Source organism: Trachurus japonicus, chromosome 19 (genome assembly GCF_045865225.1).
Source record: "Trachurus japonicus isolate A0001 chromosome 19, Traja_1.0".
In the NCBI taxonomy this organism is placed as follows: Eukaryota; Metazoa; Chordata; class Actinopteri; order Carangiformes; family Carangidae; genus Trachurus; species Trachurus japonicus.
The window spans coordinates 2,818,142-2,962,320 of record NC_140925.1 but is presented as its reverse complement, the minus strand read 5'-3'; the positions used below and the strand labels follow the sequence as shown (position 1 = coordinate 2,962,320).

Sequence of the window (144,179 nt, the reverse complement as noted above, 5' to 3'; positions counted from 1 at the left end):
TATTATATTATATTATATTATATTATATTATATTATATTATATTATATTATATTATATTATATTATATTATATTATACCTTATTAAACCTTATTATACCTTTCCGCCTTAGTGGAAATTTGTGAACAGCACTGTATTGACTCACTGCCATCGTCAGTAACAACCAGTTATTAGGTTTAGGGGACAATTACTTTTCCACACAGGGCCAGATAGGAGTTATAGTTTGGATATCATCACTTAAAAACTGCATTTTACATTTACCAATGCTACTTTGTCTAAAATTAAGATGGATTTGATGATCTGAAACATTTAAGCTTGACGAATATGCAGTGAATTAAGAAACCTAATACACCTACTCATCTGGATCCTGTCAACGCCTCCACAACAAAAGAACTGGTTCAGGGTTCACCACCAGTCGGTTTTAGTTGCTCTTTACAAAATGTTTCATTGAATCAGTCTTCACCTTCAACAGAGTATCAGCCTGGTTTGGTTCATTGTCCAACACCCATCGCAACCCACCAAACAAAATCATAACAATGAGCAGTAAAATAATCGGACTGGCACAAGAACCACTTTACCTTCTCAGCATTTACAACCGACGGACTAAACATAAAGGTTTTCCAAATAGCTTCAGTCACCACTCACACAGCCAGTTTTGTACCTTCACCAAATATGCACTGATGCTCTTCACAATTGAAGTTCTTAATGGAAAAATTAAGTGGTAACACTTTACAATAAGGGTCCCTTAAAGCAGAAGTAAGCGGAATGTTTGTGTTAATATAAGTCTTAAATAGTTGTATCTTCCGACAGCAATCACTTCTATAGAGTGTTTGGTCTGAAACACGGGTCTGTCAGTCACTCTGCTCTGCTCTGAGCCGAGGAGAAAACTTTCCTTGTATCCTACAACCTTTATCCAATGAGGAGAGAGAACGGCATAAAGGGGCGGTCCTCTCTGTGTGTGCAGCCAAGGGATGCGCGTGACTGTGGTGGCGTAGGGACGAAGACGGGGACTGTTAACTCCATCGGCTGACAGGAAGTTAGCCAAAACCACCGGATCGCTTACTTCTGCTTTAATTTATAGGCTCCTACAGTATTTATGTGCAGATAAATGTTAAAATGTAGCTGTTTATCTCAGTCTATATCCCATTTTGTCAGAAAGGTTTCAGAAGCCTTTTTTTTCTATACTCTTTTATTTTTGCCTCTTTCATGCAGTCCAGGCTTTTGAAAAGAGAGTAAACATATATATTGCTGCTGAATAAATCTTAAAAACTGACTTGTATATGTGATGTGTATTTTTGGGGGGAAATATGGTTCCTGGAATAGTCTGTAGACAATCATAATCATTCAACTGCTTCACAAATGCAGACAAAAAATCGAGAAAATCGGCAATATCGTAGAATCGCAATTTAAATCGAATCGGCATCCAAAAAATCGTAGAAGAATCGAATCAGGAGAAAAGCGTATTGTCCCAGCCCTACTGCACATTACACTGTACGTGTGTTCCTTTGGCCATTTCACCCTTTCATATCTGGTCCTAATGATAAATATATGATTGTTTTAATTGTGGAAGTTGTTGAGGCCAGTATCACATAAGACTGTGATTCATTACTTTAATGTACCTACAGTAGATCCTCATATAGAAACAGCCTCAAAAATAAAAGAGCAGCTCCATCGTAACGGACCTGCTGCTCTCATGGAAGTTGGTTTTCTATTTTATTCTTTTCTATTCTTGTATCTGAGGCTCGGGCCACATTTATAAATCAGACGTCCACTCGGTGTCCAAACCTCTGACGCCGTCTTTCTTACATCAGTCGACCTCGAGCACAGAGCACACACATCTAACCTCCCTCTGCTGACTGTGTCAACTGTTACGTAACACCTCCACTCCCACCGAGGCCTCACGTGCACGTGGACACACACATGCACACACATACACATTGAGGCCAACAGATTGTGTCATGTTGTGTTAAACTCTCCCAGTGTGTAACATGGCACAGAGGGACGACACACACACACGGTGGAGAACAACATGTTTGAGAGATGATGGAGTTCGTTCTCTCTCTTGCTCTCGCTCTCTTGTGTTTTCCCGGTCTCCCGGTGAACAGGGTTTGGCTGCTGGGGTTTTCACTTTTTAATAGTGACAGTGTTTATTTATCTGCGGTGAAATATTTCACAACGCGGGTCATTCATTTGGTTTCATTTATACGTAGATTAAGATTAAGCCCCCACCGGCTCCTTCAGGAAACATCTGTCTCCTCAGCTGCGTTTGTGTGTTTTTACGTCATGTTCATCAGCGATGAGTTATAGTTGCTAACGTTACGACAAAAATGCAAAAAAGTTGTTGTGGAGACAATGTGTTGAATTTGTATTTCCATGGAGAGGCGGGGGCGTTTTCCCACTTAACGGTAAAATTCTTTGCAGCTATAGTGGCCAAAAAAACCTCAATCTCAGTTCCACTTCATCTTCTGTACAGTAACAGAGTTTAGCTGCGGGTCACGCACTCGATCGCCTGTTGTGACAGAAAACAGCAGCTCTTGGTTGGACAGATTCATATTGAAGAAGTTGTCTGAGTTCATAAAGAGAGGCAGAGCTGAGAAAACTCAGAGAGTGAAAGTGTCTTCAAAAGCCCAGGGGATCTAAGATGATGCCCTGAGGAACTCCTGCCTACAACTTGCGGATTTTATTAAGAAACAGTTCAAATTGCAGCTGCTCCCCAAAGAAAATGTCAGTTAACTGTGTTCATAAAAACAAAACTTTAAAGAAATAGTTTTATTCCCTTTTTTTTTTGAAAAATTGTCATCTAGTGGCAAAAAAACCTTGATCCCGGTTCTAATTTATCCCCAGTACAGCCACAGAGTTTAGCTGTGGGTTGTCCACTCAATCGCCTGTTGTGACAGAAACCAGCAGCTCTTAGTGGACAGATTCATTTTAGAGAAGTTTTTCTGACTTCATAAAGATATGCAAAGCTTATAAATCCCATAAAGTTAAAGTATCTTCAAAAGCTCAGGGGATCTAAGAGGACGCCCTGAGGAACTCCTCCCTGCAACTTGTGGATTTTATTAAGAAACAGTGTAAATTGCAGCTGCTCCCAAAAAATGTCTGTTAAGTAAAACAAAACTTTAAAAAAAATAATTGTATTCAATTTTTTTTGAATAATTGTCATCTAGTGGCCAAAAAGCCCTTGATCCTGGTTCTACTTTATCCTCAGTACAGCCACAAAGTTTAGCTGTGGGTCGTCCACTCCATCGCCTGATTCATTTTAGAGAAGTTGTCTGACTTCATAAAGATATGCAAAGAAAAACTTTGAAAGTGAAAGTGTCTTCAAAAGCTCAGGGGATCTAAGATGACGCCTTGAGGAACTCCTCCCTGCAACATGTGAATTTTATTAAGAAACTCCCCAAAAATGTCAACTCTGTTCATAAAAACAAAACTTTTTAAAAATAATTTTATTCCCTTTTTTGAAAAATTGTCATCAAACACACAAAGACAAAAAAACACTATTAAAAAATATTCCATCAAGAACATACAACAACAAAACTACGGTAACCTGCAGTAACTGTGTTAGTAGAATACAAAGAAGGAGGACGATGGAGAGAAGATGGAGACATTAGACGAAAAGATAAAAACGAATGTGAGAAGAAGGAGGAGAAGTCTGAAACTCTCTTCTTCTTTAAACGCAGTAGGTGTGGCCCCGGACACACGTGCCCTGATTGGTTGCTTGGTTTTTCAAAGAGTTCATGATTGGCTGAAAAACACTGAGAGCCAGCTCAAGATTGGTTGGTTTGTTGGTTGGTTTGTTGGTTGGTTTAGTCAGTGGGGTCAAGGGTCGATCTCCTCGGGGACGATGGTGAGCATGACGTCCTCGTTGCCCCGCCTCACCACCGTCCGCAGCGACGCGTCCCGCTTGATGGCGGCGCTGACGTCGCTGGCCGAGGTCACCGGCTCGTTGTTGATGCTGATGATGACGTCGCTCTCCTGCAGGCCGGCTCTGAGGGGCGGAGAGAGACAGACGAGGTGACGGTTAGTGAAAGACTGCACGTTAATTCTTCATTTATCTGTTGATTTTTGCCAAATTCATGTTAGAAAGAGTATTTTTACAACAAAATCAATGTTTTTTCTCTTCCTGTAAAACGATTTCAGACATTCGATGACTCATCCTGCACTCGAGGGCGTTCCTAAATTTTGTGTCCAATTAAATACAGTCTCTTGAATTTTTACATCTCTCCCCTGAAATATAAATCCTGTGTGTTCGAGCTTGTGTTAACGCTAATGAGGCTGCATCTCCACACTGGTAGCATCACTGCTACCCAAGGTCCTCCATGCAAACAGTTTGAGCCTAAAGCTAAAAGGTAGCAGCCTTTGTCTTTAAGAGGGATAGTTTAACATTTTTGGCAAATTGGCCCATTGCCATTTAATCCCTATGGGACTCTCATGGGATTTCTTGGTTTCCCTCATCAAACTCATCAAATACACAATCCAACAACTCCACAACGCTCTGCTGGACAAGTTGTGACCTGCACATTCACCACGCTATGAGATAATAACACAACGTTACCAGACAGAGTTGTTTTAGAGGGAAATTCATGCAAAACCGCTGATGCACGTTGCCTTCAGGGACAGTTTTTCATCAACAGTCTCTGTATTTCCCTCTAAAACAACTCTGTGTGGTAACGTTGTGTTATTATCTCATAGCGTGGTGAATGTGCAGGTCACAACTTGTCCACCAGAGTGTTTTGGAGTTGTTGGATTGTGTATTTGATGAGGGAAACGTAGCGTAGCTCTGAGCAGCTCATGGCTCTGCTCTGCCGTTCTAAAAACAGTTTGCACCGACAATTAAAGGTAACAAACCTACTGCTATGACTATAGGGAATATGGTAATGGGCCACTTTGCCAAAATGTTGAACTGTCCCTTTCTGTTATCTACTGGTCCTCCATCTTTATGGACTTTTTATGTTAATTGTTGTATTGTTTTGGGGACTACGGATGTAATTTAGCATATGTGCTAAATCCGGTGTATTTACTGTGGGTACTCTAGCACTCACTGTCCATTAGGTCATGAATGTTTCCTGTCTGCTCAGGACTTGAACCTCTCATGGTCTCCTGTTTCACTCTCTGAGATGATGCATTCAATGACCAGCAGGACTGTGAGGCAGCGTGCCCTCCCATCTGGGCAGTCTGGGTAGGAAACACTCAGGACTCTGCCTCCGCCGATGCCAACGTTGGAGCAAAAACAGCAGCTTTAATACCTGAGGTGAACTTTCCACATCCTGCAGCCTGAAGTTCAGATCTAATAAACGTCTCTTCAGCGAGATCAGACACTCGACCTGAGTCCGGCCTGTGTTGCTCATAAACCCACCAGACAACAGGAAAACAGACTCGACCTTCTGTTTTCTCAGGTGGAAACGCTGCGGGTCACTTTCAACAGGTTTTTTTTTTTTCATGTGGATGCCTCAAAACTTTCCGAGGAATAAAAAAAAAAAAAAAATTGATATTCTGCCATTGTGAGTTTACACACTGCAAAAACTCAAAATCTTTCCAAGAATATTTGTCTTCTTTCTTGGCAAAATGTCTCAATTTTAGTCAAAACTAATCTCTTCCCACTTAAAATAAGACTCATCACCTAAAAAATGAACTTGTTTTTAGACAGTTTTCACTTGTTTCAAACTAATTTTCAATTGAAATAAGTAGAAAAATCTGCCAGTGAAAGCACGTGCTTGTAATAAGGAATAAAAACTTGCTCCACTGTCAGATTTTTCTACTTATTTCAAGTGAAAATCTGCTTGAAAGAAGTAAAAAGTGTCTAAAAACAAGCTACTTTTTAATGTGATGAGTCTTATTTTAAGTGGAAAGAGATTAGTTTTGACTAGAAATAAGACAAATATTCTTGGTAAGATTTTGAGTTTTTGCAGACAGCAGCCACTTCTCCTCCGACTTCCCCATGTGACAAGCTTCATTACCGAGTGTGAGAAATCTGCCACTTTGCATGAAACTCAACCACATTTCTCGTCATGATTAATGCAAAGCTACGACGAGTCCCTCCAGAGATGAGGTGTTTTTGGAGCTTGTTTGTTTTGACAGTGAGTGCAACAACAACACAACGCAACAACACAAGAGAGACACTCACGCCTCCGCTGGAGTTCGGCTGATGACCTCAATGACGTACGCCCCCGAGGTGACGTCTGGGAAGTCTGACTGCCGCTCCTTCAGCTCCTTCGCCAGCCTGAGGGGAGACAAAGAGCCAAAACATGAAGCTTTAAGTGCAGCAGGACACCAGTCTGTTGCTAACTGGTCCTGATCGGGACTAACTCTCTATTTCATCACGCAAAAAAACATCGTCGTTGTGTGGTCGAATAGAAACCGTCGTCTCCTGAGATCTGAGGGTTGGACGCTGAAAAACATTACAGCGATGATGACCAGAGCCGTCAGTCACCAAGTCATAACCTGGAACATGTGAAGAAATGTCGTCTTTTCTGTTTCTTCTCTTGTGGTTTCACTGTTTTTCATCAGAAACTTTGACATAACAACTCTTTTTGAACCTTTGTAGAAATTAATCTGAATAAATATACAATATTATTCACCAAAAACACTCAGTAACTTGTTCCTCTAACAACTGAGAAATAAAAAACTGACTCTCCAAGACGTAAAAATAAATCCATATTCATCAGGTAAATGATTTCTTTGGTACTTATTACTCTTACTTGAATACATTTCCAAGACAAATATTTTTTACTTTTACTTGAGTTAATTTCTAGGAAGGCTGAAAAGTACTCGTTACTTTCAGGTCTGCTCTTTTTTTTTCCTTTTTCTTTTCTAAAATCCTATTGGACACAAGCTGTGTTTGTCAAAGAAGGAAACCCTAACCCCTAAAAGCAGCACATCAGTGCAGCTGCTTTCAGAGAGTTCATTCTCACAAACAAGAGTTAAAATCTCCTTAAATTAATTTAGAAAAAATTATAGTCATTCATTGATGTGAAAAATAAGAAATGTACTCTTACTCTTACTTTTACTTAAAGTAAATTTAAAAGCATGTACTTTTGGATACTTAAGTACCTTTAAAAGCAAGTACTCTGTCCATCTCTGGTTGTTAAATATAGTGTCTGTACCTATCATCCAGTTTAGAGCAGCAACATCCTGAGAAACAAAATGTACAATCTAAGAAGTTGTGCAACGGTTCAACTTTATGAGCTTTTCATAAATTGTGTTGTTTTGGTGTTTTTTTCGAGGCGTTTCCCGACTGCGACTCACAGAGTGGGTGCGACTCTGACCTGTAGGCGACGGACGCTTCGCATTCCTGTTCAAACTGGTCATTTGGCAGCAGGTGTCTGAGGCTGAGCTCACTGCTGCGATACGATCACCACCCATGTTAAGTATGAGAGCGGTGAGGATTGAGAAAGTCCCGTCTCGGGGACCTGGGGAGGCCAACGCTGCTGCTGCTTTATCATCACATCTATATTATACAGCCTCTGAGCTGCTCCCAGATCAGTTACCAACCCCATCTCCTGCTGTTTCTGTGAATGTGAACATTAAAGCCCCAGTATGTAACTTATTTGGCTTTTTATTAGCAAAAATCAAACATGTCTTTCATAAATCCGTATTTCACTGAAGTGGAATCACAGCTGCATCCAAATGAAAGCTTTCTGGTTCCTTAGAATGAGTTGTTACAAGTCGTTACAAATACATGAGTGGGCGACGCACCGAACCGAGGCGGCCATGTTGCATCGTGACCGTAGGTAACCACGGAAACGGCCTGTTAAAACTGTCACCACTGTGTAGTGTGAGGAAGGACGGAGGCACTGGTGTTGCATTCAGGTGCAGTCAGGCAGACGGCCGTCAGCAAACCGACCGGATGTCATTTTACTCCACCAGAGAAAGACGGTAAAAAACAATACCACATCACCATGACAACATATTGTCAGACCGGACCACTTGTTTACATAGAGGCTTGTTTATCCTGTTACATGCAGCGTCTGTTGTCTGTCTGACGTCTGCCCCATTTCACCTGAATGCAACATCAAGAATGCGTTGAGATATGCAACCGCACCGCTAGATGGGGGGAATTCCTACGTATTATACCTTTAAATGTCTGAAACAGGAACTTACGTGGCAGTGAGACTCATCATCCGGACACCGATGTATTTTTTCTTCTGGGAAGTTTTACCTGCAGGACAAAAATGAAACACAATGATGAAGGATTAGATGAATTTTGAACATTTTCCTCCTGGTTCATGTAGAAACAATCACCTTCCTCTTTTTACCTTAGATTTTTATTTATCAAACAGAGGCTGCTGGTTCGAATTAATGACATTTAACAGTTCAGACTGAATGTGGCGTCTCATAAAGCAGCGGTCTGAGGCGGCTCAGTCTCTGTTCTGCCTCATGCTCTGCTCATGCTCATGTACAGGTACAGTGGAAACCTCCAGACTCTAATGGCTGAGTGATAATCCACACCAATAAAAACACACATGCTTTTAATAGAATTTTTTGGCTCAGTGGGAGAAAGTGGATTTACTGCTCTGCTCTGTAATGGACTGTTATACTAGCTGCTGCAGCACGACACCATTTACTGCCGTCACTCCCCTACTGTAACTGTAACTGTACCGACCACTTCAGGTTAGTTGGTGTTTTCTCCTCTCATGCAAGTTCATGTTAATGTCAGAGTGTATTTCTACTGCATGTACTGCACTAATAACGTTATTATATACAAACAATCACCATTAGTGTTTATATATAGCCTACACTGCAAAAACGCAAAATCTTTCCAAGAATATTTGTCTTCTTTCTTGTCAAAATGTCTCATTTCTAGTCAAAACTAATCTCTTTCCACTTAAAATAAGACTCATCACCTAAAAATGAACTTGTTTTCAGATAATTTTCACTTGTTACAAACTAATTTTCACTTGAAATAAGTAGAAAAATCTGCCAGTCAAAGCAAGTTTTTTGTGCTTGTAATAAGAAAGAAAAACTTGCTCCACTGTCAGATTTTTCTACTTATTTAAAGTGAAAATAGGCTTGAAAGAAGTAAAAACGTGTCTAAAAACAAGCTACTTTTTAATGTGATGAGTCTTATTTTAAGTAGAATTAGTTAATTTGTTTTGACTAGAAATGACATTTTGACTAGAAAAAACACAAATTTTCTTGGTAAGATTTTGAGTTTTTGCAGTAAACTGCCACTGTGCACTGCAGGAGTGTAGATACTATTCTTACAAATATTGTTTTTTATTGCTTTATATTACTGTCACTGCTCTCTGCAGTACATTTCCCCATCACGGGACAAATAAAAGATATAAATATCAATATTAAACATAACTATCCAACGTATATACATATTTAAGAGGTGCATTTGCAGATCTAGTCCAACTGAACAAAGTGTTTCCTGGTTTTCTTGAAAAATTGCAATATTGTAAAAGTGATAGACGCCATCTAAGACCTTCATCGCTCTCTGTCCTCCTCCTCGTCCTCCTCACTCTCTGTCTCTGTCTCTGTCTCTGTAAACCTGATAACTTCTGCAGGAACAGAGGGTGAAGCTGCTGCTGCTGCTGCTGCTGCTGCTGCGAACCTTTGGCCTGTCGGTCGTGTGACTCTGCCAGGAACTCTCTGATCTTATCGGACGGGATGGCGAAGGAGATTCCTGCTGTGACCTTCAGTGTGTTGATGCCAATCACTTCTCCATCCTGTACAACACACACACACAGAGAGAGAGAGACACACGCATGCATCTGTTAATTTGCCATCATTCTTCAGATTCCCCACAGTAAAAGTCAAATTTCCACATGAAGCTTGTTAAACGTGTTTCTGACGCCACATTGTTCTTCGTTTGGCTGAAAACAACATAATCACAGTCAGCTGTGGCCGCGCCGCGCTCGCCAAGCGTTACCTCAGCTCTTTATTTACCTTTCCTAATAAGGACTTTATGAGCTTTGCTGTTTTGTTTATATGCGATTACGTATATCTGTGTTTTGCAACATATGGACGAGGTCCCAGTCCGAAGAGGCCGAAGCTTCTGATAGAGACGTTATGTAACAATTAAATCATCTTGAATCTCGGGGCGATGGCGACTTTATTGTTTCTTACACAACGTTAAACTTCAGCTGCTCAAACAAAAGATGAAAAAAATACAGTAAATTCATAAATAATATGGTTGTCCTCCACTCACCAGGTTGACTAGTGGTCCTCCTGAGTTGCCGTACTGCAAGAAACAAACAAACAAGAAACCACAGAAGATAAGAGCAAAAGAAAAGAACACTGCAAAAACTCAATATCTTACCAAGAATATTTGTCTTATTTCTTGTCAAAATGTCTCAATTTTAGTCAAAACTAATCTCTTTCCACTTAGAATAAGACTCATCACCTAAAAATTAACTTGTTTTTAGATCATTTTCACTTGTTTCAAACTAATTTTCAATTGAAATAAGTAGAAAAATCTCCCAGTGAAAGCAAGTTTTTTGTGCTTGCAACAAGAAAGAAAAACTTGCTCCACTGTCAGATTTTTCTACTTATTTAAAGTGGAAAATTGACTTGAAAAAAGTAAAAAGTGTCTAAAAACAAGCTACTTTTTAATGTGATGAGTCTTATTTTAAGTAGAATGAGATTTATTTTGACTAGAAATGACATTTTGACTAGAAATAAGACAAACATTCTTGGTAAGATTTTAAATTTTTGCAGTGAAATGATGAAGACTGACACTTAGTCTGATCTGAGGAATTCCTGAAGTGAACTTTGACTCACTGACTCGATCGGTTCAGATTTATCCTTCATGTTGCTTCAGGCTTTTTTAGTTTTACTTTAATATCGAGCCAGTGATCATAAAACAGAAGAATCAGTGGATCTGACACTGAACAACCTCGTCATGCATCAAACGTCTACAAGCCAAACACACACACACATGGTCACCACACTGCAAAAACTCAAAATCTTACCAAGAATATTTGTCTTATTTCTAGTCAAAATTTAATTTCTAGTCAAAACAAATCTCATTCTACTTAAAATAAGACTCATCACATTAAAAAGCAGCTTGTTTTTAGACACTTTTTACTTCTTTCAAGCAGATTTTCACTTGAAATAAGTAGAAAAATCTGACAGTGGAGCAAGTTTTTCATTTTTATAACAAGCACAAAAAACTAGCTTTCACTGGCAGATTTTTCTACTTATTTCAAGTGAAAATTTGTTTGAAACAAATGGGAATGATCTAAAACCAAGTTCATTTTTAGGTGGTGAGTCTTATTTTGAGTGAAAAGAGATTAGTTTTGACTAGAAATGAGACATTTTGACAAGAAATAAGACAAATATTCTTAGAAAGATTTTGAGCTTTTGCAGTGCATGAGCACGTCACGTCACGTTCGGTTTGGGTTTTCTCCACTCACGTTGATGATGGCGTCCGTCTGGATGTAGTCCATGTCGGAGTTGCGGAGGCCCAGCTCCTTGCCGCCCCGCTGCGTGGTGCTGACGATGCCGGTGGTGACGGTGTTCTGCAGCGAGAACGGGCTGCCGATGGCGACCACGAACTCCCCGGGCCGAAGGCTGGCCGAGCGGCCCAGCAGCAGCACCGGCAGCTTCATCTGCAGGAGGAGGAGGAGGAGGAGGAGAGACATGGATGAAGAGGAGATGTAGGATCACGAAGTTAAAAATTGAATAGAAAAGGTTTTAAAGGAGACATATTCTGCCCCTTTTCCATAAATTAAAGTTCCTAGGTGTCTTAAAGGGGACATACTGTGAAAATATCACTTTCTGAAGCCTCTTTAACTTATATTTGGCTGTTCGTTTTGCCTTCCGGCCCCAAAATGTGAGAATTGACAAGAAAATCTGTAATTTTCAGGCTCCTGAGGTTGAAATCCACATGGTTTTATGAACTGTTGCACTCACGATCCCTTTGACAAATTTTTATTACAGGACAGGCAAGCACAGACGTTTCGACCAAAGTCTTTTTCAATGTCACTGAAAACGACAAATGATATTGAAAAAGACTTTGGTCGAAACGTCTGTGCATGCCTGTCCTGTAATAAAAATTCATCAAAGGGATCGTGAGTGTGCTGGCTTTCCTCCCCTTTTCTGTAGCCGTGCACCTCCTAAAGTTTTATCCTTTTTTTTGGTGAGTGCTCGCTTCTCCCTCTTTTTTGTGTGGCTCATCTGCATTTAAAGGGACAGGCACTGAAACCAGCTGTTCTGAACAGGGCTGTTTAGAGAGGATGAAAAGAGCTGTGATGTTTGATCCTTGTGGGATTTAGACCAAAGCATGTCACAAACATGTCTTTAAGACACCTGGGAACTATTTTAATTTGTGGAAAAGGGGGCAGAATATGTCTCCTTTAAAGACATATCTGTTCTGCTTCGGTCAAAATCTCTCTCTGTTCAGAACAGCTGGTTCCAGTGTCTGTCCCTTTAAATACTCACAGGTAGGGGCGGTATTATGCAAATTCGAAAAACTAATGACATCATTGTCAGACAACTGAAGGAACAGCTGATAAAACCACATGGATTTCAACCTCAGGAGCCTGAAAATGACAGATTTATTTGTCAATTGACCCTTTGTTGGCCTTCTGATTGGTCTGCTGATCCACCAATCAGAGCGCTTCTCCCCATGTCACATGTTGCACAACATTCTAAGGTTGGACAACCCTGGAATGAAACCCTATGAAACGAGATAGGTAGACAGCAATTTTTTTGGCAAAAACTACTTAATAATTTTTCAATATGGTTAAAATGTGCCTGGGGTTCCTGCAATAGCAACTCACGATATCTGGAATGTATTCCCAGAGTCATTTTTATCCCATTCCCCAAACCTAAGACATCAATAAACATAGGCTACTTGGCCCATGTGTATTGTATAACATATTACTTTAACCTTCTGTTAGTTGAGCTTAATAATAGGGTTTGGGGGTGGTCCACTAGGGGGAGCTGTAGGCATAGGTCAGGGGTTAACTGCAAAGTTTTGTTTGTTGTTGTTGTGTGCAGTCCTCATGAGAAGTGAGCCTGTTTTCCCTGGCTGTACTGTGCTAAGTGCTAAGCTCATTCATTCTCCAGTCCACTCTCTGGTCGTGTTCATAGACAGAGAAGATCTAATACCTTCAAAGTTATCTAGCAAACGTAACATTACCGCTGCTAATGTCTTTTGAACTTTGCGAAGTTTTACGAGGAGAAACGGGAGATCGGCGGAGATTAAGCGTTAGCTTGTAGCTAACGTTAGCTAGCGCCGTTAGCTACTAGCTAGTGAGTGACCAAAACAATGATTTTTCCCCATTTTTCGGAAAAGTCAGGTAATGCCCGTTCAATCGCTATTGAGCCACGTCTGTCCTCTATCATGGACACTATTTTTCTGATGTATAAGTTAATTAAAATTTTCCTTACAAGCAATTTAAATCTGCCTAATTTTCAATGGTTTCCAATGGGAGTTAACCCTTCCGTGACCATTGTTTGTCCAACCTAGCAACAGTAACCGTGGGGGGCGGGGCCTTGACAAAGGGTCAATTCTCACATTTTGGGGCCAGAAGGCAAAACAAACACCCGAATATATGTTAAAGAGCCTTCAAAAATATATATTTGTTCCATAATATGTCCCCTTTAACTGATGGTTACGTGACAGTTGGCAGGACACACACACACACAGACACACACAGGTAAACAGGTGATGAGCAGGTGAACAGTGTGTTCTTCTCCGGACACAGACGTTGGTTTTCCTGTGGAGAGCTGAGTCAGCTCAGTCTGGACCCGAGGCCTCGTTTCCTCTGGGACCCAACAACATGTCACAACGACCACACACACACACACACACACACACACACACACACACACAAACAGACACAACACGACAAACAACCACATAACACAACACGACCTTTCCATGTATGAAATGAAAAACAAAGTGAATCAAGGCGACTCGTTGTTTCACCGTCTTTGAAGAAGAGTCAAGTCTCTGGTTTTGACGTCCTGAAACTCAGACTTTCACCTGACTGAATCCACCTCTCCTTCACCGTTCTCTCCTCCTCATTACATTTTATCATAAAAATGTCATAAAAATCCCCCAAAAATGCCTCAATAAAAGTCGGATGTTGTCTATTTTCTATTCCCACTTGTAGCTTTCTCATCTTTTCCCATCACATCGTTGAACATGTGGTCAGCTGGCAGCTTTCTCAGCCTCTAGCGCTGCCTTGGCCGTCGTTGAAGCGCTTTCTTAATCCCTCTCTGCCAGACTGTCTTTGTGTAAATGTGCAAAAAAGAAAAAAAAAAGGAAAAAGAAAAAAGAGATTAATGAGACCCATGTGCCATTACAGCAGAGTGTGATGTTATTTTCTGGTCTGGACAAATCACTGAGATTGGAAAAGAAGTAAAATAAAAATCCAGAACGAGTCGCACCAGATCGGATTGTGAAAACCCAACACGTTTTTTTTATTTTTCGTTGTTGTTTGTGTGTTTTTGGATCACAGCACTTCTGATTAACTGGATCATAATATTTGATTTTACAAATTTGTTGCCTGAGTGACCACAGCTTCACACACACAGAGGATGTGGTTCTGTTTCTAAGATGTTAAACCTTTGTAAAAACCTAAAACATCGACCATTCAGTTCAATTTTCGAGTTTCTTCTGCATCCTAAAAGATGTTTGCATCCTATCTGAAGGGTTTTATCTGAAAGGTGCAGCCCGGGGCTCCACAGGGCTCATCCCCGGGGCCCCAGCTTTTCATTTACAAACAGGAAGTCTTGCTTCTTTAAACACTGGATGATTGAATCAGCGAGGTTGAATCAGAACGGCGGTGGAATGAGGTTGTGCAGACACCAAAACCTGGATGGATGCATCCAACTGTCCTTCTTACTCCACTTTCTATTGAAGACACTTGTGCATCATCGAATCAATCAAATAAACTTTGTGTGGTTGTGATTCACAAGCTGGAAACACAACTTCTCTGGCTGCAGCCTCGCGTGTGTGCGGTTTAAAAACTCCCTGTCGACAGTTTTACAGACAAACGCTGCCCAGTGACTTGACACATACCGGGAACAAAGCTGCTGCACGACCGAGCGACCGAGCGAGCTGACGTCTGCAGCTCTGTCAGCGACGATCTTGAGACGCATTTTTGGCTTTGGCTGCAGCCCTCAGCCGACCGACAGTGTTTGCCGATTGGCCGACCCTCCGTGAACCGAGCGAGCTGGCCCGCTGCGCCTTGTCCTACTAACCTACTTCAGCCCAGATGTGACGTGGAACAGAAAAACTGAGACATACGTATAGAAGCAGCAGCAGCAGCACACTGCAAAAACTCAAAATCTTTCCAAGAATATTTGTCTTATTTCTTGTCAAAATGTCTCATTTCTAGTTAAAACTAATCTCTTTCCACTTAAAATAAGACTCATCACCTTAAAATTCACTTGTTTTTAGATCATTTTCACTTGTTTCAAACTAATTTTCAATTGAAATAAGTAGAAAAATCTGCCAGTGAAAGCAATTTTTTTGTGCTTGTAATAAGAAAGAAAAACTTGCTCCACTATCAGATTTTTCTACTTATTTAAAGTGGAAAATTTGCTTGAAAAAAGTAAAAACAAAAGTGTCTAAAAACAAGCTACTTTTTAATGTGATGAGTCTTATTTCAAGTATAATTAGATTTATTTTGACTAGAAATAAGACAAATATTCTTGGTAAGATTTTGAATTTTTGCAGTGCAGCAGCAGCCGCCATGTCAGGACACAACTTCCATCAACGCCACACTCCAGCGAGCATGACAAGCGTCTGTTTGTCTGTCACTGTATGTGTGTGTGTGTGCGTGTGTGTGCATCTTGTTTCCCTGCTGATGACAGACACATGTGTTGCCCATTTCCTCTGTTAGGTAAGTCAGCCTGAGGACTCTGACCCACTTTTGGTTCAAGTTTAGGAAGAAAGAGGTGAAGAGGAGGAGGAGGGAGAGGGAGAATAAAGGATGAATGACACATGAGAAATGGATGCCTCGGGGTGGGGCGGGGGTGGGGGGGGGGCAGCTGTGGAGTGATGAAGACATCTCCAGACAAGCAGCGATGAAGATCAAGCTTCATGTGATTGACGTGCACAAAGAGTCGGACTGAAACCACAGGTATGTTCCTCCTCATCCGTACACGACCAACACCCAACACCCAACACCCAACACCCAGGCCTGTGGAGCTGGAGCAATAATACATCAATAATCTGTGTGTGTGTGTGTGTGTGTGTGTGAGAGAGAAAGTGTGTTATTGTGTGTGTCCTGCGGTCTCCATGAGTCATAACTCATGACAAAGCAAAATAAAATGTGGAGTTGGAGATTAAAGTGCACGCCCTCTGCAGATTTAACTCTGCACGGACGTGAATCAAGTTTACAGTTTTGCACAAAAACTCGTCTGTGCAGCATCTGAAACATTATAGTTCACTCTTCATACATACTGTCTATATATATATATATATATATATATCATATGTAAGTCAACTTTTGCAAGGTTCAGATTTCTGCATGTTCAGCTGACGTCTGCAGGAATCAATCAACCCGAGGGGGACGTTGCTGCTGCTGCTGCTGCTGCTGCTGCTGTCGTCTTCGTTTTGAATAATTTAAGTTATGTAACGACTTCCTGGAAACTATTATTTTAAAACTGTCTGAAATTGACCAACATTTACTCCTAAATATTTATGCATGTGTGTTTTAATCCAACATTATTATTTAACACAAACAACAGGATCACAGCAGCGCTGCTGGTGTCCCTCAAACCACCGGTGCTCTTGCAAAGGGTAACAGATCAAAAAGGCACAAAAGTTAAAAACCCTTTTATTTTAGGGGGTACAGTTGAAAAAAGTTTTTTTAAACTGTACCCCCTAAAATAAAGGGTTTTTAACTTTTTCAAACCAACCTGAGTGCCTGCAATTTTTTCTTTTTTCTTATCATTTAACAACTTTTACTTTACTTGTATTGTGATGATAGGCCTGTATTAGTAATGATAATATAATATTAATGTTGTCCAATCAGATACTCAAGTCTTATTATGATGAAAAAATATCAAAATTATGTCATTTATTACTATTTTACACAATATTCAATGTGTAAACTGCACTTAATGTAAAATTAATCTATACTATTGTTTAGAATTGGCCTATACGTATCTCCTGTACAGTGATATATAGGCTAATCAATATGGGAATTAAGAGAACTTATATAATAAACATCAGCTAGAAATTGCATAAGTTATCGATCCACACACACATAGAGACATAAACAACATGCTGCTGCTCATGAATGGACTCATTCATCCGTTTTCCTCCGTCAGTTCAACATGAAGCTTCTCTGTCCTGAACGTCTGAAGCCTCCGACCGACCGACTCACTAAATCACCGTCATTCTCCAGGATCACAACTCTTTGTCTGCGCTGAGATCACAGGGCCGAGGGGCCGAGGGGCTTCGCTGGTAATTTAAGAGTCACGCACAACAACAACAACCAAAACACAAACTCCACAACAACACGAAGAGGGCCGAGTCGTGCTCTGGTGCTTCTCCTTCTCATTATCTCTTTGTTACGTCTTCTTCCTCTCTGTCTTTACTTTAATGAAGCAAAACGTTGTAAATGTTCCTGAGATCAGACCCAAGCTGTGGTGTTTGGTTGGAAAAGACGGTTTTGTTTTAATGAATTCTCCATCACAGTGTCGAGGTCTCTGCTTCTTCTACATGATGCAGATGAACAGTCACATATGGAAAAACTCCAGACGATGAAAACTGTTCTCAGATCTGCAGATGTGCTAATAAAGCAGTGTTTAATATCATATAATGACTTATCAAAGATGAATATTTCGGATTTAATCAATAATTAACAGGAAAAGCACCGGGGCAGATGATGAGATAAATGACTGATAACTTCTATTTTGCAAAGTGTCGACCCGCTGCTTGGTTTTATCTTTATTATCTGTCTACTTCTATTTATTCCTTTAGTTTATTCTAATTATTGATCAATAGGAAGAGTCTATTTTCTAAATGTTATTTAACCTGCTGGAGCCGAGTTACATATTTAATTTCTAACATGTTGAACGACAATAAACTAAAGGCAGGTTTTAATATCTGGTGTAATATCTGTCGATTCTGACTCTTTTATTTCTTTTGCATGTTTTTGTTCAGTAGTTGTGTTTTCCCAGTGGTTTCTTGTTTTCTCTCCGTCTCTCTCTCTCTCTCTGTCTTCTCGTCTTTCCTGCAGACAGACGGACTCAGACCTTTCAGCCCCGTTGCTTAAGCAAACAGGAGATCTGCCAGCCGCTCTGAGTAATTCACCGAGGGGAAGATGTGGACGGAAAAACAATACCGGAGAGGAATTTCATCAGATCTCTGCACAAAGCCGATTAATTTGTGTGAAAATGTGATTTATCACCGTATTATATTTGTTGTCGTCTCCTCTGCAGACATCTCCATCTCCATCTGAGTCTGTGTGGATCTCTAGAAGGTCGTGTGACCCTGGAGGACTCTCTGCTCTGTCTGGCAGCAGCTGCAGTGTTTTCATTCTCACTATAAGTGTGAGTAAGTCAGGATCAGAAGCTGCTGCAGCTCCTGTCTCTCTGTGTAAATCTGTCTGAGCCGGTTCTTTAAGCCGCTCAGCGACACGTGTCATGGAAAATGATCGATGCCGGATCAAGGTGGAATAATAGTGGATGAGTCAAGACTCAGGAGGACGACGGCCACCAGCTCCATGTCGGCACATGAGGAGCTCAACGCTGCTCACTGACACACAAACACACACAAACACGTTCTGTCCAGTTTGATCTGGTGCTGCTCATCCAGTGATGGCAGTGACATCATGTTAAAGCCCCTGCACGCACACAGGTGAAGGGATGATGTGATGTCACCAGCTCTTTGTCATCCTCTACCTGCTGCAGTAACGACACCATGAGAGCAACAACAACAATAAACACCTGAACGTGCACAACACAAACTCACTTCACCGCTGCTCTACACACATCTGAACTGTCTCCACCACAACACACCATTATGGCCCATTCCCATAATATCCCTATAGTCATAGCAGTAGGTTCGTTACCTTTAATTGTCGGTGCAAGCTATTTTTAGAACGGTGGAGCAGAGCCGTGAGCTGCTCAGAGCTACGCTACGGAGGCTCATGGGATTTCTTGGTTTCCCTTCATCAAACTCATCAAATACACAATCCAACAACTCCACAACGCTCTGGTGGACAAGTTGTGACCTGCACATTCACCACGCTATGAGATAATAACACAACGTTACCACACAGAGTTGTTTTAGAGGGAAATACAGAGACTGTTGATGAAAAACTGTCCCTGAAGGCAACGCGCATCAGCTGGTTTTGCATGAATTTCCCTCTAAAACAACTCTGTGTGGTAACGTTGTGTTATTATCTCATAGCGTGGTGAATGTGCAGGTCACAACTTGTCCACCAGAGCGTTGTGGAGTTGTTGGATTGTGTAGGCTATTTGATGAGTTTGATGAGGGAAACCGAGAAATCCCATGAGCCTCCGTAGCGTAGCTCTGAGCAGCTCACCGCTCTGCTCCGCCGTTCTAAAAACAGCTTGCACCGACAATTAAAGGTAACAAACCTACTGCTATGACTATAGGGATTATGGCAATGGGCCAATTTGCCAAAATCTTGAACTATCCCTTTAAATTGTCTTCATTAGAAGCAGGAGTGGTTGTAAACAAACAGAATTCATTTCAGAGTTCAGACCACGAAACTCTGACTGAACCCGAGTTACAACACAAAGACAGAGTGTGTCTATGTATGTGTGTGTGTGTGTGTGTGTGTGTGTGTGTGTGTTGGGCTGGAATGGATGGATGGATGGATGGATGGATGGATGGATGGATGGATGGATGGATGGATGGATGGATGGATGGATGATGGATGTGTAGGAGGGTGGAGGCTGTAATTTTTCATCTTTCTGCAGAACTCCAGCTGCCTCCTGGTTTCCAGTGCATGTAAACTCCCAAACCACAAACTCGGAGCAATTTGCAGATTTCTGCACAATTTCCTCCCCCCGGCTCCGAGGTGGTTTCTGTCTGACCGACCCACATCGGCTCACATCCTGCAGCGTCACGCCATGTGTGTGCGTGTGTGTGTGTGTATGTGTGTGAGAGTCTGAGATCTAAGTTTAGATCTGAGACACACCTGTCTGAGTCTCATTAAGCTTTTTTCTTTTTTCTCTGCATCAACAACAACAACAGAAACAGTCTGGAGAAAACATGAGACTTTGATTGTGTGTGTTTGTCGTGTCTAATCGGAAATAGGAAACTCATGTGAGTGCGAGTGTGTGTGTGTGTGTGTGTGTGTGTGTGCGCTGCTGTCAGGTGTGTTCAGGTGTTTCTTTGTTCTCTCTGAGTCCTCAGGATGTTTCTGTGGCTTCGCTGGTTGTTTTAATGAAGAAGTAAAAACTGTTCAACCTGAAGACTCAACATGGAGATTTTTAGCCTGGACTAAGTGAAACAAAATGTTTCCTCTCTTCTGACCTTAAAAGGGATACGCCAACATTTTTTTTTCGTGTCTTGCCTCACTCCCGAGTCCATGACCAGCAGATAGACACCATCCTTTCCACTGTGCGTGCAGTAACAAGGGAGATAGAGCCGTATCGCCCGTAATTAGCTTAGCTCAAACACTGGAAGTGTATAAGTAGTGTTAGCCTGCCTCCTAAGCTCTAAACTCTGTAAATATATCACTTTATCCACATTTAAAACATTTTTAGGTGAGAAAGTAGCCGTTTAGATCAGCAGTGTGTCGTTAATTTGTCTAAATACCAGCTGTTTACAATTTTGTTCGGACAAATTCGGCGCTACTCAAGCTAGCCGTTGTGACCAACGCACTTCCGGTTACTTTAACAAAATAAAACACCCGTTGCCCTTTACATACAGAAAACCATGACGATAGAATTTGTGCTTTTACTTTGAAACAGGAAGCTAACCTACCCTCGATGTAGCTAGCTTGAACCAAAATAAACCGTCTTTGCTTGAACCCTCCGTTTTGACCGATCTCGTCCCGTTAGCGGCATTTGACCGCTCAAGATGCCTTACCGGAGAGTTCTGTCAGCTCTGAGACGAAGATCGGCCCGCCGGTTTCCGTTTAGAGTTGCTGAAGAGTTTCTCTGATGACTTTAGGTGGAGGCAGGCTAACACTACCCATACACCTCCAGTGTTTGAGCTAAGCTAATTACGGGCGATACGGCTCTATCTCCCTTGTTACTGCACGCACAGTCGAAAGGATGGTGTCTATCTGCTGGTCATGGACTCGGGAGTGAGGCAAGACACGGAAAAAAAATGTTTTTGGTGTATCCCTTTAAATTCAAAGTTCATGGAGAGAAAAAAAGAAGATTTAGATCTCGGCCGTAAACAAGATCACAATCACTGGGTTTTTTTGTGTGTTTTGTGTCTGTGCATGTTGACCTGAACGTCTGCTGCTCCACAGCGTCTGGCTGATGGAGATTCAAGATGTCAGGAAGGATGTTTGTGTTTCTGTGTAAATGGCATCAGCAGGTCTGAACCTGTCGACCTGACACACTGCAGCTCTGTTTGACCCAAATACATTGAGTTTTATATACATGTACAGCTCTGGAAAAAATGAAGAGACCACTTCAAAATGATCAGTTCCTCATGGTTTTACTATTCATAGCTATGTGTTTGAGTTAAATTAAACTTTTGTTTCATTCTACTGACAAAATTTCTACCAAATTTGAAATAAAAATATTGTCATTTAGAGCATTTATTTGCAGAAAATGGCAACAGGTCTAAATAACAAAAGAAATCAGGTGTTTTCAGACCTCATATAATGCAAAGAAAACAAGTTCATATTCATTTTAAAACAACACAACACTACTTTTTAAACTTAGGAAGAGTTTAGAAATCAAAATTGGTGGAATAATCCCAATTTTTAATCGCAGCAGTGTTTTTTTTATTCATTTATAATCTTTCTTCCTCATTAAATGTGTGTTCCAGAGCTGTATTATTGTAGATAATAATATATTTCTGTGGGTCTATGAGGATGGGAGCTGCGCCACATTATATTTTACGACCCAATAGAAATGGAGAAGTAAAACTTACACGTCTCCAAAACTATTTAACATTTATATTTTAAGGTCTTAAAGAGATTAAAATGTTTTTTGTAAATCTTGTGTTTTCAATGTTGTGAAAACAGATTCCAAATCTGCGTTACATAACACATCCTGCTTTTATAAATACAGCTGCACTTGATTCGCTCTGACTCACGGCCTGTTTTCTCTTATTCTACCTATTTGTAGATCTATAACTTTAATCAACGTTAATTTGAAAAGTCACAACAACAGGCTTTTCTTTCTTCCTTTCTTCTTAGAGCTTTGTTTCTTTATTTGCTCGTTAAATTCACGGAAAAAAATGGGGATTAAAGCTTCACTGTGAGATCTCCAACTTCCTGCAGCAGATGTGGAGACACTTTGAAGGGATTAAACACTCTGGCAGCTTCTTCTGTTGAAGTTTACCTATGAAAACCAGTTGAGTTCCTCTTTTAAATGTGCAGGATGTTGCAGCTCTGACTGTGTACAAACCAGACACTCTGACCTTTCTCTGCTAGAAAAAAATAAGAAAAAAACCTTTTTCCATTATCCAGATTTGGTGGAAAAACTAATTTCCTCAGATGAACTCTGTGGTTCGACTGACCAAAACGAAACCCACATGAACCCACATGAAACCTCTCCTCCCTCCGTGTCCCGACCTGAAACCTCCCACTGAACTAAAATTAAAAGCAGGCCTTCTGTTCAGAGACGCTGATGAAAAGCAGATTCTCCGAGACGTGATAAATACCTGAAGTTACCGTCTGTTTTGGAAAATAAAAAGGAGAATAAAGAGAGAGGAAGATGAAAGCAGGTGATGTGTTCGAGGACGGCCCGTTGGTTTTCCTGCTGCAGCTTCACCTTAAAGGGACATTGTGTAACTTCTCCTGTTATCTATTCAGGAAAATCGATTATTTGGTTCAAAAGTCTGTTTTTCATTAATTAATTTCATGAATTACTGATGCTGCATTCACCTGCAGTCGGGCAGACGGCCGTCACTAACAAACCAGATGTCATTTTAGTCACAGAAGTCCAGAGAAAGACGGTAAAACGTGGATCAGGTAAAACAATACGACATCCCCATGACAACATATTGTCACGACGTGTATTGTTTTGGTTATGCCGTTACGTGCAGCGGCTGTCGTCCGTCTGCCGTCTGCCCAATTTCAGGTGAATGCAGCATGAAAAATACGATTGCGTTGCTTGTGATATACAACCGCAACGCTAGATGGTAGGAATTCCTACACAATGTCCCTTTAATGAGCACAGGTGAGTTCAAAGTGTCACAACGCTGCAGAAAAACTGAACTGAACTCCTTCAGACTTTGAAGAAGGAAATGAGAGTGACGGACGGACGGACGGACGGAGGTACTCACCGGAGTGTCGATCTTGATCAGAGCGATGTCGGCCTTCTCGTCCACGTCTTTGATCTTTGCGTCAAACGTGGCTCCGCTCTTCAGCTCCACCTGGAGGAAGAGGAGGAAAAAACATCAGATCAGAGGCGGTATAGATGGATCCAGATGTGTGTGTGTGAGTGTGCACTGCAAAAACTCAAAATCTTTCCAAGAATATTTGTCTTATATCTTGTCAAAATGTCTCATTTCTAGTCAAAACTAATCTCTTTACACTTAGAATAAGACTCATCACCTAAAAATCAACTTGTTTTCTGATCATTTTCACTTGTTTCAAACTGATTTTCAATTGAAATAAGTAGAAAAATCTGCCAGTGAAAGCACATTTTTTGTGCTTGTAATAAGAAAGAAAAACTTGCTCCACTGTCAGATTTTTCTACTTATTTCAAGTGAAAATCTGCTTGAAAGAAGTAAAAAGTGTCTAAAGACAAGCTACTTTTTAATGTGATGAGTCTTATTTTAAGTATAATCAGATTTGTTTTGACTAGGAATGACATTTTGATTAGAAATAAGACAAATATTCTTGGTAAGATTTTGCATTTTTGCAGTGTGTTTCCTCTGTGTGTTCGCTACAGATGTTTGCTTCGCCTCTCGTACCTTCACTCTGTGTTTGTTGGCCACGACGTGAGCGTTGGTGACGATGAGTCCGTCCTCCGATACCACGAAGCCGGAGCCGCTGGCCACCGCCACCTCCCTCTTGGAAAATATCATCCTGACACAGAAACAAGAAGAGAGGCGATGTCAGTTGTTGTGTGTGCGACCACAGTCTTTGCACTGCAAAAACTCAAAATCTTACCAAGAATATTTGTCTTATTTCTAGTCAAAATGTCATTTCTAGTCAAAATAAATCTAATTATAATTAAAAATAAGACTCATCACATTAAAAAGTAGCTTGTTTTTATACACTTTTTACTTTTTACAAGCAAATATTCAACTTTTAATAAGCAGAAAAATCTGACAGTGGAGCAAGTTTTTCTTTCTTATTACAAGCACAAAAAACTTGCTTTGACTGGCAGATTTTTCTACTTATTTCAATTGAAAATTTGTTTGAAACAAGTGAAAATGATCTAAAAACAAGTGAATTTTTAGGTGGTGAGTCTTATTTTAAGTGGAAAGAGATTAGTTTTGACTAAAACTGAGACATTGTGACAAGAAATAAGACAAATATTCTTGGAAAGATTTTGAGTTTTTGCAGTGTGTGTGTGTGTGTGTGTGTGTGTCTGTGTGTCTTTTCTTACTTGCGGTACAGTTCAATATGAACGACAGCAGGTGCGATCTTCTCCACCACGTCAGCGATGAAGTTGTACTTGTAGCGAAGACTGTCGGGGTCCTGCTGGCCTGAGAAGAGAAAACACACAGTCAGTGAACTGTAACACACATTTACACACATTTATGCATACACACACATGAAAACGAGAGCGCCGTGGGTCTGCGTTGTTGCCAGGTTGGATGGGAACCGACGAGCACTGTGAGTGGGAGCCTCATAAATCGTGGTGTATTGTCGGGCGCGATGCCGCGTATGAATTTCTAGAGTTTCATCTGGAGCGTGACGAGCGTGCGCGCTGCTGCGATGTGATGTGATGTGACCCAAACTGTAGCTGCTGAGTCCAAACCAGGTCCAGATGTGCAGATGAGTGCGGTATATGAAGTGTAGATGTGAGAGCAGCTGCAGACGATCCCACCGCTGCTGCCACCACCACCGATGCTTATAAAGCAGAGAGGAAATGACTCTTTTACATGCAGAAACTCCTCCACCGTCACCTTACGTAACCCTGCTCTGCTCTCCAGAGGTGCTGCAGCATCAACATCTGTCACGGCTGCAGATTCTTTCTTCTCTCATTTCATTTCACTGCTCGTTTGGAAGTTTTGGCCGGAGCAGCTCCGACCCACTGGAACCGGTTAGAGACACGTTCCTTCATGTGTGTGTGGAAAAACATGTTGGAGATGTGGAGGCAGCACAAGACTCAGCGCCAAACTGTGTGTGTTTGTTTAAAAACTGATTCAAATGTGGATGGAAGATGTTCGTTGAGCCACACTCCACGGTGTTAAAGGGATAGTTCAATCGCCATAGTCATAGCAGTAGGTTTGTTATCTTTAATTGTCAGTGCAAGCTGTTTTTAGAACGGTGGAGCAGAGCCGTGAGCTGCTCAGAGCTACGCTATGGAGGCTCATTATGGGATTTCTTGGTTTCCCTCATCAAACTCATCAAACACACAATCCAACAACTCCACAACGCTCTGGTGGACAAGTTGTGAGCTGCACATTCACCACGCTATGAGATAATAACACAACGTTACCACACAGAGTTGTTTTAGAGGGAAATTCATGCAAAACCGCTGATGCACGTTGCCTTCAGGGACAGTTTTCTCTGTATTTCCCTCTAAAACAACTCTGTGTGGTAACGTTGTGTTATTATCTCATAGCGTGGTGAATGTGCAGGTCACAACTTGTCCACCAGAGCGTTGTGGAGTTGTTGGATTGTGTATTTGATGAGTTTGATGATGAGGGAAACCAAGAAATCCCATAATGAGCCTCCGTAGTGTAGCTCTGAGCAGCTCGTGGCTCTGCTCCGCCGTTCTAAAAATAGCTTGCACCGACAATTAAAGGTAACAAACCAACTGCTATGACTATAGGGATTATGGCAATGGGACAATTTGCCAAAATGTTGAACTATCCCTTTAACACAGACTGACTGACTGATGAGAACTTGTTGAGGTTGTGCAGCCTTCACTCTGGCTGCAGCTCAGATCACAGATCACAGGCCAGACTTTCTCTAATCTGCATCACATCAAAGTAAAGGGAAAGTTTCTTTAAAGTCTATTTTTAGCAGCTGGAGCTCAGGTTCAGCTGGAGAAGACCAAACAAGAAACACAAAACGTTGATTCATGCTCCTCCTGTCTGTGCGATGTGTGTTGGACCTCTCTGGACGAGGTTCAGCAGCATTACAACATTTATTTATTATAACTTTAATATTTTATGGATTGAACCGCTCGGTCGTCCATCAGTTAAATGAGTCGTCAGTGACAAACCGTCCACGGCTGCTCCATAAATCTGAACCACTCGATGCTCTCTACTGTATATACTTTGGAGAAGAGTCAGCAGCTCTGATTTATGTCTGCAAAACCTCTCCTGAATCAGAACAAATACCTGCTGCTACGCTTCTTTAAATAACCCCCAGCTTTCATTCTTCATGCAGAGTGAGTGAGAGCCAGTGAAGACTTGTCAGAGACTCAGAGACTTGATCTCAGCTGCTTCTATATATTCCTGCCGTCTACAGATCTTATCACAGTCTGGTCCTTAACCTCATTTCTCACGATGAAAAACTCACAACGCAACAGTGCACTGCAAAAATGCAAAATCTTACCAAGAATATTTGTCTTATTTCTAGTCAAAATGTCATTTCTAGTCAAAACAATCTCATTCTACTTAAAATAAGACTCATCACATTAAAAAGCAGCTTGTTTTTAGACACTTTTACGTCTTTCAAGCATATTTTCACTTGAAATAAGAACAAAAATCTGACAGTGGATCAAGTTTTTTTTTCTCATTACAAGCACAAAAATCTTGCTTTCACTGGCAGATTTTTCTTATTTCAATTGAAAATGAGTTTGAAACAACTGAAATTGATCTAAAAACAAAGTTAATTTTAGGTGATTGAGTCTTATTTTGAGTGGAAAGAGATTAGTTTTGACTAGAAATGAGACATTTTGACAAGAAATAACACAAATATTCTTGGTAAGATTTTGAGTTTTTGCAGTGTGGAGTTGATAAAACTTTTCTGTCTCACAAAGAAACCAGTAGCAGCTTGTTCTTTAATCAGAATTAACGTCTTTATGTTTTTCTAGATTTAGAAGAGTTAGATTTTTTTGTTTTCTTGTTCCTTAGGGTCAGTGGTTTATCTCTGTTTTGTCAAATAAAGTCTGACTCAAGTTGAACTCAGATGAAAGGAATCTACACAAAGCTACAAACTGATGCTGCCGAGTTTTTCTCAGAACATTTTCCTCCTCCTCCTCCTCCTGACTGAGCAGCTGTTTGTTGTGAATGCTCAGCTGCACCTGACCATCTGGAGGAAGACACTGATGTGTGTGTGGGGGGGGGGGGTCTGGTGCTCTGCCAGCTGTTTGAACTGAGCTGAAAGGAGCCAGTCAGGTGGAGAGAAAACGTCCCGACCTCAAGCGCAGCGCAGGTGTCGACTCGGTACCAGCTCAGGATACAGTGAGGTCAACGACAGGTCGCAGCTACCTACAGCCCATAATAATCATCACTCAGGTCAGGTGGCGTCGGCCTCCTTGAATGCAGCGACTGTGCATTTTCACATCAGCACAACATTTGTCCTGCAGCCAAACCGACAATGAACACACACCCTGCAAAAACCCAAAATCTTACCAAGAATATTTGTCTTATTTCTAGTCAAAACTAATCTAATTCTACTTAAAATAAGACTCATCACATTAAAAGTAACTTGTTTTTAGACACTTTTTACTTCTTTCAAGCAGATTTTCACTTGAAATAAGTAGAAAAATCTGATAGTGGAGCAAGTTTTTCTTTCTTACAGTATTATCATTGCTTTGACTGGCAGATTTTTCTACTTATTTCAATTTAAAATTTGTTTGAAACAAGTGAAAATTATCTGAAAACAAGTTAATTTTTAGGTGATGAGTCTTATTTTAAGTGGAAAGAGGTTAGTTTTGACAAGAAATAAGACAAATATTCTTGGAAAGAGTTTGAGTTTTTGCCACAGACCTCCATCGTTTCCACAACATCCTCCTAAATACTCACTAGACTAGAGCACCAAACATGGATTCATCCGCCGCAGCAGATAGTCCCCAACCGATTCACCATTTCCTGCTGTTTGTGTAACATCTGCTGAAAGTCCCAGCGACCAGCTGTTGGAGGGGAAATCAGCCTGAGCTGCAGGACACGTCGCTAACTCTGTGTTGGTTTTGGATTTTAAGATATTTATAAGATAAATAAAAGGGAGGTTGACTTTTCGTGCAGTTTCATCATTCATATATCTGCAGAAAGACGACGTGGACTAAAGCTCAGGGGACAAATAACAAACTAAAAACTGGAGGTTTATGTTGGACGATAATCAGCATTGGGGTAATTTGTAGAGTTCTTGTTTGACACCGAACATTCATCTCGTGCCATCGCTTCACGTGCCATCGCTCCTAAAAACCCTCTAATGACGCTCTGCTCCGAAATCTCATTATGAGCCGGACGAGCCTCGACTGGGAAAAATTCCTGCTGTTCCCTGAAAGAGTTGAGTCACCGTGCGACCGTGTTTTGTTGACGCTGTATCCAGGCCTGTCAATCTGACAAACGGATCGCAAGTCTGCACAGGAAGCAGAAAAAATAAAAGAAAGAGAAGAGGAAAAAAAAAAAAAAAAGACAAGGAAAAATATTTTGACCCCTTTGAATCTGGGTTAAATAACTGTTTGACCTAGATCTGCATCTGTTTAGGAAGTTACACAATCGACCAATCAGCTCCAAGAGATGAATCATTACAGAAGACTTAACATGGGGTGTGTGTGTGTGTGTGTGTGTGTGTGTGTGTGTGTGTGTGTGTGTGTGTGTGTGTGTGTATGTGTGTGCGACACTGACATCTTCCAGATTTCTGTCCTCGGCTCCAAACCCTGAGAGAAGGAACGCACAGAAGATCAAAGATGGAGGGAGAGAAAGGAGGGAAAGGAGAGACGGGAGAAAACAAAGAGATTTACTGTAAATGTGGAAGAAAAAGAGAGGAAAGATGAGAGAGAGAGGGGGAGGAGAGGAGGGGGTCAGAGATGGGAGGAGAGGAGGACAGGAAGTGTGAGGAGAGTTTGGAAAGATGGGAATAGGAACGTGGGAAGATGAAAGAGGAGAGGAGGAGGAGACAAAAGATAAGAGCGGAGGAAAAGAAAACACCCTGACGTTTTTTGTTTTTTTTTACCTTTCTATTCCTGGAGAGATGATTGTTAAAGGGATAGTTCAACATTTTGGCAAATTGGCCCATTGCCATAATCCCTATAGTCGTAGCAGTAGGTCCGTTACCTTTTGTAAGCGCCATTTATTATTGTTTTTGATATTTGCGCTGATTTATGTTGACTAGTAATACGTTTGAATATGATTTGAGTTTTGACCCATCTGTGTTGATGTTTGGGGCTTGTGCGGCTTCCGTAGCTAGAGCAGGAAGTGAAGCGTTGTAAAGAATGTGTAAAAAGTGTTGAATAAATGAGTGATGGCGGAGCAATACAGTCGTTTTACCGCGAGGTACGCGACTTCTGCGTTGTCTGCAGCTCGACGAGTATAAATGGTCTCCTGTCATCTCTCATGAGTGGTTAACAGAACAAGAAATGAAGAACAAAGAAGAGAACGTAAGATAGCCACTACACCTTTAATTGTCGGTACAGAGTTGTTTTAGAGGGAAATACAGAGACTGCTTGATGAAAAACTGTTCCTGAAGGCAACGCGCATCAGCGGTTTTGCATGAATTTCCCTCTAAAACAACTCTGTCTGGTAACGTTGTGTTATTATCTCATAGCGTGGTGAATGTGCAGCTCACAACTTGTCCACCAGAGCGTTGTGGAGTTGTTGGATTGTGTATTTGATGAGTTTGATGATGAGGGAAACCAAGAAATCCCATAATGAGCCTCCGTAGCGTAGCTCTGAGCAGCTCACGGCTCTGCTCCGCCGTTCTAAAAACAGCTTGCACCGACAATTAAAGGTAATGAACCTACTGCTATGACTATAGGGATTATGGCAATGGGCCAATTTGCCAAAATGTTGAATTATCCCTTTAGAGGAGAAGAAGAGGAGGAGGAAAATAAAGATGTGCAGGGAGGAGAACAAGAAGAACAAAGGAGAGATAAGAGGAGAGATAATCAGCAGCAGAAGCAGAAGAAACAGAGGAGAAAGACTTTGACCTCGTTGAACTCCTGAGTCGGAATCAAACTGGACTCAGCAAACTGGTGTGTTCACAGCTGCAGCTTAACTGTGTGTGTGTGTGTGTGTGTGTGTGTGTGTGTGTGTGTGTGTGTGTGTGTGTGTTCATTCCTTAATATACAACCCTCGCTCGCCCACAGGGGAACACTGTTTGTTTTTACAGCTCAGGGCAGCGACTCAGGACGTCCTGGCCAAACTTCAAGACATTATGACCTTACCTGGTTAGGATAAACATGAAGAGTGTGTGAATGTGTATGTGAATGTGTGTGAGTGTGTGTGTGTGTGTGTGTGTGTGAGAGAGAGAGATTGAGAGATGTGGAGGTGGGAAACAACCCTGTTTTCAGTTCGGTGCGGTCAGAAATCTGACTGATCAGCGAACGAGGCGACGCCGAAGCCGAGGTGTGGACGTGTGAGGAGAAACAGTAAAAACAGCTCTGATTGGTTCAGACGAAACATGTTCAAGGTTCATTGATACAACTCTGCAACTCAGGTTTGCCAACATTAGCCAAACAAAACCTTATGAAGGAAATGAATATTGATAAAGAAGCCTTTGGCTCAGCATAGAAGTTGCAAACAGGAGTCTACGTTAGAGAAACTACTGCAACGACATAGTTTACATCTGATCTGTCTGTGTTTAATCCTTATGAGAATAATAAGTCGTGGCCAGTGACCAGTGGATTTAACTCTGGAGACACACTGGGAAAAAAAAGGAGTTGGGAGTTTTCCATTAACTTTAAAGGGATAGTTCAACATTTTGGCAAATTGTCCCATTGCCATAATCCCTATAGTCATAGCAGTAGGTTCGTTACCTTTATTTGAAGGTGCAAGCTGTTTTTAGAACGGCGGAGCAGAGCCGTGAGCTGCTCAGATCTACGCTACGGAGGCTCATTATGGGATTTCTTGGTTTCAAACTCATCATACTCATCAAATACACAATCCAACAACTCCACAACGCTCTGGTGGACAAGTTGTGAGCTGCACATTCACCACGCTATGAGATAATAACACAACGTTACCACACAGAGTTGTTTTAGAGGGAAATTCATGCAAAACCACTGATGCACGTTGCCTTCAAGGACAGTTTTTCATCAACAGTCTCTGTATTTCCCTCTAAAACAACTCTGTGTGGTAACGTTGTGTTATTATCTCATAGCGTGGTGAATGTGCAGCTCACAACTTGTCCACCAGAGCGTTGTGGAGTTGTTGGATTGTGTATTTGATGAGTTTGATGAGTTTGATGAGGGAAACCAAGAAATCCCATAATGAGCCTCCGTAGCGTAGCTCTGAGCAGCTCACGGCTCTGCTCCGCCGTTCTAAAAATAGCTTGCACCGACAATTAAAGGTAACGAACCTACTGCTAAGACTATAGGGATTATGGCAATGGGCCAATTTGCCAAAATGTTGATCTATCCCTTTATTGTAGACAGAGTCCTGTTGGTGCAGCATCTAGTGGCCGTTAGAGGAACTGTAGTTATTCTCTCAGTAATGTGAAGTGATGATGATGATGATGGTGACAGAGAGAACAGAGCTGACGGTCACATTTTATTCTGTCTTTCTCCTTTGCTTAAAGAATTATTATTATTAAATGAATAAATAAATGATGATAATATAATACATTCTTGTGTGTTTTTATCGTCCTAAATGTTTTTATACATGTCATATTTTCTTATCTTATATGTGTCAGATAGAATGATGGAGGACTGAAGGACGATCTCTCCGATGGAGGAGGAGACATCCAGTCTGTGTGTTTCTGTGTGTTTCTCTTTGTGTGTGTGTGCGTGCAGACTGCTGCTAAGGTCGTCCAAGTTCAGACCCAACACACACACACACACACACACACACACACACACACACACACACACACACACACACACATTGCTGAAATATTTCTGTGTTATCAAACTTCTGGCTTTGTTAGAGTCCAACGCTCTCCTCACTTTTCCTGTGTGTTTCTTGAGATACAATCTCTCTCTCTCTCTCCCTCCCTTCCTCTCTCCCTCTCCATCTCCTTCTCCTTCTTTCTCTCCAATTGTTTTTTATTGGCATGAAAGTTTTAGAAAAAAAATATGTTGCCCAAATATCAGAAAAGAAAAAAAAAGAGAAAGGCAGAGAAAATGCACCAGCAAACATTGGCAAAACTTGATCTACACGCATATTAGTGTATTTTACAGTGTGGTTAATTAACTGCCTAAGTCAGGGCTCCAGACTAACATTTTTCACTCGGAGCACAGTGGCCCCTAACTTAAAATTTTAGGAGAGCAACCAGGAAATTTAGGGGCACACACTTGTAAATTGATTTGCAGGGCAAGTATTCACAATACTCACACACATTGACCTGCCACCTGTAATGACAAACATCAGATTTTTTGAGTCCCCCCTTTCATGTTCCACCAGCGTTACAAAACAAAAGACAGGCAACTTCACTGGTTGCACATGTGCACAAGTAGATGACAAATTTACTGGCACTGTCCCAAATTTTAGGGGCAAAATGCTCCCATTTAGGGGCAGTCTGGAGCCCTGTAAGTGAAGAGTTCATTTGCAAAAGCAGATAAATGCCATTTTGAAAAAATTAGGCTGATGCTTTTGAATTATTCTTTGCATAGTGTTGTTTTCAATAAAGCTTTATTTTCTGAGCTACGTCTGTTTTGTTATGCCTAATCTCATTGCTCAACTTTGGTTTGACTGATATCACCTGCCTGGTGTAAATAATAGTTGTTGTTGTTTTTTTTTTTTAATAAACGGAGTTATCTACTTCTGCAAATGAACTCTTCAAGTGCAGATCTGAGATGTTATTGAAACACACAGTCTCTCACCTTTCCCGCACGCGCCCCTCTGGATGAAGATGACGGGCGGCTGCTGCAGCTTCGCCGCGCGGCCGCTCACGCGCTTCAGCTCGCAGATGTTCCGGTAGGAGACCCCGTCGCTGCCGCACACCGGCTCGGACCCGGCGGTGCACGTGCACACGCCGGGCTTGCCCCTGCGCCGGACGGTGGCCGACCCCTCCACGCCGCCGCCGCCGCCGCCGCTGCTCACCACGCACTCCAGACCCTCTGCGCACTCCTCGTCGCCAGTCCCGCCGCACTTCTCGCCCTCTCCGGACGCGCAGACCGGGCAGCAGTCGCAGCGGTCCAGCACGTCCCCGGCCAGGCAGTCCGCGGGGATCGGCGCGCACTGGGACTTGTCGCATCGCTCCGGACAGCCGATGGCGAAGCGCTTGGATATCCGCGCCTCAGCCAGCAGCAGCAGCAGAGCCGTTACGCACAGAGAGAGACGAGCCATGATGGAGCAGAGCAACAGAGCAACAGGACCTGCAGCTGAAACTCGAGTTGATGAAGTTGATAAAGTTTGGAGAGCGCAGAGAGACTGACTGACTGATGCTGAGCTGTGGCCCGGTTTATAAAAGCTGCAGGATAAACACACCAGACGATTGGTGGGCGTGTGTGACGTCTGTCAGAGGAAAGGAGGGAGGGGGAGGTGGAGGAGCTGAGTGCATGGGTTTAAAGTGTTTAAAGTTGCTATGCATGAAGCAAAGTAACTGTAGTTACTCAAGTAACCTATATATAGATAATAAATCCAGCTAAAAAACTCACAAATTAACTTATTGTATAGATTATAATGACAAGGAAGCTTGATATCTATCTATCTATCTATCTATCTATCTATCTATCTATCTATCTATCTATCTATCTATCTATCTATCTATCTATCTATCTATCTATCTATCTATCTATCTATCTGTCCGGTGTGCGTCAGAGGAAAGGAGGGAGGGGGGGTGATGGGGTGGTGGAGGAGCTGAGTGCATGTAGCAAAGTAACTGTAGAATCACTGCAAAAACTCAAAATCTTTCCAAGAATATTTGTCTTATTTCTTGTCAAAATGTCTCATTTCTAGTCAAAACTAATCTCTTTCCACTTAAAATAAGACTCATCACCTAAAAATTAACTTGTTTTTAGATAATTTTCACTTGTTTCAAACTAATTTTCAATTGAAATAAGTAGAAAAATCTGCCAGTTAAAGCAAGTTTTTTGTGCTTGTAATAAGAAAGAAAAACTTGATCCACTGTCAGGTTTTTCTACTTATTTACGAAAAGTGGAAAATTTGCTTGAAAAAATTAAAAAGTGTCTAAAACAAGCTACGTTTTAAACGTGATGAGTCTTATTTTAAGTAGAATTTATTTTGACTAGAAATAAGACAAATATTCTTGGTAAGATTTTGAATTTTTGCAGTGAAGTAATTTTGAGGCACTGCACTGGACTTGAGTATTTCAGCTCTGGCTGCTTTTCAAGGAAAAACCTGAATATTTGTACTTTGTGACTTGTAGTTGGATATTTTTCTATTGTGATATTGTTTGATCTTCACCCTGTTGTGTAGCTATATGACTCAGTAATGACGTGTATCTTCACTCTGTCTGGACTAAACTGAACGTCTGAGTCTTAATTCAACCTCTTAAACTCACCTAAACAGATGGACTTCTACACTCTGTGACAAGAACAACACTGTGAACCTTCTATTCGCTCTTGGTTCTGTACGCAAAACCTAAAAAAAGCACAAACACAAATGTTCCTTTACCAAAAGTAAGAGTGAACATCCGACGGACAACTATGGACAAACCGTTATTAAACGTCCGGTCCATCAGACAGCAGCTTTTCCCCCAGTGTTCAGACTGCTCATGCTGTCACTTGGCTATTTCTGGAGAGTTGACTATTACACGTCTTAATTAACGCTCCCAGTGATTAACATCTGTGGTCACCCCCCCTGCACTAAAGTACAGTTTTATTTATTATCCGTCTCTGAACACAGCTGTTTCTGCTTCTCCTCTGTTTTACAGTGCAGAGCTGTAAAACTAAAAGTAACCTGCTGACGCCTTCTGCAGTTTCCACGTCTGTCCAGAGTGACGGCATTTCATAATCGTCAACATCATCGTCCTCATCGTCATCGTCTGCACTGCTGCACGTTCACACTGACATCCAGTCTGTGAGTGCTGCTGATGTGCAACAATTGATTTTTCCTAGAGACAGTTGGTTCAATACAGTGACTGAAGAGTTCAGTCACAATGATCTAAATATTTTACATGTGTCTAATTGTTGTTTTCCCCATGTGTGTGTCACACTCTGGCTAAATTTTAAATTGGATATTTTCACATCTACCGTTTTTCAACCGGTCCTAACTCTCATTATAGTGGGGCGGATTAGCTCAATATTTTACACCAATCGTTCACTTTGTGATAAAAGCATGAAATTTGGTGGATGTGTTGGTGAATATGTTTCAAACAAATCTGGATATTGGGCCACCTCAAAAGCGCCCCCTAGTGGCCGTGGCAGCTATTTGTTATGCGAATAAATGAATGATGAACATAAACTGCCCTTTTAATAATACCAACTGGTGATGTATTGTATATTGTTGGAAAGCCTGATACAACGAGGTACAGCTTGTAAGGATCGTGCATTCATGGAATGAGCAACGGGGCTAAACGTGTGGGTAGCGCCCCCCAAAAATGTGCATCCCCTGTGGGGCGGATTAGCTCAATAAATCACAAGAATTGTTTATTTTGTGACAGAAGCACAACATTTGGTGGAGGTGTTCGTGGATACATTTTTGAAACATGGTTTTTAAGGACCCTTAAGATGTCTACTTAAGATTTTTGCTTGTTGCCCGGGTCAACTAATGTCCCATGGGGGTTTTTTCGGTGGCCATTTTGAATTTATGTCTGCAAGAATGGCGAAAAGGCCAATTTTCATAACTCCTAAACCAGACATCATACAAAGACAAATGAACACACTTTTTCCAATAATTATGACACTATAATACATAGTTGGTATTATTAAAAGGGCAGTTTTTATTCATCATTCATTTATTCGCATAACAAATGGCTGCCACGGCCACTAGGGGGCGCTTTTGAGGTGGCCCAATATCCAGATTTGTCTGAAACATATTCACCAACACATCTACCAAATTTCATGCTTTTATCACAAAGTGAACGATTGTTCAGCTAATCCGCCCCACTATTAGGCTATTACTGTTATATCTAGAATTTTACATCATTAATCGTCTTTATTCCACAATTTCATAATCAAAATTACATTTATTGTACTTTTACTTTTTTTTTTGATGTTTTGTCATATGTCAGATGTTACATCAGTGTCGGGGAAGCTCTGCTTTGGAAACTATCAATTGTTCTGAGGGCTTCACACTCAATAATGAAGGTTTCTGTGACATCGCATGTGACACCATATGATTATTACGTCATAGTTTGATGTTCAGGGAAACACGATCTATTTGATGCGGGGAACTCTGCAGGGCCACCGAGTGCGTAACTCATCTCCTCGCGGTGGAAACGTTTCAACCTCGTCTGAAGTCAGAAAATGAATTTGTTTTTCCCCTAAAGTGACTTAATATCAGCACAATATGTTGAGGGCTGCAGGAGTGGGACTGAAACCAATTGCTTTTCATTTTCATTTTTTTTAAAAAGGAGCATGCAGGCCCAGAGCTGCTGCTGGAGACTTGCATCATCGCTAGAAACGCTGGTCCAGCACTTCAGTGTTTTAGGGTAGGCTACAATGAACTTTGAAGTATCTAAGGAAGTTCTTAAACGTTTGTGTTTCATACTTTAGTCCACTTGTACGTCTATTTATAATGACAAAAACACAGTGTTAATAAACAACCCCCTCCACGCTATTTGATATAGCCTAGTGTGAGAAACCTTCAGGGCCTGATGGAGACAGAGGAGCTGCTGCTGGTTCTGGTTCTGGTTCTGGTTCTGGTTCTGGTTCTGTTGTCTTTGGACCAGACGGCTCCAAGCGGCCGCAGAGTTTTCAGAGTTATTGATGCAGGAGGAAGCCAAGGAAACCCACCCAGAGTCTGATCCCTGAAGGGTGTGTGGGTCTGGGATTAATGCAATGACGCATAAATATGAACAATAAAGAACATTAGATAGATAGATAGATAGATAGATAGATAGATAGATAGATAGATAGATAGATAGATAGATAGATAGATAGATAGATCAAACTTTCTTGTTACTTGAGTACTACTTACGCATAAATATGAACAATAAAGATAGATAGATAGATAGATAGATAGATAGATAGATAGATAGATAGATAGATAGATAGATAGATAGATAGATAGATAGATAGACATTAAGTTTCAATAAAGTTGATATCTACTCATGATGTTTTTCAAATATTAGGCATAAAAGAACACAAATTAGATTATTCGATTATACCAAATTTTGGTAGCATCATAACTCTGGCCACTAGATGTCGCCCTTGACAACCAGCATCTCGGCGCACTTCCGGTTTCCATTTGCCCACAAACATCGCTCTTTTCTCGGTAAACAGCAACACAGTAAACAGTCACAAGTAAATAAAACTACCACAGACACTGAATACCGACATATTAAACAAACTAAAGCATCTACAATCATTTTCTCATGCTAGCATTGCCAGTTCAGTTAGCCAAACTCGCGCTAGCAACGTCCGCATATCGGTAACAGGAAGCTATTAGCTGTTCCCTTGGATTTATCGGCATTGTGTACCCATAGTAACTTACACATAGATTAGAAGAGAAGTCAGAGTCAAGCCGTGTCGTCCAGCAGCTGGTAGCTCTCTCCATCCACACCGGGACAACCGGAAATCTGTACCAACTTTATGGATGTTCTGATGGGCCACCTGCCGACCGAGCTCCACCTGCGCTGCGGTCTTATCTCTGTGTTTGACAGAGTTTCATTTTTTGTGAGGAAAAGTAGTTCCTTCAGGGGAGGAAATTGTGACAGGTGGGATTCACCTGAGGGCTGATACCTGTTACTGCGCCGTGTGGGCGGAGCCTGTGTGTTTATACACCTGGGAAGAACCAGGTGCTATCTATCTATCTATCTATCTATCTATCTATCTATCTATCTATCTATCTATCTATCTATCTATCTATCTATCTATCTATCTCTATCTATCTATCTATCTATCTATCGTTCTATCTATCGTTCTATCTATCGTTCTATCGTTCTATCTATCGTTCTATCGTTCTATCTATCGTTCTATCTGTCTATAGGCTATCTATCCACGCAACCTCTTTCTTACTTTTTACCTACTGGGTGAATGAATGTTTTTTTTTTGACAAAGGATGATTTTTTTTTTTTTTTAGCACAAACATAAGAGCTGTAAAGTGAATTCTTTGTCAGCTTAATGGAGGGTAACCCTACAAAGGCAAAGTGCAGTATAGGCTATCTGCATTTTTTCCATTTTTTTTTTTTTGACCAATAAAAAGTGTGGCATGTTCTCTTCATTCTGGTAGAATTTGATATTGGTAGGCTACTGCTAAAAGAGTTATTGGGCTTTTTATTTTGCTGTCCATCCAAAAAAGCGCTGTGAAACCAAGGCAACGTGCAGTATCTGTAGCTAATACCAAGCCAAAGTGTAGTATCTGCACCAAAACCAAAGCAAAAGTGCAGTTATCTGTCATAAAACTGTCAAAATTGGTCAGAAAGACAAACTACAAAATACATTTATTCAGTCCACCTTTATCTAATCAATTATAGACTTGGTAGTTATTCATAATTTGATGCTTAAACCTGACACTGAAAAACACAAAAAGCTGTTTTTCTCAGTTTGACCTTTTATACAGATACTGCACTTTGCCTTTGCAGGGCAGTGAGTGTGACAGCTGGTTCGGGTTTGGTTCAGGTTTGGTGCAGGCAGCAGCTTCACCTCTGGAGGTCTCCACTGAGGCTGTTTCCATCGCTCTGGTGCTGTCAGACGATCGGATGACTCTAAACCCTCAGAGCGGTTCATCTGCTCCCGCTGCACCTCATCAGTCTGAGGGAAGACGTGATGCAGAGGGGGCTTTCATCCATCTTTCTGTCTTCTCTGTTTGTGTGTGTTGCCGTTGCCACCCTCATCGCCATAGAGATGTAGCCTACTCCGGAGGCTCAGAGAGATGATGATGATGATGATCTCAGGACTCACCCAAGATGCTTGAGATTCTGTTGAAGGGGCCTCCGGGGGCCCGTGATGGGATTTGAACGGTCTCTGAAGCGTGCCAGACTATCGCTGAGGACGGTATCGGGTCCGGTGAAAACCCAGCAGGGATGTTTGAAAGACTTTCACCGAGGCTTTATGGTGATCCAGTGATCTGAGGAGGGGTTTGGGCCACTTGGACTTGGACCAAGGTTGCTTTTTTTACAGGGCTCCAGTGGTCTGTGGTGGAGTTGCAGTGATTTAGTTTTTTCAGAGGTTCTGCTGCTCATTAAAAGTATTCCAGAGATCCTTGAAGTGGTCCAAGGTTTCTTCTTGAACAGCTTCCCGGGGTCTTCAGGCTCCATTTGTCCTCAAATAAGTTCAAATTGAGGCACAGAGGTATTCTTAATATTTGCAGTGACCCCCCTAAAGGACTTTGAGCAGGTGCCACTGTTCAGTGAGTCTGAGGAGCCTTGAGGACCTTTGAATGGACTTTGATGGATTCCAGCAGACTTTTAATGTCTTTAAAGGGATAGTTCACCCAAAATTCAAATTGCACTCATTATCTCTACTCACCCTCATGTGGACTAAGGGCTGGGAGAAGTTTCAGAGTCCTCTGTGGCTTCTCTGAGTTACAGGGGGTCTCGGCGTAGCAGTGCATGTCCATATAACGGTTGCAAATGGATACCAACTGTCTTCGTAACAAAAAGACACACCAAAAAACATCCAAATACCTCCATGCTGCTCCTATGTAATGTCCGTCTTGTATCGAAGCCCCGAAATGCGAAATTGTTCCGAAAAAAATTAAATAAGTCTATATTTCAAGCTTGTTTTGTAGCGGAAGCTTCTCGAAGCTCCTCTTCCCGGTTCGTCCAAATTTGACGAACTGGGAAGAGGAGCTTCCACTACAAAACAAGCTTGAAAAATAGACTTATTTAATTTTTTTTGGAACAATTTCGCATTTTGGGGCTTCAATACAAGACAGACATTACATACGAGCAGCATGGAGGTATTTGGATGTTTTTTGGTGTGTCTTTTTGTTACCAAGACAGTTGGTATCCATTTGCAACCGTTGCAAATGGACATGCACTGCTACGCCGAGACCCCCTGTAACTCAGAGAAGCCACGGAGGACTCTGAAACTTCTCCCAGCCCTTAGTCCACATGAGGGTGAGTAGAGATAATGAGTGCAATTTGAATTTTGGGTGAACTATTCTTTTAAAGGTTTCCAGGGTTCTTTGGAAAAGTTCTGGCCCTTAATGGGTTCAATAGATAGATTCACTGACAGAGTTTCTGTGGTAGACCCCGAAGAGGTTCTCCAACAACATAAGGAACAATTTAACACAAGAACATCTTGCCAAGAGAGTATGTAGTGGTCTAATGTTTTTAAAACATGATTTAGCTGTGTTATATAATGATAAACGCACTGAGGGAATTATTTGATCTTCTCATCACACACCGACTGTTGGCGTTTTCATTTCCTGTCACATTAATTTCCTGTTCCACTCGGTTTAATTAGATTACATGCATTTCTGGACAATAAAGCACTCTCACTCTGCATGTAATAACTAGAGGAAGGTCCTAATATAACAAAACCGGTGACCTTTGAACTCGTTTGCCACGTTTCTATCGTTTTATCTGCGGTTATCTAACAACATTCACATTTTTCAGTAAGCATGGTTTTTAATGTTGCACTCGTTTGACTGAGTTCATTCTTGAGCTTGAAAACAGTAGTTGGAAAAAACCATCAATGATTTCTCAACCACACGGGTTTAAAAGTTACGACTGAAACTTTGTTCTTGGACTTTATTTTTTTTTAAGAATGTATATGTGAGTCATGCACATTATTCAGAATAAAGTGTAAACAGATGAACAGAAAGCCTCAGTCTCAGTGGACATGTGTCCTCTGCCTGCAGCTCACCGTCCTCAGTGTCAGTCGGACAGTTCATCATTCCTGTTTATGATGTGAGGACCACTGGAGGACATTCAAACGCCATGCTCTGCTTTTCTGGGAAACCCGGAGAGACAGAGTGTGTGTGTGTGTGTGTGTGTGTATATGTGTGTTTGTGTGTGTGTGTGTAAAATATCAATCTAATTCCACTCAGGTTGAGTCAGTCAGTAATAATGTTTTGATTTATTCATGTGCGTGTCTGAGCTGGAACGAAAGAGCGTGAAAAAGACAAAAGAGTGAATAACAAAGTCGGAGTTGGCCGATGGGAATGTGCAGCTGTCCAGCCTGCACACACACACACACACACACACACACACACAGTGCTGCCGCTGGTGTGGTGTGTATGTCCGAGTGTGTTTGTATACGTGTGTTTGTCTCTTCGATGACTCAGGCCTCCTCCCATTCTTCTGTCAGAGCCGATCTGCAACATTTAGTTTCCCTGCTGCTGCATCATATTTGTGGTTTCAGATGTGGCAGCGAAGTGAGTGAGAGAGAGAGAGCGATCGATCACAAACACTCACTGCTGCTGCTGCTGCTGCTGAGTTCAGCCCAGATCGAGACAAACAACGACCGGTCGGACGTTTTCAGGACAAATCTACAACAGGAACCAGAAACTGACGGAGCCTCTTCTGGTGTGTGTCTCCATTGACACGTCTTTCTGCAATCATGATGCATTGATAGGGATCATCCCTATGTTCCCCAGTTCCCCACTTTGTATGGGACCAGGTAACTCTGTTTTTTAGAAAAAGGGTCCTATGTTCCCCGCTTTTTCCCAAAAAGACCCGGGGAACATGCCATTTTTGGTCCCATACCTGGAAGTAGAGTTGTGACTTTGCAGATTTTTGCCTATTTTTGTGTGAGAAGTTGAGTTGTGACTTTGAGCGAGAAGTGGAATGGGCTCTTTGCACATGCTCCACTACTTCCTGAACTTAATACAGCTCCTTTATTTCCCGTCGTACATTATTGGTTTGCCCAATAATGTAAGACAGGAAACAAAGGAGCAGCATTAAGTTCAGGAAGTAGTGGAGCTGTGCAAAGAGCCCATTGTCCCATTGGTTGGGTTTAGGCAATGAAGAAAGGAGTTGGTTAAGTTTAGTAAAAAGACCAGGTAGAGGCTAGACAGGCCAGATAGAGAGAGTCCAGATAAGTAGAGAGAGTCCATCGACCAGCAACAGCGGGGAACATAGGACCCGTTTTTAGAAAAAGGGTCCTATGTTCCCCAGTATGTATTTGCAACCAGGGAACATAGGACCCTTATTGGGAAAAACGGGGAACATAGGACCCGAGGAACATAGACGCTCCCGATAAATGTGTGCAAACCCCTTCTCCTGTTAGGAGCTGGTTCAGGTCAGTGATGGTTCAGGTCTGCGTGGCACTAACCTTTCAGGGTGGATGGAGAAGGTCTGCTGAGGTGCAGGAACATCAGTCAGTGATTAAAACACAATGCTCAGGGTTAGTATTTTCTTTATAACACCCATGTTGCTGCTCTGAAAAGCAAATCAATGATGCAGACAGAGAGTTTTTCTGAATTTACCACAGAGAGCAGGACTTGTTACTCTGCTCTTATGTTCTTATTGGCAGCGTCACAGCTCATCCTTAAATCCACAGCTGGCAGCACTGGTTGCTTTTCTGTCTCTCTTCCTTCAGGAACACATAGTCTTTTCCTCTGAAGTCTATTAGCAGGGGCCCATTTAAAAAAAGTCGGACTCTGAGCCAGCGCCTCCCTCGCTGATGCCTCCGTACCCGGCTGCACCTAAATCACAGGGCGGAGATGGCAGCAGCTTGTGCAACAGGGCAAAAAAAATAAGAAAAAGCAGCTTCCTTGTGTTTCAGGGGGAGTGTTTTTAAACCAGGACAGTTCATCCGACTCGACAGAGAGAGAAATATCTTTCTGAGAACCAGTACATCATCGGAGGCTGATTCTGACGATCGGCTGCATCCTGACCAATCAACAAACGTCTTCCAGGAAGTAAAGAACTCAATAAGTGATTAAATGCCCTCAGCAGAGACAGATGTCTGCTGTCTGACCCCGATTCAGGAAGTTTTACAGAAACCCTTTTTGGGAATGTATGTAGGAGTTATGTCATTTTGTCTGCTCAAAACCAACAAGCTCCAACCAACTGTTAATTGGTGGCTTTTGTGGTGATGCTGAGTAATTGTCTTAACCTTTAGTCAGAGCCAGGCCAACTGTTTCCCCAGTTAGTGTCTCAGAGCCAAGTCCAGCTCACTTGGTGGCTTCGTATTTAACGTTACAACATCAGAATGATATTCATCCTCCTCGCACTGAAAAGTAATAACTTCATCTCCCCAAAATGTTGAACTATTCATTTAACTATGACCAGTGACAGCTGTTGGTAAGAACATGTAGTTTACAACCACTAAATGTGACAGCAGCTTCCATGTTTCAGACCGTATTATCACCTATGAAATATTCAGAGATTGTGACATTGGTGTAATATAAGGAGAAGTCATTGAGAAGAGCAGTGGCTCTGCAGACTCTGAGTCCTGCAGCATCTTAACATCAACAGATGGAGTCTGTCCTGTTGAAGTGTCCACAGTCAGCTCAGTGCTAAACAGCCTCATGTAAACTCATGTGTTTCCTGCCCATCAGACCTCATCTGTCATTGACTTGTGTCCAAACTGAAGCTGTTTAAGAGGAAAAACAGGAACATTGGATAGAAATGGTCACATGAACCTCAGAACACTCTGTATGGTCTTAAATAACATGTCTTGTCTGACAAAGTGACTTTTACTCCTTCAAAACAACGTGAAATATTCACAATATGTGAAAACGGAACACATCGGGAAGCTCTGGGAAATAAAAGTAGGTTGATGTGTCCCTTTCTGTGGAAACAATATTCATAGTGGAATTCAGTCGGATGATCTACCGTCAAGTTTCCAAAACAGAAGGTCACAGTGCTCTCGACTTCACATATTTCATTGACAAAGTGAAAGAGGAAGTCAGTTGATCGTCCAAATCCTCTAAATCCTTTTGGAGATGAATCACTAATTCGTCCAGGAGCTTCAGCAGGATGGAGCAGGATGTTTGACGCTGGTTGAGGCCGGAGCGTCGTCAAGCTCGGGGAGTTCCTCTCCGAGGTCTGAACCAGATTTGGAAACACTCGACTGTAACAGCTGGAGAGGAACAGATGTTACATAACGGAGAGTGAAGGCGGGCGATGTTTAGACGTTTGAACCGTGGTTAAGTAACCGTTTGCATCTACCTTCACATTATGACTCATGTTCATCACACACACATGTGCAGACATATAAATACCATTTATATTGCCTGTTTTATTGGACACATGCACTCTTTCTCTTTCTCACATTGCGTTCGTTCTTGTTTAGGACTTTTAGGAGTTTTTTATTTTCCTTTGACACGACTCTTTTGAGGGAGGTGATGGTTGTTTGTTCTGCACACTGCAAAAACTCAAAATCTTACCAAGAATATTTGTCTTATTTCTAGTCAGAACAATCTCATTATACTTAAAAGACTCATCACATTTTAAAAAAGTAGCTTGTTTTTAGACACTTTTTACTTCTTTCAAGCAGATTTTCACTTGAAATAAGTAGAAAAATCTGATAGTGGAGCAAGTTTTTCTTACTTGCTTTCAGTGGCAGATTTTTCTATTTATTTCAATTGAAAATTTGTTTGAAACAAATGAAAATTATCTGAAAACAAGTTAATTTTTAGGTGATGAGTCTTATTTTAAGAACTAAGACTAGAAATGAGATATTTTGACAAGGAATAAGACAAATGTTCTTGGAAAGAGTTTGGGTTTTTGCAGTGCAGAACTTTTAGAAGCTGCAACGTTATCAGTCCCAACAAAAAGAGATATGAGCCTCATATCTCTTTTCATTGCTACTGGTGTGACCACCTCTGCTACACAACTCAGTGTCAATAACAGTCAATAATACCAGTCAATAAACCCAACAGGAAGTTGTAGTAACTCGACTGTCCAGCAGAGAAATTCACAGAGGACGAAGCATCAACGTCTCCATGACGCTCAGCCTCAGTGATGTTCATGTTGTTGGGCCTCTGGAGGAGTTGGACGTGACCGACAGTGAGACGCTCTGTGGCCGGTGGCGTCCATGAACCGTGACCTCATGACCGGCAGCAACCGCCTCCGAGGGGTTCGTCTACTCTGGAGAAGCTCCACCCAATGAGACAACAGCACAGAGGACAGAGGACAGAGGACAGAGGACAGAGGACAGAGGACAGAGGACAGAGGACAGAGGCTTCCTCCAGCTGAAGGTCAACAGGAATCTGGTTTCTAACATTTGGAAACAGTGACACCCAGTGGACTCACACCGCGACTGCAGAATTCACTGATTCGACTACATTATACATTTCAGAGATGGAGATGGAGAGTACTCGACCCCAGTTCTTGAGTAAGAGTACAAATACTACTGGTCAAAATTTACTCCGTTACAAGTAAAAGTAGCTCAGTCGACATGTTACTCCAGTAAGAGTAAAAAAGTACTTGCTTTTAAAGATACTTAAGTATCCAAAAGTACTTGCTTTTAAATTTACTTCAAGTAAAAGTAGAGTAAGAGTACATTTCTTATTTTTCACATCAATGAATGACTCTAATAGTTTCTAAATGAATGTAAGGAGCTTTTAACTCTTGTTAGTGAGAATGAGAGCAGCTGCACTGATGTGCTGCTTTTAGGGGTTAGGGTTTCCTTCTCTGACAAACACAGCTTGTGTCCAATAGGATTTCAGGAAAAAAAGGTCATGAAAGTAACGAGTACTTTTCAGCCTTCCTACAAATTAACTGCAGTAAAAGTAAAAAATATTTGTCTTGGAAATGTATTCAAGTAAGAGAAATAAGTACCAAAGAAATCTAATACTCAAGTAAAGTACAAATCCTCTGGATATGTACAGTACCCAAGTAAATTTGCTCCGTTACTGTCCACCACTGATACATTTACATCTTCGGTAGCAGGACAGAGGATGATTAAGTCAGAAAGTACTGACAGGTGGATGAACAAGTTGGTTTTGATTGTTTTATTACTTCATCTGACCTTCTGACGAGACTTTTCCGTTCACATCCACCAGGTCTGACCTCTGACCTCGGCTCCCACAGTGAAGAAAACACCCGAGTCCAGTTCAAGTTCTTGTTAAATCTCTTTTAATAAATAGAACACATGGTCTTATAGAATCACACACTAAAAAGGGTCCAAACAGCTCATCATGTGTTTTTTTTTTCTTATCAACTCTTTAGAAAGAACAATGCAGGCACTTTACCCAGCTTATGTTGAACAGGGAACAGCAGGGGTGGTGGTGGTGGGGGGGTAAGGGGGGTTGTGTGCATGCAACCATGCACACGTGTGTATAAAAGTCAGTAAACAACATATATATATATATATTTATACACACACTCACATATATATATAAATATATGTGTGTGTGTGTAGATTATTTCCCCTCAAAAACCATCTCATCTGTGTGAATAATAAAAACATCAAAACTTAAAAAGACAGTAAAACCCAGAAAGCCCCTCCAACACAACATCATCTACACATCAATCAATCAATCAATCAATCAATCAATCAATCAATCAATCAATCAATCAATCAATCAATCAACAGGATGCGTTTGTTAACAGAACACATAAAAACAAATACAGCGACGTCAGACGGAGTGGGAACGGTAGCGGTAACGTGGTCGTGTGTGGTGGAAGAGGTGAAAACCAGCTGCTCATCACTTCCTGGATTAAAAAAGAAACCTCTCTTCATGTGGTCTGAGCTCATGTTTTACTGACTGCGTGTGGAGGTTTTACACAGTGAACAGCAACACTCACAACAACATTTGGTAAATTTAGGCTTTTTCTGTATTTTTAACTCTCTAAAAGTTGTTTTGTATTTTCTAAATCCACAGCACGACAACGACGACGAACCTAATGATGATGGAGCTGCTAATCTCTCTTTGTGACAAACACAGTGAATATTAAGTCACAGCTGCAGATTATTTTATTTTCAATGGAAGAATTAAGTTTTGTTTTTAAAAAAAAAAAGGGCTGGACAGATGTAAAAACATCTGTATCCCAGCAGCCGTCGCTCCACCGGTTCCTCTCAGGATAATGATCCTGATAATCGTCGTTGGCCTCATGAGCACATGGTTTCATATTTGCACCATGACCCGGCACCGAGCTGCATAAATCAAATGATACGACATCATCATGAGCTAATGTGATTTTTTTTTTCCACCTCGGACTCTCCAGCTCTCAGATTCCTCGAAGCTCGGTTGGAAAAATTTGCTAATTATGTATTAAAATTCATAAAAATTTGATCTGATCTGTGCACAGAAGCTCCATGAGCGATGAGGTCAACATATCTGACATTTCACTCATGTGAGCTCAGAGTTTATGGATTCTGTTATCAAGACAAAAACTTGGTTTCAACAGTCTGTCATGTGACCACAGTGGCTGTTGAATCAGATATTTTCTAGATTAGATCGGTTAAAGTTAAAAAGCAGAGAGTGTGCAGTTTAAAGGGAAAGTTCAACATTTTGGCAAATTGGCCCATTGTCATAATCCCTATAGTCATAGCAGTAGGTTCGTTACCTTTAATTGTCGGTGCAAGCTGTTTTTAGAACGGCGGAGCAGAGCCGTGAGCTGCTCAGAGCTACGCTACGGAGGCTCATGAGATTTCTTCTCATCAAACTCATCAAATACACAATCCAACAACTCCATAACGCTCTGGTGGACAAGTTGTGAGCTGCACATTCACCACGCTATGAGATAATAACACAACGTTACCACACAGAGTTGTTTTAGAGGGAAATGCAGAGACTGCTTGCTGAAAAACTGTTCCTGAAGGCAACGTGCATCAGCGGTTTTGCATGAATTTCCCTCTAAAACAACTCTGTCTGGTAACGTTCTGTTAAAGGTGACGAACCTACTGTTATGACTATAGGGATTATGGCAATGGGCCAGTTTGACAAAATGTTGAACTATGCTGCTCTCTGCAGGAGACAGAGAGAGAGAGAGAGAGAGACTGGAGGTCGTCTGGTGGAAATCCAGATTTAAAGAGTTTCTACTAGGACCAGGATTGTCTGAAAGCTTCAGCTGAGGATCTGGATTAGTCAGACTCTCAGCAGAGATGGTCGCACACATCTGAGGCTTCTCAAACATCTCAACTGTACAGTATCTAAGGGTTTCTACGTTCATCTGTGTGATAAATTGGTTGTTTTGTTTTTTGTTTTGTTTGCCAGCAGAACTATTGTAAATAATACACGGGAAGACTAAAGATAAAAACTAGATAAGAAGAAGAAGAAGAAGAAGACTCTATCGCACACATACAAAACACCTGGTCCCAGTGAAGGAGCCGACTGGTCCCAGATCTGTAGGAGGAGTCAGGTAGTTAAGAGTCTGTCAATCACCATCATCACCATCATCACACTGCAAAAATTCAAAATCTGACCAAGAATATTTCTCTTATTTCTAGTCAAAATTTAATTTCTAGTCAAAACAAATCTCATTATAATTAAAATAAGACTCATCACATTAAAAAGTAGCTTGTTTTTCTGGATCTGTATACAGTGTAATTTAACAATGGACACATGTAGCCACGACTGTTGTACTTCATTTTTTGTTTTTGTGTTCTTTTTTCTCAGTTGTATCTGATTTTTCCAACTGCTCCACACGCAGAATGTAATTCATGGATCAACTGTATATGTATACCTTGTTGTTTACATGTGGAGATGAAAAATTTCAATAAAAATTTAAGTTAAAAAAAAAAAAAAAAAAAAAAGTAGCTTGTTTTTAGACACTTTTTTTTTTACTTCTTTCAAGCTGATTTTCAATTGAAATAAGTACAAAAATCTGACAGTGGAGCAAGTTTTTCTTTCTTATTACAAGCACAAAAAACTTGCTTTGACTGGCAGATTTTTCTACTTATTTCAAGTGAAAATTTGTTTGAAACAAATGGAAATTATCTAGAAACAAGTTAATTTTTAGGTGATGAGTCTTATTTCAAGTGGAAAGAGATTAGTTTTGACTAAAATTGAGACATTTTGACAAGAAATAAGACAAATATTCTTGGAAAGAGTCTGAGCTTTTGCAGTGCATCACCATCATCACCATCAGATCAGCGTAACGGACACGTCAGGACTCTCAGCAGCGCGACGGTTCAGCTGCTCCTCGCCGCCTCCGTTGCCGCCGCCAACGAACCCCAGCCGAGCCACGTCGTTGTTGTCATTGCCGCTGCGGCGTTTCCACGGCGACTCGTCCCCCCTCATCGCCGCCGTCGTCGTCACTTGGAGGACTGGACCGTCTCCTGCAGCGACAGGCGGGAACGCGCCGAAGGGAGCGGCAGCATCACGGCCGACTGGACGCCGCTCAGTCGCCACGGCAACAGACCCAGGAAGTTGTTGTCGTGGTGGTGGTGGTGGGGGTCCAGCGTGAGGCTGAGGGCCCGCTGAGGGGGGGCCAGAGCAGGAGGAGGAGGAGGAGGAAGAGGAGGAAGAGGAGGAGGAGGAGTGTGGGTGGAGTGGGAGTGGGAGTGGGAGTGGGAGTGGCTCCTGGTCCAGAGGGAAGTAGAAGACGGAGGAGGAGGACGTTGGAGAGGGAGAGGAGTGGTCGCCGCGCTCCTGGAGAGAGAGAGAAGGAAGAAGGAGAGGAAGTTAGAGAGAGAGGGATGGATGGATGGATGGTTGATGGATGGATGATGGATGGATGGATGATGGATGGATTGATGTGATGGATGGATTGATTGATGATGGAACAAAGCAATGTTTTTATGAATAGATGATGGAGGGATGGTTGGGTGATGGATGGATGGATGGATGGATTGATGGATGGATGGATGGATGGATGGATGGATGGATGATGGATGGGTGGGTGGATGGATGGATGGATTGATGGATGGATGGATGATGGATGGATGGATGATGGATGGATGGATTGATGGTTGGTTGGATGATGGAACAAAGCAATGTTTTTATGATGGATGGATGGATGGATGGATGGATGGATGATGGAACAAAGCAGTGTTTTTATGAATGGATGGATGGATGGATGGATGGATGGATGATGGATGGATGGATGGATGGATGGATGGATGATGGAACAAAGCAATGTTTTTATGAATGGATGGATGGATGGATGATGGATGGATGGATTGATGGTTGGTTGGATGATGGGACAAAGCAATGTTTGTATGATGGATGGATGGATGGATGGATGGTTGGTTGGATGATGGATGGGTGGGTGGATGGATGGATGGTTGGTTGGTTGGATGGATGGATGGATGGATGGTTGATGGATGGATGGATGGATGATGGAACAAAGCAATGTTTTTATGATGGATGGATGGATGGATGGATGATGGAACAAAGCAGTGTTTTTATGAATGGATGGATGGATGGATGGATGGATGGATGGATGATGGATGGATGGATGGATGGATGGATGGATGGTGGAACAAAGCAATGTTTTTATGAATGGATGGATGGATGGATGATGGATGGATGGATTGATGGTTGGTTGGATGATGGATGGGTGGGTGGATGGATGGATGGTTGGTTGGTTGGATGGATGGATGGATGGATGGTTGATGGATGGATGGATGGATGATGGAACAAAGCAATGTTTTTATGAATGGATGGATGGATGGATGGATGGAGGGATGGATGGAGGGATGGATGGATGGTTGATGGATGGATGGATGGATGGGTGGATGGATGGATGGTTGGTTGGATGGATGGATGGATGGTTGATGGATGGATGGATGGATGATGGAACAAAGCAATGTTTTTATGAATGGATGGATGGATGGGTGGATGGTTGGTTGGATGGATGATGGAACAAAGCAATGTTTTTATGAATGGATGGATGGATGGATGGGTGGGTGGATGGATGGATGATGGAACAAAGCAATGTTTTTATGAATGGATGGATGGATGGGTGGATGGTTGGTTGGATGGATGCATGGATTGATGGATGGATGGATGGATGGATGGATGGATGGATGGATGATGGAACAAAGCAGTGTTTTTATGAATGGATGGATGGATGGATGGATGATGGAACAAAGCAATGTTTTTATGAATGGATGGATGGATGGATGGATGGGTGGATGGATGGATGGATGGATGGATGGATGGATGGATGGATGGATGGATGGATGGATGGATGGATGGATGGATGGATGGATGGATGGATGGATGGATGGATGGATGGATGGATGGATGGATGTGATGGATGGATGGATGGATGGATGGATGATGGATGATGGAACAAAGCAATGTTTTTATGAATGGATGGATGATTGATGGATGTGATGGATGGATGGATGGATGGATGGATGATGGATGGTTGGATGGATGAAAGGATGACGGATGGATGGATGGATGGATGATTGATGGATGTGATGGATGGATGGATGGATGATGGATGGTTGGATGGATGAAAGGATGACGGATGGATGGATGGATGGATGGATGGATGTGATGGATGGATGGAAGATGGATGGATGGATGGATGGTTGATGGATGGATGATGGATGGATGGATGATGGATGGATTGATGTGATGGATGGATTGATGATGGAACAAAGCAATGTCTTTATGAATGGATGATGAGTGGAGTGACACAGAGAAGATGAAGCAGAAGGAAACAGAGTTTTTTTCTCCTTGTTCACCAGGAAACCTCCTCCTCCTCCTCTTCCTCCTTATTCTTATAATATATATTCTTATTCTTAAATTAATTATAATTAATCTGATTTTCGATCACTAGACTTTTCGCACATTTTTTGCATCGTCCAAACCACCAAAGCATCAAAGAGGACGAGCTTGGACGACGTTTTCTGGTGATCAAGGAAATAATGAGTTCATCAATTTATAAGAAGAAGAAAAGAAAAAACATGCAAATCAGGATTTAAAGGGATATGCCAACATTTTTTTTCATGTCTTGCCTCACTCCTGAGTCCATGACCAGCAGATAGACACCATCCTTTCCACTGTGCGTGCAGTAACAAGGGAGATAGAGCCGCATCGCCCGTAAGCTCAAACACTGGAAGTGTATAGGCATTGTTAGCCTGCCTCCACCTAAAGTCGCTAATTAGCTTAGCTCAAACACTGGAAGTGTATAGGCATTGTTAGCCTGCCTCCACCTAAAGTCACTAATTAGCTTAGCTCAAACGCTGGAAGTGTATAGGTAGTGTTAGCCTGCCTCCACCTAAAGTCGCTAATTAGCTTAGCTCAAACGCTGGAAGTGTATAGGTAGTGTTAGCCTGCCTCCACCTAAAGTCGCTAATTAGCTTAGCTCAAACACTGGAAGTGTATGGGTGGTATTAGCCTGCCTCCTACCCGAGCAGAAATCAGCAGTCAGAAGCTGATTTCATTTTAGCTCTAAACTCTGTAAATATATCACTTTATCCACATTTCAAACATGTTTAGGTGAGAAAGTAGCCGTTTAGATCAGCAGCGTGTCGTTAATTTGTCTAAATACCAGCTGTTTACAATTTTGTTCGGACGAATTCGGCGCTACTCAAGCTAGCCGTTGTGACCAACGCACTTCTGGTTACTTTCACAAAATAAAACACCCGTTGCCCTTTACATACAGAAAACCATGACGATAGAATTTGTGCTTTTACTTTGAAATAGGAAGCTAACCTACCCTCGATGTAGCTAGCTTGAACCAAAATAAAGCGTCTTTGCTTGAACCCTCCGTTTTAAACGATCTCGTCCCGTTAGCGGCATTTGACCGCTCAAGATGCCTTACCGGAGAGTTTTGTCAGCTCTGAGACGAAGATCGGCCCGCCGGTTTCCGTTTAGAGTTGCTGAAGAGTTTCTCTGATGACTTTAGGTGGAGGCAGGCTAACACTACCCATACACTTCCAGCGTTTGAGCTAAGCTAATTACAGGCGATACGGCTCTATCTCCCTTGTTACTGCACGCACAGTTGAAAGGATGGTGTCTATCTGCTGGTCAAAAAAAATGTTGGCATATCCCTTTAAGGGTTAAACTTCAGCTCTAATGTTTTGTCTCATGGGGAAAGTGAAGAGCCAGAGATCACAGCAGCAGCAGCAGCAGCAGCATGACACAGCCGCTGTAGCTCTGTCGGCTCTTACAGGCTGCGTCTGCTGTGTCATGAGCTGATCGGCTCTTTGCTGCAGGAGGAGGAAGAGGAGGGAAAGTTGTGTGACACCTTATCTGCTGCTGCATCAACGCAGCTCAGAGACAGGAAGAGGAAGTGTCTGAATCCTCAACATCAGAGATGAAAAACATAAAAACATTTCACATTTATCTCACAGCGAACACTTTGCACTGCAAAAATTCTAAATCTTACCAAGAATATTTGTCTTATTTCTAGTCAAAATGTCATTTGTAGTCAAAATAAATCTAATTCTACTTAAAATAAGACTCATCACGTTAAAAAGTAGCTTGTTTTTAGACACTTTTTTACTTCATTCAAGCAGATTTTCACTTGAAATAAGTAGAAAAATCTGATAGTGGAGCAAGTTTTTCTTTCTTATTACAAGCACAAAAAACTTGCTTTCACTGGCAGATTTTTCTACTTATTTCAATTGAAAATTAGTTTGAAACAAGTGAAAACCGTCTAAAACCAAGTTAATTTTTAGGTGATGAGTCTTATTTTAAGTGGACAGAGATTAGTTTTGACTAGAAATGAGACATTTTGACAGGAAAGAAGACAAATATTCTTGGAAAGATTTTGAGTTTTTGCAGTGTATAATCTGGATTAGGACCGGGTCCAGTTTGAGTCACAGATTGAGGGTCACACTTCCCTCCTGAATGAAATGCTGTGAACGGTGAGTGTAACACACGAGGGTTCATGCAGTTACAAGCAGCGACACATACGAACGAGTGATGCTGCGGTTGCCAAGGAGCAGGACGGGGGTCGAGTGGCGGTTGCTAAGGAAGCTGAGAGGCAGCGGGGCGTTGTGACTGGACGATGGGCAGCGGTGGGAGGGAGGACAGGAAGTAGGAGGCAGCAGCAGCAGCAGGGCTCATTTAGGGAAGGTTAGTGCGTCACTGTCAGACCTCACTCTCTGAAAACCACACACACACACACACGCACACACACACGCCAAGGAGAGACAGAAACACAACACGACAGAGGGTTAGCGGGGAAAATAAAGAGAAGGCTTGAGATGAGTTTTTGGTTTTTTTGTGCGACGTCCTGCTGGAAGTCAAGTCAGGAACTCTGTAAAATGTTAAGACACAAAAAATATAAACACACAGCCGGAGATGAAAAGTGAAACAGGGAACAGACGAGAAGACAGACCGTTAAAAATGAATGAACGAATGAGAAGGAAAAGTGTCGTTGGACCCGACTCAGAGACGAAGGGATGGACAAGTCGACCACACGTCAACGAAACGTGGAGGAAAATAAAAAATGAATAAAGAAGCCGAGTCAGTGAAACAACGATGATGTTACGATGGTGAATGGTCAAAGGGTCAAAGGTCAACTAACTCACTGACTGATCACTGTCCTCTTATATCAAACAGATTACGAGGATGAGGATGAGAAGCAGGATGTTTGTTAAAGGGATAGTTCAACATTTTGGCAAATTGGCCCATTGCCATAATCCCTATAGTCATAGAAGTAGGTTTGTTACCTTTAATTGTGGGTGCAAGCTATTTTTAGAACGGCGGAGCAGAGCCGCGAGCTGCTCAGAGCTACGCTACGGAGGCTCATTATGGGATTTCTTGGTTTCCCTCATCAAACTCATCAAATACACAATCCAACAACTCCACAACGCTCTGGTGGACAAGTTGTGACCTGCACATTCACCACGCTATGAGATAATAACACAACGTTACCACACAGAGTTGTTTTAGAGGGAAATTCATGCAAAACAGCTGATGCGTGTTGCCTTCAGGGACAGTTTTTCATCAACAGTCTCTGTATTTCCCTCTAAAACAACTCTGTGTGGTAACGTTGTGTTATTATCTCATAGCGTGGTGAATGTGCAGCTCACAACTTGTCCACCAGAGCGTTGTGGAGTTGTTGGATTGTGTATTTGATGAGTTTGATGAGGGAAACGAAAAAAAATCCCATGAGCCTCCGTAGCGTAGCTCTGAGCAGCTCACAGCTCTGCTCTGCCGTTCTAAAAACAGCTTGCACCGACAATTAAAGGTAACGAACCTACTGCTATGACTATAGTGATTATGGCAATGGGCCAATTTGCCAAAATGTTGAACTATCCCTTTAATGCAGCTGGATGCGTCAGAGTTTTTACCTGTTTACAGGATCAAACCCTGAACCTACAGACCTCAGATCAGCTGTTAAAGGGCGATTCCACTGTTTAAACAGCAGGATGATGAACACACACTACAGGTTCAGAGAGGAGGCCTGTAGCGTGGAGAGGGGGTGATGGGGGGGAGGGGGGGGCTGGTGGTGGTGATGATGATGGGGGGGGTCAGAGAGAGGCCATGGTGGAGGGGGAGGAGGAGAGGGAGGGGGGGGGGCTCCACATACGTGCTGCATTCACCACTGCAGAAGGGCGTATACCTCTGTATACAGGGGCTGGACAGGCGCCGCGCCTGACGGATCTGAAAACAGTTTACAGCAAATAACATGAAGAGTCTGTTTCCAACACACACACACACACACACACACTACAACACACACACACTCTATAACACAACTGTTCTGCATTAACTCGTGTGTTGTTCCTTTATTACGCAATGAACACAGAGGAAACGCTCTCCTCTGATTGGCTGCAGCATTTTCCTCATCACACTGCAAAAACTCAAAATCTTACCTAGAATATTTGTCTTATTTCTTGTCAAAATGTCATTTCTAGTCAAAACTAATCTCTTTCTACTTAAAATAAGACTCATCACATTAAAAAGCAGCTTGTTTTTAGACACTTTTTACTTCTTTCAAGCTGATTTTCACTTGAAATAAGTAGAAAAATCTGATAGTGGAGCAAGTTTTTCTTTCTTATTACAAACACAAAACAACTTGCTTTCACTGGCAGATTTTTCTACTTATTTCAATTGAAAATTAGTTTGAAACAAGTGAAAATGATCTGAAAACAAGTACATTTTTAGGTGATGAGTCTTATTTTAAGTGGAAAGAGATTAGTTTTGACTAGAAATGAGACATTTTGACAAGAAAGAAGACAAATATTCTTGGAAAGATTTTGAGTTTTTGCAGTGCGCTACATGACTCTGCTGCTCCCACTTCTTTCAAAATAAAAGCACAATTTATTACAAAATTGACTTATAAAGTGATAATATTAAGTTTATATGGCGATAAAAAATGATTGTAGCTGCTGTAAAGTTGTGAGAATTTCTCACATATGAAATGTTATATAGTTTTAAATGTAAAATGTAAAGACTAACTATGACTCTGCTGTGTCACATGAACAGGAAACAACAAGTCCTGATCTAACTACATGATTAGAAACCAGATCAACACATAACGTCTGTGAACAAAATCCTGTTAACAAACCAACAGGCCACTATCACACCTCAGTCTAAATGTTAATGCAGACCAGTTTGTCATAGAAGTTCATTATAGTTGTGAAATCTTTCTGTTGTTTCTTCTGAAGGATGATTCTGTGGTTTTGGAAACAAACTCTTCAAACAGAGAGAAGAGACAGAGGGAGGAGTTAGAGCGGAGAGAGAGAGAGAGGTGTTGTGAAATGCTGTGTGTGTGTGTGTGTGTGTGTGTGTGTGTGTGTGTGTGTGGTGTGTGTGTGTGGTGTGACAGGCATTTTTTTTTTTGCATAAAGAAAACTGAAACACTTGAAAACTCAGTCAGTCATCATCATCATCGTCATCGAGTTGTAAAAATCCTGAAAAAGTCAGAAACACTGATTCTGTTCAAACAGGAAACATTAAAATGATTCAACTAATAAACTTCAATTATTAAAAAAAAAAAGATTCTTAAAGCAGCTGCAGTCATTTCTACTGCCACAAGGTGGAGCCACCTGATTGGTGGAGTTTCCCTTCATGTAGAGTGAAGACCAATCAGAAGGCAGGATTCAAAATATCAAGAAAATGCTTTGTTTTTTTTTGTTTTGTGTAAGTTTTTCATTTTCAGTTCAACATAAACCAACCAACCTACAGCTGAGTCTTATATGTGTGTGTGTGTGTGTGTGTGTGTGTGTGTGTGACTATTTCCTGCTCCACTTTAACCACATACAGTACATGTCTATGACACAGCGTGAGGAGTGGGACACCTACAGTGTTGGCCGAGCGTCCGGGGCCTCGCTGGGCCACGATGGCTCCTGAGATGGCCTTGATCCAGCTGTGCATGTCCTCGGGACTGTCGGCCTGACACACGGGAGGGGAGAGGAGGTCAACACATGGTGAGAAATAATATTTACATCATTATTTAAAGGGGACATATTATGGAAATATCACTTTTTGAAGGCTCTTTAACATATATTTGGGTATTTGTTTTGCCTTTCGGCCCCCAAAATGTGAGAATTGACAAAAAATATCAGTAATTTCAGGCTCCCTAGATTGAAATCCATGTGGTTTTACAAGATGTTCCCTCAGTTGTCTTCCAGTGATGTAACTAGTTTTCAAATCTGCATAATACCACCGCTACCTAGCCTTGCGTCACCAGGCTCTTCAGACAAGCGAAGAGTCTGGTGTCCGTTAACTTTGAATGCTGTCTGCATTCTGGTTCCCGTCTGTAGCGGATACCAAAATCACAAAAAATTCACCAAAATAAAAGTGTTCACCAACATAAAACTTACATACAACATAAAATAGACATTAACTTGTAATACAATAAAAGCAAAATGTTAACTTAATGGCTTGGGGACTTTCTTGTAAATTATATTCCTTAAAGGTGCCATATGTAAGAATGTGGCCAAAAACGGTTACTGCAGTCAAATTCAAAACACAGCGATCTCGTTTTTTCTCCCAGTCGTAGCAGCAGCTCAGTGGAAGCAGACCGGAGGCTGAAATGCCACTGACGCCACCATGACTGGGAGAGAGGGCTAGGTGGCGCAACATGTAAACACGTAAATTCAAAACATAAACATGATTTGCAGTCTGCAAAAAAGATTTTAAATGCGAATACTCTGGCTGTGCTATTGTTGTTGGTGAGTTCATCATGTTATATGAACATTATTCCTGAGTCTCTGTGACATATTAGGAGGATTTTACGGCCAGTTGCTTTAGATTTCTTACATACTGTACCTTTAAATTAAAGAGTTTCACCGCATTTTATTAGCTCGGTGCTTTTATTTTGACGGAAAGGCCTGTGTCTCTCGCCCTGGATCCGTTTCCTACCAAAACAGCGAGTCAACGGCCCCAGACTACCACCGTCCTACCTGGTACCAGTAGAAGGGGGCGGGGCTAGCAGTGGCTCATTTGCATTTAAAGGGACAGGCACTGAAACCAGCCGTTCTTTTGAGAGGATGAAAAGAGCTGTGATGTTTGATCCTTGGGGGATTTTGACCGAAACACGTCACAGACACGTCTTTAAGACACCTGGGAACTGTTTTAAGTTGTGGAAAATTAGCAGAACACTCCTTTAAAGGCTCTTCCTGTGTGTTACCTGTATGTAGAAGGTTCTGGAGCTGGTGACCGTCTCAAACAGGTTGTCCCTCATCATGAGCTCACTGGACAGAGACACAGACACAGACACAGACACAGACACAGACACAGACACAGACACAGACACAGACACAGACACAGACACAGACACAGCTGTTATTACTGACACATCTGGAGAACAGCTGGCGGTGTTCGCCTGCTGACTGAGCCTCAGAGTTATCTCACCTCTGTTTACACTCCTGCACCTTGTGGATCTCCTTCAGGGGGACGACCCTCAGCGCCTCCCGCTCCTGTAGACGACGGACAGAGGAGTCACTCTACGGAAGCCCAGAGCTGCCAATAATCCATACATTTGATTTGTTTCGCTTATGTTAAATATTCAAAATATATTCAAATTTTTAATGTGTCTTCTTTGTTTTTGCTCATCCACCTATACCAGCTTATTATTATGTCCCTCGTCCACTAAAGGGCATTCCAACCAAATCTGTTACAATACAATACAATACAAAACAAACTTTATTGTCCCTGCAGGAAAATCTGACATGGACAGTCATGTGCCACAAGTACTGCATTACATTAAGTACACATAACAGATAAAAAACCAGTACATTAGACATTCCTCGCACAGTTCTCACATACACACAGATAAATATAAATATGGTAGATCAAAAGGACTGATGAAAAACTATTAAAAACTCAAATAAAGTGCAGGACTGTCTGGAGCATGTTGTTACATAACATTTGCAACACACTCAAGTTTTACCAACTCAATATAAAACTTCAAGAAGGGAAATCGAAATATTATAAGTAGTGGTCTAATCTCTCTCTACGGATCGACACTCAAGTGGTCCGCGGATCGATCGATAAAAAAATAAAAGAAGGTGTGCGTGTAGCGTGAGAACACGTAGGTGAGCCTCGGTCAAATAAACTGGCAATTAAAAGAACTCCGGTCGTAAATTTGAAGCTGCAGCTCTACGTGGCGCACATCAACAACAAAATAGTTTGTTTTATCAACATCTATACTTCCCCGTAACCCCAAACGTTGCAACGCACAATGTTAATTTGCATCGTCGTGGAAGGAACACGTTTCCACCTTCAAATGTTCTCATTTTTAAAATAATTTGAATTCTGTTGAAAAGCGAAGTTCGTTCTGACAGCTCTAATTCTGAGGGATGAAGTTATTAGATTGAAGGGTTTTATGATGCACCGATCGTTATTTTCCTCCAATGAAAAGTCTGTACATGTTGTTGTTGTTTTGTGATCCTCCAACTAATGATGTCGTTATCTTTGGAAAACAAAGTTTCGTTTTGTCGAGATCTCAAGGAAATGTTCCTGTGACCTGAGGAAATGAAACGTATGAATGTCTTGTCTTCTTCTGTACGACTCATCTCATCCTCTATCAACTCTGTTCACAGAGCTGAACACATCCATCCCATCAACCACAGTGACTTCAGTCTGAGTGGATGTGGAGCCAGAAGAACCAATCAGCATCATGATGTCGCTTCGCTGTGACCGACTCATCACAGACAGAACTGACAATTAAAGGTTATTTAAAGAGCTTTGATATGTGCAGCAGCGTAAAAAAACCAACAGAGACTTTCTCCTCACACTGCAATAACTCAAATATCTTACCAAGAATATTTGTCTTATTTCTGGTCAAAATGTCATTTCTAGTTAAAACAAATCTCATTATACTTAAAATTAGACTCATCACATTAAAAAGTAGCTTGTTTTTAGACACTTTTTACTTCTTTCAAGCAGATTTTCACTTGAAATAAGTAGAAAAATCTGACAGTGGAGCAAGTTTTTCTTTCTTTCTTATTACAAACACAAAACAACTTGCTTTCACTGGCAGATTTTTCTACTTATTTCAATTGAAAATGAGTATGAAACAAGTGAAAATGATCTAAAAACAAGTTAATTTTTAGGTGATGAGTCTTATTTTAAGTGGAAAGAGGTTAGTTTTGACTAAAATTGAGACATTTTGACAAGAAAGAAGACAAATATTCTTGGAAAGATTTTGAGTTTTTGCAGTGCACAGGCCGAACAGGGAGCGTGGAGTTAGTGTGTGGTGTTTCTGGAGCTGTGAAGATTGTGTGTCTGCAGTGACACGAGTGTGTGTGTGTCCATGTGTTCATGTGTGTGTGTGGTGAACTGAGGCTATTTACAGTTTGTTTGAATAACTTTCATGTGTCACCCACGCTCGTCCTCACAGGTTTAACTGACGGCAGCTGACGACTCGTTCACTCACACTCACACACTTCAGGATATTTTCAGCTTGTGAACAAATACAGACACACACACACACACACACACACACACACACTGCAAAAACTGAAAATCTTTCCAAGAATATTTGTCTTATTTCTTGTCAAAATGTCTCATTTCTAGTCAAAACTAATCTCTTTCCACTTAAAATAAGACTCATCACGTAAAAATTAACTTGTTTTTAGATCATTTTCACTTGTTTCAAAGTAATTTTCCATTGAAATAAGTAGAAAAATCTGCCAGTGAAAGCAAGTTTTTTGTGCTTGTAATAAGAAAGAAAAACTTGCTCCACTGTCAGATTTTTCTACTTATTTCAAGTGAAAATATGCTTGAAAGAAGTAAAAAGTGTCTAAAAACAAGCTACTTTTTATGTGATGAGTCTTATTTTAAGTAGAATGAGATTTGTTTTGACCAAAAATAAGACAAATGTTCTTGGTAAGAGTTTGAGTTTGCAGTGCACTCTCATAAGTTACTAATAGTTTTACTGTAATAGACGTGTGTCTTTTACATAAACTATAATTACTCTACTGTAGCGTCTATAAAAGAGAAAGCAATGCATTGTGGGATTTGCAGAAAGCAGCATCAACTTTGTTCCATTGTCACACAATTACACACACGAGCCTGTGAATACCTGTGGAGTGGAAAATATAGAGGCATGAACACACAGCCAGTATGCACACACACACACGCGCGCAGGGTGTGTCCATATACTACACACACACACACACACACACACACACACACACACACACACACACTCAGGCTGCGGTCGGGACTCGCTAATCCGTCCACACGAGGATCATATGAGGAGGAATTCAGGAAGCACGCTGCTGCATGTAGGGACACACACACACACACACACTCCCTGAGGGCAAAACAAGCCTCGCTACACACGCACGCACACACACACACACACACACACACACACACACACACACACACACACACACACACACACACACACACACACACAGGATTGCTCCACTGATTTCTGTCAGTCTGTCATTTGTACAGTTTTATTGCAGCATTAACTTGTAATGAGCTGTGTGTGTGTGTGTGTGTGTGTGTGTGTGTGTGTGTGTGTGTGTGTGTGTGTGTGTGTGTGTGTGTGTGTGTGTGTGTGTGTGTGTGTGTGTGTGTGTTTCTGTTGCAACACGATTGAGAAACTCAAGTCAAACAGTTTCTCACCAGGTCAGACTTGTAGTAGCTGAGGGCGTTTTCATCCAGCATGAAGTACCTCCTCTTCCAGTTCTTCATCTGAGGAAGAGGAGCAGCTCCATCAGTCACAACAACCATCAACTGTTGTGTGTGTGTTAGTTAGTGTGTTAGAGTGTGTGTGTGTGTGTGTGTGTGTGTGTGTGTGTGTGTGTGTGTGTTCTCACCACTGCTCCCTGTTTGACACAGTAACCGGCCTTGATGAAGCTCTGGTCCTGAGCTCCTCTGGACAGGAAGTAGGGCAGCTGGTTCTGACATCGCTTCAGACCTCCTCGCTCCGCGCCGTTCTGCCCCTCGCCCTGCTCCTATACAACACACACACACACACACACACACACACACACACACACACACACACACACACACACACACACACACACACAAAGATGCAGTCAGTGTATATGTAAGGGATGATGTATAGTTCGGAGGTTGTTATGGAGAAATAAACCCCGACAGGTTGTATGGAGCGGAGAGGTTTCATACATCCTGAAGGGGTTTATTTCTCCATAACAACAGACCAACTATACATTATCCCGCTTATTACACGGTTTACGAGTGAAATAATTAATTTGAAACATAATGTTGATCAAAATACGACTTTCATCGATTTAAAATTGCATCATTTAGCGAATCTACAAGACTGCACGTCCACTGTTTTGCTGAACCTCTTCCCGTTCGTGCATTTGGAGCCTTTAATAATCAATCAGTGGATCGATGGATTACCATACACGTGTTACGATGTGTGTAGTTGTATCTATCATAAACAAGAGACTACAGGTTACGGGGTGCGTTTGTGCCACCGAGACGAGAGGAGAGCTGTGACACCGGGTCAGAGGCTCTGATCGCAGGTTTGGTTTCCAGCCACGATGTGGAAGGAGCCTCCACTCTCCCTGTAACAGGTTACAAGTCATTTATCTAACATCACTATTAGTCCGAAGCTGTTTAATGACGGTAAAAATGAAACATAAGGTAAATATCCTGCATAGTTTCTCTGTTCTGTGCTGCGCTGATCAGAGCGGCGTCCCTAGCAACGGTCTGTTATACTTGACGACGGTCATTACGGACTGTAGAACGCAGCGATGGACAAATCAGAGAGCAGCATTCAATAGAGCCGTGTAATAAAAATGTAATACAACATCCATGAAACTTCCAGCTCCGTGTTTGGTCTCCACCAGCTCTGCTGCAGGAAACTAAACTGCTTCATGGTGCAGACGTAGCTACAGTTCAACACACACACATTTATTTTTTTGTCGAGCAGAGAAATTTGAATAGAGCACAATGAAGAAATGCAGAAGTGAGCGGCTTTTTCCTCTCAGCACTAATTTATGGAAGTGTCAAATCATCGACCTGCTGCTCTGATGTGACCTGAGACTGAAAACAGCACAACCACAAACTAACAGCCATGAGAACTGTTTTAATCCTCTCCTATTGGTTCTTCTTTCTTATTTAAACCTGCTGTGTGTGTGTGTGTGCACTGCAAAAACTCAAAATCTTACCAAGAATATTTGTCTTATTTCTAGTTAAAACAAATCTCATTCTACTTAAAATAAGACTCATCACATTAAAAAGCAGCTTGTTTTTAGACACTTTTTACTTCTTTCCAGCAGATCAAGTTTTTCTTTCTTATTACAAGCACAAAAAACTTCCTTTCAGTGGCAGATTTTTCTACTTATTTCAAGTGGGAATTAGTTTGAAACAAGTGAAAATGATCTGAAAACAAGTGAATTTTTAGGTGATGAGTCTTATTTTAAGTGGAAAGAGATTAGTTTAGACTAGAAATGAGACATTTTGTGTGTGTGTGTGTGTGTCGATGTTTGTTCCACTGGACGTGTTTTAAAAAGTCAAAGTCTTCCAGTCGTAGAGGCTCAGACCGGCCGTCACTTGTCTGTGCTGATGCATTATGGGTCACGTGCCTGTGGCTGCATACCAGCACGGACAGGACTGAACCTGCTGCTGATGCTGCTAATACACCACACACACACACACTCTCTGCAGTGTGTGTGTGTGTGTGTGTGTGTGTGTTACCTGTGTGGCGGTGATGATGGGGACTCCTCCTATGATCTCGGTCCTGTACGAGACCTGTTTCGTGGCTCCGGCCGGTTCCTGGGAGGCGTCCGCGGCTGCCTGGCCCTCGCCCGGCTTTGGCACCTGGAGACACAACGACGCTCAGTCACCTCACCTCTTTAAAGGAGAATTTTGCTAATTTTTGACCCCTAAATCGTTGTCCTGATGGTCACCCAGTGTTGGTTGGAGCAAAAAACGTGACTAAAATTGATGCAGGCAAACCAGAGTTACCATGGCTACCCGGCGCTAGGGATAGCCACAACGCTAACCTATGGGGGCAATTCTTTCAACCACAACAAACACTCAGAAAACAATCAAATATCTCTGGTACATGACTGGAATCCTTACTGTGCGTTCACACCAAAAGCTTCCAAAGCGTCAAAAACGCTCGAGGCTTCAGACAAGACAGCTCCCAAAACAGCAAATATTTTCAGCCGCTTTGGCCGCTCGTCACGTGACTGATGTCAAAGTTCGATCGCGCAGGTCATTGGGGAGCCGAAATACAAAAAAAAGAAAAAAAAGGCAGGCAACGCACATCTCTATTCTGACAGGTTGCCGCCGAACCACATCATAGCTAATTACCCTAAAGTTAACCAGGGCTCAACTTCTCGTCTGGTGACGCTTTGGACGCTCAGTGTCGCCAGGCTCTCATTGAAAATGAATTGACTTCTGGCGTTTTGACGCTTTGGAAGCTTTTGGTGTGAACGCACAGTTAGAGACACCACTGAACTCATATAGTGTAGAGTAGAAACAGTATAAACTTTGTGTTTTTGCATGTAGCCACTCACCTCAGATAGCCCAACTCTGAAACATCCTGGAAAGACATTACTATCCCATCACAGAGAGAAACTAACACTTTGTCCTTGTTGTGATGATTTCTTTACTAAAATAAACGGTGGAGCAGTGCAGTGGTAATGTCCAAAATATCTCTGACCGTTTATTTTAGTAAAGAAATCATCACAACAAGGACAAAGTGTTAGTTTCTCTCTGTGATGGGATAGTAATGTCTTTCCAGGATGTTTCAGAGTTGGGCTATCTGAGGTGAGTGGCTACATGCAAAAACACAAAGTTTATACTGTTTATACTGTAACTATGAGTTCAGTGGTGTCTCTAAGGATTCCAGTCATGTACCATAGATATTTGATTGTTTTCTGAGTGTTTGTTGTGGTTGAAAGAATTGCCCCCATAGGTTAGCGTTGTGGCTATCCCTAGCGCCGGGTAGCCATGGTAACTCCGGTTTCCCTGCATCAATTTTAGTCGCGTTTTTTGCTCCAACCAACACTGGGTGACCATCAGGAAAACGATTTAGGGGTCAAAAATGGCCGGAATTCCCCTTTAAGGATCTTTACTGACTGCTGCTGGTTTTGTGTGTTTGTCTAACGAGTCAGTTTGTGTTTCTGTGGGATTTATAAACATATAAAACACCAGCAGCCTCTTCCTTTGCCACGCTGCTGCACCATGGACACACACACACTGTAATTTATTTTGACTCCATCCTGCTGCCAGAAATACACACTATACACTACACACTATACACTACACACTACACACTACACTACACTACACTACAGCACCAAATGTGGATTCATCCGCTGCTGCTAAAACTGTCCCAAACACAAATTAACGACTTCCTCCTCCTCGTTGGACCGGCGAGTCGGCGACTGATGAGACCAGAGCTGCAGAGTTTTTGGGAAAATAAAAGACTGAAGCTGAAGATTCCTGCAAAAACTCTAAATATTTGTCTTATTTCTTGTCAAAATGTCTAATTTCTAGTCAAAACTAATCTCTTTCCACATCACCTGAAAATTAACTTGTTTTTAGATCATTTTCACTTGTTTCAAACTAATTTTCAATTGAAATAAGTAGAAAAATCTGCCAGTGAAAGCAAGTTTTTTGTGCTTGTAATAAGAAAGAAAAACTTGATCCACTGTCAGATTTTTCTATTTATTTCAAGTCAAATCTGCTGAAGTAAAAAATGTCTAAAAACAAGCTACTTTTTAATGTGATGAGTCTTATTTTGAGTAGAATGAGATTTATTTTGACTAGAAATGAGACAAATATTCTTAGATATTTGATATTTGAGTTTTTGTAGTGTGCGTTATCATGAAACATGCACTCGGAGCTGCAGAGATTCCTGACACTGATCTGAGGTCAGTGCAGCAGCAGCAGCAGCAGCAGCAGCAGCAGCAGCAGCAGGTGAACATGAAACCCTGACTCACTCTAACACACACACACACACACACACACACACACACAGACAGACACACACACACACACACAAACACACACACACACACACACACACACACACACACACACACACACACACACACACACACACACACACACACACACACACAGACACACACTCCTCTGGCCCTTTACACTCTGTTAAGCCTGAACTCAATCTCTCTGGCCTGATGGGTGATTTTCCATCTGCTGCAGCCGGAGGCAGAGACCGAGCAGGAGAAACAGGGTCACCTATTGATCCATCTGTGTGTGTGTGTGTTGGTTTGTGTGTGTGTGTGTGTGTGTGTCTGTGTGTGTATTGGTATGTGTGTGTGTGGTTGTGGGGGCTCACAGTAATCTTGGTGGCGTTGTTGAGAACACTGATCCATTCCACCAAATCCTGCTGGTCGTTGGCCTGCAGATAGAACTTCCTCATTCCTGCATTAATAACTTCAGGAAGAGAGAGAATGAGAGGAGAGAGAGAGAGAGAGAGAAAGAGAGAGAGAGAGAGAGAGAGAGAGAGAGAGTCATCTTCTTGTCATTGTGAAACATTAGACTAGAAAACGCAAGAGGAAGAAGAGAGGAAACACAACGAGCTTCATGCAAATCATCACGATCTAAAAATATCAGTTTGTTTCTGGATTCTCTCAGAGCCGGAGGATGTGCGTGCGTGTGTGTGTGTGTTTGTGCCGATGTTAACATCCCATCCAGATGCAAATAAACACACACACACACACACATGCACATGCACATGCACAATACACACACACACACACACACACACACACACAGGTCAGGTCAAGGTTATTGTACAGTTTCCTCCCATTGAGTGACAAAAAGCTACTGTTGGCCACCGGAGGAAAAACAACAAGTGGAGAGGGACAAAAGAGAGGAAATAAACCTAACAGGAGAGGAAAGGAGGGAGGGAGGGAGGAGGAGAGGAGGGGAGGAGGAAGAGAGGGAGGGAGGAATAGAAAGGACAAGGAAGGGCAGAAGGGGGAAACAAGGAAGGAAGGAAACAAGGAAAGACTGGGTATGAAGGAGAGAGGAGAGGAAGGAGAGAGAGAAGTGTTCTCTGTTACAGTGAATGGCCTGACAATATACTGTATACACTGCAAAAACTCTAAATCTTTCCAAGAATATTTGTCTTATTTCTTGTCAAAATGTCTCATTTCTAGTCAAAACTAATCTCTTTCCACTTAAAATAAGACTCATCACCTAAAAATGTACTTGTTTTTATATAATTTTCATTTGTTTCAAACACATTTTCACTTGAAATAAGTAGAAAAATCTGCCAGTGAAAGCAGGTTTTTTGTGCTTGTAATAAGGAAGAAAAACTTGCTCCACTAGCAGATTATTTCAAGTGAAAATCTGCTTGAACAAAGGAAAAAGTATCTAAAAACAAGCTACTTTTAATGTGATGAGTCTTATTTTAAGTAGAATGAGATTTGTTTTGACTAGAAATAAGACAAATATTCTTGGTTAAGATATTTTAGTTTTTGCAGTGTATATGTATATGTATAGTAGTATATGTAAATATACTGTATATATTTATGTATACTATGATGGTTGATCTGCTGCTCTGACCTCAGATCAGTTTCAGCTTCACGCAGACAGACGAGGACGACGAACACAGTGAAATATCCAAACAGGAAAAACTTTATCGTTCTGTCTTTGTTACAGTTCCACCTCGGTGGGATTAAAAAAGCCGTGACGCGTCCATGGAAACAGAGACAGAGACAGACACAACAGAGGATGGACAGAGCAGGAGAGGAGGAGAAGAGAGGAGGAGGTGAAGAGAGGAAGAGGAGGAGGTGAAGAGGAGGTGAAGAAGAGGTGAACTTACCGAAGCAGAACTCTGCCTTCGGTCTGAGTTTGGTGGCGTCGCTGACCTGAAGGAGAAGAGACGACGACAGTCAGAGACACAAACACACAAACACAATCTGCACTTCCTTCACTCTATCCCTGATCATTTCATTTTTATTTATTGAACTATTGTTGTTTATCTGTATTACTACTTATTAATTGTAATTTTGCTGCCTCTTGGCCAGATCGCTTTTGAAAAAGAGATTCTACATCTCAACAAGCTTTACCTGGTTAAATAAAGGTTTAAAAAAGGAGCTAATTAGTGAAGGAACCAGAGAATAAACTAGTTATATTTTATAATTACAGATAATCCTTGGCATTTTAGTTAATTTTTATATGTGTTCGCTTTCTTTTTTATTGTTTTATTGCATGTTTTTACTGCATCCCATTACTGTAACCATTACTAGTGTTACTTGTGTGTTTTATTGTACAGCACTTTGGACGACTCGGGTTGTATTTTTAAATGTGCTGTATTATAAATAAATATGTATTGTATTGTATTGGTTCATAAATTCATATAATAAATGATGTAATATACTGTACACTGGGTTGATTTGTCCTCGTCCATCATCACTAATTAGCTGCACAGGTGAAGCTGAAGCTGATTGGACGGTGAGTCGCTCTGCAGGTGTTTGGTGTGTGTGTGTGTGTGTGTGTGTGTGTGAACTCACCTTGGAGATGTAGGTGAGGTTGAGGGATCCCACTCTGTCTGCACCTTTAGGCAGATTCTGGACAAACAAACACAAAAATTAAATCTGGTTTTATTAGAAAACAGTTGCTAGTTATTTATTCTCTCTATTAGAATCAATACCAGACGTTTCCTGACTGAGTTAAAGACAAAAACAGCTTCAATATGATATATATTCAATCAATATAACTTCCAATCAGTGTGCGAGAGTCAGGAGAACACACACACACACACACACACACACACACACACACACACACACACACACACACACACACACACACACACACACACCCTGTCTAAAGGAAGGAGGCGTCCTGAGATGTTTTCATTCTCTCATGGAGACAAATCTAAACATTAACAGAGTTTCTAGATAAATATTCATATAAATATTAGTTTTTATCAGTCGGAGTTAAAATCTGAGTCTGGTGTGTTTGAGGAATTTCCCACTGTGGGAAATATGAGCACTTATTATAACCTACTACTTACTAATCAGCTTTTCAGTTTCTGTTCTGCTTCCTGTTTGTCCACTCGGTTGGACACAGTTCACACACACACACACACACACACACACCTGTGACAAGTTTTCTTTTTTTTTTTTTTTACCGCTCCAGCTGATCTGGTTCCTCTTTACAAACCTTTTTCCTCCAAACCTCTCACAGTGTTAATGTTTTAGTTTTGTCCATTCAACGACCCACAAATCAGATGAACTGATGAAATGTGTGTCTCAGCGAGGGTTCCCTTATTAAAATACACACACACACACAGTGTAGTTTACTCTGACACACACACACACACACACACACACACACACACACACACACACACATACACACACACACACACACACACACACTGTGTCCCGCTGCCCTAAATATTCAATAGAGCACAAAACGTGTGAAATGCAGCGTCTCCTCCTCTTTGACAGTTGGAAGCTCAGATTCAACCTGAGTCATAATAATAAGAATAATAATTAATATGAATGTGAAAGTTTCATTATTAGATTTTCTGATATAATTAAAGGGATAGTTCAACATTTTTGGCAAATTGGCCCCATTGCCATAATCCCTATAGTCATAGCAGTAGGTTCGTTAACTTTAATTGTCGGTGCAAGCTATTTTTAGAACGGCGGAGCAGAGCCGCGAGCTGCTCAGAGCTATGCTACGGAGGCTCATGGGATTTCTTAAAGCAGATATCAGTGGAATGTTTTTGTTAATATAAGTCCTAAATAGTCCTATTTTCCGTCAGCAATCACTTACATGAAGTATTTCAGCCTAAACACGAGTCTCTCCGTCACTCTGCTCTGCTGTAACCCGAGGAGAAAATTTTCCTTGTGGGATACAAGTGTTATCCAATGAGGGGAGAGAACGGCATGAAGGGCTGTGTGTGCAGCCAAGGGATGCGCGTGAATGTGGTGACGTAGCACGAGGACCAATTGATGCCTGACAAGGGCGGGGGCTGCTAACTCATGGTGCGTTCAAGGAAACTCGTACTTTGTGTTTTTCCTTCCTGTGAAGTCATACCAGTTCGATCTGGTACGAGTTCACGGGTCGGAAGTTACGAGTGGCCGTTATAGGGAACTTTCACAGACAACAGGACGGTAAAAACACGAGCTACGGGTTACCTGGAACGCTACCAAGTCGTAGTTGTGACTTGAAGCTGTAACTTACGGTTTCAAAAGCCTGCCTTGAACACAGCATTAGCCGAAACGGCCGTGCCACTGATATCTGCTTTAATTTGTTTCCCTCATCAAACTCATCAAATACACAATCCAACAACTTCACAACGCTCTGGTGGACAAGTTGTGAGCTGCACATTCACCACGCTATGAGATAATAACACAACGTTACCACACAGAGTTGTTTTAGAGGGAAATACAGAGACTGCTTGGTGAAAAACTGTCCCTGAAGGCAACGCGCATCAGCGGTTTTGCATGAATTTCCCTCTAAAACAACTCTGTGTGGTAACGTTGTGTTATTATCTCATAGCGTGGTGAATGTGCAGCTCACAACTTGTCCACCAGAGAGTTGTGGAGTTGTTGGATTGTGTATTTGATGAGTTTGATGAGGGAAACCAAGAAATCCCATAATGAGCCTCCGTAGCGTAGCTCTGAGCAGCTCACGGCTCTGCTCCACGGTTCTAAAAACAGCTTGCACCGACAATTAAAGGTAACGAACCTACTGCTATATGACTATAGGGATTATGGCAATGGGCCAATCTGTCAAAAATGTTGAACTATCCCTTTAATAGTTTTTTTTTTTTAATAAAATGAACCAAGATGGAGAATTTTGAAATCTACCTCTGCTGCTGTTGGGCAAATAAATAAACTGATAAATGAAACTAGATGAAGGAGGAAGGAAGGAAATGAGTCTATTAATGTCTCCTCATAGAGGAAACACACACACACACACACACACACACACACACACACACACACACACACACACACACACACACACACACACACACACACACACACACACCTGTGGGTTGTCCATGTACCACAGCAGACTGCCCTGCTGCGTGTCCAGGATGAAGTATCGCCGTAGGAACCGGCCGCTGCTCTCATTCTCCTCGATGTCCAGGAAGCCGCAGATGCGATTCTGTCGGTCCACGTACGGCATCGCAACCCCGAGCAGCTCGGCCCGCCCCGGGGCATCACAGGAACGCTGCTGCCCCCAGGGGGAAGGAGGGGGGGAGAGGAGGAGACAGGTGAGCAACAGTATCAGGTGCTACGTGCTCTTTGCCCTCAGTCTCACTGCAAAAATTCAAACTCTTACCAAGAATATTTGTCTTATTTCTAGTCAGAATGTCATTTCTAGTCAAAACTAATCTCATTCTACTTAAAATAAGACTCATCACATTAAAAAGCAGTTTGTTTTTAGACACTTTTTTACTTTTTTCAAGCAGATTTCCACTTTAAATAAGTAGAAAAATCTGACAGTGATCAAGTTTTTCTTCCTTATTACAAGCACAAAAAACTTGCTTTCACTGGCAGATTTTTCTACTTATTTCAAGTGAAAATTAGTTTGAAACAAGTGAAAATGATCTAAAAACAAGTTAATTTTTAGGTGATGAGTCTTATTTTAAGTAGAAAGAGATTAGTTTTGACTAAAATTGAGACATTTTGACAAGAAATAAGACAAATATTCTTGGAAAGTTTTTGCAGTGCTGGTCTGAAGGAGCTTTTTAATTCCTTCAGTCTCACTTTAAAGTCAACAACATGAAGCAACTTCAGTCCTGACGTCTGTGTGTGTGTGTGTGTGTGTGTAGCTTCAACAACATCTGGATGAGTCAGTGTCCAGATGCCTTTAACACGTCTCACACAGAGACAACGTGTTGCTACAGGCAGGTGACCAACACAACACAACACAACACAACACAACACAACACAACACAACACAACACAACACAACACAACACAACACAACACAACACAACACAACACACACTGCAGGTTTTAGTTTTAATTCTACTTTGGTAAAACAAGAGGACTGTCAGGAAAACACCTGGAAAGTCCTGAGTGTGTGTGCGTTGCAAGATAGACATGGTTAAAAGTAGGATTAAAGGGATAGCTCAACATTTTGTCAAATTGGCCCATTGCCATAACCCCTATAGTCATAGCAGTAGATTCGTTACCTTTAATTGTCGGTGCAAGATGTTTTTAGAACGGCGGAGCAGAGCCGTGAGCTGCTCAGAGCTACGCTATGGAGGCTCATGGGATTTCTTGGTTTCCCTCATCAAACTCATCATCAAATACACAATCCAACAACTCCACAACGCTCTGGTGGACAAGTTGTGAGCTGCACATTCACCACGCTATGAGATAATAACACAACGTTACCACACAGAGTTGTTTTAGAGGGAAATTCAGAGACTGTTGATGAAAAACTGTCCCTGAAGTTGCAGGTCACAACTTGTCCACCAGAGCGTTGTGGAGTTGTTGGATTGTGTATTTGATTATAAAAACAGCTTGCACCGACAATTAGCGGTAACGAACCTACTGCTATGACTATAGGGATTATGGCAATGGGCCAATTTGCCAAAATGTTGAACTATACCTTTAAAGTATGCAGGGATTAACAGAGCAGAACCACGGGTCCATCAGACCCAGAACGTCTGAACCCACTGGACCTGAAGAGACAACAATGGACGGAGCCGCCGAGTTGTAAAACACTATTGTTGTGACTTCTGCATCTGTTTCCCTCATCGACTGTTTACACACACACACACACACACACACACACACACGCACACACACACACACACAACGGTTTTATCAAACATGGAGCTTCTGCAGCGTTTCCTCCCTGATCCAAAACCTAAATCAAAAGTGTTTAAATCCAGAACAAACAGGTTTAATGACATCATCAGATTCCTGCTCCACCTGTCAATCAGTAGTTTATTCAGAGACTGACAGAGTGATGGACAGATGAACACCTCCTCTCCTCCTCCTCCTCTTCTCCTCTCCTCCTCCTCCTCCTCCTCCTCCTCTCACCTCTCAGGTTCTTTCAGGTCGAGGAGGAAAATGAACTTTGGTGGTTTTTCCCCTGACAACACCACAGTGACCTGACCTCACCGCACAAAACTGAAAAATCACACACACACACTGAAACAGAAAGCCCAACAGGTCAGAACAATGTAAACTCAGACTGAAACTAACAGCTGATTCCTTCAGTTATCTGATGGTGTTGTATCTTACATACATGTCACATCTCATTTATATCTCATTAATGATCACTTATTCAGACAAAAGCTGCAAATTCCAACGAGAAAGAAGCTGAACGAGCCAAACATCTGGAGGAAAGCTGAGCTGAACGTGGATTATTAGCCACTGATATCAGATCTATATCACACAGACACATCTATAAAGTCTAATCCAGTGTAAAACAGCAACTCCACGTCTCCATGGACACAACAGGTCAATAATAACAATATATTAATAATAGCCTAATACCAATAATAAAGATCATATGATGCTATTAATCCTGTGTGTGAGCGGATGAAGCCTCCTCTCCTCCATGTCCACCACTGGATCATGATGTGTGTCATGTTGTAATTACATTGATATTAATATTAGGCTATTATTATTATTATTATTATTATTATTATTATTATTATTATTATTATTATTATCATCATTATTATTAAAGGTCCACAGCGGAGACTCGGGGACCGGAGCTCGGTTCCCCCCGCGGACATCAGACCGCTGTCACGGGCCTCAACACCGGCCGATACGTTTCCTCTCTCCCGCCTCCATTAAAGCCTCGGCGGCTCCTCTCCTCTCTCTGTTTCTCTCTTTCTCTCTGTTTCTCTCTTCGCTCCGGTTCAGTCCGGTTCGGTTCGGTTCTGTCCGGTTCTGCAGGATTTGTGTGTTTAGTGTTTAGTACTTACACAGTCTGGCTCAGCTCAGCTCAGCTCAGCCTCAGTCCTGGTCCGGTGTGCGGCTGTGGCAGCAGCTGTCCGCCACCGCCGCTGTCGTCGTCCGTCAAGCTGCTGCAGACACAAACACAGGCGCAGATGCAGAGCAGCTTCCGGTTGCTGCCTTTTAAAAAAATAAAAGCGCTCGTTGACAGGCGCGTTGCTTCCACATGGGGCTTCAAAGTAAAACACCCAGTAGTTTTGATTGGAAAGCAACTGTTTGAGCCACGTTAGAGCAAGGTGAGATGAAACTGTGGTGAGTTTTAACTCAATAGGCAATAAAGAGAAGAGGGTTGCTGTCAGTAAACACCTTCAGTCACTGTCTTTAGAAACTAAAGGCCAAGTCCGAAACCTTGGCGTGCTGCTGATAGACTCAGATCTGAGCTTCAACAGCCATATCAAATCAGTCACCAAATCAGCCTTTTATCAACTTACAGTAAGAATATATCCAGAATTAAGGGTTTTATGTCCCAAACTGATCAGGAGAAGCTGATTCATGCTTTTATCTCCAGTAGACTAGACTACTGTAACGGTCTTCTGACTGGTCTCCCCCAAAAAAGCATCAAACAGCTGCAGCTCATTCAGAACGCTGCAGCTCCAGTTTTAACCAGAACAAAGAGATCAGATCACATCAGCCCGGTTCTTAAAGGGATAGTTCACCCTAGAATGATATTTCGCTCATTATCTACTCACCCTCATGTTGACTAAGGCCTGGAAGAAGTTTCAGATTCCTCCGTTGCTTCTCTGAGTTACAGGGGGTCTCGGCGTAGCAGTGCATGTCCATATAACGGTTGCAAAGGGACACCGGAGCTCTTCGTAAAAAAACACACACAAAAAAACATCCAAATACCTCCATGCTGCTCGTATGTAATGTCCGTCTTGTGCTGAAGCCCCAAATTGCGTAATTGTCCCGAAAAAAATTAAATAAGTCTATATTTTAAGCTTGTTTGTAGCGGAAGCTTCTCGAAGCTCCTCTTCCTGGTCCGTCCAAATCTCGCGTGATTCGCAGTAACCGCACTGACGCATACTGACGCCGGCGCAAATCACGCGAGATTTGGACGGACCAGGAAGAGGAGCTTCGAGAAGCTTCCGCTACAAACAAGCTTAAAATATAGACTTATTTAATTTTTTTCGGGACAATTACGCAATTTGGGGCTTCAGCACAAGACGGACATTACATACGAGCGTCATGGAGGTATTTGGATGTTTTTTTGTGTGTGTTTTTTTACGAAGAGCTCCGGTGTCCCTTTGCAACCGTTATATGGACATGCACTGCTATGCCGAGACCCCCTGTAACTCAGAGAAGCCACGGAGGACTCTGAAACTTCTTCCAGCCCTTAGTCAACATGAGGGTGAGTAGATAATGAGCGAAATATCATTCTAGGGTGAACTATCCCTTTAAGACCTTACATTGGCTCCCAGTCAGCTACAGAATAGATGTTAAAGTTCTGCTACTGGTTTACAAATCACTGGTTTAGGTCCAGAACACATGAATGACATGTTAGTAGAGTATAAACCCAGTAGAGCGTTTTGGAGTTGTTGGATTGTGTATTTGATGAATTTGATGAGGGAAACCAAGAAATCCCATGAGCCTCCGTAGCGTAGCTCTGAGCAGCTCACGGCTCTGCTCCGCCGTTCTAAAAATAGCTTGCACCGACAAATAAAGGTAACGAACCTACTGCTATGAATAGGGATTATGGTAATGGGACAATTTGCCAAAATATGGAACTATCCCTTTAATATATGAGATATGACTGTCACTTCAGCTTCAGATGTGTTGGACAAACTGAACTTATCTTCTAATTAATGGTTCAAATAAATGAATCCAGTTGTTATTGTTCATTCATGGACAGTGGCATTTCTGTAGTGTCATTGTATTCAGTGCTAAATAGTAATGTTTTGTATGAGATAATCAACATTAGCCTATACATAGGGCCTATAAACAGGTCAACTATAGGTGTATATGTCTGAGGAGGTCAAATTATTCTCACTGTAAGAGAAAATAAAGATGTAAGTCAAAAAATAAAAAATAAAATAAACATATTATTAATATTAACCCTAAACCTTTGAATTATCTTGCAGCTTCTGTCAAGTTTAAAGCCCATGTTGTCTAAAAATCATCATTGGTATATATTCGATACGTTTTATTTTGAAATCTGAAACCTGTCATCACAGTGTTATTGCTGCGAACTTGATGCTGCAGCTTTTCAACCAATCCAGTGACTTGTGTTTTTTCCCTCCTCACTCTCTTTGCAAAGGATGATGGGAAATGTAGTCCCACAAATAAAAAAAAAGAAAGAAAGAAAGAAGATGAGACAGAGAAATGTTGCACACAGGGGTCAAAGGTCAGATCAGATGGTCCGATGAGATTTGGACATTTCTGTGATAAACAGATAAGATGACACTTGTTTTTCAAGACAGGCACACACACACACGTACACACACGTACACAGACACACGTACACACACACACACACACACACACACACACACACACACACACTTCTTGACTTACTCAAAATGAAACACGTGCATAAAAAGGAAACTGCATCTGTAACACAGGGGACTTCCCAGGGACTGTACTCACCTGCTCCTTAGAGTGTGTGTGTGTGTGTGTGTGTGTGTGTGTGTGTGTGTGTGTGTGTGTGTGTGTGTGTGTGTGTGTGTGTGTGTGTACGTGTGTGTGTGTGCGTGTGTGTGTGTGTGTGTGTGTGTGGTTGTTGTTATTTCCAAGTACTTGTGTAGTTTTTCAGTTTTCACATGTGTTTCCTTGTGGCTCTTTGTGAGAGTGAAGTGAAGTGAGGACAAGTGAGATGAAGCGATCGACAACCAACACGTCTGTTATGTAAAGTTTTATTGTTCTATTGTTTGAGGTTAAGAACTATTAGAAGCGTTTTAATTTACCATTTACCTGTGAATTACACGTGTAGTAAGTCATCAGGGAGGAGGAGAGAAGAAAGAATAAAGAGAAATGACATCAGATATGAAAAGAGGAAGACCAGAAAGAGGGAAAACAGAAGACAAAATTAGAAAAGGAGAAGAAAACAATAAGACGGAGGGAGAAGAAACATATCACATGTAAATCCTGACATCTAGTGGAGACTGAGAAAAGTCTCAGAGCAACCTCTCATCTCTGTTTAGTATCTTCTACTCACAATTTATTGAGTCTATAGTGAGTTAAGGGGAGACACTACAGGTGAATAAGGTAAAATTTTTAACTAACACATATCACCATGAAACTTCCCAAGTTTATCACTTACATTAAGACAAATATTTTTTGTATTACAAGTTTATGTTTAAATATTTAAATGAGGCGATATCTGATGAAATATGCTCTAATTTGCATACATTTCTAGAACCGAAATCTGAAAAATGGATAAAGCTACTTTCAAAATTCTTGTTTTATTTTGTTGACACATGAGAGTCAGAAGATTTTACAGGGGAGGATTTTGGATATCTCTTTTTATCACTCTGTAAATGAGAAAATAATGTCACCAGCCCTAAAAAAAATCAAATTTCGCCATGTTTTTAGTAACAAAATGTTGTGTAAATTAGGCTGTGAATGATATATCAACAATCCCCTCTGTAAAAACCTTCAGAATATAGACAGGAATACAACTGGAAGGTTTGGTGTCTGTAAGTGCTCAAACTCTGTACAGTCTCTGTGTCGTTTGGACATTTTAAACTTCATTTTTTGGGGTTTTGCAGGACTGTCCAGAACTGATCAAGTTGGACCGGGACAGAGGCAGAAGATCAAGTTCAAGATGGAAACAGTCTGTAGTGTTACAGCAGCAGCAGCATCTCATCCAGACAGACACACAAAAACCAAACAACCATTAAATAAAACAGATTTAAATAATTGCACGACACCGGGAGGATAAGAAGAACAGATTATTGCACAGTATCGATCTTTAAAAAGCCTTTTGGCCTCGGGCAGAAAACACTTCCTGCACCTCTCCGTCTTGCATTTTGCAGAGATCGGCCTGTCACTGTGTGTGTGTGTGTGTGTGTGTGTGTGTGTGTGTGTGTGTGTGTGTGTGTGTGTGTGTGTGCTCCTTCTACAGTAAAAACCTCTAATGCACCGAGCGGCTGCCTGACTGTCATTATTCATGATGGTATTAACTTTTCTGAGCTTCCTCACTCCAGCTCTCTGCTCAACCCCCGAGAGAGACAAGTGATGCTGCTTTCTTTTTAAATCAGCTTGTTCTTTTCTATAATTATTGTCTTGTCTTAAAACCCTCCTGTTGTCCTCCTGGGTCAAGGAAGAAAGGAAGGAAGGAAGGAAGGAAGGAAGGAAGGACAAAGGGAAAGATGGGAGGAAAGAAGGAAGGGGAAAAAGAAGGAAAGATAGAAGGAGGGAGAGGACAGATTGGGTCAAATGTGTCAAAAAGGAAGGAAGAAATAAGGATGAAGGGAAGGAAGGGAGGGAGGGGAAAAGGAAAGAAAGATGGAGAGAGGGAACAGATTGGTTCAAGGAAGGAAGAAAGAAGGAAAGAAGAAGGGAAAGATGGAAGTGAAAAGGGAAGGAAAGAAGGATAGGGGATAGGGAACAGATCAGGTCAATTGGATCAAATGAGGAAGGAAGGAAGGAAGGATTGTGGAAAGAAGGAAGGAGAAAGGAAGGGAAGAAGGGAGGATGGAGGAAGGGAACAGATTGGGTCAATTAGACCCAGAAGGACGACAGGAGTTAAATGTGTTTTCCTTTTTATGTGCAAACAACATGAAATAGGGAGAAAGGCTTCTCACTCCCATGCATGAAGCTTGAAGTGACAATAAACTGAAGTGAAGTGAAGTGAAGTGAGATGCTGCAGCCTGTGGTCCAGAGGAACCGTCCAGAGCTGAAACATAATCTGCTCTGTGGAGCTGGAAGTTATCAACTGCAGACAGAGACAGAGACCAACACATCATTTAGCAGCTCACAATCCGCCCAGAGAGAGAAAATAATTAAAGTGCTTGTTAGAAATCTGGAACTTGTGCAAACAGGATTCATAAAAAAGTGAATGGCTACACTGCAAAAACTCAAAATCTTCCCAAGAATATTTGTCTTATTTCTTGTCAAAATGTCTCAATTTTAGTCAAAACGAATCTCTTTCCACTTAAAATAAGACTCATCACCTAAAAATTCACTTGTTTTTAGACCGTTTTCACTTTTTTCAATTGAAATAAGTAGAAAAATCTGCCAGTGAAAGCAACTTTTTTGTGCTTGTAATAAGAAAGAAAAACTTGCTCCACTGTCAGACTTTTCTACTTATTTCAAGTGGAAAATTTGCTTGAAAGAAGTAAAACGTGTCTAAAAACAAGCTACTTATTAAATGCGATGAGTCTTATTTTAAGTAGAATTAGATTTATTTTGACTAGAAATTACATTTTGACTAGAAATAAGACAAATATTCTTGGTAAGATTTTGAATTTTTGCAGTGTATAAAAAGAAAAAAACCCTCTCTCCATCTCCTCTGTGAAGCTTCTCCTCCTCCTCCTGAACAGAACAGAGAGTTGTTGAGTTGTTTGGCTTCTCCGTGGCTCTGGTGGCTGCCAGGGACGATCCTATGGCTGCTATCTGCTCGGTGTCAAAGGCCTAATTGTCTGCAGAGCCGCGGCTGCCAGCAGCACAGATGCCAGCGCGGTCGCCGCTCTATTCTTCCAGACTGTGTGATGCCTGAACACTCCAGGTGCCGCTCCGCTCCGCTCTGCCAGCTTCCCAACAAGGAGCTGCTGGCATCCTGCACGAAGAAGTCACATCTGATATGGGGCCAAACTCACAAAACCTTCTTAAGAAAAAAAAATCAAAAAATCTTCTTTAGTGTCATTTTTTTTCTCCAAAAAAGTTCTTACACTGCAAAAATTCAAACTCTTTCCAAGAATATTTGTCTTCTTTCTTGTCAAAATGTCTAATTTCTAGTCAAAACTAATCTCTTTCCACTTAAAATAAGACTCATCACCTAAAAATTAACTTGTTTTTAGTGAATTTTTTAAACTTGTTTGAAACATTTTCAATTGAAATAAGTAGAAAAATCTGCCAGTGAAAGCAAGTTTTTTGTGCTTGTAATAAGAAAGTGAAAGTGAAAATATCCTTGAAAGAAGTAAAAAGTGTCTAAAAACAAGCTACTTTTTTAAATGTGATGAGTCTAATTTTAAGTCTTTTACTAGAAATGACATTTTGACTAGAAATAAGACAAATATTCTTTGTAAGATTTTGAGTTTTTGCAGTGTAAATATTTTCTCAACTTTCTTCTTAAGAAAAAACTTTCTATGGTGAATATAAGCCTCTAATATCACCTTCCTTAACACCCTTTAGACAAGTTAAGACCAGTAGGTCATAGTAAGTAAATATATGTTTTAATGAATTACACAAAGAGCCTGTTAACTGTTAGTGACACTGCAAAAACTCAAAATATTTGTCTTCTTTCTTGTCAAAATATCTCATTTCTAGTCAAAACTAATCTCTTTCCACTTGAAATAAGACTCATCCCTGTTTTTAGGTAATTCTCACTTGATTCAAACAATTTTTCAATTGAAACAAGTAGAAAAATCTGCCAGTCAAAGCAAGTTTTTTGTGCTTGTAATAAGAAAGAAAAACTTGCTCCACTGTCAGATTTTTCAACATATTTCAAGTGAAAATCTGCTTGAAAGAAGTAAAAAGTGTCTAAAAACAAGCTGCTTTTTAATGTGATGAGTCTTATTTTGAGTAGAATCAGATTTGTTTTGACTAGAAATGACATTTTGATTAGAAATAAGACAAATATTCTTGGTAAGTTATTTGAGGTTTTGCAGACGGCCACTTTGGCCCATACCCTCTTGTCTTATTCTCTGCTGTTATTTATTCCCATTTTATTAATTTCCCCCAGTAGTAATTTTTTTCATACATTAATTTCATCCACCATAACCTTAAGCTCCTGCCTTGAAAAGTTTCTGCATCTCTTTTTGTCCTTCTCCATGGTCAGTGAGTGACTGACGGTTAAGACGCAAACTACTATGCTGTTTGTTGGTGCAATGCAGTGACGTATTTTAAGAAGTTCTTAAGTAGGGAAAATAAGAAATTCATAAGAAATGACTGAGGAATTGCACTTAAGAACTTTCTTATGAACTTCTTAAGACATTTCTTAAGACCTTTCTTAAGGACATATTGGTGAATCCAGCCCCTGCTGTTCTGTATTGTCAGAGTTTTGACATCCCTCCTCATGCTACAGTAGCGCTGCTCGGTGGCTGGCAGCGAGGCCGGTGCTGCTGGCACGGCGGCCGCAGCATGCCACGCAGGGATTTCAGCCAGGCTTAGTGCTCCACAGTAACTTTTGGAGAGGGTTTTCTTTCTTTTTTTCTTTTTTTTTTGAAGAAGCGAGGCTCGACGCCAGGATGACCTGACTGCCCTGAAGTAACAGACAGCCGCAGCAGGGCGCATGTCAACAACAAGCACCGGGATCATCTCAGGTCCTGCAGCTCTGGACGGGTGTCGTCTCCTCAAACAGAAACAACAAGAGGGAGACTTTTTTTTAAAATTTGTTTTGCAGTGTTGTCACAGATCTGTCACATATTTATCTTGATGCCATCAGGTCGGCGTTACATGCAGGAAGACCAGTCGCTATTCTAGGTCTTTCACTGCAAAAACTCAAAATCTTTCCAAGAATATTTGTCTTATTTCTTGTCAAAATGTCTCATTTCTGGTCAAAACTAATCTCTTTACACTTAAAATAAGACTCATCACCTAAAGATTAACTTGTTTTCTGATCATTTTCACTTGTTTCAAACTAATTTTCAATTGGAATAAGTAGAAAAATCTGCCAGTCAAAGCAAGTTTTTTGTGTTTGTAATAAGGAAGAAAAACTTGCTCCACTGTCAGATTTTTCTACTTATTCCAAGTGAAAATCTGCTTGAAAGAAGTAAAAAGTGTCTAAAAACAAGCTGCTTTTTAATGTGATGAGTCTTATTTTAAGTAGAATCAGATTTGTTTTGACTAGAAATGACATTTTGATTAGAAATAAGACAAATATTCTTGGTAAGATTTTGCATTTTTGCAGTGTTGTGCCTTCTGCCATTAAATTGTTGAATGCTGAGCTGGCTTGAAGCTGTAGTTAGTACAAGTACTGACAATGACAATGTGTTCTTTATGTATATTGCCCTATTTATGTATTTATTGTCCTACTTATTGTACTTTTTTTATCTTACCTGATCTTAATTTGCACTGTGGAGCACTTTCCTCCTCACTTGTATGTAACGTTATGCTCGTGGAAATGAATGTGGTGCAATGGTCAACTGTAGAAACAGAATTGCCCTATATGGGATAAATAAAGTAATCTCAACTCAACTCAACTCAACTCAACTCAACATATGTGTCAGAGGATCATAGCATTAACACATGAGAAGTTCCTCAGATCCAATAGGAGCTGTCACAGTAAACAAACACTTTTATTGTGAAGGGGGAAAAAAAACATGAATCCAACCTAAAATTTGTCAGTAAATGAGCTTTGCAGGTATAAAACCAGAGCTCCGCCCACTCACCTGTATCTCACCTGACACCGGTCGGGAGGAAACACGGCTGTTTTTGTTCTGACAGGGGAAACAGAGGCAGGAAGGTTCATGTTCAGGCCGACAGCTGAGGAGAAACCTCCTCCTGCACTGCAAAAACTCAAATATCCGACCAAGAATATTCATCTTATTTCTAGTCAAAATGTCATTTCTATAGTCAAAACAATCTCATTATACTTAAAATAAGAAACATCACATGAAAAGTAGCTTGTTTTTAGACACTTTTTACTTCTTTCAAGCAGATTTTCACTTGGAATAAGTAGAAAAATCTGACAGTGGAGCAAGTTTTTCTTTCTTATTACAAGCACAAAAAAACGTGCTTTCACTGGCAGATTTTTCTACTTATTTCAATTGTGAAGGAAGAAAAAAGCAGTCGCTCAACTCATAGCCTTGATGTAGAAAAAGTATATATAATTTATTAAAAAAGGACCAACGTTTCGACCTCACACAGGTCTTCCTCAGTGTGTACTTATTTCAATTGAAAATTAGTTTGAAACAAGTGAAAATGATCTAAAAACAAGTTGATTTTTATGTGATGAGTCTTATTTTAAGTGGAAAGAGTTTAGTTTTGACCAGAAATGAGACATTTTGACAAGAAATAAGACAAATATTCTTGGAAAGACTTTGAGTTTTTGAGGTGAGTTGATGCTGAAGAATCATTCTGACACATCTGGATCAGTGACTCTGTCTCTCTTCTCTTCTGGATGGTCCACATCTGGCCTCCGGAGTTCTGATGGATGTGGTGGTGAAACAGCTGCATGGGCAACCTGACATAGCCTACCGTCAGCATCTGGAACAGAAAACCAGAAAAGCCAGGGAAGTCTCAGGCTGCAACGGGCTTCTGTCTGTCCTCGGCTCGGCTCAGGCTTTGGACAACAAAGAGTGGGATCTGCTGCTTGTTAGCAGAGTGTGTGTGTACACTGGGATCTGTGGTGTTCACAGTTTGTAGAGTTTATAACTCAGAAATAAACACACAGCTTGTGTCTGTGAGAAGCTCAAGAGGATCAGAGAGAGCTAGCTGTCACTCTCTGAGCCACACACACACACACACACACACACACACACACACACACACACACACACACACACACACACACACACACACACACACACACACACACACGATTAGTCATTTCATTTTAGGCAATGTCCATTAAACTGTAACTATTTTCTTTATTATTATTGTTCATTAATGTAATATTGTTCTATCTAGCCCATTTGTCCTTCAGGATGTGGTCATTTGTTTGTATGTGTTTGCTTTCATTACTAAAATATTAAAATATTGACTGTTCTGCTGCCTCTTTCTACGACAAAATAAATGTTTTCATTATTATTATTATTATTTTTATGTAGGCTGCGTTTACTTTCTAATTTTGCTGCATTTACGAGCTGCGGCACAAAGAAATCTTTGTGCTGCATTCGCTTGCTTGAAATTTGCCGTTTTACGAGTTTAATGGGAGCACTTGAATGCGGCATTTGTAATGATAAGATTGATGAAGCAACTAGTGTGAAGGTCAAACATTTCCTATCACACATCCGGTTCGAGTTCAAAAAATAAAATACCAATAGCAAAAATTGTGTAAAAACATGACATTTAGCAGCGTGTACATATATTAATCTGTATTAAATTATTTCATTTAATTTCATTTATTTAGATCTCCATTAGCTTTGGCAAAGGCCATCGCTATTCTTCCTGGAGTCTAGCCTACCTTCACAGATTAACATATTACTGGACCTTATTCATTTCCACAGTGTAGGCTAGCCATTACCATAGTTGTGAAATAATCAGATGTTCAAAAACATACGTTCCTCATAATTACATTAACTTAAAAGACGAGACAAAGATAAAGACTAGTAATCATATGTTAGAATAAATCTATATGTATATAAATATAAATATAAGAATATATTAGAATAAATCCAGTTAAATAACTCATAAATTAACTTACTGTATAGATTATAATGACTGAGATAACTTGATAGATAAATTCAAGTAATAATGACTAGATAACTTGATAGATCATTTATGAATAAGGGGTGGGAGTAAATAAGTTTTACTTCTTCCCACTCCTTTTCGGATATGAAACAAACAAACTAACAAAAAACAAAAAAAAATCAAATTACCTTTATTTTCAATTATTTTATTTTATTTTTTAATATATATTTTTTGTTCATATGTTGTCCTTTCAAAGTTTTTATATGTTATGTCTGTCCATTTCTGTATTATGTTTTATTTCTTTTAACATGTCCGAAATAAACTTCAACTAAACTAAACTTACAGAAATTAAATAAACTAAAATTTAATAAATTAATTACTTCAATAGCGACTGTACTGAGCTTACGATGCTTTTTTTTTTGCCGTATTTGCATTCTGTGCTTTTATTTTTAAGGAGGATTCGTCCATTTCCGGTGTAGTTCCGCGTAGTTCCGGTTAACTTGACGCAGCGAGGGGGGAGTCCAATGGAAGCCTTCGTCGCAGCCCGGACGGAGGAGACAATCGAGTGCGATTCAGCAGCTTGAAAACACGAGCTGTGTTCCGTTAGTTTGGATCATAATAACCCAGATATTTTCTCCACCGTCGGAGCTCCGGAGCTAATCTGTCCGCGGGGTTTCCGAGCCGCCGATCCCCCCGTTAGCGGCGTGAGTCCCGGCCTTGTTTATACTGTGAAGCAGCAGCTTGAATCCGAGGAGCAGCAGCAGCAGCAGGCCCAGCGGTCCAAGCTCCCGTGTCTGGTCCCCGGACGGACTGTGTGTTTTTGTGTGTTTTGTGTTTTTTGTGCGGATCGGTCCTTTAGCTCACCAAGTAAGTAAACACGGAGAAAACACAGCCTTTTGTTCCGTTAGCTGTGTAAAAACCGATCCACGGTTGGATTTTCTTTTATTGATATCAGGTTTGTTAGTTATTGTTAGCCGTTAGCTTCAGAGCTAACTTAGCAGGCTTCTGACTCCTCTGTTGATGCTAACGGCTAACGGCTAACGGCTGAAACTCAAGCTTAAAATCTTAATCTAAAAATCTTAAAATCTTAAAATAACTCAATACATATCTCGTTATATATCTACACTGATACACGGTCTGAATTACTTCACCTTCACCGGTGTGTTTTGTGTTGTTAGCTGTGTGTGGATCCTCTGTTAGCATCCTATCAGAGCTGGTTATCAGGCAGTTAGCACCGTTAGCATCATTAGCTCGCTACATGCTAAGCTAATATCAGCCTTGTTTTGTCAAACCAGCTGAAGGGAAGAAGCAGCAGCAGCAGCAGCAGAATGATAACTCCTGCTGCTGTTAAAGTCTGTAAATGTTCACCCCTGACTACACATGTTCAGTGTCAACAGGGATGGAAATGGTGATGATGACGTAATGTGAGCGGATTTTAATGTTTTCATCGGAGGCCCAGATTGAGCTTTTGTTGACCAATATTTATAAATCGTGGTGCTGTCAGTATTTATCATCACTGACACCGGCTACTGCACTTTAATACAAACTGAACCCACAGTTACTGGGTTGTAAAGCTACTGTTGTGGTTCTTGATAGACCAGGTTTTCAAGGTCTTGGTTTTTGTCTCGGTCTCACTTTGGTTTCTGTGATGTAATTCAATAAGTTTAAGATAATTAAATAGTTGTACTAAAAGTCTCTGCTTGTGTTAAACCATGTGAACAACTTGGTGTCGACAGGAGACTTCAGCAGGTTCTGTGCTGTGTTCTTCTGTTCAATACAAACTTTGTTTACATTAAATATAGTTTAGATTTGACATCAAATTTATCTTTTCTTTGTAGCTGAGGAGGAATAATGTAAATATCAAGACACATGGTTATTATGAGGACTGGGACTGGAGATAGTGGTGGTCTTGGAAATTATCTCGCATCAAAGTCTTGGTCTTGACTCGGTCTTGGGATACAACACTGTAAAACCACAGTTATTGGGTGATAAACTGTACAAAAAAAGATTAAATTATAAAACCTCATCCATAACCATAACCTGCTAGGGATGAATAAAGTATTCTCTATCTATCTACCTATCTATCTATCTATCTATCTATCTATCTATCTATCTATCTATCTATCTATCTATCTATCATGTCTATCTATAATGATGAAATATCTTCCTGTCAGCTCGTTAACGACGTCCCTCTCCCTCTTGATTGGTTTCCAGAGAATATGACCCAGATGCAACAATGACATCCAGATTTGGTAAAACCTACAGCCGCAAGGGAGGAGAGGGCACGTCCAAGTTCGACGAGGTTCTGTCCACCAAGCGCGGCACGCTCAGCACCAAATGGGGCGCCACCACCTACAAGGCCAAGGTGGGCTCCAAGCGCGCCGGCTCCGCCTCCAAGAACGACTCGGTCCTGGAGGTGTTCAAGAGGCCCCGCCCCTCCGGCGACGGCCTAGAGGAGGACCCGTTCGGCTTCGACAGCGACGAGGAGTCCAAGCCCGTGTCATCTCGGAGCGGCGGCGGCGGCAGCGGCAGCAAGTCGTCGCCGGCCAAGTCCGCCGCCTCGGCAGAACCGCCGCAGGCCGAGCGGCCCGGCGCGTCTCTGTCTCTGGACACGGGCAGCAGCCGGTCCAGCCTCCAGGGACACGGAGCGTCACACAGAGGAGCGGCGGCGTCGTGGCTCGGCGGAGACAGAGACCGAGACCGAGCTCAGCCCCGGGTGGTGGAGGACACGGCCCGCTTCTTCAACAGCAGCTCTAACATAGGTAAAGACCTCCCTATGGTTTCTGTACTTAAAGTGTTGGTTATTGATTAGTTTACAGATTCATTTCTTCCATGTAGCTGCTGCTTCAGTCACGTTACAACCACAGACCTCCTGACAGGGATGTGCTGTTTTTTATAGCCCCAGTATGTAACTTATTTGGCTTTTTATGATCAAAAATCAAACATGTCTTTCATAAATCCGTATTTCACTGAAGGTGAATCACAGCTGCATACAAAGTAAAGCTTTCTGGTTCCTTAGAATGAGTTGTTACAAGTCGTTACAAATACATAAGTGGGCGACGCACCGAACCGAGGCGGCCATGTTGCACTGTGACCGTAGGTAACCACGGAAACGGCCTGTTAAAACTGTCACCACTGTGTAGTGTGAGGAAGGACCATAGACTGTAAAAAGAATGGACGTAGCGTCCGTGACGTCACCCATTGGTTTGGGGGAGTCTGTTTTGTGCCGCTACTACGGGGGTTTGAGCCGCGCCATGTTGAATTCTACTTGCCATATTTGGAGAGGTGCGGCCGTTGGCCGGCCGAGGGCCCGCCCACTGGCCTCGTAGCAGCGGTCGCCGGACCTGTCACTCAACGGTTCTGCGCCCTAATTGGCCAGAACTTTAAACCTAATAACAGTAAAACGGTAGAGTTTAAAAAAAATTCACCCCCCTCAGAGTGTGTGCGGGGGTAGAAACTATCGGTTGAGACCAAAAAAATGAAATGTACCAGGCTGTAAATATGTTTTTTTAAGCTGTAAAATCGGCTATTTTAACATGGGGCTCAATTGGAGTTGCTCCCTTCTGGAGCCAGCCCCCAGCGACAGCCGAGGGGATTGCAGTCTTTTGAACGCGGAAGTGAGCTTCACTCCTCAGACCGACAACTGCCCCCTTGGGAAGGACGGAGGCACTGGTGTTGCATTCAGGTGCATTCAGGCAGACGGCCGTCGGCAAACCAACCGGATGTCATTTTACTCCACCAGAGAAAGACGGTAAAACAATACCACATCACCATGACAACATGTTGTCAGACCACTTGTTTACATAGACGCTTGTTTATCCTGTTACATGCAGCGTCTGTTGTCTGTCTGACGTCTGCCCCATTTCACCTGAATGCAACATCAAGAATACGTTCAGATATGCAACCGCACCGCTAGATGGGGGGAATTCCTACGCATTATACCTTTAAAGTGTTGGTTATTGATTAGTTTACAGATTTATTTCTCCCATGTAGCTGCTGCTTCAGTCACATTTCAACCACAGACGTCCTGACAGGGATGTGCTGTTTTTTTTAAAATGCCGCTTTGTTTGTTTTTTGAGTGTCTCTGATATGAAGTGTCTCCTTGAAGCTGTCGACTAAACCGGTGCCAACTGGTCAGTGCTCTCTGACCGAAGGCCTCCGTCCGACAGCTGTAGACGCTTCCAGCTTCCCAAGGAGTTTGTTAGTTTGTTTGTTGGTTTCAAAATGGTCGTTTCATTCAGATGGAACTGAAAACAGACAGAGATGGACAGAGACAGAGACAGAGACGATGGTTCAGTCTGGCAGAGATCTGAGCTGCACAGGAACCACACGTTACACAAATCCTCTGTGTGTGTGTGTTTGTGTGTGTGTGTGTGGAGGTGAAGTGATGGAATCTGACGGCTCACAGACGGCGCTAAACAAATTCTGGCTCTTTTTTTTAGACGACAAAGTGTAAAAACCCTCGGTGAAACTCTGTGAAACTAAAACGCTGCTTCACCGAGCAGAGCTGAACAAGTCGGCTCAGTTGTAACCTTCGTCCTCTCGCTCGTCGTCCGTGTCGTCGCTGCTGCTGGACAGCTGCCAGAGACCCGAGCCTCTTCTTCAACCAGCTGTGTGTCTGAGCGAGCCGAGCGCTGCCTTGCTGCCACCGAGTCAGGAGGTTAAAGCGCGGCCGGTGAGTGGAGGTTGTCTATCCAGCAGCAGCAGCAGCAGCAGCAGCAGCAGCAGCAGCAGCAGCAGCAGCAGCAGCAGCAGCAGCAGCAGCCGTGTTATCTGCTGCTCGCTGAGGCTGGAGATGTTGACTCAGTAAACACGACAGAATCCTTGACCAAACAACACTCGAGTAAAATGTGACCGGTGTTTGTTTCCATCAAGGTTGTGCGATGTTTTTATTTTACGCTGTGGCAGAAACTGAAATGAAAAAAATCAGTTCCACTCAACTGTAGATGTCAGAAAACACATTTGAGATGTTATTTTAGTGCCAGTGTTAGCCAACGGCTAGGCAAGGTCCTGGCAAGGTGTTAAAAGCCATTAAAATAAACACAGGGACATGACAACAGAATTCATAAAACAGGAAAAACACACACGTATCCAACAGAAACAAACAGACAAAAAACTACAAAGAGAGACAATTAACATGACACTACTATGACAAAAGAAAAAACACAAAAAGATTGTTTATGGATGGATAAGATGGATGAAGATGCAACAATGCAAAGACCAGGACAGGGTTTCTTGATGGAGTTGTGCTAGAATGGATTGGGAACACAACGAAACCAAAATAATATAAGGTGTTGGAAGCTTCCTTTATTGTCAGGATGATAACTTTAGATAACTGGTAGTTAAATACAGTGTAATTGTGCAATAACTTTATCTCCCAGGCTTCATATAAACTCCTGTGCCAGGCGATGTTAAGATAACATCTACAATTATAAATGAAATTCAGAGTTAATTCGATCAAACTGACACGGCGGTCGGCTTTAATGAACAAACGCCCCGAGCAAAACCCCACAGGATTGGGACCGAGGCCAGTCCGGTCGTTTTCAATTGATCGGCTGAAGCCCTGATCCCAGCTCAGCGGCCGGCGGCAGCGCGGCTGTTTGTTCTACGCACGCCGGCCGGCCGTAAAGAAACCCTCTCCGCGCGTCGCTGCCACGCTTCAACAACACTGTTATCGTTTCCTAAAGCTCAGGGTTGTAAAGGGAAAGGAACCCAGAGTCGCACAGAACAAACAAGAGGCCGGCAGCCGTAGTTAATGATCCGTCAGGACGGCTGCTGCCTGCAGAGCTGCTCTGCCCCGTTACTGGTCTGCTGCAGACAATATGACAACATGTTTCATCATTAAAGTCTTTTTAGGCCTTTTATCCTGTTTTTTAAAGTAGACAGAAATGAAAGTTGCAGCTTTATGATGGAAAACTGATCCTTTTTTTCAAAAACGAGGCAACAAAACTGATCTCAGTTCAATTGATCAGATGGATAACTGATAAAATGTGAAGTAATGTTTATTTTATTTCCATATTTCGCACATTCTGTGACATAAACTGTAAACTGTCTTGTCTGTAACAACATCTATGTCACATCTGTCCGTCCTGGGTGAGGGATCCCTCCTCTGTTGCTCACCCTGAGGTTTCTCCTAGTTTTCCCTGTTAAAAGGGTTTTCTATGGAGTTTTTCCTCAGTGGATGTGAGGGTCTAAGGACAGAGGATGTTGTTACGATGCCATGTGAAGCCCTTTGAGACAAACTGTTTGTAAAAACAGGCTATACAAATAAAATTGCCTTGCCTTTTAAAAGGGTTTAATAGTTTGAGTATGGTCACAGTGGATTGGATTAACATCATTAAGTCATGATGGTTTGGTCTCTAGTTATTATCATGATGAGCAAACTGGGTGTTTTGGTTTCTGTCCTCAGGATGTGATGTTTAGGTGACATCATGACAGGATGCTCAGATACTCAGAGAGGTTTTCTGTTTCTGTGGTTTGTCCAGGATTTCAAAAACAAACCGGTTCCAACATGAATCCACCGCTAAACCACCACAAACTCTGGCTGGTTTCTGTCCCGGAGAGCAAACACCGACTGGACTAATTCCTCCTGCTGTCCCACTAGTGTCACAGTCAGCACTACGGTTGTTCAGTCGGTCTGAGCCGATGTAGACGGAGACGATGAGACTGAGTTAAAGACGTTAGTCAGCGACTCAGCGGACTGTCTGTCTGTGTCCATGTACCTACGGTTTAATGGTCCGAGCCTTCAGCCTCGGTTGTCCCGTCTCTGATGCTCCGGAGCGCTTTGAGATGGAAAAATGTTTTATCTTTTATGAGCTTTTATTTATTTTTTCTTTGTTTGTCAAATAAGGTCAGGAGAAAGCGAAGAAGCAAAGTGGCCCAGTTTCCCTTCGCTGCTGCTGCTGCTGCTGCTGCTGCTGCTGCTGCTGCTGCTGCTGCTGCTGCTGCTCTCAGCCTCACGTGCCACATCTCAAACCACAGCTCGTTTCCAGATAGATAGAGAGAGAGACCATCGTTGTTTTTGCAGCTTCCTGTCTCTGCTCAGAGTAACAAGTCCACTGTCATCATCATCATCATCCTCATCCTCACCTGTTAGTCGACCTGACGACCAGCAGCTGATGATTAATTAACAACCACACGGGCTGATGATTGACCTGTCGGCTGAGTTCACACTGTCTTCAAGAAATATGTCAGCTGCAGCTCCAGCTGTGTGTGTGTGTGTGTGTGTGACCTGTTTAAAGGTGCTCTTGCTGGTTGAAATGGTGCAGTCATCGTTACGTAGCTGCACCACCTTTCTGCTGAGCACATGATGATGAAATCAGGCAGGAGACAAACTGGTGTTTTTACAGGTCGTGAATCTGCAGAACAGGAAACAACAGAGAGCAGCAGCAGCAGCAACAGCAGCTCTGATGGATAAATATCAGGGATCATGTCACCACTATGGATGTTCTTGTTACGATTATTGTCAGAGAAATAATCACAGTTAATATGCATTAATTCAAATTAAAATCAAATATAGTTAAAAACCCTAAACAGTCCTCTGCACTGCACGCTACCCTGACACGTCGCTGCCTAACAATGTGTTTTATTTACTTATTATATAAGTTAATTTTTAGTTCCTAATAGTGGTTCTTAGGTTATTTATTGTCTTCTTTTATTATTCTATCTCACTGGTCCTGAGAAACACTTTTTGTTCTGTGTTTTTAACATGTAGAATGACGAATCAGAATCAGAATCTGAATGAAGTTGCTAATTATATACACAAAATATTTGAAGTTTCTATTAATGTATCTAATTGATATGTAGGGGCATTATTATCTTATCAGTTAATGGTTATTGTCATTGTTAAGTGGTCAGCGTGTGTCCACTTCTGTTTGTGAACAGCCCTATTCAAGTGACCAATTCTCATCTACAGCAAATATTGAAATTTAAGTTCCTACCAATTCAATACTGCTTTAGCTAAATTGATTAATGTAATTTAACAAATGAAAACCAAGTTACATGCTGTTTATTGTCTAACTTGTTTTCATTCCATGTGAGTTGTGCTAATCTGTTGATGTGGTTCCAACATCTTTCTTTTTGGAAAGTGACGGTATTTAGGAATCTTTTTTACGATGACTTCACCGTGGCGTTTAATACCGTGGTTAATTGTGACAACCCTAATAAATCTACTCATTAGCTGCAATAAAAACCCAGTGATATAAATAACAGCTGGATGAACATTCCTCCTTTGGGTTCGTTGTTGTACTTCTATTAATAGAACTGAACCTGTTGTTGAGTTAACGTCATCAAAACGCTCGATGAAGCTGTTACTGATCCTGAGTAGAGACGTCACGATTATTCATTTTCTTGGTATGATTATTGTCAGAGAAATAATCACGGTGTTATGATTATCACGATTATTAAGCATTAATTAATTTCACAACACTATTAATGTGTAAAATCAAATATAGTCAAAATATAATTACATTACTCATTGTTTACACAAAATATCTCAAGTATCTATTAATATAGGACCAATCATTAATCCCCAGGGGAAATGTTTGAAATATTCAGGTCATAAATTGTCATCTATACCAAATGTTTACGTTTATTTTAATCATTTTTTGTTTTATTTTGTGTTTTTTTTTATTAAAAATGACACGCTAACATTTAAATTCCTACCGATTCAATGTTAGGTTACTTAAATGGACCAGTATCTGAGCATTCACCTTTATTTTTGCGCACATCAGCCGATATGGTTCCAACATAATATTATTTGGGAAGTGATGGTATTTAGGAATCTTTACGATTAATTAATTGTGGCGTTTAAAGCAGAAGTAAGCGATCTGGTCGTTTTGGCTAATGCTGCGTTCGAGGCAGGCTTTTGAAACTGTAAATTACAGCTTCAAGTCACAACTTAAGACTTTGTAGCGTTCCAGGCAACCCACTCGTGTTTTTCCGACCTGTTTTACCTGTGAAAGTCACTATAACGGCCACTCGTAACTTCTGACCGGTGAACTCGTACCAGATCGAACTGGTACCACTTCACAGGTCGGAAAAACACGAGTTACGGGCTGCCTTGAACGCACCATAACAGTCCTCGTCCCTACGTCGCCACATTCACGGCGTCCCTTGGCTGCACACACAGCCCTGCATGCCGTTCTCTCTCCTCATTGGATAAAAACTGTAGGATACGATAAAAGTTTTCTCCTGGGCTCAGAGCAGAGCAGAGTGACTGACAGACCCGTGTTTCAGACCAAACACTCTATAGAAGTGATTGCTGTCAGAAGATACAACTATTTAAGACTTATATTAACACAAATATATCACTTACTTCTGCTTTAATACCACGATTAATTGTGAAAACAAGTAATTGTGACATCCCTAATCCTGAGTCTGTTTTGTGTTTTCCGCTCCACAGGGAAGTCCCAGCAGAGCTCCGTGTCCCCGCTAGAGACGCAGCACAGCAGCTACTCATGGTACCAAAACGCCTCGGAGAGCGACTGCCGCAAGCCGCTGGCGCAGACCACCACGCTGAAGACCGGCGCCAAGGCCTCCGAGTCCGGGTCCGCCTACGACTCCTCCTCCTCCTCCTCCTCCTGGGACTCCATCATGGGCCTCCGTCCGCCCACGTCGCAGCCGCAGCCGCAGCCGCAGCTGGAGCGGCAGCCGCGCAACCCGCCGGCCCCCACGTTCCCCTGGACCTCCGGCGTCACCGCGGCGACGCAGCACGGCCGGCACGAGAAGCCAATGCCGCCAATGCCACCGCTGCCGCCGTTTCCCTCCCCGCCGCCGCGGCTCCACAGCCTCGGCGCGAGCGAGGAGCTGGACTCGGACTTCGTTGTGGAGACGTCAGACTTCTCCCAGACGTCTTCTTCCTCCACCTCCACCTCCTCCTCTTCCTCTTTCTCCTCCTCCTCTTCCTCCTCTTCGCTCGTCAGAAACTCTAACTGTCGGACGTACAGGAGGCCCAACAAGCAGGCCAACGCCGCCAAAGCTCAGGACTCTGGGAGCTTCTCCAGCGCTGTGTTCGGCGCCGACGTTTCCAAGCCGCCGCCGCCGCTGCCACCGACTGACGGCAGCAGCAACAAGACGACAACGACGGGTAGAGGAGGAGGAGGAGGAAGAGGAGGAGGAGGGGGGAGGGGCAGGACGAGGGACTACACCGTGCTGCATCCGTCCTCCATGTCCATGTGCAACGTGACCATCCAGGACCGCGTGGTGGAGGAGTTCAACAGCGACGCGGCGCCCTCCTCTGGTGGCGGCGGCAGCAGCAGCAGCGGTGGTGGCGGTGGCGGTGGCACCGGCGTCGGGTCGGGCAGCAGCGCCACGGCAACGGAGCTGGGGGAGGCCGGGTGGCAGCGGAAGAAGGCGGAGCAGCAGAACACCAGGTAGGACGTCACGGCGGGAAATAATAATGCTGCGTTCGAGACCAGTCGGAACTCGGATTCTCCCAGTGGAAAACTCTGAGTTCTGACTTTTTAAAGGGACAAACTTTACATTCAAAATGCTTCACGTAGCTAAAAAAACATAAAACATTACAAAGGGCACAAAAACAGTTAGAAAATAACTTTTTAATGTATTTTAAATGCATTTCAATCGATGTTTTACTGTTGACGGTGACGTGGTTTTACACGGGTGGCGGGTGTAGATTGTTGTGTGATGTCACAAGTCAGGGTAGATTTTTTTTCGCCAAGTGGGAGCTTCGACTTGAGGTGGCGTTTGATTGCACTTTTTCAAGTAGGAGGTTGGAAAGACCCGAGTTCCGACTTGTTCCGACTTGTCTTTTTTTTTCTTTTACGTTAGAACAGTTATTATCTGCATGTTCTTCATTAAAGACGCCCTGAAACAGCTTCTAGTAAAACCACTCTGTTAAAGCAGCAGTAAGCGATCCGGTGGTTTTGACTAACTTCCTGTCAGCCGATGGAGTTAGCAGTCCCCGCCCTCGTCCCTACATCACCACATTCACGCGCATCCCTTGGCTGCACACACAGAGAGGACTGCCCCTTTATGCCGTTCTCTCTCCTCATTGGATAAAGGTTGTAGGATACAAGGAAAGTTTTCTCCTGGGCTCAGAGCAGAGCAGAGTGACTGACAGACCCGTGTTTCAGACCAAACACTCTATAGAAGTGATTGCTGTCGGAGGATTTAAGAAGCATTTAAATGCATTTTAATTGATCTTTTACCGTTGACTGTGATGGCGATTTCTTTCTCCGACTTCACCAAGTGGGAGCTTCGACTTTTGGTGGCGTTCAGTTTAGGGCCCGACCGATATGGATTTTTTGGGGCCGATGCCGATTACGATTATTAGGGGGAAAAAAACCCGATAACCGATTAATCGGCCGATTATTATTATTTTTTTTATTAAGTTTTAAAATTGTATTACTATAATAATATATCTATACATATTATATAATATATAAATTAGGGCTGCCTGGTCGACCAAAAAATCATTAGCCGACTAAAATTTCATTGGTCGATTGGTTGCATGAAAAAAAACAAACATTTGAAGCCCTGTCTTGTCAAAATGAAGTCAAAATCAATATGGGCTTTTATTTTGAAGGGCCAAATACAGGAAGTCATGACACGTGATACTTTTTTGTTGTTGTTTTTTTTACACGGCACGGCGTCTCTCTCTCTCTCTCTCTCTCTCTCTCTCTCTCTCTCTCTCTCTCTCTCTCTCTCTCTCTCTCTCTCTCTCTCTCTCTCTCTCTCTCTCTCTCTCTCTCTCTCTCTCTCTCTCTCTCTCTCTCTCTCTTTCTCTCTTTTCAATCAAAAGCGATCAGCGGTTGCTGCCGTGCCCGGCACCGTGTCACAGCGCTCACCGGCGGTCAGTCTCACAGCAGTGTCACGGAGCAGAGACATGATAGTCCCCGCTGCAGTCAGAGTCCCGCACCCGCCACACAGCCTCAGCTCAGTCACTCACCCTCATCTACTGTGTTTATTGGTGATAAATGAGCATACTGCCGTGCCGGTATATAACGGTAAAACCCGACCCCGCAGCGTCACACTACCGCCTTTAGAGACCGCGTCACTTTATTTTTTCTGTCACATTAGAACAGTTTCTATCTACATTTTCTTCATTAAAGACGCCGTGAAACAGCTTCTAGTGAAAACACTCTGTTAGGGACGGGCTTGATTGGCAGCTACAGCAGCCAATAGCATCGCCTGCTGACCTCATAGATGAGTCAGAGGAAGATGATGATGATGAAGACGTTTCCATACGTCTGAGCCGATGTAGCTGGAGGCAGCAGTGATGCTCAGACACATCCAGGCCTGGACTCTCTACAACTAGCCAGCAGGTCCAGCACTTAGGTTGCCATGGTGACTGGAAGAATTTATAGTTGGGAGGAGGAACGTAAACATTCGAAAAACTGATTTTAATCGGATGCAAAATTAGGACGAGTGCAGGATGAGTCATCAAACGCCAGGGAGAGAAAATACTTCTTGATAATTTTGATGTAAAAATCCTGCAGAGCTGCAGACTGACTTTATTTACCTCAACTTAAAACTTTAGGAGCACAAACACAATGTAAATCGACTTGTAAAGCAAATATTCACATTTCCTTTTCATCCATAATCCTCACACACACACTGGCCTGTAATTTCGGGACATTTTGGAGCCTTGTGAAACTTTTTCTCGGGACACTTTGCTGAGATAATCTGATCTCATCCAACCAATGAATTCCTATTTCTCTCAGTCATTACCTACTTTAATTAATGTAAACCTTCACTGAGCTCAGTTTCTGCCATGAAGTCCAGATCGGTGGAGTCCCGGTCTCCTCCGGTCGATAGCGAGTCCTCGGCTTCAGTGAGGCTCACTGAGCTCCTGGCTCTCTGCTCTGTTTTCATAGCTGATGAATAACTCAGTCTGTTATTAGCTGTAATTTTCATTTCTGTAATTGTATTTAGTTTAATAGGCCCATAAACCAGTGGAACGGCTCTCTACTGGAGTTTTCAATTATACAGAATATTCTGGAGCTGCATCTGCAATTATGCACCAAGAAAAAAAAACATCTGGAATATTTCCATTTGGAGCCGCGTGGCTGTAAAAGCACAGAGTCGAAGGTTTGATTATTTGACTCGGTGGAAACATAATGGAGCCTCAATAAAGAGAAAATGGAAAATATGTTATATATATATATATCACATGGTTTGGAATCACATGACATTAACACCTTTAAAGCTGCTCAAGGGCCAATAAAACAGGACACCTGGTAATTTCAAGAATCCAAAACACAGTTAATGTTGCTTCCTGTCTGAGCTCAAACCTCTGGCCAGCTGTTTTTACATGGCTGCACCGAGGAACCGTGTGGGAAGGGAAGGAAAACAGAGACCCGTAAATGCAAAATGGAATTAAAGGCTTTGGTATAAAGACATATTTGAGCTCTTTAGGTCTTTGGTTTACATATTTTCGGTTCCAGGTTAAAGCACAGCTTCATTTGTCTTTATTTCTTTTTTCTCCGTGTGCTGCAGCTGTATCTGTCCACACAGCTGAGGACAAACCATCCTCTGAAACAACATTCAGAATTTAAATACGTCTGCTTTCATTACCTGGGTGCATGGTTTTGTTTCTGTTAATTAAAAGTTGGCCGGTCGGTCGCTGTTCCATGTCAGTCAATGTTGGGAAAAAGACCCTGGAAACCAAGAAAAATGCACAAGACGCCATGAATTCATCATTTTTCTCACTCCCGAGTCCATGACCAGCAGATAGACACCATCCTTTCGACTGTGCGTGCAGTAACAAGGGAGATAGAGCCGTATCGCCCGTAATTAGCTTAGCTCAAACGCTGGAAGTGTATAGGTAGTGTTAGCCTGCCTCCACCTAAAGTCGCTAATTAGCTTAGCAACTCTAAACGGAAACCGGCGGGCCGATCTTCGTCTCTCCGGTAAGGCATCTTGAGCGGTCAAATGCCGCTAACGGGACAAGATCGGTCAAAACGGAGGGTTCAAGCAAAGACGGTTTATTTTGGTTCAAGCTAGCTACATCGAGGGTAGGTTAGCTTCCTATTTCAAAGTAAAAGCACAAATTCTATCGTCATGGTTTTCTGTATGTAAAGGGCAACGGGTGTTTTATTTTGTGAAAGTAACCGGAAGTGCGTTGGTCACAACGGCTAGCTTGAGTAGCGCCAAAATGCGTCCGAACAAAATTGTAAACAGCTGGTATTTAGACAAATTAACGACACACTGCTGATCTAAACGGCTACTTTCTCACGTAAAAATGTTTGAAATGTGGATAAAGTGATATATTTACAGAGTTTAGAGCTAAAATGAAATCAGCTTCTGACTGCTGATTTCGGCTCGGGTAGGAGGCAGGCTAACACTACCCATACACTTCCAGTGTTTGAGCTAAGCTAATTACGGGCGATACGGCGCTATCTCCATGGTTACTGTACGCACAGTCGAAAGGATGGTGTCTACCTAGAGTTGTCACGATACCAAAATGAGTAACCACGGTACTATACCAGACAAAGTATCACGGTTCCGGGTAATATCACGATACTGCAACCTTTTTTTATTATTATTATTTTTATGAACTGCAATGTATTTGTACAAGTTATAAGTACTTATTAAAGGACAATTCCGGTCGAATTCAACACGGGGGTGTATTTTCATATCATTTTAGGTCTAAAAGAATGAATCTGAAGATTTTCAGTTTAATGTCTCCTGTTTTGCGGTAGTTGCGTCTGTCCCTGCATCGCCGCGGCAGCAATGAATGGGAGTGGATGTAAGTTCCGCTGTTCAGGCTGTTTCCAGCCCTCAAAGCCGCAATTTTTTTCCACAGACAGCGTCAGATGGCAACTCAAACATGCACCGAGAAGTTTATTTACTTCAAGCAAGCCGACAGGTTTGTAAAACTAGATCTAATTCAAAGTCTCCCGGAGTCTCGCGCGAGACCCAGTTGCTGTGCTCGGTGTGTTCAGGAGCAGTGGGAAAAGCTACCGTTGTGTCATAAACACAGGAATATCAACTCTTTACTTGCTTAAAGTAAAAAAAACTTCTCGGCGCATGTTTGATTAGCCATCTGACGCTGTCTGTGGAAAAAAATGTACACTTCAAGCAAGTAAAGAGTTGATATTCCTGTGTTTATGACACAAGCGGTAGCTCCTACTGCGCCTGAATACACCAGCACTGCAACTTCGGGCTCGCGCGAGACTCCGGGAGACTTTGAATTAGATCGACTTTTACAAACATGTCGACTTGCTTGAAGTAAATAAACTTCTCGGTGCATGTTTGAGTAGCCATCTGATGCTGTCTGTGGAAAAAAATTGCGGCTTTGAGGGCTGGAAACAGCCTAAACAGCAGAACTTACATCCACTCCCATTCATTGCTGCCGTGGCGATGCAGGGACAGACGCAACTACCGCAAAACAGGAGACATTAAACTGAAAATCTTCAGATTCATTCTTTTAGACCTAAAATGATATGAAAATACACCCCCGTGTTGAATTCGACCGGAATTGTCCTTTAATTAGGCTACTTATAATGTTGTTTGGTGCATGATAAACATAATACTGGTGAAGTAGGAATTAGACTGAAACAAATATTTTTAAATAAGCAATAAAAAACAAATAAATGAAGTTAGAATTTATATGGTTGAAAATAAATAACCATTCAGTCTCTTGCACATTAATTTATGTTTAACAATAAATAATCAACTTAGGATAAAAACAAATCCACTGTCTTTAAAAAAAATCTATTTGACAATAATGCTTCTTCTCCAACATAATAAATCATAGAGGACAGAATACAATGAACAGGAACTGATTCCCTGTGAAAACTATATTTTTATGCATTTTCTAGGTGCTTTATACTTGGACATCCTTTAACTCTTTATTCCTCAGCCTGTGCACGGAGCATATAGCCTGATATTAGCCAATGAGAAAATAAACAGAGCTAAATTAATTAAGTGCCACTGACGACGACACCGCGGCAGATTCGCTGCTCGCGCCCGGTGCTTCTGCCGTGGTCAGTGTGTTGTCTCGTGTTTGTGAAGCCGTGTGCGCGTCTGGGCGAGACAGAACTTTAGCTCGTTGTTTGTTTTGAAGCGAGTTTCTATCGGAGCGGAGCTGTCTCAGCTGTCTTCATGGAGTCCGTTCTTGCCGGCATGAACCATGAACAGCCAATCAGATAACAGACGGGCGGACCTAGTGTGCGGAAACAGCCTATCATATCCCCGGACATCACCAGTAACAGGCAAACAGCCAATCATTCAGCAGCTGTGTAGTTAGGTTGCAGTGGGTGCATGTGGGTTTTGTTTACAAGGGAGTGCGTGCAGTGAGAAGCCGGGAGGAGAGGAGAGGAGAGGCGGCCGCTATGTAGCGGAAACTGGCACCGTAGTAGTAATCCACGGTAGTACCGTCGTGTAGAATTTCTAGTATAGTAGGAACCGTTACGTTTTGGCACCGCGGGGTACCGTGGCTACCGTGGGTATCGTGCAACTCTATGTCTACCTGCTGGTCATGGACTCAGGAGTGAGGCAAGACACAGGGAAAAAAAATGTTGGCGTATCCCTTTTAACTGATTCTTACTCATTTTCTGAAAAGGTCTGACTGCCTAGGCTGTAATCAATGTATTGATCGTATACGTGTCTATGTCTCCGTAGGTTCAGACCGACCCAGACCCAGAAGTCGAAGAAGGACAGTAAGCTGGAGCTGTTTGGCTTCGACGACGCCGACTCTCACCAGGAGGAGAACAGCTACAAGATCAAATACTTCGGCTTCGACGACATGAGCGACAGCGACGGCTCAGACGACGACGACGAACACAAACAGAGGAGGAGGGCCAAGAAAGCCGCAGCAGCCGCCGCGGCCGCCGCCAAGGCAACCCCAGTGGTTACCGTGGAAGAGGACGAGGAGGAAGAGGAGGAGGAGGAGGAGGAAGAGGAAGAAATGGCGACGTACGAGCCGCCAGATCCCTTCGAGAGGCTGGAGAGTCGAGACAGAGCGCCGTTCAGGCAGAACAAGAAGAACTCGGAGAGGCAGCTGAGCAGGATACGGGAAGGTGAGGCCACGCCCACTCACACACTACACACCTGTCATAGCCTCAGGTTCTGTTTATTATGGGCTGGATCATATTTATCATTCAGGAGTCGGACCATTACATTCATCAGTATAAAGCTCTTACATCCCTTTTCCACCGAGCCAGTGCCTGTTCTTGTTTTTAAAACTGGTTTCTGACCAGCACCAACTCCTTTAGGGGCTGCAACTAACGATTATTTTCATTATCGATTCATCTCTCATTTATTTAAACAATTAATCGATTAGTTGTTTGGTAGATTAAATGTTAAAAAATGTCAAAAAACATCAATCAGTGTCCTCAAATGTCTTGTTTTGTCCACAAACCAAAGAGAGACTCAGTTTATTGTCATAAAGGAACAAAGAAACCAGAAATATTCACATTTAAGAAGCTGGAATCAGATAATTTTGACTTTTTTTCTTAAAAAAACTACTCAAACCGATTCGATTCGATTATTCGATTATCAAAATAGTGGACAATTGAGATTTAACAATCGATTATTGTTCGATTAATAGATATTGAGGCTCTAAACTCCTTATTGGTCTTGAGTTAAAACCAGTTCAGAACCAGCACCAGGTTCTTCTTGGTGGAAAAGAGGAATGAAAGGAAACACCAACAACATCCCGGCTGCTCAGTCTGAGTCTGAGTCTGTGTTTGTGTTCAGCTGCTCGTTGTTTCATCAATTTAATGATAAGAACCGACATTAACTGAAATGATTTTACCTCCTCGGGGGGTTTCTTCTTGTTACCGTGTCATTTACACAGACGTTGAACAACCGGTCCTGCTGGTGTTTGTGAGCTGTTACATCACTGCGCTGTGTTTCTTGGCCTGACTGCAGGCAGAGTGATGAGGTCATAGTGTTGGTCGGCTGCCCACACGCTGGTTTGTGTTGTTGCCTTTTCACAATGACTTGGCGTGAATCAGCAGCGTTGCCCAATGGGACGGTTTCAACAACTTAAAGAGGAACTACGCAGGTTTTTTACTTTAACTCTCTGCTCCATTTGTGCCTTTAATTAAACACATGCACATGGAGGAGAGGAGGGTTAGAGACACAGAGGAGGAGAGACCGGAGTTCCTCTTTAACTCTCCTGTTGTTATCCTATCTGTTCCCCTACTCCATCCTTCCTTCTTGCCTTCCTTTCTCCCTTCCTTCTTTCTTTCCTTCCTTCCTTCATTCCTTCCCTTCGTCTTTACTTCTTCTTCCTTCCTCTTTTGATCCAATTGACCTGATCTGTTTCCTATCCCTCCATCTTTCTTTCCCTTTTCCCGTTGTTCTGTCCACAATCCCTTTCCCCTCCCTCCCTTCCTTCCGTCTTCCTTTTTCTTCCTTCCTTGAACGAATCTGTTCCCTCCCTCCATCTTTCTTTCCTTCCCTTTTCCCTTCCTTCTATCCACAATCCTTTTCCCCTTCCTTCCTTCCTTCCTTCCTTCCTTCCTTCCTTCCTTCCTTCCTTCCTTCCTTCCTTCACCCTTACTTCTTCCTTCCTTTTTGACCCAATCTGTTCCCTCTTTCCTTCCTTTTCCCCATCTTTCTTTCCTTCCATCTTTCCTTTTGTCCTTCCTTCCTTCCTTCCTTCTTTCCCTTCCCTTCCCTTCCCTTCCCTTCCCTTCCCTTCCCTTCCCTTCCCTTCCCGTCCTTCCCTCCTCGACCCAGGAGGACAACCGGAGGGTTTAAACCGCGACCGCTGGTTGACATGTGGTTAAAATGTGCTGTGTGTCAGTCAGTGTGTTTTATACTGAGACAGAAAACCACGTAGATGAGAAACAGAGAAACAGAGTCTGTGAGTTCAGCTGTTCAACTACTGAAGAAACAAACAGATAAAGAGCTGGAAGCAGCCGACGCTGAGCTGGATGTAAATACACTCAGTCCTGTTACATGTTACATGTTCAGAAACAACAATCTGCCTCGTGTCATTTCGTTTACATGTCGCAGCATCAACTTGTCGTCATCGATTAGACTCTAAATATCGTCTCCTCTCAGGCTGGAGAGGAGGACGACACGTCTAAACTGAATAATCGAGTTTAATAATTGCAGAAGTGGAAAGACGAGATATTTACTCAGAGCTCATACCAGCACACACACACACACACACACACACACACACTCGGAGGACACGATGCCCTAAAAGCCCCGCCTCCTCGGTCTCATCCTCAGCAGCCAATCACAGAGCAACAGCAGAAGTTAATGAAGACACAGAGTCGCTGTCGCCTCAGGACACGTCTCTCTCTCTCTCTCTGAACGGTCTGAACAGCCCCTGTTTTGGTTTTTTAATGTGTCACTAATGTCGTGTGTGTGTGTGTGTGTTTTGTTTTCCAGACGTGCTGGACTTCTCGGAGGAAGGCCTGCGGGTGGTAGCGGGGGCTCCCAGGAGGCCGGCCGCGGGCAAAGCAGCCGAGAAGAACCCAGACTCCTTCAGGAGGATCTTCAGTGCACACAAGAAGGTCAGAGACACAACAACAACACAAGACGGCACAAGGGTTTATTTATCATTATTATTATTATTATTATTATGACTCGGTCCTGCACACACACCGCCCGGCCGCAACACATATGGATCCATGCGCTGCTGGAAATAGTCCCCAACAAACACACAGAATACAGGGTTTGGGTTGGTAGCACCGGATTTAAACACACTTTTAAAACTGAGACATATTTGGCTCCTTTATAATAATAATAATAATAATAAGTTTATTTGAAAACAGGGACAGTGCACATTAATAACATCACTATAAATGCGCCAGAATTAGCCAAGAGGCTGTTTTTCATCTGTAGTCTTTTTTTTTATTTTTTATTTTTTTATTTGCACATAAAAAATAAAACAAAACATTTACTTATCTCTCTTACTAGTAAGAAAGATATGAAAAATAAATGTGCAGGTGAGGTCTGAAACCTGAAAGGCTTATAACATGACCTCACCTTGATCTAACACATAATTGAAGCACAGTCAAGAAATAATAATCGCATACCTTGTGCAAGGTATAGTCCCCAGACGGATGTTAAAAAGTCACCCTAAAAACAGAATATGAATATCCACCAATTTTCCACCAATTAAAACAGTTCCCATGTGTCTTAACCCTCCTGTTGTCCCCCTGGGTCAAGGAAGGCAGGCAGGAAGGACAAAGGGAAAGATGGAAGGGAAAAAGGAAGGAAAGATAGATGGAGGGAGGGTACAGATTGGGTCAAAAAGGAAGAAAGAAGGGAGGAAAGAAGGAAGGGAAAAGGAAGGAAAGAAAGACGGAGGGTCAATTGGATCAAAAGAGGAAGGAAGGAAGAAGAAGTAAGGACGAAGTGAAGGAAGGACGGAAAAAAGGAAGGACAAAGGGAAAGAAGAGAGGAAAGAAGAAAAGAAAGATGGAGGATCAATTGGATCAAAAGAGGAAGGAAGAAGAAGTGAGGACGGAGGGAAGGGAGGATTGTGGAAAGAAGGAAGGGAAAAAGGAAGGATGGAGGGAACAAATTGGGTCAGTTTGACCCAGAAAGACAACAGGAGGGTTAAAGCAGATATCAGTGGAATGTTTTTGTTAATATAAGTCCTAAATAGTCCTATTTTCCGTCAGCAATCACTTACATGAAGTATTTCAGCCTAAACACGAGTCTCTCCGTCACTCTGCTCTGCTGTAACCCGAGGAGAAAATTTTCCTTGTGGGATACAAGTGTTATCCAATGAGGAGAGAGAACGGCATGAAGGGCTGTGTGTGCAGCCAAGGGATGCGCGTGAATGTGGTGACGTAGCACGAGGACCAATTGATGCCTGACAAGGGCGGGGGCTGCTAACTCATGGTGCGTTCAATGAAACTCGTACTTTGTGTTTTTCCGACCTGTGAAGTCATACCAGTTCGATCTGGTACGAGTTCACGGGTCGGAAGTTACGAGTGGCCGTTATAGGGAACTTTCACAGACAACAGGACGGTAAAAACACGAGCTACGGGTTACCTGGAACGCTACCAAGTCGTAGTTGTGACTTGAAGCTGTAACTTACGGTTTCAAAAGCCTGCCTTGAACGCAGCATTAGCCGAAACGGCCGTGAAGCTGATATCTGCTTTAAAGTCGTGTCTGTGTCGTGCATCGGTCAAATTCCCCCGAGGATCAAACATCACAGCTCTCTGGTTTCAGTGTCTGTCCCTTTAAATGCAAATGAGCCACTGCTAACCACTTTACCTTTACCTGTACTCACAGGTCGGGGTGGGATTATGCTAATTACAAAAATAATGACATCATTGTCAGACAATTGAGGGAACAGCTGGTAAAAGCACATGGATTTCAACCTCAGGAGCCTGAAAATGACTGATTTATTTTTGTCAATTCTCACATTTTGGGGCTGGAAGGCAAAACAAACACGTAAATTAATGTTAAAGAGCTTTTAGAAAGTGACATTTCCATAATATAACCCCTGTTTATCTTCTTGTGTGGATGTGGTCACATTCTCAAGTCTCTTTATCATGTTTTTTTTAGACGTTACCATCCTTTCAGTAGACGTCCTCTTATCTCTGCGCTCGTGTTTAGTTTATTTTAGTTTCCCCTGAATAAGAAAAAAATCCCCCTGTGTCCAAAGGCCAAATTTGTTAAATTTTAAATAAAGTAAAGTCTGGACTTGAGACTTCAGGATCATAACGAGAGTGTTTGGGTTTTGGTGTGGGTCAGTCTCTGCATGAGAAGCTCTGCAGTGAAACGTTTTGATCCCGACTGTAAAACTGTAAAACTGTAAAACCTTTGAGACGTGAACGCACCTGTGGAGCCGGGACCGTCCACCTACACTCACTATGACTCAGTAGGTTAGCGTGTGTGTGTGTGTGTGTGTGTGTGTGTGTGTGGGCAGTGCAGAACAAATCCAGAGAGTTGAGCTGCGGTTTGTTCATGGATGGATGATGGGATGGATTGAGTTGCTCCCTGTGCCTTTTTATAGCCGACACAGATCAATCAAATGGCATCAGAGCGGTTCAGAGCGGTGGAAGTGGAAGTCTGAAGTCGCCGCTGTTCAGACGGGACGTCATGTGATGTGTTGAGTTTGCGGCGTTTGACGAGACGAGACGCAGCTGCAGTTGTGAGCAGAAAGATGAATTCCTGGAGTCAAATGAGTTTTGCAAAAGGGAGAGGGAGTCGTTTACACACACCACTGCCTCTGGAGTTTGCATTACACTCTGTAATAAGAGGGTTTTGCATAGGAAAGAAATAATCATTATGCAAATAAAATCTCTGTTCTGTTTAGAGGGTTTTCACAGAGGAGTCACGTACAGAATGTAATGATAATAATAATCACAGAGCAAAATAACTCACAGGATTCTACTGAAACTGAATATTTAACCCATTAATATGAGCAGTGTTGGTTTATTATAGAGGGGCATATACAGATGCATCGCAATACACCAGAATATCATGGAAACGTTCATTTATTTCAGTTTAGTTCAGTTCAAACAGTGAAACTCATATTATACAGATTTAATACATACAGACTGAAATATTTCATGTCTTTATTTCCTTTAATTGCAATGGATTATTAACCCCTAACACCTGCGTTTGAATGTGTCATTTAGTGTGGGTTGATTTCAATTGGAAGAAACTGAGAGCTACGTTTTTTTATCGTTTTGGTGTTTCGTCCAGAGTTAACCTAACTTTGTTGTGTGTTTTGGGAGGTGAAGTCTGTATTTTTTTGGAAACAGCTTCCCTGAGTTTTCGTATAAACGCCCAAAACACATCTTTAGTTAAAACGATGATGTCACACCCCCCACTGCTCTCACCTGTAACCTGAGACACACACACCTCTAGACGTTACAGTCTATGTAACGTAACAACAGTCCACTGCTGTCGGTCGCTCCGACACTGTGGCTGAATCTCGCCCGTTAAATCATCAACCTATAATATCTGTAGTTGGTTTGTGTTGTTGTGTGGCAGCGTTACAGCGCCACCCACAGGCCTGGAGGATGTACTACAGCGTTTAGAGTCGTTTTCAGTGGATCAGAGTGGACGCAGAGATTTCTTGAAATGATGCCGTGTTTTGCGGAAAACTTTGGGAGAAGCTCTGTTTCCGTGTGGATGAGGCCTGACGCTGGTTCTGCAGACGGTGTTTTTTATGAAAAGGCGACATCAGTTTCACTATCCTTCACACCGTCGTCGTCGTCCCGTCCTCGGGAACTTTTTTGCCGACGGATGTCAGAGAAGATGAAGACCTAACTTTGTTGTGAAGTTAACTTCTCCCTCTGCGCTTGCGGGGGAAACTTTCCAAGTGCCAGACGTATACAGTATGAAGTAAATTTCCTCTGTGTGCTACTGCCACTGCCACTGCCCTGCTGCTGCTGCTGCTGCTGCTGCTGCTGCTGCTGCTGCAGCATTAGCAGACCGGCAGTCAGAGCGTTAGCAGACACGTCGCCCATAGGAGCATCATAACGTACTTAATGTACTCTCTCCTCCTCCTGTTTCTCACTAACACCTCCTCCTCCTCCTCCTCCTCCTCCCAGTGGAGTAATGTCTTCCTCCTCCTGCTTCATTTAACATCATTGAGTTGAGTTCATTATAAAAACAACGGCCCTTGGAAAGAGACCGGCCTCGTCGTCGTCGTTGTCGCGGCTACGCCTCAATTACAGTAAAACGGAGCATCGCTGTTAGTCAGGAGGTGATTCCCCCCGAGGATGCTGGGAGATATTAGATGTTACCGTAACGACGGACTCATCCATATTTAGGAGACGGTGTGATGTTGGGGTTATTTGGAGGACGTTTTTTTTATTCTTTTTTAATGGGATGAGCAGTTATTACCTCCCTAACAACGACTCCAGAGCTTCTTCTCCTCACTGCTGTGCTTTTCATCATTTTCTGTAATCCCACAAGAAAAGAGAGAGAGATAGAGGGAGGGAGGGAGAGTCTGTCATGTTTGTAAATGTGGAGCAGCAGCGATATAATTAAACCTTTTGGGACGTCACAGATTTTTATAATGGTGGTCAGAAGTGAAGCAGCTCTTTACTCTTTAGTATCGATCAACCTGTAAAAAACTAGATCCTACATTTCCCATGATGCAACTTCACTGTGTCGTTTCTTCTGATGCAGATGCACATCCAGATGGATACGATAGATAGATAGATAGATAGATAGATACAGTAAGTAGTTACGATAGATACGATAGATAGATAGATAGATAGATAGATAGATAGATAGAGTAGGTAGTTACGATAGATACAATAGATAGACTTTATTGTTGTCATTGTGCAAGCACAACGAAATTGGTCGCAATCCCAGGTGCAAAAGAATAAATACAGCAGCAATAGACAATAAATTAAAAACTCTAAAAAAAAAAAAAGAAAATGATCCCACACACATAAACACCATACATATTGCACATTGACTTTGAGGCATTTAGGGCAGCAACGGCTCCTGGGTAAAAACTGTTCTTTAATCTATTAAAGAGCAGCAGTGCATCCAAAATCATCCCATTAATAAATATAATAATAATTATAATTTAATTGCTGATAAACAGAATGAATAAAGGAATAAGAAGTGATTGTTTAGAGGCCGTTTGTCTCTTGTGTTTTTCTGTTTTGTTTTGTTTTGTGGGTCACAGCAGGACCAGGCCTTGCTCGCCCACCTTCTCCCCTCTCCCTCGTCTCTCTCTCCCGTGCTGCTTAGCGACAAGTGGGCGGTGGATTGGGGGGGGGTAGGTGGGTGGGTGGTGTCCGCCTGTGTCATTCAGATTACTGCAGGAGGCTTTAAATCGGTGTGTTGATGTTCCAGAGCAGCAGAGCTCATCTCCAAACTCTGCTTTTGTCTCAGCTTATTAACCCTGTGGTGCACAAACCCCCCCACACACAACCCCCCCTCTTACCCCCCCATCACACACACACACACACACACACACACACACACACACACACACACACCTCCCTCAGTTCTTCCTCCTTTGTTTTTCTTTATGAATGCCCCGGCAACCACCAACCACAGGTTTGGCAAAAAAAATACACACAAAAAAAAAACATATAAAGAGAAGCAGAGTTGAGCCAAGGATGAAAAGATGAGTGTGTGTGTGTGTGTGTGCTTGTTGTAAGAGTGTGTGTGTCCTGCTGTTTGATCAGTGCTGGCCCTCTCGCTCCAGTTTAATGTGCGAGCAGCAGCCAATTTGACTGTTTCTCCTCTTTCTACACCTCTTTGTTTTCCTTCACCTCTCCCTTTATCCTCTCTTCGTCTTCTGCTGCTGAAGTGTGAGATTAAAGAACAAAGAAAAGCAAAACATGTTTTTTTTTTTAGTTGTTGTACCTTTTTGTTTGTTCACTCTGATATTGATAGCAGCATCAAACACGTTAAAGATGCAGAAGTCAGATTAGAGCAGGAGGCTGGTGTTGGATAACGGCTTTAAATATTCACACTAAATCCTCTCTGGTGGTTTGTTGCAGCTTCCATCATGTAAATCCTCCTTTTTTTTCACCGTTTCAGTGGTGGGATGAGTCTTAAGAGGAAAATCCACATTTATAATTGTGTGTGTGTGTGTTTTTTTTATTTATTTATATCCAGTTTAAACGTGTTGTTGTTTCTCTTTATCCCACTGAAGACACCTGCCCTTCCCTGATCGATGCTTCACTGTGTGTGCTGCTTATTTCTATATTTATTTATCCATCTATCAGTTGTTAGCGTTCGTTCATCAAACTCATCAAATACACAATCCAACAACTCCACAACAACGCTCTGGTGGACAAGTTGTGAGCTGCACATTCACCACGCTATGAGATAATAACACAACGTTACCACACAGAGTTGTTTTAGAGGGAAATTCATGCAAAACCACTGATGCACGTTGCCTTCAGGGACAGTTTTTCATCAACAGTCTCTGTATTTCCCTCTAAAACAACTCTGTGTGGTAACGTTGTGTTATTATCTCATAGCGTGGTGAATGTGCAGCTCACAACTTGTCCACCAGAGCGTTGTGGAGTTGTTGGATTGTGTATTTGATGAGTTTGATGAGGGAAACCAATTAAGAAATCCCATGATGAGCCTCCGTAGCGTAGCTCTGAGCAGCTCACGGCTCTGCTCTGCCGTTCTAAAAATAGCTTGCACCGACAATTAAAAGTAACGAACCTGCTGCTATGACTATAGGGATTATGGCAATGGGCCAATTTGACAAAATGTTGAACTATCCCTTTAATGGGAGGATGTTGTCTGTTGTTTGTGAGTTTTATAAAGTTTTCTGCTTCTGATACTGACATTAATCCGTTTGTGTTTGTGTTTGTGTCTCAGTCTCCGACCAAAGCCGTGTACAACGCCAGACACTGGACGCTGGAGAGTGAAGAGGAGCCGCCTCCAACTTTCTTCTCACGATCACAGACTCAAACTCCTGTAAATACACACAAACACACACACACACACAACACACACACTTTCACTTGCATAGAATTGATGCAAAAGATCAATATGCATTTTTTAATTTGCTTTTTTCCCTCATATCCTCTGTCGTCCATGTTTGCAGGCCACAGCCGGCGGGTCCAGTAAGGAGCCGCCTGAGGCTCAGAAGGACGATGGTGTGTTCAAGGCCCCTCCTCCTCCTCCCAAAGTCACCAAGTGTGTGACGGTGCCCACAGACCCGTACCAGGACACCGTCACCACACTCAAATGCCGCAAAGAGCACAAAGAGGTACGCAGAGAATAAATACAGCTCTGGAAAAAATAAAGAGACCACTACTCCCAAAATGTTCCTAATGAATCAGCTTCTCTACATGTATGGCAGCCATCGATTCTAGTTTCTATTGAACTCCAACACAAGCACACCTCACTCTACTGAGCTGACCACCTGAACCAAATCATATTTAATGAGGAAGAAAGATTATAAATAACTAAAAAAACACTGCTGCGATTAAAAATTGGGATTATTCCATCAATGTTGATTTCTAAACTCTTCCTAAGTTTAAAAAGTAGAGTTGTGTTGTTTTAAAATGAATATGAACTTGTTTTCTTTGCATTATACGGTAAGGTCTGAAAACACCAGAATTGTTTTGTTATTTTGACCTGTTGCCATTTTCTGCAAATAAATAAATGCTCTAAATGACAATATTTTTATGTCAAATCTTGTCAGTAGGTTATAATATGAAACAAAAGAGTTCATTTTACTCAAACACATAGCTATGAATAGTAAAACCAGACGAACTGATCATTTTGAAGTGGTCTCTTCATTTTTTCCAGAGCTGTATATAAAGGTCACCTACTACTTCACAGAAAGAATAAGAAATAAGATGTTAAACTGACGGGTCGTGTGTCGTATGTCCTCCCTCCTCCTCCAGCTGTACACGGTCGTCCAACATGTGAAACACTTCAACGACGTGGTGGAGTTCGGAGAGAACCAGGAGTTCACCGACGACTTTGAGTATCTGGCGACCGGTCTGAAGAGCGGACAACCTCTCAACACCCGATGCCTTAGGTAAGAGCCGAGCTGAGCCGAGCCGAGCCGCCGAGCTTCAGTCAAACAGAGATGTCAAGATGTTCCTTTCACCATGTACTCATCCTCTCTGTGTGTGTGTTGTTGTGTGTGTGTGTGCAGTGTGATCAGCCTGGCCACGCGCTGCGCCATGCCCGGCTTCAGGATGCATCTAAGAGCCCGAGGGAAAGTGGCTCAGGTCTTCAAAACACTCAACGACGCCCCGCAGCACCCGGTGAGTCAGACAGACCACTCACTCACTCTGACCCCGATGACGGCAGCGTTAAAAATATCCGTTTATTTCAGGGATGAAGCAACAACAACAACACAGTGTCTTTTATTCTAACTGTAAAAAACAATGAACAACAACTTTCACTACTATTTTGCATTTGATACAAAATTAATGTTCACACTCTGAACATTGAAGCTTCAAGTCCTTCAGGATTCAGACTTTAGTGTTTTGTCTCATTCAAAACAAGAAAGAAAAAAAAACAAAAAGTGAAATTATTTCTTCAGAGCAGAGAAAATATCTGCCTGTAAGTATTATTGGATGTGTTTACATGTTTATTTAAGCAATATATCACGACAGGCCGTGGCATATGCTCATTATACCACGGCTAAGGGGCGTTGTTTGGCTGGACTGGAGTGATATATTGCTTTTATAAAACAGTTACCAATAAAGGCAATATCAAAGAGGAATATGCAATCAATTGCAATCACTGGAAAAGCTGTTCCCACCTCTCCAGACGTTAGCTCCAAGTAGCTCTGCATCTGGTCTTTTCCTCTGTCACTGCTCAGTCCCCTCTACCGTTGTTAACCCCTAGAGGTGAAAGTTCACCTTCAACATGTCAATTCAACTACTTTAGTCCATCGTAAAAACATCAGCTGCCTTTTGCTACCGACTGCAAGAGTACGTTGTCATGGATACATGACGACAACTTCCATTCATACCAGTCATACGTGCCTGAGGCGGAGTGATAGCCTACGCTGTGATAAGGCTTTAGAATAGTAGTAGTATATGCTCATTATACCACGGCTAACAACCAATCAGATCGCCGGATTTCACCTTTCCGTTTTACAAGTTGCAGCTAACGTCTGGAGAGGTGGGACTATTTCTTCACAGTGAGGCTATTTTATTGGATAATATGTATTTCTGGTTGAATAAAACTACATGAAATTGATTGCATATCCCTCTTTCATATTGCCTTTATTGGTAACCGTTTTATAAAAGCAATATCACTCCGCTTCGCGTCGGGCCGAACAACGCCCCTTAGCCGTGGTATAATGAGCATATACCACGGCCTGTCGTGATATAGTGCTTAATTGATTAATCTTGACTGAATATCTAAAGTGAGATTGTGTCTTTTCCTCTCTCTCTCTCTGCAGAACTTGGCTCTGTGCACGGCGTCCCTCATGTACATCCTGAGCCGAGACCGTCTGAACATGGACCTGGACCGGTCCTGTCTGGACCTGATGATCCGGCTGCTGGAGCTGGACCAGGACCAGGGCGGCAGCGGCGTCGGCGTCGTGGTAACCGACTCCTCCACGCAGTTCAGCGCCCGCGAGATCGCCAAGATGAAGGAGAAGATCAGGAAGCTGTGTGACACGGTGCACAACAAGCACCTGGACCTGCAGAACATCACGGTACACAACCGCTTTACTCCTCCTTCTCCTCTTCCTCCTGCTCCTCCTGACTCCTCTTTCTCCTCCTCCTCCTCTCTCCTCCTCCTCTTCCTCCTCCTCCTCTCTCTGTGTGACACGGTGCACAACAAGCACCTCGACTTGCAGAACATCACGGTACTGAACCGCTTTACTCCTCCTCCTCCTCCTCCTCCTCCTGCTGCTCCTCCTCTCTCCTCCTCCTCTTCCTCCTCCTCCTTCTTCTTCTTTCTCTTCCTCCTCCTGACTCCTCCTCTTCCTCTCTCCTCCTCCTCCTCCTTCTCCTCCTGCTCCTCCTCCTCCTCTCTCCTCCTCCTCCTCTTCCTCCTCCTCCTCCTCCTCCTCCTCTCTCCTCCTCTTCCTCCTCCTCCTTCTCCTTCCTCCTCCTCTCTCCTCCTCCTCCTCCTGACTCCTCCTCTCTCCTCCTCCTCCTCCTCTTCCTCCTCCTCCTCCTCTTCCTCCTGCTCCTCTTCTCCTCCTCCTGGTGATTTTCTTCAGCAGCTCTTCATCTCTGTGACTCACACTCGCCCACACGTGTCAGGATATTTCTAGAAGCTGCAACTGGAGGAAAAATCTTTTCTGATCTGAAACATCTAAAGTGAAAATGAGATTAGTTTCAGTCGCAGAGAGAAGACGCCATTTTGTACCAAGAGTGGACATAAAAACTAATTTCTGCATGGACCAGAATGCATTGCAGCTGTGATGTCACCTGCTTAAAGAGGAACTTTAGAGAATCGGCAGCGTGGGATCGCGTCTGTGTTTTTTCCTTTTTATTTTTTATATAATATTCATTTATATGCGGATCGAGAGTGAGTGAGTGAGCAATAAGCGCGAGAGAAACAGCAGATGTGCACCAGATGCAGGTTGACCGGCAAAAACTGAAACGAGACGGTTAAAGAGAGGAAAAACGCAGAATATACAATAAGAGACTTTGTCCCATCGTCACGACGTGAGGGAGGAAGGATCAGATGGTGGCTCAGGTTTAGTGATGAGGAAACTGTCACTGCAGCTGCTGCTCCAAACAGACACTACCTAATACCCCTTTCCCACTGGCCAAAAAACCTGTTTAAACCCGCTAACAATCGGCTTTTGATGGCAGTGGGAAAGGCGGGTCAAACGACTCGGCAAGCGGCGCGGGTTAAAATCGCCTTTAATCGGCTCGGCTCCGACCGGCTTGCAGTGGGAACGCCAGACCCGGGTCAACCCGCTAATTTACGTGATGCCGCGGACGAACCGTCATATGGCTGCGGCAGACTCGCTGTCCTCCGCGGTCCTGGTGCTCCGCAGGTCGGCCAGACGCCTCGTCTGCCTCGGCCGACAGACCTCCGCGGCAGGCGGCTGTGGCATGACTCGCACTGCGGATGAGAGCGGGGCAACATGGTTGCTCTGTCTGATCCCCCCGCAGGGGGTCAGACTCGGCTTATTTTGGTCAATGGGAAAGGGGCCAAATGCCGATTGTTAGCGGGTCGACCCGCGTTTAAAAAACCCGCGTCGACCCGCTAATTTTAGTGGGAAAACGGCTTAACTTTAATTTGAAGGGACAGATTAGATGTTGATTTTGTGAACAGGGACTTTGTTGCACCCAAACATTAAGCATATATCTGTTGGCTGCTGTCTTATTGTTCAATCGACCCCCTCCTTTCCCCCAGTGCGTCTTGAAATTCCCTCTTTGTCCAAAGCGGGAGATGACAGAAAGAGTCTGAGAAATACTTAATTACTTACTTAATTGAAGCTACATTGTTGCGAGTTGGCTCCGGCGCTGTGCACACTGTTTCGGCTGCTTCTGGGATAATGTAGTTAATTTGGTGGTGGGGACCAAATCGTTCTTGGCGTAAATGACGCCTATGAGTAGATTTAATCAAAATCTGGGGTTACAGCGTTTAGAACGTCAGTCCTTCAGAACTTCAGCCCTGCGCAACATGGCGGCCAGCAGACGCATGGTGGCGCTGTTCGGCAGTATGGAACACGGCATCTATGTTTCTATATCTATGAAATCAGTGACTTGTAACTAGTTCCAGGGAGAATGGAGCGTCTCTTGGCTGAAAACCAACCTTGTAAGATCAGAGCCTCCGACCCGGTGTCCCAGCTCTAGTCTCCATGGCGACACCGCCACACAAACGTAACGCGCTAACCCGTAACCCGTAATCTCTTTGTTGATGACAGATAAGACTACACAGATATACACATGGTGACATGGTAGATGATAAATAACATTATCCACCGCTCCATGGATTCATTTCTCACCGGCTTCGTTGTTGTTGGAGGGTTAGAGACACAGAGGAGAGTTCAGATGTAAAAGTGAATTGCTTTGAGAGTGAAGGTGTGTGCTGAGTGCTGACTGTTTGTCCCTCCTCTCTCTCCGTAGACGGGTCACCTCGCCATGGAGACGTTACTGTCCCTGACCTCGAAGCGAGCAGGAGACTGGTTCAAAGAGGAGCTGCGGCTACTGGGAGGACTGGACCACATCGTAGATAAAGGTACGACATAACACGATGAAGGTGTTTTATCATGATGACGATGATGGACGTGGTTTCTGACTGTGTTTTTGTTCCCGTCTCCACAGTGAAAGAGTGTGCGGATAACTTATATAACCAGGAGGAGGAGGAGGAGAAGATGGTGTCGTCTCTGTGGGGAGCCGAGAGGTGTTTACGGGTCCTGGAGAGCGTGAGTTACCACACACACCGTCTGTAAAACACACATCTTTCATGTCAGAATGAGAAATAGTTTTATTGCCAAGAGCAGTAAATCAGTTAATCAATCAATCGAGAACTTTATTTGTCCCCGAGGGGCAATTAAAAGCAGCAAGTAGAGCAGCAAGCTTAAGTTAAAACTAAGCAAAACCAGACGAAACCAAACAAAGAGGATAAATGTATAGATAAATGAATAAATACATTGTGAATAGGAGTCTCTAGACACACAGCATGTCAGTAAAGTTCAGTTTACAGCACAAGGAACATGACGTGGTGTCCGGTGCAGACACAAAGATACAAAAAACAGTAAAAGGTAGCGATAAAATAAGAATTTAAATATGATAAGATAAAATGAAAGATAATAAATTAAAATATTCTAGTGCAAAAATACGCATATAGTGTATACAACTTAGTTTTTTATATAAAAAGAATCAAATAGAATAGAACAAAGATGAAGATGGGGTAAGAGTAAGATCTGACTGGAGCTGCAGGATTCAAACTGGGTTCAGTCAAGACAGAAACGTCAACTACACAGTGAAGTGCATCCCATAACTGGTTCAGACAAGGTCACGGTTTGATTTGATATTGATTCATTTAGAGATATTTCAGTTTTAATACCAATTTGCCTGGTTATGACAGAGATTTTCACAAAACTAATGTGGCAAATTGTACAAATATGGAACTCTCCCTATAAAAAATACTCATGTTTATATTAAATTGACTGAAAAACAGTTACATTAATTTACATTTATTTAACGTGACCAAATCCAAAAGGCAACGGTGCAATGGCATATTGACTTCAGATCTTTCAAATCAAGATATTAATCGGAAAATTGTTTTGTTTTTTTTAAACCGAGTCTTGTTTAGATTGTAGTTGATCAGTTTCAGGGTTGTTTGTGATCAGGTTTCAACACAAACCTGCAGATCTGGACTAAAAACCATCTGCAACACCAACATGATGACAAAACTCTTCTGGATTTTCCTTTAAAGCCAAACATTGACTGTTAATATCTCACCATCTTTGTGTGTTTGTGTTTGTGTGCACGTGCAGGTCACAGTCCACAACCCAGAGAACCAGAGCTACCTGATCGCCTACAAAGACTCGTCGCTCATCGCCTCCTCTGCAAAGTGAGTAAAGAGTTCACAAACACAGACTCAGACTATTACATCACTGTTACCTTCTTCTTCCTCCTCTTCTCTTGTCCTCTCTTCGTCATCGTGTGGAGCCTTTTCACTAAGGATAGGCAGTTGTTTTTTTTTGTATAGGCCCTTTACAAACAGTTTGTCTCAAAGGTCTTTACACAGCATCATAACAACATCCTCACATCCACTGAGGAAAAAACTCCCAGAAAAACCTTTTAACAGGGAAAACCAGGAAAAAACCTGTTTGACATAGATATTAAATGATATTAAAGGACAATTCCGGACAAATTCAACTCGGGGCTGTATGTTCCTAACATTTTAGGTCTAAAAGAAGGAATCTGAAGATTTTCAGTTTAATTGCTCCTGTTTTGTGGTAGTTGTGTCTGTCCCCGCGTCGCCACGGCAGCGATGAATGGGAGCGGACTGAAGTTCTGCTGCTGCTTAGGCTGTTTCCATCCCTCAAAGCCACAGACAGCGTCAGATGGAGACTCAAACATGCACCCAGAAGTTTATTTACGTCAAGCAAGTCCAGAGTTGATATTCTTGTGTTTATGACACAAACGGGAGCTTCCGACTGCACCTGAACACACCGAGCATCAACTTGGGTCTCGACTCCGCCAGACTTTGAATTAGATCTAGTTTTGTAAACATGTCGGCTTGCTTGAAGTAAATACCGCAAAACAGGAGACATTAAACTGAAAACCTTCAGATTCCTTCTTTTAGACCTAAAATGTTAGGAAAATACAGCCCCCCCGAGTTGAATTTGCCCGGAATTGGCCTTTAATGCTTCATGAGGGTCAAAGTGAAAACTGAGGAACTAAGCAGGATTTCTCCCATGTTTCTGCTACATTTTTACCTTAATTAAAAAGCTCTGTAGTAATTGTGATACACGCAAACATGCAATCTTTTGTTTATGACGGTTAAGACTACACAAATATACACGTCGTAACATCGTAGATATTATATAACATTATCCACCGCTCCATGGGTTGATGGATTGATTTTTTCGACGGCTTTGTTGTAAACAAATGCACATGTAGGAGAGGAGGGTTAGAGACACAGAGGACTTTACATAGTTCCTCCTGAAAATCCACAAATATTGAAAAAAACCCTGAAGAGTGACAAGTGTTTTAAATCCAAACCGCTATGAAGTGTTTCATTATGAAGGAACACAGACCGACTCAGCTGAACAACTGTACCACACACACACAGACTCTCTGTGTGTGTGTGTGTGTGTGTGTGTGTGTGTGTGTCAGTGCCTTATGGTTATAATCTGTATCATTATCAGGGTTTTTTTGTTCCTCAATTTCCTGGTTGTGACATCCTGTCAGTCAGAGCTGTGACCTCTGACCCCTGAGCCCTCAGCCCCCCCCCCTCACCCCCCTCCTCACCCGACCCTCAGCAGAGAGAGAGAGAGAGAGTTCACTTCACTGTTTCCTCCTCTGAGCGTCTGAGAGAGAAAAGATGTTTTGGTAACACTTTACTTGAATAGGTGTTCATAAGATTGACATAAAACTGTGGTTAAGTGTCATTCGGTAAGTTATGTCACTTTTGATGCAAAGTTGACATTGTTTGAGATGTTTTTGTTCTGACAACTTGACATAAAGACAATTTAAACTGTCATAGCAGACCTAATGGACAAACTTTAAAAATGATGTCAAGTTGTCAGAACAAAAACATCTCAAACAATGTCAACTTTGCATCAAAAGTGACATAACTTACCGAATGACACTTAACCACAGCTGTCATAAGGATTCATTGATGTTTATGACAGCTGTTATGTCATGGTTATGACAGTTTTATGTCAATCTTATGAATACCTATTCAAGTAAAGTGTTACCGACGTGGTTTTATTCTCTAGATAAAAACCAAAAAGTTTATTTTTCAGTTCAGTTGAACAAACATCAGAGTCTCAGTCAGAGTCATCATCCTCCTCCTCCTTCACCCTCTGTGTGACCGGGAGGGTCGCCGTCTGCAGCGAGGGGGGGTGGGGGGGTGATGATGATGATGATGATGATGATGATGATGATGATGATGATGATGATGATGATGATGATGATGATGATGGTGATGAAGGCAGAGCGAGTCAACAAAGAGCTGCTGTTCCCGAGGCGACGCAGGCCTCGGTCTGAGCCTCAGCTGTCCTCACACTTAACTCGATTAACCCCCCAAACCACCGGGTGAGCCGGAGAGCAGGGAGCACCTGACACACACACACACACACACACACACACACACACACACACACACAAGCTGTGTATTCATGTTCTCTTTATTTCAGTGTCTTCCTCCTTTATCCGACACTTCCTTCTTCTTTTTTCCAGTTTTTTAGTTTCCTCCTCTTTCACACATTTGTGATGGAACTGATCACTATTGAATAAATGAACAAAGTAATTAGACACAGCTGCAACAATTAATCGAACAATAATCGATTATTGAATCAATCGTCAACTATTCTGATAATCTAATCAGTTTTTAAAGAAAAAAAGTCCAGATTCTCAGATTTCAGCTTCTTCAATGTGAATATTTCTGGTTTCTTTGTTCCTTTATGACAATAAACTGAGTCTCTCTTTGGTTTGTGGACAAAACAAGACATTTGAGGACGTCGTCGTCAGGTGGTTTAGGAAACACTGATTGGTATTTTTTGACATTTTTTAACATTTAATCGACCAAACAACTAATCAATTAATTGTTTATATAATCGACAGATTAATCGATAATGAAAATAATGGTTAGTTGCAGCTCTAGACACAGGAGCTAAATGAACGTCAACGTGACGATCAGTTAATTGTAGTAACTGAACGATGTGATGAGTGAATGACTGTACAGATGTGTGTGTGTGTGTGTGTGTGTGTGTGTGTTAACTGACCCCACTCTCTCTCTCTCTCATTGTCCCGTCTCCCTCTGTTTCCTCGTCTCTCCGTCCTTCTGCTCTGGGTTCAGTCACCGCCGTCATTAAGTTTAATCGAGTTATTTACATCAGGCTGCTGACCTGCTCTGGCCCCGGCTGCTGCTGCTGCTGCTGCTGCTGCAGCCGGCCTCGTGTGTGTGTGTGTGTGTGTGTGTGTGTGTGTGAGTGTGTGTGTGAATGCAGCTCTGTGTTGCGACGGATCAGAGCAGCAGATCCAGTCCGATCCAGATCACGTCTGGATGTGAGTCCCGTTTGTGTCGGCTGCGATGAACGATCGACTGAAATTAGTTTTTCCTCCTCCTTCGCTGAAAAGACAAAGTGAATCCACAGGAGCACAAAGAAGAACACACACACACACACACACACACACACACACACACGCTCCCTGTCCCACTGCTGCCTCATTTATTTATTTACTACACTTTGCTCCACGTGACCTTGAGGTATAATCACAAATAAAGATGGTTTTAACTCTCCTCCTTTCTCCAACTATCTCCTCTTTTGTCTTCCTCTTCCTCTTCCTCCTCCTCCTCCTCCTCCTCCTCCTCCTCTTCTTCTTCCTCCTCTTCCTCCTCTCCCCTCCAGGAATCTGAGGAGGTGCGAGTCGATGATCCAGCGTTACAACAGGGAGGTGAACTCGGACGGAGCCGTGGTGGGGAAAGCTGTGGAGAACTGTATGAGAGCCATTATAGGAGTCCTGCTCAACCTGACACATGACAATGGTGAGAGTTGTTGCATCCCATAAATCAGCCATGGTCCAAACTATTCCAACAAAGGGGAAGGGCAGCAGCAGACCTGACTCACTGAATCAACTGATCTCAGTCTTCAGGAAGTTGATTGGTCAAACTGTGTGACCTCGACTGGTTGGGACAAAAACCTGCAGCCATACATTCGTACATTCGGCCCTTTGTGGAATAGTTTGGACAACAGTCATTCGAAAAGTTTATTCTCTGAATCACTTATTGCAGACAAAAACTTGCATTGTAAGATCAACTGGATAACAAACCATCTAGGGAGAAAGATGCATTACCATTTAGAAAACACTCAAACTTGCTTGGCAATAGGCCTGGGACGATAATAAATTTTGCTGGACGATATATTGTCCAACAAATTATTGACGATAAACGATATTATTGACACATTTTTTTGAGAACAAATTAACCACTAATATAATAATAATATTTCATAATAATGCAAGTAGACCCTTTTAAATGCGATAAACTTTTATTTCTCATGAGTATTTTTTTTTAACCATTGTAATTGGAATGACAAGAACTTATATAGCTACTATCCTAAATAAATAAAATAGGCTAAACAAAAAATAATCCACAGTGCAGTGCAGCTCTTCTGTCCAATAACGTTATACACCTGGAGCTCCACTTTTCATTTATACAAACTAATGTGACTTCCACAGATGTAAGATTTCATCAATGAGACTAGCATTTATCTCCTAAAAAGTATTAAACCAGCCGGCGGTAAACCTCTAAAAACCTGCTGATAAGTTTTAGTCGTTTTCTCCCCCAATGACGGAGGTTGACCGGCCGTGAGCTGCTGCAGACGGCTGCAGACTGTGGGAAGCCCCGCTCCTCCTGCTCGCTGCTACCACAGTAGCTCCACAAACGTCGAGGAAATCTCCTTACAGGCGATATGTGGATGAACTGACCACAGACTGGGGATCTAAACTGGCTTTCTCGCATGAAAAAATATTAAAACTTTAAAAAGTGACGTGTTAACAGCGCCGCAGCAAGAATTACGTAAAATAGCTTTTAGCTGCTTAGCTTTACAGCTAGCGCTGCCGGTTGCTGAGAAATGCATTCTGGGAAACAAAGATCCTGGATGACTGACAAGAGGGTTCACTCCTTTCATTCTGCAAAACCAACGGCCCAGGTGCTGAGACCGATGCAGAGTGAAGCCTCTTGTCATCCAGCCTGGTTGGAGGCAAGAGACCAGGAAAACAAATATGTGCGCATGCACATGGCGATTTATCGAGGCCGGAAAAACTATCGAGTTCATTTTCATTTATCGTGCGATTAATTGATTTATTGATTATCGTCCCAGGCCTACTTGGCAATATGTTCAATGTATGTCACGCCAATAAAGCCATTTGAATTGAATTGAATAGTTTGGACATGGCTGCCATAAATAATGCCATCAGCCCTCAACACGTTAACATTCACTCTTATCTGCCTGTGGGTCGCACTCCGAGTCGTCCCACATTGAGCTGTGGCCAGAAATATCTGCAGTTCAGTTTAGTTTTAGTTAGTTTTTGCATTGTAGTTTTTATTTAGTTCTCTAGTTCTTGTCATTTTTATTTCAGTTTTTCAAAATGAATTTTTCACTTCTAGTTTTAGTTTTAGTGAACTATAATCACCCTGACACACGCACCACAAGCCCAGCTCCCACCGATGAGTTTAGAGCCGTTTTCCCACTAAAATTAGCGGGTTGGTGCACCTTTCCCACTGTCACCAAAAGCTGATTGTTAGCGAGTTTAATCGGGTTTTTTGGCCAGTGGGAAAGGGTTAGAAGTCTAAACTACAATTGGTTAGTTTGAGTGAGTCGTTGCAAGCAGCCGACCACTTGTGCTTGTTTTGTGTTTTGTGTTTACCTGTGTGTTAATGTCAAGTCAAGTCAAGAAAACTTTATTAATCCCCGAAGGGCAATTCTGTTTCTACAGTCCACCATAGAAATAGTCAATCACCCACTAAGCTTGGGCGGTATTACCGTAATACCGTATATTGCAGGTGTTTAAAAATAGCAACGGTATCAGTTTCAATACCGTCATGAAAAAATGCAATGCACTTATACAGGAGATAAGGATTAAATATTAAATAAAAGTAATTTAATGTCTAAAATTGATTGTATGACCAGTAGCACTTATGTGTGGTTGAATTTTCAGTTTGTTTAATATGTTTTAGCCTACTTTGACTTCCTGTATCTGGCCCTTCAAAATAAAAGCCCTATAGCCTTTCATATACAGTTCGGTCATATAGATTTTGACTTAATTTTGACAAGACAGGGCTCCAAATGTTTTTTGTTTTTTTCCTGCGACCAATCGACCAATGAGATTTTGGTCTGCTAATGTTTAGCCCTAGTCGGTTTTCTGAATGGTGAAGACACAAGCCAATGTTTGGTAATGCCACTTACGTCATCATTTTAAATTAGTCACGGTAATACCGTATACCGTGGTAAAATGTGGAGGAAGTTTGACGGTATCAAAATTTGGATACCGCCCAAGCCTATCACCCACACACATAGACAACACAGATATCAGAGGTAACATGATCGAACATGGGATGTACAAATGTATCACATATATATGTTTTATTGTGTGTGTGTGTGTGTGCAGAGTGGGGCAGCACAAAGACCGGAGAACAGGAGGATCTGATCGTCACGGCTCTGAACTGTGTCCTCAGAGTCCCTCAGTATCTGCCACAGGAGCAGAGGTTCGACATCCGAGTCCTGGTGAGAGACGCACGACGTCAGAAACATCCAATCCAATACATTTTAGTTATAGAGCACAATTTAAATCAAAAAACACAAAGGTTTCCAAAGTGCTGTACAGTAAAATAAAAAACATAAAACATACTAAAAAGGCAAAAATATGATTAAAAAATAAAACATAATAAATACACTGCAAAAACTCAAAATCTTTCCAAGAATATTTGTCTTTTTTCTAGTCAAAATGCCATTTCTAGTCAAAACTAATCTCTTTCCACTTAAAATAAGAGTCATCACATAAAAAGCAGCTTGTTTTTAGACACTTTTTACTTCTTTCAAGTCTATTTTCACTTGGAATAAGAAGAAAAATCTGATAGTGGAGCAAGTTTCTCTTTCTTATTACAAGCACAAAAAACTTGCTTTCACTGGCAGATTTTCTACCTTTTTCAAGTGAAAATTTGTTTGTAACAAGTGAAAATGATCTAAAAACAAGTTAATTTTTAGGTGATGAGTCTTATTTTAAGTAGAATTAGATTAGTGTAGACTAGAAATGACATTTTGACTAGAAATAAGACAAATATTCTTGGTTGTAGTTGGTGAGTTTTTGCAGTGTAAATAGACTGTCCACCCCAGATAAAATATCTGTGCACATAAAAAATCAACAACCTACGTAGCCAAAGAAAAGAGAAACAAGTTAGAAACAATAGGTTAATCTGTGTGTGTGTGTGTGTGTGTGTGTGCAGGGCCTGGGCCTGCTGATCAACCTGGTGGAGTACAGCGCCAGGAACAGATACTGTCTGATGGAGATGGAGATGGAGGGAGATCAGGGTCCCTGCGACTCCACCGTGCTGCTCAGCGCTCCGCCACCGCTCCAGAACCAGAACCAGAACCAGAACCAGGACCTGAGTCTGAGTCTGACCCGGTCCGGGCCGCTCAGCGCCATCGCCGCGCTCGTCCAGGTACCAGAGGCCGACGAGGCCGCGGCTCAGGGTCGCACATGAACCAACAGAGTCCTTTACTTGGTGGTGGTTGAAACACACAGAACAGAGGAAGAGACGGAGTTGATTTATTTGACACTACACTGCAAAAACCCCAAATCTTTCCAAGAATATTTGTCTTATTTCTTGTCCAAATGTCTAATTTCTAGTCAAAACTAATCTCTTTCCACTTAAAATAAGACTCATCACCTAAAAATTAACTTGTTTTTAGATCATTTTCACTTGTTTCAAACTCATTTTCAATTGAAATAAGTAGAAAAATCTGCCAGTGAAAGCAAGTTTTTCGAGCTTCTAATAAGAAAGAAAAACTTGATCCACTATCAGATTTTTCTACTTATTCCAAGTGAAAATCTGCTTGAAAGAAGTAAAAAGTGTCTAAAAACAAGCTACTTTTTAATGTGATGAGTTATTTTAAGTAGAATGAGATTTGTTTCGACTAGAAACAAGACAAATGTTCTTGGTAAGAGTTTGAGTTTAAGACAAAATTAACATTCAGACAAAAAAAAAAGTTGCGTTTCACCTTTCAGAAATATCTTTGCACTCAAAATTGTCGAAAACAGACGAGCGTCTTTTTTCCTCTCGCTGCATCGGGACGTCGGACTCTAAACGACTCGTGTGTGTTTTTCTTTGTTGCAAACTAAGTTTATTAACAGGGTTCTTACGGATCCTTAAAAAGTCTTAAAAGGCATTGAATTCATTAATCTAAAAACAAGGCCTTAATTGGCATTAAAATGTCTTAAATCAATTTTTCCAATGTCTTAAAAATGTTAACACATGGTAAGTGGGATTTTATGGTTGTAATTAGTCTCAAATCTCAAAATAATTGGTTTTTTTCCGGACTTTTTATGCATTTATTTTGAAAGGACAGCTGGAAAGAGACACAATCCAATGTTCATGTAGTAGTCACTTTACCTTGGATCACATAGGAAAGTAGGTAAAATTGTCCCTGACCCTATGTAATTGATTTTTTTCTGTGTTTATTGTGAAGTCAGTCTTAAATTTAATTTCAAGTGGCTTTAAAAAAGTCTTAAATTTAACTTGGCTTAAGCTGTAGGAACCCTGATTAATGAATAGTGTTGTAGTTAGTTAGTTAGTTAGTTAGTTAGTTAGTTAGTTAGTTAGTTGACTGTAGGATTAAACCACACTAACCCTCCTCCTCTTCCTCCTCCTCCTCTTCCTCAGCTCTTCCTCCAGAGGGAACGAGCCGCCATCCTGGCCGAGGCGCAGACTGATGACCTCATCAAGGAGCCGCCGAAGCCCGCGGACCAGAGCGGCCAGTGGCAGGAGACGGGCGGAGAGATCCAGTGGGTCGCCAACGACAACCACACCACCACCACCACGGAGAAGCAGGAGGAGGAGGACAAGAAGAAGAATGAGGAGGAAGACGGAGAGCTGGACCTCAACAAAGGTACAAGAACAAAATCTTACCAAGAATGTTTGTCTTATTTCTAGTCAAAATGTCATTTCTAGTCAAAATAAATCTAATTCTACTTAAAATAAGACTCATCATATTAAAAAGTAGCTTGTTTTTAGACACTTTTTAATTTTTCAAGCAAATTTTCCACTTTAAATAAGTAGAAAAATCTGACAGTGGAGCAAGTTTTTCTTTCTTATTACACAAAAGCACAAAAAACTTGCTTTCACTGGCAGATTTTTCTACTTATTTCAATTGAAAATTAGTTTGAAACAAGTGAAAATGATCTAAAAACAAGTTCATTTTTAGGTGATGAGTCTTATTTTAAGTGGAAAGAGATTAGTTTTGACTAGAAATTAGACATTTTGACAAGAAATAAGACAAATATTCTTGGAAAGATTTTGAGTTTTTGCAGTGAACAACGTTTTGATTTATACCATGGGACTCGATTTAAAAAAAATTAATCTAATTAATTAGAGACTTTGTAATTAATTCATCTCGATTAATCGCATATCAATATTTGACACGAGAAGCAACATCTTTCAGTTTAAATGTATTTTAGTATATGACTGAATCAATGAATAGACACATAAATGAGCTTAAACAACTTAAACAACAAAATCAAACAAAGTGTAATATGAATATAGAACATTAAGATTTCATTGTTCACAAGGCACAGACTTAAATTAAAGTTCGCTATATTCAAGCTTTTTCTTTTTTTTTTAGATTTATATTTTTTTATTTTCCAACATTCTCATTCATAATCATAACAGACCAAGTGACAAACAACATTCACACACATATACACACATATATTCAAGCCTTTTCGGGACTTTTTGTAAACTTAAACACATTCGTTTTGATTAAATGCGTTAATTTTTTTTGTTGCGTTATTTTTCTGTAATTAACGCGATAAAGTCCCAGCCCTAATTTATATTTACTGTATATATATATACAGCTCTGGAAAAAAATAAGAGACCACTTTCACAAATGTTTCTTATAAAAGCATCTCTACATGTATGACAGTCATTCTTCTCTTTTCTTTTTTAACTCATTCTACTTAATGAGACACTGATGAGGTCGTCACCTGAACCACATCTGGTTTTATAGGAAGATTATAAATAAAAACCACTGCTGGGATTAAACATCGACTTTATCCCACAAAAACTGATTTATAAACTCTTCCTGAGTTAAAATATTTGAGTTAAAATATGAACATGTTTTCTTTGCAGTAGTTTAGTCATTTTCAGCCAATAAAAGCTCTAAATGACAATATTTTTCTTTCAATTTTGGGAGAAATGTTGTCGGTAGTTGATAGAATAAAACAAAAAAAAATGTAATAAAATTTTACTCCAACACAGACCTATAAATAGTAAAACCAGAGAAACGGATCATTTTAGGAGTGGTCTCTTAATTTTTTTCCAGAGCTGTATGTATTTATTTTGTTTGTTTGTTCATTTTAATATGTAAAGTTATTTATAAATGTCTCCTCTTCCTCCTCCTCCTCTTCCTCAGCTCTGCAGCACGCAGGGAAGCACATGGAGGACAGCATCGTGGCCTCCTACACAGCACTGCTGCTGGGCTGCCTCTGTCAGGGGAGCCCGGTGAGACTCACACACACACACACAGTTCAAGAGTTTGAGTCCTAAGAAACATTGTAAAAGTGTGAATTTATTCATTTTATTAAAAAACAAAGATGAACAGGTACGTAAAAAAGAAAAGAAGATTGTTGTTTTTGTTTTTTGAGAGTGGAGCAATGTTTGTTTGTTTTGTTTTTTTTGATAAACTTTGCCTTTGATTTATTATCCCAGCCTGTTTTGAATTCTGTGTTATCATAGTGGTCTATAGTCTTTATTACAAACTAAAACTGTTAGTACGTTAAAAGTGTCACTGATGTAAATGGTTACAGCTTGAAGTGGCGGTGAGGTGTTAAAAAATATTGAGAAGGTCTTAAAAAAGTCTTAAAAAGGTTTTAGAATTAACTTCAAGATTCCTGTGTTTACCCTGAAAATGAAAACACACATCCAGATGGTTTCATTGTGTGTGTTGTTGTGCTTCATCTTCTCTCTCTCTCTCTCTCTCTCTCTGTCCAGTTGAATGTGACTACTGTGAGAGAGAACCTGCCGAAAGGAGATTTCTCCATCATGACAGAAATGCTGAAAAAGTTCCTCAACTTCATGAACCTCACTGTGAGTATCGACCAATCAGAGTCCGACTCTCTCTCATTATTTAACTCACATTAAGATTTATATCTTATTTCATTAGACTAACTAACTGTCCCAAACCTCAAAGACTCGATATTAAACTACAGTGTTTTTACCAACTGAGGAAGTCACAGTGGACGGTTATATTAAACCTAATGAGAGATTAATGAATTTAATTTAGTTTAATTCTGACTGTTCATCCTGTGTCCAGAGAGCTGATGTGATGGAAATGATCGTTATTGAATACATTAACAAAATAATTGGACACAGCCGCAACAGTTAAAGGGATAGTTCAACATTTTGGCAAATCGGCCCCATTGCCATAATCCCTATAGTCATAGCAGTAGGTTCGTTACCTTTAATTGTCGGTGCAAGCTGTTTTTAGAACGGCGGAGCAGAGCCGCGAGCTGCTCAGAGCTACGCTACGGAGGCTCATTATGGGATTTCTTTGGTTTCCCTCATCAAACTCATCAAATACACAATCCAACAACTCCACAACGCTCTGGTGGACAAGTTGTGAGCTGCACATTCACCACGCTATGAGATAATAACACAACGTTACCACACAGAGTTGTTGTAGAGGGAAATACAGAGACTGTTGATGAAAAACTGTCCCTGAAGGCAACGTGCATCAGCGGTTTTGCATGAATTTCCCTCTAAAACAACTCTGTCTGGTAACGTTGTGTTATTATCTCATAGCGTGGTGAATGTGCAGCTCACAACTTGTCCACCAGAGCGTTGTGGAGTTGTTGGATTGTGTATTTGATGAGTTTGATGAGGGGAAACCAATTAAGAAATCCCATAATGAGCCTCCGTAGCGTAGCTCTGAGCAGCTCACGGCTCTGCTCCGCCGTTCTAAAAAATAGCTTGCACCGACAATTAAAGTTAACGAACCTACTGCTATGACTGTAGGGATTATGGCGATGTGTCAGTTTCCCAAAATGTTGAACTATCCCTTTAAAGTAATCGTCAATTATTTTGATAATCTAATAATCAGTTTGAGTCCAAATTCTCTGATTCCAGCTTCTTCAATGTGAATATTTCTGGTCTCTTTGTTCCTTTTTATGACAATAAACTGAGTCTCTCTTTGGTTTGTGGACAAAACACGACATTTTTTTTTACATTTAATCGACCAAACAACTCATCGATTAATCGTTTAAATAATCGACCGATTAATCGAATAATGAAAATAATCGTTAGTAGCAGCTCTAGACACAGGAGCTAAATGAAACAATCAACGTGATGATGAGTTAATTATAGAAACTGAACCACCTCTCTTCTCTGTCTCTCTCTGCAGTGTGACGTCGGCACCACAGGACAGAAGTCTATCTCCCGGATCATTGACTATCTGGAGCACTGCTAGAGAGAAGCCTGTCTCTCTCTCACACACACTCACAGACACACACACACACACACACACACACACACACACACACAGACACACACACACACACAGAAACACACACACGACCACCATCATCACCTCAGACTAAGTTCCCTCTTGGAAACAGGCTCGTTACCGTCTCATAAACTCACACATCTTCATTCATCGTCACCTTCCTCATGTTGCCATCATCAGACCTCCTCCTCCTCCTTCTGTTAAAGGAGCAGTTCATGTTTTTGTTTTTTTGAATAGTTACACTGATGGAGACTCCACCAAACTCTTTAATTGAACTTGATCTGGACTTAAATGTGACCCTTAAACATCGACCCAGTCCTCTTTAGGGTCTTTTATTCGTACTTCACCTCCTGTATTGAGTGCGAGGGAGGTGTGTGTATGTGTGTGTGTTCTTCTTTCAGTTTCCTCACACTAAACCTCCCTCCTTCGTATCGATCGGTGACAGATTGGACTGAGGTTGTGGTTTTCTCCGGCCTGTCATCAAAGCCTCCACTCTGCCTCCTATTATCAGCACAAGAACTCAAGTGGTTAAAAAACTTCTCACCAAAATAACCACTTTGCTTCTTCCCTTTGAAAACCGACGACCTCGGCTCGTTCCCGACCACCTCGCTCCCTTCACGCTGCGCTCTTCTTCCTTTCTTCTTCCTTTCTTCTTCCTTTCTTCTTCCTCTTTTCTTCCCGGTGCCGCTCCGACCTCTTCACCTCCGTCGGGAGGAGGCAGCGCGAGGCGGAGGAATCAAAAGTATAGATTGTTTCTGGCCAAAGAGCAGAGACACAGAGTGAGAGTTCAGGCCTCTAACTGCAGGCTTTTGTCGCGTTTTAAGGTGGTATTTGTTAAAGGGATAGTTCACCCAAAATTGAAATTTCTCTTTTTTCTCTTTCTCATTATCTACTCATCGCCCTCATGTGGACTAAGGGCTGGGAGAAGTTTCAGAGTCCTCCGTGGCTTCTCTGAGTTACAGGGGGTCTCGGCATAGCAGTGCATGTCCATATAACGGTTGCAAATGGATACCAACTGTCTTTGTAACAAAAAGACACACCAAAAACATCCAAATACCTCCATGCTGCTCGTATGTAATGTCCGTCTTGTATTGAAGCCCCGAAATGCGAAATTGTCCCCAAAAAAATTAAATAATCTATATTTCAAGCTTGTTTGTAGCGGAAGCTTCTCGAAACTCCTCTTCCTGGTTCGTCAGAATTTGATGAACGATGACAATTTGGCATTTGGGGGCTTCAATACAAGACGGACATTACATACGAGCAGCATGGAGGTATTTGGATGTTTTTTGGTGTGTCTTTTTGTTACGAAGACAGTTGGTATCCATTTGCAACCGTCATATGGACATGCACTGCTACGCCGAGACCCCCTGTAACTCAGAGAAGCCACGGAGGACTCTGAAACTTCTCCCAGCCCTTAGTCCACATGAGGGTGATGAGTAGATAATGAGTAGTAGAAATTTCAATTTTGGGTGAACTATCCCTTTAAGGTGGAGCTGCTGCCTTGTGGACGTTGCAGCCAGAGCTTTTGTCCAGCTGATTTTCAAAGTGACCCCCACTCCTCCTCCTGTGTTGTTATCAAAAGGTAGAGAGAGAGAGAAAACACTTTTCCCATCATGCCGAGCGCTCCTATAACCACACACCTGACGCTGAAACACAACGACCCTCCACTTCTTCTGTCCAACCAAACTTCTTCTGGAAACTTTGAAGAACGACCCTGCTGCTGCTTCTTCTTGCTACAAACTACAAACTTTTTCCCTTTCAAAATTCAAAAAAAAAGAAAAAAAAGAAAAAATCGATTCGATCAGCATCAAAGCCGTCGTCGTGTCTCAGCGGGAACTCGGCGCTCCGGACCAAAACCTGTCCTCCCTCCTCCAGCTCCTTTCAATTACAGCCCTGTGTTTGTGTGTGTGTGTGTCTGTGTGTGTGTGTGTGTGTGTGTGTGTGTGTGTGTGTTCGCCACTCGGAGAAAGAGCCTTCAATTACGACACAAAGGCAGCGGCGGCGACCCGGGCCGAGAGGTGAAGCACCAAACCGAGTGGCTCCTTTTCACACGTCCAGTCGATACTTTTCCTCCTGGTCACTTGTTTTCAGACTCGACGACTTCACAGTTTCTACTTGAACTTCATGAAAGAAAAAAAAAAAAGTCTCAGATCGCTCCGGCTCTTTGCTGAAAAGTGCTGCGGTTCTTTTTTTATACTGTTTTTCAGTTCCCACAATGCATCACTGCACCTCAGACGGACAGACGGGCGGTCAAGATGCTGCATAGTAGATATGAAAACAATATGAAGTAGTCTCACTGCAAAAATAAAAAATCTTAACAAGAATATTTGTCTTATTTCTAGTCAAAATTTCATTTCTAGTCAAAATAAATCTAATTCTACTTAAAATAAGACTCATAACATTAAAAAGCAGCTTGTTTTCAGACACTTTTAAATTTTTTCAAGCAAATTTTCCACTTTAAATAAGTAGAAAAATCTGATAGTGGAGCAAGTTTTTCTTTCTTATTACAAGCACAAAAAACTTGCTTTCACTGGCAGATTTTTCTACTTATTTCAATTGAAAATGAGTTTGAAACAAGTGAAAATGATCCAAAAACAAGTACATTTTTAGGTCATGAGTCGTATTTCAAGTGGAAAGAGATTAGTTTTGACTAGAAATAAGACAAATATTCTTGGAAATATTTAGAGTTTTTGCAGTGCTCTTTTTCTTTTTCCTTCTCCTGTAAATCATCACTGAGCATCAGACCGGAGGAACAACCGAAGAAAAACTATAAATGTTTCATTTCTTAAAATTAAAAAACTCAGAGGGTCGGAGGAGATTTCTGTTTCAGTGTCACACAAGTTGTAACCAACACGTTTATTAACGGTTCATATTTCATAGATCGATTATCGGCATGAGTGAAAAGTGTGAAGTCGTCCTGCAGCACGAGACGCGTCTATAAATATTAATACGTTCTTAATAATAAAAGCTTTGTTTCTGTTCTTGCTGTTTCCGTTGACACACTGAGGTCTGAATTAATTAAATGGTTTATTAACCGTTGATAAAATCGTTGGTTGCAACTTGAATCAGATGAAATGAATTTAGCTTCTTTTTCTTTTTTTTCTTCCCCTAAACTCGACCCAGAGCACTTAAGTCTAAAAACGAACAATTCACTTTGCGAGTGGAAAATAAAAAAAAAATGTGATGAAAAGGTTTTGTTGCTGCGGCCCAAAAAACACTGCAACTTAATTTTTTTTGAAAATCATTACGGACCAGAGACACATTAGTCTGAGTAAAACAGAAGTTAAAGCTTTTCATCATTTGTTCCCATCAATGGTCCCAAAGTGTTTTTCCATTAGAGAGAAAAAAAAACAAAAACAAATGTTTGTCTCTGCATCTTCTCTGAGCCGGTGGAGAATCTCCTGCTTTTATTTTATTTTGAATTTTGGAAAAACGAGCTTGTTTCTTTGTTTTTAACTCTCCGACTAGTTCATCAAACATGTTCACACCGTTATCCCTCCGCCTGTTCCTCTGTGACCATTAATGCACTGACACACACACACACACACACACATATGCATACACACACATTTTAACCCTCACACTCCTTTTTCTTTTTTTTTTCTTTTTTTAAAGTTTACAAGAGCTTTATTCACAGATGTCTGGAAGAATGAATGGAAGAGCTTTTTGTACATAGTTCCTGTACATAGATTGATTTCCTTATGTAGGAGGAGAGACTCATGGGTAATGGGGGGGACTGTGGGGGGGGGGGGGCGGGTAGGGGAGGGGCGGGGTTGGATGGATGGATGGATGGGGGAGGGGCGGGGGGTAAATTTAAATTTAAATTTAGACCGGTAGACTCTACTTTTCTGAACCTGACTCTATTTTTCATTTTCTAAAAAGCCTTTCCTCCCGTGGTGTTGTTGTCCTGGACAGACTGAGAGCTTCTGCAGGAAAACTTGATCTTTGTACCAATTTGCAGACTGATGTCTTTGGTTACCTGTATATAATTTTAAAATAATAAAAATTGCTACTTTCAGTACTTCCTGCTTCCTGTCTCTCTATCTGCTCCCTGTTGTTGTGATGTTCTGCTGCCCGCAGGGTAATAGGTTTTTCTTTCTTATTTCACATTAGTCATTATTGGGGGGAAAAACTAACAAGAAAAGTCAGAAAGTCAAAAGTTTCTGTGTTTCTGGTAAGAAAAATATATTTTAACAAATGTACAACAAATAACAAAACAGCATCTCAATCATCTAAATACAGCTCTGGAAAAAATAAAGAGACCACTCGATTCCTCCAACACAAGCACCTCACTCTACTGAGCTGCTCACCTGGACCCAATCAGATTTAATGAGGAAGAAAGATTATAAATAAATAAAAAAAACACTGCTGCAATTAAAAGTTGGGATTATTCCACCAATTTTGATTTTTAAAAAAGTGGTGTTGTGTTGGTCTGAAGGTCTGAAAACACCAGAATTTTGTTGTTATTTTGACCTGTTGCCATTTTCTGCAAATAAATAAATGCTCTAAATGACAATATATTTATTTCCAATTTGGAAACACATGAATAGTTTCAGCGTTTTCATATTTTTCAGTGTGTTCAGAGTTTTTCCGAGAGTTTTAGTGTCTTCAAAGTTTTCAGCATTTTTCAGTATTTTAAGTGTTTTTCAGTAGTTTTCAGTAGTTTAAAAAAAAAGTAGTGTTGTGTTGGTCTGTGTAGGTCTGAAAACACCAGATTCTTTTTGTTTTGTTATTTTGACCTGTTACCATTTTCTGCAAATAAATGCTCTAAATGACAATAGGCTATATTTATTTCCAATTTGGGAGAAATGTTGTCAGTAGAATGAAACAGAAAGTGTTCATTTTACTCAAACACACAGCTATGAATAGTAAAACCAGAGGAACTGATCATTTTGAAGTGGTTTCTCTTTACATTACAAACTTTGTCCTTTTTCGACAAATAATTACAAACAAGTGGATTTTTAAGAAAAGTCTCATGTTCAAACATTCATTGAGTCCGTGAACGTCTCATAGCTCCTCGGTGCTTCTCTTCCCGGTGTGAAAGTCTCTCCCTGTCCCTGCTGCCTCTCCTCCTCCTCCTCCTCCTCCTCCTCTGGCCTCCTCCTCCTCCTCCTCTTCCTCCTGCAGCAGCTCGCTGAGCGTCGCGATGTAGATCTGCGCCATCTGCAGCGTCTCGGACTTGGAGAGCTTCTTGTCGCTCTCCAGGTTGGGGATGACGCTGCGCAGCCGGTCGAAGGCGACGTTGAGGCCGAGCATCCTCCTCCTCTCCCGGGCGTTGGCCGCCAGGCGCCGCCGCCGCTGCGCCCGCTCCACGGAGCTCCTGTCCGGCTGCAGGTAGCGCACCGCGCCGCTGGAGCAGCTGGAGCCTCCGAGACGCAGCTCCACGATGGCGCACGGAGGCTCCAGTAGCCCCTGTCCGAGTCCCTGTCCGAGTCCCTGTCCGAGTCCCTGTCCCTGTCCGAGTCCCTGTCCGAGTCCCTGTCCCTGTCCCTGTCCCTGTCCCTGTCCCTGTCCCGGCCCACGGCCACAGCCACGGCCGCCGCGCTGCTGCAGCAGAGCGTGGATGTCAGCGGCGGCGTGGGGGGCAACAACTCCCCCTCCCTCCTCCTGCAGCGAGATGAAGGGCGAGAAGAGGCTTTTACGAGGCGGCATCTTCTTCCTCTTCTTGTTCTTGTTCTTCCTCTTCTTGTTCTTGTTCTTCTTTCTCTTCTTGTCCCGAGCTGATCCCAGAATCACTGAGACAAACTCCACCAACAAAGTCACACTCTTCAACTTTCTGCACTTTGATGGGTCGCCTGTCTGTGCTCTGTCTGAGAACAGAAAGCTTAGCCCTGAATGAATAAAGGGAGGTTGCATAGATCTTTAAGTCTTTGCGCAGATCTTTCTCTTCAGTTTGGACACTTTGTGGTGTCTCCAGCCGCTGCAGCTTGTAGCAGAGAACCGGCCGGGTGAAGCGGCAGCGCCTTTTTGCATGATGCACTTTGATGGGTGAATTTATTAGGCACGCGGGGGCAAGCCTCGAGGACGCGCAGCGCGTGCTCCGGGGGCGTGGAGAGAGGGTCGTGTCGTGTGCTGCCTAATGAACAGAGCCAAAGGCCGCGGCAGGAGGTCCATTAACCAAGTTCATCAAAAGAGGATTAGAAGCGACTGAGCGCGCTGCTGTGGAGGCGGCCAAGCAGAGGAGCGAGGGAGGAAGGAGAGGAAGGAGGGAAGGAAGGAAGGAAGGAGGCGAGGTGGAGGGAATTAAAGTTTTACATTTATTATAAAGAGTTAATTAGCATCGTATGTAGATGTTTGAATAGAAAAGACAAACTGCAGAAACCCTCTGTTTATCAATCTCAGAATAAAAAGACAAAAAAAAACTTGGAGTTAAAAGTTTAGTTTACATCAAAACTTCAGAGATGAAAATCCTGAGCTCAGTCTGTTCACACACTAACACAAAGTGTTGATTCACTTTTTTAGACTCAGTTTATTTAAATTGTGCAGTTTTAGTTTTAGGCCAAAACAAACAGAAATGTTTTCAGAGTTTCAGTGTTTTCATATTTTTCAGTGTGTTCAGAGTTTTTCCGAGAGTTTTAGTGTCTTCGGTTTTCTATTTTTTCAGAGTTTTCAAAGTTTTCAGCATTTTTCAGTATTTTAGGTGTTTTTTTTTGTTTAGTTTTTTAGAGATTTTCTGTATTTTCAGAGTTTTTTGAGAGTTTTAGTGTCTTCAGAGTTTTCAAAGTTTTCAGCATTTTTCGGTAGGCAATTTTAAGTTTTTTATTTTTTTTTTTGAGTTTTTCCAGTATTCTTCAGTATTTTCAGTGTTTTTTTTAGTTTTTTTTTAGTTTTTTTAGTTGAGTTTTTCTGTCCTGGCTGCAGCTCTGTGTTGTAACTGGTCTGTGCACAGTTGAGCTCTGCTGGATGTTTCTTTCCAATAAAAGCAGCTTTTCAATGTTTTTTTAGTTTAGTTTTTTAGAGATTTTCAGTATTTTCAGAGGTTTTTTTGAGAGTTTTTTATGTCTTCAGAGTTTTCTGTTTTTTCTTCAGACTTTTCAAACTTTTCAGTATTCTTCAGTATGTTCTGTGTTTTTTTTTTTAGAGTTTTTCAGTATTCTTTAGAGTATTCTTTTTCTGTCCTGGCTGCAGCTCTGTGTTGTAACTGGTCTGTGCACAGTCGAGCTCTGCTGGATGTTTCTCTCCAATAAAAGCAGTTTTAAAAAAGAAAAAAAAAGTTGAATTTAAAAAGTTGCAGTGTGTCCTCTACAGGTTGCAGTGGTGTTGCTGTCACATGACGCCGTCTCCCTATAGCTGAAGCTCAGCAGCTCATCACACTCATTCTTGTTTCTAAGGTTAATTAAAAGCGTTGCGGCTCCCCGAGGTGAAAGCCCGTCGATGACTGACAGTAACTGGCAGCCTCGTATCCTCTGGACAGACTCTAATGGGATTTAGCGGCGTGTCCCGAGCGCCGTGTGCCAGCACTCTGCCGGGCCGGGCCTTTACAAACGCCTCAGCGTGGCGCCGCGCCGCCACAAAGATGGCTGCGTGACACACCGGAGTATAATAGACTCCTTATGGCCAGGAGGACCCTCGCTGTCTCAGGCCGCCGGCTCGTTTCTTTTTTTATTCTCCAATCTGGAGCACGTGGGGAGGTTTGGCTTCACGGCTCAGATGACAGTTGTTGGCACGCTCCGCTTTATTAAACCCAATGAAATGGCTCATTGCAGCCGGCCGACGGACACAGGCCGCAGATCAAACCCCTCGCGCCGCCATGACAGCCAGGCAGGCCGACGGAGGAGCAGCAGAGCCCTCTGACCTTCTGCTGCTCCTCAGGTTTACTAACTAACCCTGATTTAAAGTTTTAAAAGCTGCATCTCTAATGTCAATAAATAAACTTTGATATATCAGCTTTAAAGGGATAGTTCACCCAAAATTCAAATTTCTCAACTCATTATCTCCTCCCCCTCATGTGGACTAAGGGCTGGGAGAAGTTTCAGAGTCCTCCGTGGCTTCTCTGAGTTACAGGGGGTCTCGGCGTAGCAGTGCATGTCAATATAACGGTTGCAAATGGATACCAACTGTCTTCGTAACAAAAAGACACACCAAAAAACATCCAAATACCTCCATGCTGCTCGTATGTAATGTCCGTCTTGTATTGAAGCCCCGGCATGAGAAACTGTTCCGAAAAGAATTAAATAAGTCTATATTTTAAGCTTGTGTGTAGCGGAAGCTCCCAGCACGGCTCTTCCCGGTCCGTCCAAATCTCGTGAGCTGTGTGGAGGTATCTGGATGTTTTTTGGTGTGTCTTTTTGTTACGAAGAAAAGTGAGCTCCGTTCGCTACCGTTATATGGACATGCAGTGCTGCACGGAGACCCCCTATAACTCAGAGAAGCCACGGAGGACTCTGAAACTTCTCCCAGCCCTTAGTCCACATGAGGGGGAGTAGTAGATAATGAGAAATGAAATTTGAATTTTGGGTGAACTATCCTTTTTCATGCTTTTTGTTGTCGCTGCACGGAGCAGAGAGGAAACCTGCAGCTGCTCCAGTGTTTGTTGAGTTTGTGTTGAAATATTCTTGTTAAAGCATAAAACTGAACATTTACATTTGCGTATTTGTATCCGTCAATGAGACAGTTTCAGAAATCTCTCCTGGCCACTGTTCAATAACTCACCTCTGTCACTCACTCTTACTGTGTTTCAGTTCATCCCGTTTTTATTCGTATTTATCATTAGTTTACTTGTATGAAGCTTATTTACCTCGACAATCTCTGACTCTACAGCTGGAAAACAACTTGGTACTTTCAGGCCACGTTAATGTTACTCAAGCAGGAAATGAGGCTTTTGTTTCACAACAGTGAAACAACAAAATGGGTGAAATATCAGTCTTTTAAAAACAATCACAAGACAACAGAGTTTAAATTGATCTGTGATTGGCTGAAAAACAAAACAATTCGGATTTCTCTTTGGAGAGATGAAATGAAAAGCAGTAGTTTAGTTAATCAGAGGAGTTGTTTAACATGCTTGGCTTCATTAAAGCCAACGCGCCGGCCGGTTGGATGCAGACACAGGCTGCAGATCAAACCTGCTGCACTTTATCCTGAGGCAGCGAAGCAGCAACAACTCGTCGTCCAGTCTCTCAGCTGTCGTCACTCACTCCCAACATCAAACCCACATCATTTTTTTAAAGGGATAGTTCAACATTTTGGCAAATTGGCTCATATTGCCATAATCCCTATAGTCATAGCAGTAGGTTCGTTACCTTTAATTGTCAGTGCAAGCGATATTTAGAGCGGTGGAGCAGAGCCGTGAGCTGCTCAGAGCTACGCTACGGAGGCTCATTATGGGATTTCTTGGTTTCCCTCATCAAATACACAATCCAACAACTCCACAACGCTCTGGTGGACAAGTTGTGACCTGCACATTCACCACGCTATGAGATAATAACACAACGTTACCACACAGAGTTGTTTTAGAGGGAAATTCATGCAAAACCGCTGATGCGCGTTGCCTTCAGGGACAGTTTTCAGTCTCTGTATTTCCCTCTAAAACAACTCTGTGTGGTAACGTTGTGTTATTATCTCATAGTGTGGTGAATGTGCAGGTCACAACTTGTCCACCAGAGCGTTGTGGAGTTGTTGGATTGTGTATTTGATGAGTTTGATGAGGGAAACCAAAGAAATCCCATAATGAGCCTCCGTAGCGTAGCTCTGAGCAGCTCACGGCTCTGCTCCGCCGTTCTAAAAACAGCTTGCACCGACAATTAAAGGTAACAAACCTACTGCTATGACTATAGGGATTATGGCAATGGGGCCAATTTGCCAAAATGTTGAACTATCCCTTTAAGTTTCCTCTGTCTGGTGTCAAACGTCCAAATCATAAAAAATTAAAAAAGAAAGAAAAAAGCAGTTTCAGTTCAGTTGAGTTCAGTTTATAAGTTTTTGTTTTCCTGCGTCGGAGCTGAGTGACCTCCACACAGCTGATCTGAGAACAGCAGCCGCCGCTGAGTCGTGTTGTTTGTGCAGCGTGAACACAAAACCATCAAAACCGCACAGACCAGAGGATGGATGGATGGATGGATGGATGGATGGATGGAGGGAGGGAGGGAGGTCAGCGAACGCATCAGAGGCTGCAGCAGATTCTCTCTGTGTTATTTCTTTTTAATGTTTTCTGTTTGATTTCAGCGTCTTGCATCACGGACCACCGAGCACTCAAACGCCTCACAACATGTTTTATTTTTATTTTTTATATCTATGTCTGGGAATCAAACCTGAGATCTTTATGCGTCGTTTTACACTCTGATCTTCTCAATTAGCGACGGATCATCATCGTTATAATGATGCAAATAGTTTTTAATATCTGTTCCAGAAGAAGAAGAAGAAGAGCTGTGCCAACTTCACCTGTCAGTTTACTAATTATCTTAAAGGGATAGTTCAACATTTTGGCAAATTGGCCCATTGCCATAATCCCTATAATCATAGCAGTAGGTTTGTTACTTTTAATTGTCGGTGCAAGCTATTTTTAGAACGGCGGATGGGATTTCTTGGTCTCCCCTCATCAAACTCATCAAATACACAATCCAACAACTCCACAATGCTCTGGTGGACAAGTTGTGACCTGCACATTCACCACGCTATGAGATAATAACACAACGTTACCACACAGAGTTGTTTTAGAGGGAAATGCAGAGACTGTTGATGAAAAACTGTCCCTGAAGGCAACGCGCATCAGCGGTTTTGCATGAATTTCCCTCTAAAACAACTCTGTGTGGTAACGTTGTGTTATTATCTCATAGCGTGGTGAATGTGCAGCTCACAACTTGTCCACCAGAGCGTTGTGGAGTTGTTGGATTGTGTATTTGATGAGTTTGATGAGGGGAGACCAAGAAATCCCATAATGAGCCTCCGTAGCGTAGCTCTGAGCAGCTCACGGCTCTGCTCCGCCGTTCTAAAATAATAATCTTTATTATGGACTCGAAAAAGTGGTCCACTCTCATACACATACACACTTAACATACAAGACAAAACCAAGCAGACAAACAACCAAACAAATAATATAAAATACAGTAATTTGTCACTGTTGGTTAAAAAAAAAACGGTGCAAACTATTGTGCCAGTGCTTACGAAGCCTGGGTGTGAGCCGATGGTTAGCCAGGTTAAGGCCTTGATATTGCAGTTATCAGATAGGTCCAAACGACACATGAAATCCCGGACATGTTGGTACATTAGAAGATACAAATACCTGGCTGGCACTGTGCCACCTAAAAATAAAAACAGCTTGCACCGACAAATAAAGGTAACGAACCTACTGCTATGACTATATGGGGATTATGGCAATATGAGCCAATTTGCCAAAATGTTGAGCTATCCCTTTAATTATTTATTAGATAGCCTAATGTCAAATTAAATTCTACTTCCTGTTTCCTCTGCAGCGTCAAGCAGGTGACACTCGTCCGCTCACGGCCCAGTGGCGGCTGACGGTCGGCTCACTGCGTCAGGGAGTCATGCAGGGACTCTTTGATGTTGTGATGCGGCAGGAACAACACACACACACACACACACACACACACACACACACACACACAGACACACACACACACTGAGATAACATGTACCGATCAATGGCCGTACAATCAAAAACATGGAAGAACGGCCACACACACACACACAAAGAGACTCGGACACACTCATTTGTCTCATTTCACACCACTGAGCCGTTCCTTCCTCCCTCATTGTGTCTCGCTTTAACACACACACACACACACACACACACACACACACACACACACACACACACACTCATTTGTTTCACTATACATCACAGGACACTCCCACTCTCTCTCTCTCTCTCCCTGCAGCTCCAATCAGGGTCGTTGTATAGGGGAGAAAGGTGGTGATAACTCTAGGGGCCCAGCGCCCAGTGGGGCCCATAAAAAACCCCAGTAGTCTAATCTTTGTATGACTGATTTATTCTGCATAAGACCCTGACTAATACTCATAGTACACTGTAAAAACTCAACATCTTTCCAAGAATTTTTGTCTTGTCAATTTCTTGTCCAAATGTCTCATTTCTAGTCAAAACTAATCTCTTTCCACTTAAAATAAGACTCATCACCTAAAAAATGTACTTGTTTTTAGATCATTTTCACTTGTTTCAAACAAATTTTCAATTGAAATAAGTAGAAAAATCTGCCAGTGAAGTTTTTTGTGCTTGTAATAAGGAAGAAAAACTTGTTCCACTATCAGATTTTTTCTACTTATTCCAAGTGAAAATCTGCTTGAAAGAAGTAAAAAGTGTCTAAAAACAAGGTACTTTTAATATGATGTGTCTTATTTTAAGTATAATGAGATTTGTTTTGACTAGAAATGACATTTTGACCAGAAATAAGACAAATATTCCTGGTAAGATACTTGAGTTTTTGCAGTGTAATGCTGCATTAGCATCAAAACAAAGAAGGCTAAATAATAAATGATTATACATCCGTAGTCTAAGAAAAAAAAACTGGAAAAGTTAGGGGGAGGGGCCCACTTTAGTATTCTTTAAGGGGGCCCAGAATTCCTAGCAACGGCCCTGGCTCCAATCACTAATCATTGATCAGGCCAGCTGTGTGTGTGTGTGTGTGTGGCCGTGAGGAGTTTAATCAGGCGTGTTGCCCCACTAATGAAAGATCGGCCCCTCAGGACTTCACTCTGTGTGTGTGTGTGTGTGTGTGTGTGTGAGTGTTTATTGTTATTGATGATGTGTTTCTCCGCTGAGCCGTGAGGCGTTCACTGTCCCTCCTGTGCACGGACAACACAGCACTGAAGAGAAACTTGATTAAAGGGACAACGAGGAGTTTTGGAAAAGCGAAGCATTTTTTCACACTACATTTATGTGCCTCCGTGCACCGTGAAATTCTTTGACCGGCGCAAGACAGACTCACACTGCAAAAATCCAAAATCTTACCAAGAATATTTGTCTTATTTCTAGTCAAAATGTCATTTCTAGTCAAAATAAATCTAATTATACTTAAAATAAGACTCATCACATTAAAAAGTAGCTTGTTTTTAGACACTTTTTACTTCTTTCAAGCAGATTTTCACTTGAAATAAGTAGAAAAATCTGATAGTGGAGCAAGTTTTTCTTTCTTATTACAAGCACAAAAAACTTGCTTTCACTGGCAGATTTTTCTACTTATTTCAATTGAAAATCAGTTTGAAACAAGTAAAAATGATCTAAAAACAAGTTGATTTTTAGGTGATGAGTCTTATTTTAAGTGGAAAGAGATTAGTTTTGACTAGAAATGAGACATTTTGACAAGAAATAAGACAAATATTCTTGGAAAGATTTTGAGTTTTTGCAGTGCATGTTTTCATTCATCAAGAATTAAAGTCAGAGGTTGGAAGACGATCACATACCGTCGTAGTTCCCACCATAAATGGAGATTCGGCGGCGTTATTCTCATGACTCGCCACAAAACCGAAAGTAAAGAAACGCTGGTCGGCTCGCCCAGCATTTCCACCACCACTAATAATAACAAAATAACCATAGAGACAAAACCAGATATTTATCTAAAATGGACCATTAACAAGTGGTAACGTAGATTCATCCACATTAATATGAGACTTTTTTATAACCAAATAGAAACTCCTTGTTGTCCCTTTAAGTCTCCGTGGATTCGCTTTCTCTGGCCCGTGTCTCCATATGTCCTTGTCCTCCAAAACCTGTCCTTGCTTTCCAAACCTGTTCCCACTTTCCAGAATTTTCCAAACCTGTCCTTGCTTTCCAAAACTTTCCAAACACTGTTCCCACTTTCCAAACCTGCCCCCACGCTTCTCAAAACTTTCCAAGTACATTCTCACTTTCCAAACCTGTCCTCCCTTACCAAAACTTTCCAAACCTGTCCTTGCTTTCCAAAACTTTCCAGACCTGTCCTCACTTTCCAATACTTACCAAATCCATCTTCACTGTCTGAAAAACTTTTCCTTCCTTCCTTCCTTCCTTCCTTCCTTCCTTCCTTCCTTCCTTCCTTCCTTCCTTCCCAATCAGCTTAGCT

At 42.0% G+C, this 144,179-nt stretch overlaps 4 protein-coding genes across 8 annotated transcripts; 1 reads left to right on the top strand and 3 right to left on the bottom strand.

Moving 5' to 3' along the window:
* Window positions 1–3,430: 3,430 nt before the first annotated feature.
* htra1b (HtrA serine peptidase 1b) lies at window positions 3,431–33,618 on the bottom strand. Its single transcript, XM_085761332.1, has 10 exons — window positions 33,138–33,618; window positions 24,639–24,738; window positions 23,998–24,112; window positions 23,365–23,454; window positions 11,360–11,554; window positions 10,153–10,185; window positions 9,556–9,670; window positions 8,100–8,157; window positions 6,124–6,219; window positions 3,431–3,987 (listed from the first exon to the last, which is right to left on the bottom strand). Exons 1-10 carry the CDS (start codon window positions 33,601–33,603, stop codon window positions 3,819–3,821), a joined length of 1,437 nt encoding a protein of 478 aa, XP_085617458.1. The 5' UTR covers window positions 33,604–33,618; the 3' UTR covers window positions 3,431–3,818.
* A 15,680-nt stretch (window positions 33,619–49,298) lies between these two features.
* plekha1b (pleckstrin homology domain containing A1b) lies at window positions 49,299–71,718 on the bottom strand. Of its 4 annotated transcripts, none has more exons than XM_085761608.1 (12): window positions 71,536–71,718; window positions 69,036–69,092; window positions 68,345–68,390; window positions 66,851–66,948; window positions 64,231–64,353; window positions 62,373–62,510; window positions 62,179–62,247; window positions 58,948–59,012; window positions 58,724–58,787; window positions 57,394–57,483; window positions 55,676–55,749; window positions 49,451–49,821 (listed from the first exon to the last, which is right to left on the bottom strand). In XM_085761608.1, exons 1-12 carry the CDS (start codon window positions 71,674–71,676, stop codon window positions 49,485–49,487), a joined length of 1,302 nt encoding a protein of 433 aa, XP_085617734.1. In that variant the 5' UTR covers window positions 71,677–71,718; the 3' UTR covers window positions 49,451–49,484. The 4 variants fall into 4 exon arrangements, with proteins under 4 accessions (XP_085617733.1, XP_085617734.1, XP_085617735.1 ...); XM_085761609.1 differs by having other exon boundaries at window positions 55,709–55,749; XM_085761607.1 differs by lacking the exon at window positions 55,676–55,749 and having other exon boundaries at window positions 49,299–49,821.
* Window positions 71,719–85,587: 13,869 nt separating this feature from the next.
* On the top strand, window positions 85,588–130,248 carry waplb (WAPL cohesin release factor b). Of its 2 annotated transcripts, XM_085761318.1 has the most exons (20): window positions 85,588–85,796; window positions 87,144–87,691; window positions 94,333–95,302; window positions 101,517–101,914; window positions 104,247–104,371; window positions 111,141–111,239; window positions 111,370–111,534; window positions 112,178–112,314; window positions 112,435–112,546; window positions 113,698–113,955; window positions 116,336–116,447; window positions 116,534–116,634; window positions 117,712–117,788; window positions 121,300–121,436; window positions 124,061–124,176; window positions 124,896–125,111; window positions 126,333–126,558; window positions 128,080–128,168; window positions 128,658–128,753; window positions 130,066–130,247. In XM_085761318.1, exons 2-20 carry the CDS (start codon window positions 87,166–87,168, stop codon window positions 130,129–130,131), a joined length of 4,026 nt encoding a protein of 1,341 aa, XP_085617444.1. In that variant the 5' UTR covers window positions 85,588–85,796; window positions 87,144–87,165; the 3' UTR covers window positions 130,132–130,247. The 2 variants fall into 2 exon arrangements, with proteins under 2 accessions (XP_085617444.1, XP_085617446.1); XM_085761320.1 differs by lacking the exon at window positions 85,588–85,796 and having other exon boundaries at window positions 87,146–87,691; window positions 130,066–130,248.
* A 4,926-nt stretch (window positions 130,249–135,174) lies between these two features.
* On the bottom strand, window positions 135,175–135,819 carry atoh1c (atonal bHLH transcription factor 1c). The gene is made up of 2 exons (XM_085762178.1): window positions 135,662–135,819; window positions 135,175–135,586 (listed from the first exon to the last, which is right to left on the bottom strand). The coding sequence occupies exons 1-2, from the start codon at window positions 135,817–135,819 to the stop codon at window positions 135,175–135,177; spliced, it is 570 nt and encodes a 189-aa protein (XP_085618304.1).
* Window positions 135,820–144,179: the final 8,360 nt, after the last annotated feature.

Excerpts from the sequence above, each read along its gene's own strand:
- htra1b (XM_085761332.1), bottom strand. The coding sequence starts at position 33,603 with ATGGCTCGTCTCTCTCTGTGCGTAACGGCTCTGCTGCTGCTGCTGGCT. Across the intron at positions 23,455-23,997 it reads CCAACAAACACAGAGTGAAG|GTGGAGCTGAAGAGCGGAGC; the intron begins GTACGAGAGGCG and ends CTCTTCCTCCAG. Across the intron at positions 10,186-11,359 it reads AGACGGACGCCATCATCAAC|TACGGCAACTCAGGAGGACC; the intron begins GTGAGTGGAGAA and ends TGTTTCTTGCAG.
- waplb (XM_085761320.1), top strand. The coding sequence starts at position 87,166 with ATGACATCCAGATTTGGTAAAACCTACAGCCGCAAGGGAGGAGAGGGC. Across the intron at positions 101,915-104,246 it reads GCTGAGCAGGATACGGGAAG|ACGTGCTGGACTTCTCGGAG; the intron begins GTGAGGCCACGC and ends TTTGTTTTCCAG. Across the intron at positions 111,240-111,369 it reads GATCACAGACTCAAACTCCT|GCCACAGCCGGCGGGTCCAG; the intron begins GTAAATACACAC and ends CCATGTTTGCAG.
- atoh1c (XM_085762178.1), bottom strand. The coding sequence starts at position 135,819 with ATGCCGCCTCGTAAAAGCCTCTTCTCGCCCTTCATCTCGCTGCAGGAG. Across the intron at positions 135,587-135,661 it reads GGACAGGGACAGGGACAGGG|CGGACAGGGGCTACTGGAGC; the intron begins ACAGGGACAGGG and ends CGGACAGGGACT.
- plekha1b (XM_085761607.1), bottom strand. The coding sequence starts at position 71,676 with ATGCCGTACGTGGACCGACAGAATCGCATCTGCGGCTTCCTGGACATC. Across the intron at positions 69,093-71,535 it reads GGTACATGGACAACCCACAG|AATCTGCCTAAAGGTGCAGA; the intron begins GTGTGTGTGTGT and ends TTGTTTGTCCAG. Across the intron at positions 57,484-58,723 it reads CCAGAACCTTCTACATACAG|GCCGACAGTCCCGAGGACAT; the intron begins GTAACACACAGG and ends CCCGTGTGTCAG.